At 41.0% G+C, this 140049-nt stretch overlaps 4 protein-coding genes and 1 non-coding gene across 12 annotated transcripts in view; 3 read left to right on the top strand and 2 right to left on the bottom strand.

The window, feature by feature from the left end:
• Positions 1 to 8380, top strand: part of LOC139021861 (sodium-dependent serotonin transporter-like) — a 17749-nt gene extending 9369 nt beyond the window's left edge. The window contains exons 12-15 of the mRNA XM_070432602.1: positions 693 to 792; positions 2256 to 2356; positions 4280 to 4447; positions 7215 to 8380. Of these exons, the coding sequence (XP_070288703.1) occupies positions 693 to 792; positions 2256 to 2356; positions 4280 to 4447; positions 7215 to 7289 (444 nt within the window). The 3' untranslated portion in view covers positions 7290 to 8380. The remainder of the gene's footprint in view (positions 1 to 692; positions 793 to 2255; positions 2357 to 4279; positions 4448 to 7214) is intronic.
• A 5207-nt stretch (positions 8381 to 13587) lies between these two features.
• On the top strand, positions 13588 to 85357 carry BLNK (B cell linker). 3 transcript variants are annotated; one of them, XM_070432607.1, is made up of 17 exons: positions 13593 to 13875; positions 37090 to 37155; positions 40704 to 40753; positions 48101 to 48141; positions 53128 to 53284; positions 57405 to 57565; positions 59963 to 60044; positions 61207 to 61278; positions 69830 to 69902; positions 70651 to 70678; positions 71489 to 71531; positions 73785 to 73869; positions 74398 to 74429; positions 77320 to 77396; positions 78188 to 78271; positions 80386 to 80541; positions 84967 to 85357. In XM_070432607.1, exons 1-17 carry the CDS (start codon positions 13829 to 13831, stop codon positions 85084 to 85086), a joined length of 1374 nt encoding a protein of 457 aa, XP_070288708.1. In that variant the 5' UTR covers positions 13593 to 13828; the 3' UTR covers positions 85087 to 85357. The 3 variants fall into 3 exon arrangements, with proteins under 3 accessions (XP_070288710.1, XP_070288708.1, XP_070288711.1); XM_070432609.1 differs by lacking the exon at positions 80386 to 80541 and having other exon boundaries at positions 13588 to 13875; XM_070432610.1 differs by lacking the exon at positions 13593 to 13875 and having other exon boundaries at positions 37116 to 37155; positions 53128 to 53276.
• On the bottom strand, positions 28586 to 30325 carry LOC139021482 (heterogeneous nuclear ribonucleoprotein A0-like). The gene has a single exon (XM_070431865.1). It carries the CDS (start codon positions 30323 to 30325, stop codon positions 29414 to 29416), a length of 912 nt encoding a protein of 303 aa, XP_070287966.1. The 3' UTR covers positions 28586 to 29413.
• LOC139022256 (U6 spliceosomal RNA) lies at positions 50514 to 50620 on the top strand. Its single transcript, XR_011473639.1, has one exon. It is a non-coding gene; the product is annotated as a U6 spliceosomal RNA (small nuclear RNA).
• Positions 59751 to 119837, bottom strand: ZNF518A (zinc finger protein 518A). Of its 6 annotated transcripts, XR_011473561.1 has the most exons (9): positions 119779 to 119837; positions 117290 to 117372; positions 105664 to 105815; positions 102301 to 102352; positions 100508 to 100620; positions 74421 to 74574; positions 74260 to 74326; positions 69810 to 69983; positions 59751 to 59978 (listed from the first exon to the last, which is right to left on the bottom strand). XR_011473561.1 is itself a non-coding variant. In XM_070432606.1 (6 exons), the coding sequence occupies exon 6, from the start codon at positions 98697 to 98699 to the stop codon at positions 95769 to 95771; it is 2931 nt and encodes a 976-aa protein (XP_070288707.1). In that variant the 5' UTR covers positions 98700 to 98809; positions 100508 to 100620; positions 102301 to 102352; positions 105664 to 105815; positions 117290 to 117372; positions 119779 to 119837; the 3' UTR covers positions 93809 to 95768. The 6 variants fall into 6 exon arrangements, 4 of the variants coding, with proteins under 4 accessions (XP_070288707.1, XP_070288704.1, XP_070288705.1 ...); XR_011473562.1 differs by lacking the exon at positions 100508 to 100620; XM_070432606.1 differs by lacking the exons at positions 59751 to 59978; positions 69810 to 69983; positions 74260 to 74326; positions 74421 to 74574 and adding an exon at positions 93809 to 98809.
• Positions 119838 to 140049: the final 20212 nt, after the last annotated feature.

Genomic DNA, 140049 nt, shown 5'->3' on the forward strand with positions numbered 1-140049 from the left:
TCATGTCTTCATATGCAGAACATCTGGAGGCTGGTGTCCCATGTTTGTAATGTCACCTTGTCTCCTCCAGAGAATTCATAATGGTGAAGAAGTGAGACCCGCTCCAGGGTTTGTTTGTTTGTTTGTTGTAGATGAAGCAAATACTGTACAACGGGCATTAGATAGTACCCACAGGATCCCGGGCTTGTGTCCTGACTCAACGCAGATTTTGCAGATATGCATCTTCAAGCCATGACTCCAAAGTCTGTGGAGCTTCGGTGGATGGTGACATCCTGAGCAGGACCCAAGGGGTTTGTGAGTTAGGGCAGAAGGCAGAAGTGTGGCCAAGGTGCTCAGTGGGTCTGGTATTGTGGACTCTCCCAGATTCAGTCTTTAGGGACCGGGATTCTCCAAAGTCAAGTACATAGTAGGTGTTTGGTAAATTGAAGAAAGTTGATCAAGGCCCTTTTGAGTTAGTCCCTCAGAACTTAGTGGGGAGAGGAGACAAGAAGAGAGTGCTCCCTAGGGACGAAGAGGTGTCTGAGGGGGCGAAATCTGGCCCAGCCCGAGAAGGCCAGTCCGAGAGATACATTAGGTTCAAGGTGGGCATTTTCCAGAATTATCCTTAGTTAAGAAGCTTCTTTTGGCCCCTATGGGAAAGCGGAGGCAATGCCTCAGAAGGCCCCTAACCAGGGTCCCGATCTCCTTTCCAGGGCGGGGCCTACGTGGTGAAGCTGCTGGAGGAGTACGCCACGGGGCCCGCGGTGCTCGCCGTGGCCCTGTTAGAAGCCATTGCTGTGTTTTGGTTCTATGGTAAGATGCTTCCTTCCACCAGCCACTGTCCTTTCTACATCAGCCCGAAGCCCCCAGAAGAGAGAAGGGCTGATTTCACTAAAGGGTAGGGCAGTGTGCAAGGTGCCACCTCCTGGTGGGCCTGTAAGATAAGCTCGGCTAAGCACCTTCTTCCAAAACAGGTCACCATCTCCTCAGCACTCTCTACAGCAGGTTGCTCAGACCCTTGGGAGGACATTTTTTCTTTCTGAGTGTAAATGTCTATCCAGTGGAGACAGGCTAAAGCGGTTTCCTAATAGTTCACCCACTGTGGATGCTTAAGATCCTGGCTGGCTCTAAGAGCTGGACACAACACGAGGAACTAGCGCACAGCGAATGCACTTGCAGAGTGGACTGTTGTACAGAGTGGTCCTCAATTTGAATTTCGCAAGTACGAGCTCCCTCCAAGCCCTGAGGCAGAGTTTAGGAGCTTCGTTTCTAGGGAAGAGGCAAGAATGTTCCTGTTTGGATTATCTGCCCTAAAAAAAACTAAACAAAAAAACACACACAACTCTCTTGGTCCTGGGATGGAATCTGATAAAGATGAAACCAACAGGAACAGAGATAGTGAGCTGACACAGGTCCATTGGCAGGAGTCCCAAGAGCCTCTGGGTGGGGTGGGGAGGGCACTGGCAATTGAAGTGAATAAAGACAGCAGGTTCAGAGATGCCTGTCTTTATCTTTAAAATCAAGGAGTGATTACTTCATTCTGAAATGTATTCATTTTCTTAGTTTCTATGATAGTAAATCAGCATTAGCCTGTTCGTCATTCTGCCTAATATGAGGAAGGGGTCCCCATATTTTGAGTTGCATGTGAGTTCAGTTTTTTAAAAAGAAGTCCTCCCCATCTCAGCAGTTCAGACAACAAAGTGTGTGCATCACTGTAGATCTGCCCGAGCTATTGCTGGGTGCTCTCAGGGAAGTAAACACAGAGCTACCTCCCTTCCCCTTCTCAATTTCTCACCAGTCAGAGTCTCACTTCTACTTCCATGCAGCTTCCTTTATAGAGGAGCCTTGATTGTGACCTGGCACGTGAATGGACCATAGTGTGGTTAACATTTTCTCTTGGAAGTTTCCACTGCATGGTTAACATGGTCCAAGTCAGTCTCTGTTGAGCAGGCTCATCATTCCTAGGCAAAATTTAACTTTCTTTTGTACAGTAACAATAAAATAAAATATATGCTGAGATCTTAGGAAGGCAGTGTGGGCACCAAGAGGGGGCTTTCGGTTTCTCCCCGAATGTCCACCTACTCTCCCACTCTGTGTTGCTTGCTATGAAGTGAAGTTCTGTGACAAGTCCCCCTGTCCCACTTTCAGACCAGATTGGTGCCCTGAGCCCCTCCCATGAGACATTTCAGAGCTGCTTCTTCTCTGAGAATCAAGGGATCAGACAGTCCATGTCCTCTTCCTGTCGATCAATCTCTCTCTCTTTCGGGTGACTGTAGGCATCACTCAGTTCTGCAGCGATGTGAAGGCAATGCTGGGCTTCAGCCCTGGGTGGTTTTGGAGGATCTGCTGGGTGGCCATCAGCCCTCTGTTTCTCCTGGTGAGTTGTCATTTTCCTCCTCCTTCTGGCCCTGGAGAAAGGTCCGTGTAAACACATAAAAAATAAATTGTATTGAAGTGTAATATATATACAGAAAAGGGTGCAAATCCTAAGTGTACATCTCAATGAAATTTTATAAATTGAGCACACTTTTTTTAAAAAATATATTTTATTGATTTTTTACAGAGAGGAAGGGAGAGAGATAGAGAGAAACATCGATGAGAGAGAAACATCCATCAGCTGCCTCCTGCACATCTCCTACCGGGGATGTGCCCACAACCCAGGTACATGCCCCTGACCGGAATCAAACCTGGGACCTTTCAGTCCGCAGGCTGACGCTCTATCCACTGAGCCAAACCGGTTTCGGCTGAGCACACTTTTGTAGCCAAGACCATACCAAGAAACAGAAACAGGGCCAACACTTCAGAAGCCCCTCCTGTGTCCCCTCCCAGTCGCTGTGACCCCTATGGTAGCCCCTCTTCTGACACAGAGTCATCTGGGCCTCAGTCACCTTATTGCTTCACTCCCCTGTTCAGCAATGATGATAAATAACATTTATTGAACATTAAGGACCAGGCCTTAGTGCAAAACTTATACACCCATTGCCCTTTTAATCCTCACAATAATTCCATGAAGTAGTACAGTTCTAATACCCTGTTGTACATTGAAGGAAAATGAGGCTTAGAGACGGTAAGTAAAGGATCCAAAGTTACATGACAAGTAAGAGCTGTTCAAGGCCAGGGAAGGGTTTATCCTGAGGCCCTGGGAAGGGTTCTGGTAATATTGTGTCCATTTTTTAAAATATATATGTTTCAGAGAGGAAGGGAGAGAGACATAGAAACATCAATGAGGAGAATCATGGATTAGCTGCTTCCTGAATGCCCCCTACTGGGGATCGAGCCCGAAACCCAGGCACGTGACCTGACAGGGAATCAAACCGTGACCTCCTGGTTCATAGGTTGATGCTCAACCACTAAGCCAAACCAGCCGGGCAACCACACAAATAATTTACATTATTGTCTTCTTTATGACTATAAAATAATTAAATTAAATCTAGAGCAATAATGATGTTAGCATAGTGGATACTAGGTAAAAACTGATATTTATGCCACCGGTTTCCCTAAAAACCAAACTGAAATAAGAAAACTCAGAGCCTGAATGTTGGAAGCATGACATGGAGTTTTTCTTGGTTAAAATTTTCACAGAATTTTCAAGTAAAGAGTGTATTAAGCAGCGTTTTCCCTCCATTACTCCTTTCATTATGAGGGCTGATGGCAGGCAGTCATTCATTGTTGAGACGCCTCAAGGCACAGCCAGCCTTGTTGAAATCCCAGGCTTAAGGCAGAAAGCAGAGAGTCACGAACAGGGGAGAGGAGGAACACAGACCCAGGAGTCCAAGTCCTCTTCGGGTCTTAAGAGCCTTATTATCAGCCCTGGACATAGGTACCGTCCATCTGACCAAAAGCAATCACGGCCGGGGAGTGCAGGAGGAAATGAAAGCAAAGCAAAGAGGAATAGGAAGCCCAAAGCCTGGCAGGGGCCGTGGAGGGGCCGCCCAGCTTATTGCTCCACCGTCTGATTCGAGGAGCCCAAACCACTTCTGACGGATGCCAGTCCCTTCCCCTTTGCCCTGAATGGGGAGCTGTAATTCCCTTAAATAACATTCTGAGGCCTTGGCATCCCCACGGTGGAGGTTGAGGTGGGGGTAGGGGGGAATCAAGATAAGCACCTGGCTGTTTTATTTTCACAGAAAATTAGGCACAGAAATCAGTGAATTTTTTATATGAGAGTTCAATCTAAGATATATCATATTTGGGGAATTTCCCGAAAGTATCTTAGATTTACACTTGGTGTTCGTAGTACCAGAACTGTCTCTGGCTGCACAGATGTTATTTTTAATGTTTCTTGGAATTTCTGTTTTAGTGTGTCATTTGCAGTTTTTTGATGAGCCCACCACAGCTACGACTTTTCCAGTATACTTATCCTCACTGGAGTATCATCCTGGGTTACTGCATTGGAACCTCGTCTTTCATCTGCATCCCCATATATATGATTTACTGGCTGATCATCACTCCAGGGACACTGATGGAGGTGTGTGCATGCGTGTGTGTGTGCATGTGCGTGTGTGTGCTTGTGCATGTGTATGTGTTCAGACTGGTAACTGAGGAGAAAAGGGTTCGCATGTTATGCTCTATTCACAGGAGGTAAGTCCCCTACATACACCACGCAGACCTCTGATGGCTGCCACTGACAGGCATTCCCCATAAACCTCAAATACAACAGCAAAGGAGCGAGCTGGAAACTCAAGAGCACCATAGTGCGCAGCGCGGGGTGTGAGTAGCGTCCTAAACTTACTGGATAACTACTTTGCCTCCTGCTTGCCATTGGCGTGGACATCAAATTTGTGGTGTCTGGGGCAATACACACATTTTGATTTAAGTGGAGATCATGGTGGGAAATGTCCACGGTCATTTTTTTCTAACAGCAATGTAACAAGGGCTATTTTGAAAACCATCACTAAATAAGGATGTTGCAATAACATCATAGTTTTAGCTTAAGCCACTAGAGTTAAAAAAAAAAAGTTGCCATTATAACAAAGTTTGTTTCTTTAATTAATAATGGGCTATAAAATTTTTAATAACAGAACATGACAATTTGTATAAGATTGTGTCTTTTTCCAGGGCATCTTCATGTAGATTATCCCATTTTGTCATCAAAATACCTTGTGGGCAGGTATTATTAGGAGACAAAGGTATGGAGGCTGAGAATAATGCTGCTCAAAATTTCCTTATTTCAGTGACTTGTCCAAGGACACACCGTACAGGGAGGCTCAGAATCCAGGCCTTCTGATTCCTGGGTGAAGGCCCTTTCACTCTAGGTGCAGTTTCTCTTGTGTCCTCAGTTTGCCTTTAAGGGTTTGCTAAGTGTAGACATTGGTGCTAGAGGTTAGGGAAAGATGAGTTGCCATTTTTCATCCTGTGTTGCTAAAGTTAGTAGTCTAGGTCACCTAGAAGTCTGAGGGTGGATGCTTTCGCAGGGGATAGCTCCAAGGGGAAGAGTGGTACTTGTGGAAAGCGAGGAGGGATGGTACTCTATAATGAACTGAGAACTGAGATGGGATGGTCCGTGGGCTCTTAGAGACCAATACACTCATCTTCCTAAAACATTTTAAAAGAAACATGAAGCAAGAGAACATGAGGCAATTAAACATCAGCTCTTCTTGAGAACTGAGTTCATTTATTTTTACAAACAGGAAACTGAATTCTAGATGAACAGAACTCTGCAAGGAATTACTAAATTCCTGCATCCAAACCCGTCCTATCACCACCTCATTCCTCCCAAAGGGCTTTGGGCTCTGGTGTTGCTTGAAATACATACTCAGACCTACCTAGAGTCACTACATTTATATCTTCAGGTTGTCCTTTATGGCAGTCATGACGGTCCACTGGTTCTATTGACTCAAACCCAGACGCCAAGGTCAGGGGTAGGAACTCAGGTTAATAAATGTCAGTATCCTTTGGTCACAGACTGCACCTCGAATATTTGTCATCTTTCTTGCAAATCCCTCCCATTGGTCATAAGGAAATGCCACCCAAAGGTATATAATTAACAGAGCTCAGATCCATTAATAATAAAGGTGAGGCTGATTGTAGGGCTATTAGTAATAGATCAAGGCAAATTGCCATAGGTCACCAGAGAGGGAATGGTGGGTTATCAGTAAGTATCATGATACAGCCAGCCAAGGAGGGGTGGGAGGGACAAAACCTAATCAGCTATAGCAAGTTATGCACCTTCTCTGAGCCTGAGTTTCTTCATCTTTAAAATGTGCTCATTTGACTGGATTAACATTTGCCAAATGTTAATGTATTTTAAGGAGCAGTAGTTCCATAGGATATCAATAGGCCTTATGCTTGGGGAAAAGATTTAGTTTCAAAAGTTTTGGCAAATGCTAGATTAAGGCAAGCTAAATAGGTTTCTTCATTGTGGGACTTCGCAAAAGCCTTACCATGCTGCACGTTTGGTCTCTGAGAGGGATAAAGCTTGCCATGTGTGTGTGTTTTTGCCAAGAACACCAAGGGACTATAATTCATCATGAATACCATACTCGATGGTCTGTAACATTTTATCTATGAGGGAGGGAGGCTTCATATGAAATTTTGGTATGGGTAAAAAAAAAAAAAAATGACTAAGAGAAAGGCAAATTGTTTAACTCGTTTGGGCCCTAGCCATACACAAGGTTGGAGTTTGTGGAGTGAGCCACCAACTTGCTCACCTATAATTTGGAGGGTATCCCATGCACCTGCAGCCTGCAAGTCTCAAGGTTGGAAAATCAGCTTGATTGGGTCATTGACAGAAGCGCCTCCCTGGTGACTTACACACTGATACTGGTTCCTCACAAGTAAGCGTCCAACAGCGACCCATTGCTTAGATTACCACCTGGCAGAAGGCCAGGATCCAGCACTCACTCTTTTCCCCAAGCCCCACGTGGCCACAGGAAACCTCCTCCTTCCAGGAAAAAAAAAAAAAAAAGATGCATTTTCCCAGGTTGTCAAAGGCATGTTATAAGCCCACAGAGGTTCTATCAAAGGCTTATCATTTTCTCCCATTAGTGATATAATGACTTTCAAAATTAGTTTACAGATGCTTACAGTTCCTGAATATTCAATTTTAATTCCTACTTGAGAATGAATAAATTGGAAATTCCTTTCTTAAGGAAAGTCAAAGAGACTATTCCAATTTACTATTAAATGCCGTTAAATGCCATTCAAACTCTGTTTTAATATTAATGTTGAAAAAAATTTTTTCAGGACTGTTAAGTTACAGGAATGTTTGTAACATCATATTTCCTTCCCAACAGCGTATTATTAAAAGTATCACTCCAGAAAAACCAAGAGAAACTCCCTGTGGGGACATCCACTTGAATGCCGCATAAGACGCTTCAGTGAGAGGAAAGTAGCTTCCCAGCAACCTCTGCCCCAGTTCCGACAAGTCCCACCTCATCTTCTCCCTCTAAGTGAATGAGTTTCCAGCTAAGCCTGACAATGGCCGGGCCTTCTTCATAGAGACTCAGCCCCAAAAGACTGTGGTGCCCAGACTCTTACGGCCTCCAGCCACTTGTTGCTGTGAAGTCTCCTGGACAGATGACCATGTTAGACCCTGTGATGCAGCTGCACTGGACTATCTTGGATGCATGAGGGTGTGTGTGGAGGTGATGAGAACCACCATATATCAGTTAAGGTTAGGTCTAGAATCAAGTCTGTGAATGTCTCCTGTATCATTTGCTGTTATGATCATTAGTATTGTGGGGGGATAGTAAGAAGCTGGGAAATTCCTTGACAAGTGGAATAAGGGGAACGGAGACAATTAAGCAAGGCCAAGCAATTTGAGCAATTTACAGCCAGCTAATGAATCACAAGGTTTTATCTTCCCTAACCAAGGACACTTAGGAGCAAACTGTTTACACATTCCAGACTGTCCCAAGACAGACCAGCCTCAGTCCCTCTTCGATGACATTCTTTAACAATAAAAGCAACCAGAAAATAACCCTGACCCCTCTATAGGAACATTTTGACAAATCAACATATTCAAGGACACACGTGGAAAGCTAATGAATATTCTGTTCAGACCTTCCCCTGAGACTTCCCCAAGGAGTCCCACCTGCCAAAGATAAAAAGCCTCAAGACAAAGGACCTACTATGCACTCTCACTAGTGCACAGCCATGCCTTTATCCCTGCTGTCTTTCTCCTAAACTCTAAGGGTCCCCGCAGGACTTGCAACCAGGAGGGCAACGGGCAATGGCAGCTCATCCCAGGCTAATCCCCTGAACCTGTCTCCAAGGCCCCCTTTTCTCTGACTTTACAGTGAGCTAACCGCAGCCCCACCTTGGTTCACCTATTTTACTGCGACTTCTATTTCTCAGTGAGCCAAAGCAGTCCTGCCTAGGCTCTCTCCTGTTGCTTCTTCTACCATAGCGCTCCCTTTGCTGCACTGTCCCAGCTTTAATAAACATATTCTCAAAATCACCTGGACTCATATTGTGAAATCTTTCCTGCACCGAGTCAAGAGCCCACACACTACTGGCTGGCCCAAAGCAGACCCACTCCACGCCTAGACCCTGTCTGGTAACAGTATCAGGCGCTTGTTTTCTTCTAAAGTTGTCACTGTTCATGGATGCATAGACCAAGTAGGAGAAAACAGGAATGCTGTCTTGCTAGCCATATATTTTCTCAAGAGCACAAAATTCTATAGCTGGATCCACTAGAGCCCTGTAATCCATGTGTTGCTGGGGAGTCAGGAGAGGAAGATATAAGGAACTAAACTGAAAAATAATTTGTACATGTGAGCATGTATTTCTGTGTGTACTGTGTTTCAGGATATCCTTACTTATCTTTATTTCAATATTTTGTGCCCATTACAAACTATATGAATTTCCTCTAAGTTTTCTTACATTAACAAGTTCCACCTACTCAACTGTGGATGTATGTTATTTGAAGAGTGTAATTGCTACAACATGCTCTGCCTCCTTTTCCTTTCCCAGTGACACTACTTGAGCTCACACACCTTTTTTTATGGGCCAGACTTTAGCATTTGCTGAACTTTATTGCCATCTTTATCAAAATCTTAAAGGGAATAAAGCCTAATCAATGATAAAACAACTCAATTATCTAGCTCCATATCACTTCAGTCATATATGTAAATCAAATTTAATTCTAATTGCCTATGGAAAGAATATCCATATAGCAGAGGCTTGGTTTTATCCATTTATAGTTCTTCTTCCTCATCTGGGAACAAAGCCTGGAAATGAGAATGGGGTAGATCTGACTACAGAAAATTAATAGGAGGTTGAGTAGTGATCCAGGTGAGGGCCAAGGCTGGAGTGAGAGCAGGGCAAAGGTGGCAATCTTACATAGGAGAATCTTGTTGGCAGATTGGCTCAGAGGACAAAAGAGAAGGAAGGAGGTGAAGATGACATATAGGCCAGGAATTTTCTATCCTGATTATAGGCTATTGTAATGTTCTTGCAGACCAGCGACTTAGACTGATACAACGAGGAAAGGCTGTTTTCTTCTTAGTTATTCTCCTAATATACAGAGGCTATACTCCAGGCTAATTTGACATAAAGAATACTGAGTTTACTGAATAGATAAAACAGGGAACTGATTTGTGTCACAGAAAGTGAAAGCTTAAGATCTAAAGAGCCTTTTCCCATTGTTTAAGTCACAGAACTGTTCTCTTCTTCCTTCTTTCTCCCTTCCTGCCCCCGAAATTCCCACAAAGGAGAACAGACAGACTGCTACCAGCATCTGCCACACTTCCTTTCCTCTCTCTGCCTTTTTCATGGCCTCTTCTGTTACTTTTCCCCACTGGCTTAGCCAGGCTCCCTTCTCCTTCTGGGCCCCTAACTGGCACTGGCCAGTTAACCAAGCTGCGTCTGACAAACAGCCAGCTCCTGCGACTTTGGCTCACATGCATCAGAAAGCTGCCAGGAACACTGTACCTCAGGACACACACATGCCCCTCCCCACCCCACCCCAAGTAGGGCCAGCACAAGAGAGGAAAGAGAGTGAATGATGGGGGTTAAGGCTCCTGGCTCAGGAGTCAGGAAGATGAATGGCCTCTGGTAAGTTATGTCACCTTTCTGAGGTTCAGGCTTCAGATCATAATATGGGGAATGATAATAACACCCCCTCATAGAGTTGTTGTGAGGCTGACTATCATGGGAGTAGGTTATGGTTAGAACCACACTGCATAGTACCAATGCTACACCCTATCTACTTTCTTTGGCAGTTTGCTAAACCAGACCTGGCAAGGGAAAAGCCATCAGCAGGTGGATGGCAGGACAGAGGGTAAACAATAGCTGATCTCTCAATTCCAGTGAGGACTCAGATTACTTCCACAGCTCTGTAAACCGCCACACACCTAGCCCCGCTTTGGGAAGCAATCTAGTATTGACAATCAGAGCTTTCTCTTCTGGAAATGGAGAGTGCTTCCACTGGTGGAATCCAAGTTATGTGCACACGGACCACTGTCCAGATGCCAAGAAGGAGCCTGAGCTCTCCTTGAATCCCCTTTCCTATACTTGATGAGAAACTGAGGTCCGGAAGACTAAGTGACTCCTCAGGGTCATGGTTAATTTGGTGCTTTAATGCCACCACAGGGCCCTCTAGTGAGTCACGATCTCATGTGCAATGATAAAGCCCTCTGATTGGCAGCTTAGACTATGGAAACAGGCTTGAATCCTAGCTCTTCCACTGATGAGTAGCATAACTTTGGGCTCTATAAATCAGTTTCTTCACCTGTAAAATGAATGTCATCATAATACACAAACATGAAAGCATTCAATAAGCATGTTGTTGTTTGTTATCATTAATAGATGCAAGGAAAAGAGCCCAAGAGAAATCAGGGCTGGTCTTAATCCCAAGCTTCATTATTATCTGTCTTCTTGTTCTCAAGACATCATCTCACAGAGCTAACTGAGATTTAGGCATTCTGTCCTGGCTTTGGACCATAATTCTAGTCCAGATCTTCTTGAATTTGTTTTTGTTAAATATTTAATAGCTACAGTAGGTACCTATGTACCCACCACTCAAGAAATAGGACACTGGCATTGCCATTGAAACCCTGTGTGCCCCTTCACTCCAATCCCGCTCCTTGGTAACCATTCTCCTGAATTTTACATTTATTGTTCCCTGCCTTGGTTTGACTATATCTGTACATGTTATAAATTATATGAGTTAGTTTTACATGTCTTTAACCTTAATATAACTGTAATCATGCTATATGATCTTTTTAACTTGTCTTTATTGCTTAAATTATTTTTGTTATTTATCCATACTAATGCAATTGTACTTCACTCATTTTTCACTGGGTAATAGTATTCCATTGCATGAATATGCCACAACTAATATATTCATTCTCTTGTTGATAGGACATTGGGTTATTTTATTTTCTATTAGAAATGGTGCTTCAATGACAATTCTTGTGCATGACTTCGATGTACATGGAATACTCTTCGTGCTCAGTTACGTCGATGGCCCACACTTGTCATCGGTAAGTATGTCATTACACCTGCTTACATTTTTATCAGCAGTGTATAGGACTTTTCAGTTTCCTGTAAGATTGGGATTATCCATTTTTCATCTGTTAATCTGGTGATTAATCAATTTCTATGCTCACTGTGCCATGTAGATAGAGACATGGCACAGTGAGCATAGATATGTTGTTCTGGCATGATATGTTGTTCTTCATGTGCTGTGGAAACCATGTTTTGTGATCTCATTCCTTTTATAAGTGTTGGCTAAGACTCAGTGTCCTCGGTTTTCATGCTTGCACTGACCTCCATGGGAAATCGGTTACACCTGCTGAATTGTTGGGGCAGCCTGGAACATTGTGGCTGTCACGCTACACACCGCATGGGGCAAAGTGTCCAGTCTGAAAAAGTAGACTCTCATTCTTATCCTGTCAGACTAAATACAGTAAAAAGAAGAAAGACAAGTGGCTGTAAAAAGAAAAAGCAGAAGTGTAACTCCTGCCCCCAGTCTTTTTCTCTGGGGAAAATAAGAAGTTGCCAGCCCAGGTGCTGAGCAGAGTTTTGGTTGAGAGAAAAATCAAGTGGCCGATGGGTGTACTTTACCATTATTTAGAAGGAACAAGCTGATTATCATCATTTCATTCAGTGAAGCTTGGTTTTCCTGATCCTTGATGACATTACATGTGTCTTCATCATCCTAGACTACTGGTTTCAGTTAGGAACTCTGGGAAGAGGGTGGGAGGAGGTTTGGAGCTCCTTCAGGATACACTGCAAGAATATTGAGCTGTTTGTTTGGGGAAAATAAATGATTTCAGGTGACAAGTGCTCTCATGTTTCTTATGAAGATTGTCTGCCCTCTTGCTGGACTAGCCAATTCGGTGGCTTGGCCAAGCAGAAGGGCCCTACCCTTCAATAGCTCTGAGGACTCAGCTCCTAAACATCTGGTCGAACTAGAAATTCAGATGTAGTACATGAATGTGAATAATGAAGATGTACCTGGAGAAATACAGAACCTCTGTACAAAGGTGAGGCACAGGAGGGAAGAAATCCATCTACTGCTTCTACTTCTGCCATTACTACTGCTCTAGCACCCCCACCCCTGCCTCCCTCCTCCTCCTCCTCTTCCTTTTGTCTTCTCTCCTTTGTCTCTTCCCCCTCTATCTTGGGTCTGTAACAGGAGAATTACCTGGGGGCCCTCTACTTTGTCCTTTCTGTGTATTCTTTAGACTGGGGAGAGGACTGGTCACCTGGATCATGGTGGAAAATGTGTTCCTACTCACAAAGATGAGCAGGGCATTCCTGCTCGCTACAGGAGAGTGTGTCTAGGTATAAAAGGAATGGTCCCTCTCATTTCCTTCTTCCCTGGCCCCAAACTGCCTTCTGCTCTCTACATGACAAACAAATCAGAGGTTTTCAGAATAGGGCAAAGGAGTAGGCGAGTCTTCCAGAGGGAAGTGGGCCTCTCTGGTGGGTCAGCCCCGCACACAGAGGTGTGCTTCCCTCCTCCCTGCTCCTGCCCCACCCGCTGTGCTCCGGATGCCCTTACTGCTCCCAGGTCTGCACTCCACTGGGTCTGGTGAGCAGGGGATAGCGAGCAGTGGATGAGGGCAGAAGGGGACAAAGGCAGTGAGGAGAGTGGCACCCTGTTTCTAGGGAACTTCCAAATGGCCTGATGTCAGAATTGCATTGTTGGGAGATGGTTGGATTTGTTCTCAGCTGGCATTTGGGTACATCCTGGTTTTGTTTGCAAGCATCTGGCTATCGGCATAACTTCTGACTCCACCAACCTGATAAGGAGGACACCTATCTTATGGTGGAGTTTATTTTAAATACTTTAAAAAATATTTGGAAGGTGGAAGGAACAAGCAGAACAATATAAAAATGCCATTTTCATATAATTTCCATCTTTAAGTGGAAAAGTTTACCCATGACTTTATGCAAATGAGCATAAAGTTTCAAAGAAACCTTCAGATGGAATGAATTAGTCTGCTTTTTCTTGAGCCCAGGAAGCTGCTGGGGACAGTGTGACACCTGCTGGAAATAGGACTAAATGTGTTTGAGACAACAGGAAGTAGTGACCAGCAGAGCTTGCCCTGACCTGGTTACAAATCTGGTTATAAAAGAAAGCAGCTGGAAAGAAATTTGCATGTCCAATAGGTTTCACTATTAAAGTTTACACAACGTGGAGTAGTCAGCCAAGCTGGCTGGCTCCCCAGATCACATGATTATGTAGAAACATGAAACTTAGCTATGTGTTCGAGCAAGTTTTACTTCTCCCTGGTGCAAGGGTGTTTGCCAGCAGTCTGAACTCTCAGAAATCAGATTCAAGTGACGGGGGCCCTTGAGATCAAAGGTTTATCATGCTACTCCCTAGGAGGGCCAGGGACTGCTGACGTTACCACTGGACGGTTACTTGTGGCTCTTATCATCACCAAGAAGAATGGACAAGCTTAATAAAATAACTGTTCCTGCCAGTCAAAAGTTGAGGTAAGATTCTCCCCAATCAATACTTTTTTTTCTTCTTCTCCTTCTTCTGCTTTTTCCCAATGCTCTTACTGCATCTTAGAAAAACTGAAATCCTAGAATACTTTCTAGTTCTAAGGCAGTGGGTGGCAACTGCTATAGGGAAGTGGGCAGGATTTTTAAAGAAGTGTGTAGGAATAAGTGGGTTTGTTCCAGCTGGCTGTTGCCGATAATAAAGTGTAAAGCTCTGGAGAGAAAATAAAAAGAAATGTCAAAAGTTTAGATTCTACAAAAGATCAGCTTTCAGAGTCTGAATACAGCAAGCTTTTGCTAAGGAAAAGTCTACTTTGGTCCTCAACAATTTCATTGTAGATTGCTATGTAATGTTAAGGGTTGTTGTAATCATTTTATTAATTTACTTTGTGGGTATATATCACAAGTGTTTTGGGGAGATTGGGTCTGGTTTTCTCATGTTCTTATGTCAGTGTAACAATTATCTATAAAAATCCACTTAGAACAAATAAATCAGAAATGACCCAGGGGCAAGAATCAAGAAACTTCTTTGATCTATGGAAAAGATAACTTCCCAAATTTTGAGTTTGAAAGTTTTCTTTTTGTCTCATTGTAAGGGCACGGTGGTTTTTGGAGACTGGAACTTTTAAAATGTTCAATGACTGTTTTATATTCCAACTGCCATTTGAACTTCAATTTTTCACAGGTGTGACTTGTGTAGCAAGTAAGTTATTACAAATATCAAGGAACTAAAACTTTTGAGACCAAATTTAAGAGAAATTAGCCTGGCATTGGCAAAAGGACAGCCCTTCATAGTTAGAATATGGGCCGTATGCCTGGTAGGTGCGTGGTAAATGCAGTTGGAAGTGAACGTGATGTGAAATCTGTAGGCGGTATCGCTAAGTCAGCCATTTTGAGGGCATGTTGTTGGGTGTCTGTGGCTGATCTGCAGGGACAAATAGGCACTCTGTCAAGCCCTTGATCTCAAGTTTCTACACCCTCATGGGAGGAGGGCAAGGAAAACAATGGAAGTAGTAATATAAGAAAGGAATTAGAGTAGCTGGAGAAGGTTTCAGGGAGAAGGTGCTTGCTTCAAGAGCTAGGCTTTGAAAATATCTTCTATTCGGTTGGTTGCCTTTTTGTTTTGTTGGTGGTTTCTTTTGCTGAGCAGAAGCTTTTTAGTTAGATATACAGGTCATGTAGCACAGACTTGTACACTTGAGACCTACATAATCTCATTAACCAATGTCACCCCAATAAATTTAATTTTAGAAAGAAGAGCTAGGCTTTGAGAGGTAGGTAAGATAACCATAGAAGGAAAGCATTATGTCCTGGGAGGGAGGAAATACAGAAGCTGACACGTGGAGCTGGACTTCAGAAGGGTCCATGGTGAGATAGTGAGAGTTTTCTGCCCAGCACAGACAACAGAATAGAGCGTGCGGGACCAGAAGTTCCCGATAAGGTTGGATGCATGGGGTGGGGCCAGATTACAAAGGACAGTGAGGACAAGGTTAGAGAATGGGTTACACTGTTAGAGGGTCACGCCAGCAAACTTATAGGAAGCTGGCAGGATGGACTGGAGGGGGAGGGAAACTGGAGGCAGGGAGACTCAGTAGATGGGGGCAGTTAAGTAACCCAAGCATATAGTGTTGCAGGCCTGGATCTGGGGCACAGCAGTGAAGAGGGGAAGGGAAGAAGAGGTAGGGAAGACATGCCAAAGAAACTAACAAGGAATGGATGTTAGGGCCTCTCACCAATGAGCAGGAGGGTTTTTATAGGTCATTCTTAGAGATATTCCACAACCTGGAGCTATACTAAGTCTTAGAACCTCTTTCAGGAAATACAAATGGGAATTTAAAGAAAAGCAATAGAACCTAAATTACTTGATGGTCCCTCCCTCTGGGACAAAGTCCAGCTTGATCATAGAGTGGTCATAGGTAATATACACCCATAGATTATGGGGTAGAAAAACAAAATTATATTGTGGATAATCATACACTACACTCATCGGCTTAGGCAGAAATAACTTTTTTTCCCCACTTGGTTACTCAGTTGTCTGTACAGAATTGGCCCGTTTTGGTAAAATGTGCACTGTCAACGTGGAACTTTTGAAAGAAATGAAATTGTAAGCACAATGGACTTAAAGCACCATCTTACCTCTTTTTCTGTAATTACATGGGAGTGTGAGAAATAGGTAAATGAAATACTTGATCCCTGTGGTTTAAATCCTCTGTCCCAACTGGTTAACATCAATTCAAAAGGTTGCCTAACTGTGCAATTATTTGGCACCAGATGACAATATAAGTGGAGAGTTGTGTATATACACTCTTAGGATTATCAAAGACCCTGATCTAGGGGATATATTCAAGGGCTGAAAAAAAACTGGAGCAGAAGGAGTGACCAGGAAGGAAGGAAAAGCAGAATCAGCCAAGGAAAGGAGGGAAGGCAGGATTGGAAGGAAACAAGGGATCCTCAGAATGAAGGAGAAAGAGAAGGTTCCTCGATGAACACCGTTGGGGATCAGTATCACCCTGAGACTGTGCTATGGAAGAACTGAGGAAGATGAGGTGGCTAAGTTATATTGGACCACAGAAATGCGTGAGCACAGATTCTCCCCTTTTCTCTCCCATTGGGGCACTACAGAAAGTAGGTTTCTCTGTTAATTCATAAACCTTCAGGATCTTCTAGTTTATTATTAGTCATAATTTTCCCTGGATTTTACGAGATAATTATATCATCAGAAACCCAGCTAAGACCTGGGTTCTCCCACAGTAACATTCCTATGGTCATAAAAAGTTTACACTTCTAGGTAAACATTCGAAATTTACAATCCTGATTACGTTGACTATGTTCTTTTCAAGTTAGTGAAACTAGTTTGAAAAGGAAATTTTATATTTTTGTACTTTTAATATCCTCCCAGAGACTCATCATCTGTGCTTTTGTATTTTTCTTTGAAGCACCTGAAAACACATGTTCACTTATTTTTACAAATGCAAAGGGTCTTTGACATGAGTCTGGTTAAGCCAAGTCTCTACAGTCCTTATCTTATTGGTTAAAGAGTACAGTAGTTTTCAGTCAAACTGACACATATTAACTTTAGGTACATTTATTTAATCTCCCTGGTCCCAGTTTCTTTTCTGCAGCTGATAAGACAGAGATAATAACAGTATGGATCTCATATGGCTGCTGAAAGGATTAAATAAATTATTTTGTGAAGCAGTGACACATAGTGAATCTGGATTCACTATGTAATATTGGATTTTAAAATGGTAGTTTTAAAATAATATTTAATTAATATCAGTATTATTATTCTTGTTAATTCCATAGGATGCAATTGATTTTCACATGGGACTTTACATTGATCATTGATAAATGTCATGTTAGTTTCAGTTCTTCTTTCTGGCTATTTTGGTTATTTTACCTGTTGATTCTGACATTTGTGGCATTAAGCTTTGCATGGACTGTAGATGTGAGAAACATCCCTCCTCCGCCTTAATCTAAGAGGCTAATGCAACTGTTGAGCATGACAGAGCCCTGTCATGGGTGTCTGGGTTTAATGCTAGGACTCTCACTTGGAGATCTGATTTAACAAATTCTGGGATATGACTTCTCTTCTCAGGTCTTGGAATTCTCAATTAGAGTTTCTAGTTACTTGAGATACCAATTTCTGAAGAAACAAATTCACCTTCTTTTCACCATTCTGGCACTAGCGCCCTCTCTGGTCCTCCTTGTTTCTGTCAATAGTTTCATCATCAACTCAAAGTCATCCTTCTCTCTGCACCTCCACTCACCTACCACACCCTATAGTCTTTCCTTTATGATGCCTCCATATATGCCCTTCTCTTCCTTTTCTACCACAGCATCCTGAATAGAATTTCATCTCCCCTGTGTCCCACATCTACAAAACAGGGAGTTTGGGCCAGATAATTCCCAAAGTCCCTCTCAACTCTGTGTGATCCTTTAAGCATGGAGACCATGCTTAACATATGTTACATTTCCTAACACTGTTATTTTATCCCATGACTCTCAGGAATATTTCCTGAATTATCCATGTATTTGAGACAAGCTGTTTTCAAACTCTTTTCTTAATCTGTTGAAACTGCCCACCTCTGAACACTGGGGCCAGAGGATTCTAGAGAGCATCCAGATAAGATTATCTAGAAGGTAACTCTGATGTATTTAGAAGGACAATGCAATTGGAGCCCAAAAGGGCTGAACTCCAATTTCCAGTTACTAACCATGGGTCCTGAGGAAGTCACTCAACTTCTCTAAGCCTCAGTTTCCTCAACTGTCAAATAAAACTAGAGATGCCCTCCTCACAGGCTTGTTGTGAAGACCAAATAAAATAACATGGACTGAAATACACTGATAATATTTGTCCAGGGGCTCACGGTGGATAGAGCAAGTCTTGAGTACACACGTGTCTGGGGGCATCACTCCTCTCCTTCTTTATAAGCTTGGGTTAAAGGCCAGTGCTGATGTGGGAAGGCAAAAAGGAGGCACCACTTCTGATGATAGAGATCCGATAGGCTTCCATTCTCCTCACACTGCATTGTGTCATCTGAGAATCCTCTTAGCTGGGCCATTTGTGTCACACCGATGGATGGACTATTCAGACAAAGCCTCTTTGTCCTTATGGAAAAGCCACACAGAAGCCACATTAGTAGATATTTGCTATGTGTGTGTGTGTCTCAGAATCATCAGCTAAGAAAACTCATGGCACTCTTTCTCACCCGTGGCTGTGCCAGGAAAATCTACACCAGAGTCCACATATCCAAGGCACGCCCTCTCCTGAATCCAATGATCACCTATGTGCCATGTCTGAACAAGTCCTTCCTCTATGCAACCGATCTCCAAATGGGCTAGGATGCAGTTAATTAGGTTTCCAAGAACTGAACCGCAATTACATTCCATCCCTGCCTCCCACATCACTGGATTAGAGGAGACAAGGCTGGTACCAAATGCTTCAGACACACATTTACAGACAATCTCTTGCTTCTTCTCCACCCCCCAACCCCAACAGATGACTAACTTCTTCTGTAGAATTTACTAGTTTAGTTCATTTTCAAAGAGGACCTAACTATTGCCCTTATGCAATGACATCAAAGAATCTAGGCTTATTAAAGAATACAGTTTAGAAAAAAAAAAGAAAGTAAATGACAGCTTGTTATAGGGAAATTGAAACAACGGATGGTTTTCTTTGGCTTTTTAATAAACCCTAGACATAGCTGCATCATTGAGATGAGTGGTTCTCTACCAGGGTCAATTTTGCCCTCTAGGGACATTTGATCGCCACAATTGGGGAGGGAGGTGCTATAGGCACCTAGTAGTAGATGCCAGGGGTGCTTCTAAACATCCTTCATTGTACAGAGCAGTCCTCATCGCAAAGGATTATCTGGCCCAAAATGTCAATAGTGCTACTGTTGAAAATCTCTGATTCAGACCAGGAAGCACATATCCATTTGCATATTTTTATAGCGACAGTATGTACTTAAAGTTTAGAACATAATATATGTAACTTTGCAATTGATGCAGCCTCTGCTCACTGAACTCATTTTCCTTGGTCAGGGATGGTTTGAGTGAAGGGTTGCCAAGGGAAAGGGCTCGAAGTACTTGGGCCTATATTTTAATGATTTGTTTTTTTGTTTTTTCAAAAAAAAAATATTTTGTTTCTAACAAAACTGGATTCCACGAACTACATGCACCATTGAGGTACATGTTGTTCTCCCCTGGGTAGAGAAATGGGAGCAGGAAAAAATTTCTAGACATAAGATCCTCCTGGAATAGGCTCTGCTTCTACCTCTGACTTCTTAAGTTGGTATTGATCTTATCCAGATGTCAGAAAAACAGTTTTCCTGATTCTCTTGTGCTGTCAGGAATGTGAGGGATGCACGCTGGCGTGGGGTTGCTGTCTGATGTGATGTCAGATGCTCCAGGCTCCTGGTTGATCCCAGATTCTGCCTCCAACCTAAAGGGGCTTCAGTACTCTTGGCAACTGTAGAAATAGCCTTGCCACTGACAGCTGAGGGCTGCTCCCAAACAGCTCCTCCCACAGGCCCCTGCTCTCCTGGTCTGGCCCACCTTCTCCTACCTGTCCCATCCCACCTCCCTTCCGAAAGGATCTGTGGGCAGCGACACCTACAGGCTTATTTTTAACTCCAATGTTTTTTATAACCCCTTCTGGTCTAGGTCCCCAAATAAGCCATTTTCCTACAGCCCAGCATGGCTGTTTCAGTGCTAATTTCAAAAGTAAGGCAAGGAAGCCAGCTTCAGGGACATGTACCTCCTTGGTGAGTCATGCTTCTCCATTAGCCACTTTCCTGAGAAAGGAACTCATAACCCCAGGGGCATCCCTGCCTCCCCCAGGCTAGCTGGGGCCCCAGACCTACTCCATCCAGACAGCATCCCTTCCCACATGCAGCAGGGGCCTGTGAGCTCCCTGGTAGTGTGGCCGGGCACTCACACAGGGCCCGTGTCCCAAGAGCCCCATTCTGGGGTTAATGACGTGCTGTCACAGTCTTGAAACTCTGAATAATACTCAACAAGGGGCCCTGCATTTTCATAATACACTGGCCCCAGAAATTATGTAGCCAGTGCTGGCCACAGGTTCCACGAGCCACGAGGCTGAGCCTGCTCCCCCCGCAATGCGTAGGGACATGGACATCAATGGGGAAGCCCCTACCCAGATCATAGAGGTTTACCTGCCCAGGACTGAGAGGCCATCTCTTCTGCCCCTTTATTTCTCAGGTAAGAAAGCCAAGGCCCAGAGAGGTGAAGTTACCTGTTCAAGCTCGCACCAGCAGAGCCTGTTCTAGAACTACACCTCAATGTTTGCCAGCCAGGAAGATGAGCAGTCCACACCCTGCTTTTTTCCCCCTGTGTCATTTACTGGCCAATTAAACATTCTAACTTAGTCTGTATTCTAAAATCTTACTAGACATTTTTTTTAAAATTAAAAGGCAACTAATTTACTAGTCAGAATCCCCAGTGAAGCCCACCCAATCATGCTGTCAGTATTTCAGGCTTTTACATGTTTCTAGGTCCAAACTTGAATGCCACGCTTACTCAGATGTGTTTGATGTACAGTTTTAAATAATTCTCCCACTGGTCAGGTGCTAAATTTAGGTCTCTTTCAGGTGTCTTATTGTGTTGAGACAAGCACCTCTGCAGTTGCCTTCTTTTTTTACCCCTTCTTTCTCTCCTTTTAAAAGTTTTTTAAGTGAATTTCTTAGGGTGACATTGGCTCATAAAACCATATAGGTTGCAAAGTGTACAACTCAAGGAAACATCATCTACACACAGCATTGTGTGCCCGCTGCCTCAAGCCAAGTCTCTTTCTGTTCCCATTCTCCCCTCTCCCCTTTGCCCATCTTCACCTAGCCCCTCAACCCCCTTTCCCTCTGGCTAACACCACATTGTTGCCTATGTATATGTGCCATATATATATGGGTGGTTTTTTTTCTTAATCCCTTTACCTTCTTTCATCTAGCCTCCCAACCCCTCTCTCCTCTGACAGCTTTCTGATCAGCAATTCACGGCTTCATTCATTCATCCCTCATTCTTTCCTTTCTTCAGTGAAGAGACATTTATTGAGCATGTACTGTACAGTGAGCACTGATCTGGTCACTGCCTTTGAGGAATGCGAAGTCCACTGGGAAGAAAGACATTTAATCAAGTAATTCCAATAAAGAATTGCTGGGAGAGGCAGTCTCATGCGTGCAGTATTTCAAAGCCCCACTCAACCACATAAGAATGGCCCTTGGGCCTGGAATACTTCCTTACCAAGAGATAAGGAGTTCTTGCAGGCTGTGCCAAGCTTATCACCTTGTTTGAGAATATCTTTCCCTGTTTCATGCTCAAGGAGTGCTCCTGTTCCTTTGTTCTGCTTAGGCAAGTATGGCAATGGCCCTCAGGCACACCACTGCCTTTCAGGAGAGAGGATTACCTGCAGGCCAAATGGCTGCAGGGAGCTGGGGTTAGCCACAAGGGACCATTGCACACCACTGATGTTGATTTTGCTCTATCTCTTCTCCATGTGAGTAAAGCATTGCTCTATCTGAATAAATAAATGAATAAAATAAAGAATGCTCCCACAATAATGAACACGAATGTAATCTGAAAATGAGTTATAAGGAGCAGAGTTAGTCTTACGTGTGGACTGAGTGTACAGGATCAATGTGGTGTAATTTAAGAAGTGCTCAGAGAGGTGTATTTGCTGTTCTGGAAAGAATATGAGCTTTGGAATCAGGCAGACCTAGGTTTGGGTACTTGCTCTGTACCTACTAGCTCATGGCCTTTGAAAAGATCTTTTTTAGCCTCAGCTTTACCAGCTGGAAAATGGGAATGATAATATATACCATAATGGGGGTGTTGCAACAGTAACTATGTTGACTAGAAAGAGAGCTCAGTGAATGTCCCCCTAAAATCCTCCTAGCCTGGGCTTTCCTGAGCCCACAAATAGTGTCATAAGCATGGCATCCAGTTGGATAAGGCAGTGTCTCTAATTCTTGGATCAGAATTAGACAGCACGAAGTGTAACAGGCTCAGGCATTAGTGTTATCTGTCACGAACACCCAGGCAGGAATCAATGATCTGAGCCAGCTCAGACTGAGGTGGCTCACTCAACAGTTGTTAGCTGAAAGAATGGAACATTGTTCAAGAAAGTGGTGATAAGAAAGAGGGAAAGGTCAGAGCAGGGAGGCAACAGCTCCCTACCTAAAGGAATTCCCAAGGAGGCCATGACTAAGGGTACTTAAGGGTACTTGGACTAGAGCAGTGGTTCTCAACCTTCCTAATGCCACGACCCTTTAATACAGTTCCTCATGTTGTGGTGACCCCCAACCATAAAATTACTTTCGTTGCTACTTCATAACTATAATTTTGCTACTGTTATGAATCATAATGTAAATATCTGATATGCAGGATGTGTTTTCATTGTTACAAATTGAACATAATTAAAGCGTAGTGATTAATCACAAAAACAATATGTAACTATATATGTGTTTTCCGATGGTCTTAGGCAACCCCTGTGAAAGGGTCGTTTGACCTCCAAAGGGGTCGAGACCCACAGGTTGAGAATCGCTGGACTAGAGGATTAGAGTTCAAAGTCAGAAGAAATGTCCTCCCATGTTCAATTTTTTGTTGTTGCTGTTTACTTGACAACTTCACTTTGTTCAAAGTGTAAAACGTTGCAGAAGAAAGAATAATCTTTCAAGCACATAAAGCATGTTAATGTCCATATTTAATACTGAACAGGAAAGAAATTGTCATTTTGCTGTAGTGCAAATAAATACTGGAGAATCAAATACAAACATGAGAAATGTACTTCCAAAAAAAAAAAAAAAAAGGAAGATGGAAAATGGAATACTAAGTCATTGGAAAACTGAACCTCTTACCCATATGTGACTATGTTGCCCTTTAAACGGCCTCTTTAGCCTGTTCATGGGCAAAGTTCTCTTTTTACAATGGAAAGACTTTTGATTTCACATCGTTTCCACATTCAAAGATCATTACAGTTGCCAAGTCAATCCCAGATGATTGGGCCTAACATGCCTGATGAATTCTGAAGACAACCTCTTAACAGAATTAAAACAAAAACTATTCATGCAAATACCCCAACAGTTGATTGAAAAAGAATCTGCTTCAAAATTGCTAAAGACTGCTTTTTGTGTATGAGTTTCCTTCCGGGGTGAGGAGAGTGTTCTGTGACTAGGTGGTGGCAGTGATTGTACAGCATTGGGAATGACTAAATGCTCCTGAGTTGTATACTTTGAAATGATTGAAATGGTGAATTTTATATTGTGTGTATTTTACCACAATAAAAAAATTGATATTGAAATTTTCCATATTTACTTAAAATAGTTTATTTAAGGGACCCATGATCATATTCTTATTTGACCAATTAGATATTGTTTCATATGTTTAAAAAATGTATTATCAATAAACATTTCTGAATGGTTTTTAATAATTAAAAGCTTGCTTCTACTTCAATCCCTACACATCATGTTCTCCAATATACTTTTTGTTGCTGTTAATCCTCACCTGAGGATATTTTTCCATTTATTTTTTAGAGAGAGTGGAAATAAGAGGGAAAGACACAGAGAGAGAAACATCGATGTGAGAGAGACACATCAATTGGTTGCTTTCCGCATACGCCCTGACCAGGGCCCCAGGATGGAGTCTGCAACCGAGGTACATGCCCTTGACTGGAATCGAACCCAGGACCCTTCAGTCCACAAGCCGATGTTCTATCCACTGAGCCAAACTGGCCAAGGCCCCCAATATCCTTTTATGCAGAGCCCAGTGAAATGAGCTTAACTGAGTCAATTTTTTCCAGTAATGGGAAATACCATCCCATACTATTTACTCCCTGAAAATACTTTAGCTGGGCAAATGGATGCCCAGACAAGTGGGTATCAATATTATAGTGTACCATGTACACACAGCTACGACTCATTTTCCTCCCTTAGGTTAATTTTGAAAAGAACATGCTCAAAGTCTTAAAACACATTCATTTTCTAGAATTATATAGGTTTACTCAGTGTGAAGAGGAAGGAAAGCACGGCAGCCCTTTAGGACCCAGTGGCTCCTGCCCATAAAACCAGGGACAGGGAAAGCCAGACAACTTGTGTCACATCAAATGAAATCTTCTAAGAACTTTTAAAAGCTAATATAGCATGGTTTCCTTGTCAGCTCATCAGTTCAGGGTGATGTGTCCCATGACTAGCTGCCTCTGATAGGATAAAGCATTCCAGGATTTTTTTTTTAAGGATTCAGGGATTTAGTATAATCATCCCTACTCATGGTTGTGCCCAGTCAGCCCAGTTTCTGTCTGCTTATAACCCAGATCAGCAGTTTGGACGTGCCAAAGACTACCACAAAATATTTGCAAATCTCAGTAGGGGAAAGAAAAAAAATGGCAGAGTGTCTGGAAAAACTTGCAAACTACTTTCCCCATTTAATACGTGGTTAGTACGACAACCCAGGCTGTGAGATGCTCACGTGCAACGTGCACGCATTCCCTCCACCCAGGACTCCTCCGTTGTCTTTCTGACCAGGGTGTCGAGAAAGGACACACGAGGCTGTGGTGCTCAGGCCTCCTTCCAGTTTCCAGCCTCTACTTCTTTTTTTTAAAATAAATATTTATTGTTCAGATTATTACAGATGTTCCTCTTTTTTCCCCCATATCTCCCCTCCACCTGGTTCCCATCCCACCCCATGCCCTTACCCCCTGCCACTGTCCTCATCCATAGGTGTAAGATTTTTGTCCAATCTCTTCCCGCACCCTCCACACCTTCTTCCCCCCAAGAATTGTCAGTCCACTCCCTTTCTATGCCCCTGCTTCTATTACATTCATCAGTTTATTCTGACTTAATTTTTAGGTTCACTTGTTGATAGGTATTTATTTGTTGTTCATAATTTTTATCTTTACCTTTTTCTTCTTCTTCCTCTTCTTAAAGAATATCCTTTAGCATTTCATATAATCCTGGTTTGGTGGTGATGAACTCCTTAAGCTTTTTCTTGTCTGTGAAGCTCTTTATCTGACCTTCCATTCTACATGATAGCTTAGCTGGGTAGAGTAATCTTGGTTGTAGATTCTTGCTATTCATCACTTTGAATATTTCTTGCAACTCCCTTCTGGCCTGCATGGTTTCTGTTGAGAAATCAGCTGACAGTCGTATGGGTACTCCTTTGTAGGTAACTAACTGTCTTTCTCTTGCTGCTTTTAAGATTCTCTCTTTGTCTTTAGCCCTTGGCATTTTAATTATCATGTGTCTTCTTTAAATCCCTTTTGTTTGGGGTTCTCTTCGCTTCCTGGACTTGTAAGTCTATTTCTTTCATCAGGTAGGGGAAGTTTTCTGTCATGATTTCTTCTAATATGCTTTCAGTATCTTGCTCTCTCTCTTCTTCTGGCACCCTGATAATTCGGATGTTGGTATGTTTGAAGTTGTCCCAGAGGCTCCTTACACTATCTTCATATTTTTGGATTCTTTTTTCATTTTGCTTTTCCAGTTGGGTGTTTTTTGCTTCTTTGTATTTCAAATCTTTGACTTGATTCTTGGGATCCTCTAGTCTGTTGTTGGATCTCTGTTTTTTATTTTTAATTTCAGTCAGTGTATGTTTAATTTCTGGCTGGTCCATTTTTTTGGCATTCTCATTATGATCCTTGAAGGTCTTACTAAGTTCCTCGGAGGTTCATAGAAGATTCTTGAGTAACCTTATAACTGTGGTTTTGAACTCTATGTCCCCCATTAGTTTGCTTTCCTCCATTTCTTTCATTTGTGACATGTTTCTTTGTCTCTGCATTTTTTGGCTGACTGTGAGGACCCGTTGTGTCTATAGTGGAAGAACTGCTGTGTTGGAGACACCCTTATGAGGCAGGACTTGCTTCAGTGGGGCTTTGGTGCTCACTGAGTCTGCTTCTTGAGTGTGTCCCTTATGGATGTGAGGAGTTGAAATCTGGTGTCTGACCAGGGGTACCCTGGCTCCTGGATCTCCAAGTCAACCACTGTGTGGGTCCACCCAGCAGGAGCTACAACGATATCAACAGATTTCTCCTATTTGTTTGGACTTTGGAAGTTTTAGAGCGCTCTGACCCAGCTGCAGTTTGTTGGGTTAGGCTGCAAAAGCACAGGTGATTCCTTTGGCCACTGGCACAGCTTGGGTGGGGATGTAAATTGAGTGGGGTGGGGTCTCAGAGAATCACCAAGGCGGAGCAAACAGCAATGGTTGTCATCAGCATCTCTGCGACTCCTCGAGTCTCTGCAACTCCGACTCTGAGTCTGACTCCGAGTCTCTGAGTCCCCAAGTGCCATGCCCCAACAGCAACAATGATCCCTGAGAGTAGCTCTGCGAGAAGGCCACCCTTGCTTTCCAAACCGCTGCAAGACAGTCCAGTTTCTCCCCGTAGGAGTCTGGGACCTCAGAATCTCACCTTAAATGAGCTCAGTGCATTCGAGAGCTTGTATCCCCTTCCGATTGAAAAAAACCATGCACCCAGGTGCAGCCGCCTCGCGCTCGCCTTCGTACCTCTGTTCTTAGTGCCTCTGCACCTCCTATTCAGTCTCAATGCACTTCTTTCTTTCTTTCTAGTTGTATGACTTCCACTCGGCCAGCTTTCCCGTGGTTCTGGATGATAGCTGTTTTATCTTATAGTTATAGTTCCAATGTTGTTGTGGGAGGCAGCACGCATAGGTTTATACCTTATGCTGCCATCTTGGTTCTCTCTCCCAGCCTCTACTTCTGAGCATGTTCCGACGCCAGAGAGCTCATGCCACAGTCCCTCCTGCCACCTGCGTGCATCGCCATCTCTCTTTCCCCCTCCTCCGGTCATAGGTCCCTTTCTCTTTTCTCTCTGCCCCTCCCTAAAGACTGCAACAAGCCCTAAGATTCCATGCTTCCCTCCAGCAACAAGTCTGACCTTGGGGACCAGGCAAGGCAGTAGCAGGGTCACATGTGTCCCCAGTAAAAAGTATGTGGCTGGCAGAGGGACTAGATGCCTTCTGCAGTGACAGAGAGGAAGGTCCCAAAGAGGCACTTGGTGCAGCTGGTCACCTGCCCTGGTGAGGGACCAAGTTGAAACAAGTTAGAAGGTGACACTCACGGGTGGTTGAGAGCACAGGTTCTCTGTTGGGGTCCATCCCCAGCAGGTCCAGGGATTCCCAAAGGTGTGGACAGAGTCGGCGAAGAAGGAATGACTGGAGGCAGTGTTCAGTTGATCGTCACAGCCAGGTTCTGTCTTTATTGTCCTGTTACATCTATATTTATACCAGTTGATTTTTTAAAAATTTTTTTATTGCTTAAAGTATTACAAAGGGTATTACATATGTGTCCTTCCCCCCCCCCCCCCCCCGCCCTTGACAATCCCCTGGCCTCCCCTACCCCCCAGAGTCTTATGTCCATTGGTTATGCTTATATGCATGCATACAAGTCCTTCAGTTGATCTCTTACCCCCCTCCCTCCTGCCCCCCAACCCTCCCCGGCCTTCCCGCTGCAGTTTGACAATCTGTTTGAGGCAGTTCTGCCTCTCTATCTATTATTGTTCAAAAGTTTATAATGGTCTCTATTATCCATGAATGAGTGAGATCATGTGGTATTTTTCCTTCATTGACTGGCTTATTTCACTTAGCATAATGCTCTCCAGTTCCATCCATGCCGTTGCAAATGGTAAAAGTTCCTTCGTTTTTACAGCAGCATAGTATTCCATCGTGTAGATGTACCACAGTTTTCTAATCCATTCATCTATTGATGGGCACTTAGGCTGTTTCCAGATCTTAGCTATGGTGAATTGTGCTGCTATGAACATATGGGTGCATATATCCTTTCTGATTGGTGTTTCTGGTTTCTTGGGATATATTCCTAGAAGGGGGATCACAGGGTCAAATGGGAGTTCCATTTTTAGTTTTTTGAGGAAACTCCATACTGTCTTCCATAGTGGCTGCACCAGTCTGCATTCCCACCAGCAGTGCACAAGTGTTCCTTTTTCTCCACATCCTCTCCAGCACTTGTCGTTGATGATAGCCAGTCTGACAGGTGTGAGATGGTACCTCATTGTTGTTTTGATTTGCATCTCTATACCAGTTGATTTTAAACCTATCCATTCTATCCCAAAGGTTAGGGCGTTTCTAATCTCCATTCCAAGGTTACTCTATTGTTCTATTAAGCTACAAGAAAGTAACTGAAGGAGATTATCCTAAGTAAAGATTATGTAGCTTGCCCTGACTGGTTTGGCTCAGTGGATAGAGCGTCGGCCAGCAGACTGAAGGGTCCCAGGTTTGATTCCGGTCAGGGGCATGTACCTTGGTTGCAGGCACATTTCCAATAGAGGGTGTGCAGGAGGCAGCTGATCGATGTTTCTCTCTCATCAATGTTTCTGACTCTCTGTCCCTCTCCCTTCTCTCTGTAAAAAATCAATAAAAAAATATTTTTAAAAAAAGATTATGTAGCTTAAGCATGATTGTTCGTAGCTAAAGTGATTAACTACCCGCCTGGCACTTAGTTAAGGGGTTTTAAGAATTTATTCCTTTTTTTTTTTACTGTCAAACACAATGATTTATTAAAAATAAAACGTAAAAATGATTTTTGTACATATGCTTCCAAATTTCAGGCATGGGATCCAAGTAGATTTCATAGAAAACGCTGTAGCCAGGTATCAAGTCCTTACAACAAAGTAAACTAACCCCCCACCCCAACCCCCACTCAGGTTTTGCTACAGAATCAGCAAGTTCACTCCCTCCCCCGCCAAAAAAACACAAATTAAAACAAGACATTTTGCTAGTATAAAAACGACTAAGGTCCAAGTAATAATAAAAAAAATAGAGTCCATCAATAACTAACACAAAAATGTGTAGGTGGGGCAGAGTCCATCTTCAGAGGGGGAGACGAGAGGTGGCAGGCAAATAGGGCAATACCCCTAAGGGTAGGCAGCCTTAGAAGCGGCTCCCCCAAGGGCAAATGGGGAAGGCGGTGGGAGGGAAAGGAACTCAGGAGTTGACCCTAGGGTTGTTGAAAACAGCTACCCCTAAAGTCAACCCGGACATTAAAATTTTTTTTAGAAGGAACTGCCTCCATAACCACCCCCACCGCCATAGCCACCTCCGTAAGGTCCACTGTTAGTGCGACCGCCCCAGCCGCTGCCTCCGCCGCCGCCGCTCTTCATGGGCCCGTAGGAGGACTGGTGCTGGCTGTAGCTGCCGAAGCCGCCGGAGCCGCTACCGTAGTCGCTTCCGCCGTAGGACGAGCCGCCTCCGCCGCCTCCGTAGGCATTGTAGCCGCCGCCATAACGATCGTAGCTGTTGTAGCCGCCGCCGTAACCACCGTAGCTCTTGTAGCCGCCGCCGCCCTTCGCCAGGCCGTTCTGATCCCAACCGCCGCTGCCCCGGCCGCCTCGGCCCGACCGGGAGCCGCCTCCGCCTCCGCCGGAGTGGATATCCTCCTTGGGGACGGCCTTTTTCACCTCCACGCGACGGCCCTGGATCGGATGGAACTTGACCACGGCGGCCTTGTCCGCCGCGTCGTGATTCTGGAAATACACGAAGCCGAAGCCGCGCTGCTGGCCGGACCGCTTGTCGGCGATGATCTCGGCTTTCTCCACGGTGCCGAACTGCGAGAAGTGCTCCATCAGGTCGCCCTCGGCCACGTCTCCTTTCAGGCCACCGACAAAGAGCTTCTTCACCTTGGCGTGGGCACCGGGCCGCGCCGAATCCTCCCGGGACACCGCCCGCTTCAGCTCCACCGTGTTGCCGTCTACGGCGTGGGGAGAGGCGGCCATGGCGGCGTCGGCCTCCTCCACGCTGGAGTAGGTCACGAAGCCGAAGCCTCGGGAGCGCTTGGTCTGGGGGTTCACCACCACCACGCAGTCCGTCAGGGTCCCGAAGGCCGCAAAGTGGCCGCGCAGGCCCGACTCACTCGTCTGCACGTTGAGGCCGCCGATGAACAGCTTACACAACTGGGAATTCTCCATCTCCACGGCCCGGGCCTTCCCGCCGCCCTGCGAGCTCCGAGGTGTCGCCGTCGCCCTTTTCGTTGGCTAAGGCCTCTTCACAGATCGGGCCCAGCCGTTGCTGGAGCCGCCACCACCGACCACAGACAGGGAAGGAAAAGAAGGAAGGGGAGGGAGGGAAGGAAGGAAGGGAAGGGGAGGGGAGGGATGCCGTCTAGAGGATGAGCCGAGGAGACTGGAAGACAACCAAGGCCGCAGCTACCGCCACCTCCGAGTCCAAGAAGGAATGACACCGAGGCAGCGTTCAGTTGATCATCACAGCCAGGTCTGTCTTCATGGTCCTGTTACATCTGTATTTATACCAGTTGATTTTAATCCTATCCATTCTATCCCAAAGGTTAGGGCGTTTCTTATCTCCATTCCAAGGTTACTCTATTGTTCTATTAAGCTACAAGGAAGTAACTGAAGGAGATTATCCTAAGTAAAGATTATGTAGCTTAAGCATGATTGTTTGTAGTTAAAGTGATTAACTACCCGCCTGGCACTTAGTTAAGGGGTTTTACGGATTTATTCCCTTCCTTAGTCCCGTTAATCCCTAACACCAGGGAAAAAATCCCCACCTGGGGAAACAACCTTTCTCGGGGAGGTGGGTCTGTTTAAAACACATAGTGCTAAGAGGTGGGGGGAGCAAACATATGCCATATACTCCAGGTCCCTTGAAACATAAGCTATGCAGATGTGTCTTCCCTGCAGCGACTGTGTCAAGCAGCAAGGGTGGTCCGGCTTCCAGCAAATTCCCCCATTTTTATTTTTTAAATGACATCGCGTGTAAATCAGTGGCCACCTCTCGGATTGGGTTGTTTAAGCCTCGGAGAAGACTTGTTTGTGACTTTGCCAACAGGTCCGTCCGAGGCTTAACCTTATATCGGCTCCCCACAGTTCTCGTGTCAGATAGCCTGACTTTGAGTCCCATCTCTGTCGTTTGTTGGGTGAAGGACCTGGGGGAAATTACTTAACTTCCTGGAGAAAACTTCTCATCTATAAAACTGGGATAATCACAGCAATGTGCATATACAATGTGTATGTGAATACACTACTGAACTGTACACATAAAAATAGCTAAGGTGGTAATTTTTATGTGGTTATTTTTTATCCCAATTTTCTTAAATGGGGATGATTATAGGACCTACCTAGAATCGTAAGGGCTAAATGAGGTAATGCCTGCAAAGTACCTGGCACATAATCCATGCTCAGTAAGTGCTGGCTTTCCCCATTGCTGCCGTTGATTAACTGAGTCTGACTGGCGTGGCTTCTTGGGCTCTGCCTGTGACTGTGGCTCTGGGCTGTGGAAGAAATCCCTGCCACAGAAAAGCTGATCCTCTAGCGGGAGACTCCAGCCATGTCTGGAAAGGGAAAAAAACAGGGTATGAGGGAAAGAGCTGGGGGAATCCTCAGTTAATTCATCTTGGGCAATGGCAACATTTCCCTACAGTACAGTTTCCTCCCTTACAAGAAAGGAGGTTGACCCAGGACATTCCTTAAGGCTGTCACACTGCCAAATTTCTGTGACTACCTTAATGACAGGCAAAATTAGGAGCAGGCTTTCAAAGCTGTGTGATCTGAGACAAGCAGGATGACCTCTCTGGGCCTCAGCACCTCCATCTGTGAATGGCATTGGGGGTGCCAACTCAGCCTTGGGAGGCTGCCTCGGATTATCACCCATGGAAGGGACTGTCGAAACTTCTGTGCCGGCTCCACCGTGGACTCACTGTCCAGATGGAAGCAGACTTGCTGCCTACTTTGAAAAGCTAAATATAACATCAATAAAGTCACAGCAAGGCCAGGCTGGGGGAAGTTGGGCCGGAGGCTATGAAAAGGCAGAGGGGGAACTGGGGACAAGTTCTGCTGCATGCAAATACCAGCTTAGTCACTAAAAAGTGCCATTCTGTTTCAAAATGACGGATGGTGGCCAGAGACTTCAGCTTTGAGACAGAAATTACCCAAAGGGAGATATTTTGTGTGAATCACCCTTCTCTGTCTATACCTGTCCCCAGGTTTCACACAGGTCACAAGATTTTAGTCCGGGACCTCTCTCCTGCATTACAGTCCAAGAGGGCAAGATCTGTGTTGAGCTTAGCTCTGCGCCCTGCATATGCCTTGCTCAGTGTGCATTCACAGAGTATTGGAATAAATAACAAACACATGTCTTGTGTAAAACAAATAATAACCTTAAACTTTAAGGGAGCCCCCCAAAAATCAGTAAATCAAGATAAACAATATAGGGTGTCCCCAAAAATGTATATAAACTTTGTATAATTTTTAATTCCAGTGAGTTAAACCTGAATAGGAAGAAACATCAATTGAATTATCACGAATTCAGTGTTAAGTATAATATTTTAAAAATTATTTAGTATAATATTTTACTGTATTTACTATAATATTTTAAAAATCAAAATTAATACAAAAAAATCCCTGATGAAGAAAATATTGACATTTTAAATGAAGACAGGACTAGCCTTGGCTGGGTAGCTCAGTTGGTTAGAGTGTCATCCCAGTACACCAAGGTTGCAGGTTCAATCCCTGGACAGGGCACATACAGGAATCAACCAATGAATGTATAAATTGATGTTTCTCTCTCTCTCTCTCTCCTTATCTTTCACTAAAAATCAATAAAAACATATCCTTGGGTGAGGATTTAAACAAAACTGAAGATGGGACTAGTACTGCTGATTTATTTTGTCTTAGGCCCCAATATGGTGGGGCACCGCTCTGTGTCCAGGCAAATTTCTCTTTGAGAGCTGCTGGCATTGTGGCCATCAAGTGTTTCTTCTGCCCAGATGAGGCCTGAAAGGACACTCCTAACATTACCCCAGTGCTTTTGCTATCCCATGGCCATGGCTTGGGCTGGGGCCCAGGAGAGTTGCCTTCATACTGATCTCCCAGCCAGCAGTGTCCCCATGCCCAGGCCTCCTCCTAATCCATTCTTCTCCCCAGTCAGGACACACCCCTGAGCAAAGGTCTCTGAAAGGGCTTCCCACCGCTTATAAACCCCATCTCCTGGGCCTAACACAGACCTTAACTCCTTGCACCCCAAGCTTAAATTTTTACTATACCCCTCCCTCCAATACCCCAATTCTTGCCACTCTCAACTTCTCACTAGACCCCAACACCCCTGACAGTTTCACCTGTGAGCCTTTGTACTTGCTGTTCCACTACCAGGCTGTTGTTCCTCACTCTTTTTGCCTGGTGAATTTCTATTTTGCATGAGGATCCAGCTCCCAGGTCTCTTCATCTTAAAACCTTAAATCAGTTATCCCCTTCTTAGGATCCTCCCAGCTCTCTGACCTTCCCTATTCCCAGCAAAGAATTATGAGTAGTTTTCACTTGTTACCTATCTGGATCATATGAATTTTTAAAAATTAGCTTGTATTACTTTCACAAACTAAAGCAATAAAACTAGTTTCAGTTTAGGACCCCAAAAAACAGTTTAAGATATAAGATACAAAAGATGTCACATGAACCAAATAATATTTCACAAATTGCTATTAGACTGGAGATTAAACGACCAATAACTAGTGCTACTAATTTAGGGTACATAAAATAAAACTTAAAGCTGCAAAAGACCCGAGGTTAAGATTCAGGGATAAAGAAGGAGGAGGAAGTTCCCTGCTCTTTTGTTTGCAAAGAGTTGCTTTAATATGAGACTTTCTTTAATCCTAAATCCAGATTAAACAGAGATTTTTTCTTATTATAATTAATACTAATAGCGGGCAGGTGGGAAGTTACTCTGTAATAACTATGTACTACCTCCCAATAGTTCCATGTGGGTACTGGAATTTGGGGGGAAATGCTTTGTAAAGTATATGATTGTCTTACCCAGCGGTTCTCAACCTATGGGTTGCGACCCCTTTGGGGGTCGAACGACACTTTCACAGGGGTCGCCTAAGACCATCAGAAAACACACATATAATTACATATTGTTTTGTGATTAATCATTATGCTTTAATTATGTTCAATTTGTAACAATGAAAGTACATCCTGCATATCAGATATTTACATTACGATTCATTACAGTAGCAAAATTACAGTTATGAAGTAGCAATGAAAATAATTTTTATGGTTGGGGGTCACCACAACATGAGGAATTGTATTAAAGGGTCGCGGCATTAGGAAGGTTAAGAACCACTGCTCTGGATGGCTCCATCCACACCAAAAAGCTTTGTAGCATATGGGTTCTAAATCCTTACTGAACCAGAGAACATTCCTCCCAGGTACCCCTCAACCCACTGGGTTTTACAGACCTGTGCTAAGCTTAATTGTGCACCACTATTCGTATTACCCAACAGAAGGCCCAGCTTCCAGAATCAGAGACATCTGCATGCAGGTTTATGGGAAATCTTGATTTTCTCTAGGTACAATGATTGTGTATAATCTTTCCATTTTGTTAACTAAAACCCAGTCAAACAGTTTTTGCAGAACAAAGGAAAGGCTTGCCTGAAAGGTGAATTCAGATATCCTACTCTCTCAGGGCAGAGCCATGTTATTAAGAAGAAAATAAAACGTGGTCAACATGCTTCTGTATATATGTATGTGAAACATATAAAAGTCATACACTAAGGTCATGCTATCAAGAGTCAAATACTATAGAAAAGTTTTCAGTGTAGAGTAAAAGTCCCCTTTTTATAAAGTAGGAGCCCCCTTCCCCACTCCAAGCCACCAGTCCTCACTGTCCAATAGAAGGACTGGTAGGGCCTGAAATCCCCTTGTCTGTTTGCCAAGCTGTGTGCCCTACCACTGGGCAGTGTCCACCCAGAGACAAGGGGTTCCCTTTTCTCATTTGTGTAAAAGCACTCAATTGGCTCTGAAAACAACGTTTTAATGACCTCTTGTGTATCTTTCTAAAACATTGCCGAAACCGGTTTGGCTCAGTGGATAGATTACATTGGCCTGCGGACTGAAGGGTCCCAAGTTCGATTCCGGTCAAGGGCATATACCTGGGTTGCCGGTATATGGGCATATACCTGGGAGGCAGCTGATCAATGTTTCTCTCTCATCGATGTTTCTAACTCTCTATCTCTCTCCCTTCCTCTCTGTAAAAAATCAATAAAATATATTTAAAAAAATAAAATAAAATAAAAAATAAAACATTATGTACATACCAGCACATATGCATGTATATGGCCTTTCCCCCCCACACACAAAGATGGCACATACTACACACTATTCTGAACTGCCCTTCCTTCTTTTTTCCTCTTCCTCCTTTTCCATTTTTGTTTAACTTAATATTTCTTGGGGATTTTTATACACCAGCAATACAAATGTTTGTTTTTAAAAAGGGGTTCGTGGTATTCTGTCATATAGCTTTATCAAAGTTTATTTAAGTAGTTCCCTTTTAGTGATTGATGGGTGTTTAGGTTGTTTCCAGGTTTTTTAGGGGGAAGGCAGAAAGGATGAGGGTTATTATAGATAATGCTTATATGTGTACAATGTGGATATCTATATAATAGTATAATTTTATGACCATGTTCAGAAGACAATTCCTAACAGTGGAATTTCTGGGTCAAAAGGCATGGACATTTTAAATTTTGACAGATGATGACTGTAACAATTTACATTCCCAAGAATATCTGTATTTTCATACCCTCATTAACCATGGGTATTATCACACGAGTTAAGTTTGCCCAGTCTGATAAGCAGAGCATATATCACTGTTGTTTGATTTAGATCTCTTTAAATATAAATGATATGTTTTCATTGGGCCCAGCCAGTGTGGTTCTGTTGGTTGAACATCGTCTCATGCACCAGGAGGTCACCAGTTCAATTCCTGGTCAGGGCACTTGCTGGGGTCACATTGCAGGCTTTATCCCCAGTGGGGGTTGGGGGGTTGAAGAGGGCGCAGGAGGCAGCAAATTGATGTTTCTATCTTTCTCTCCCTTTCCCTTACTCTCTCTGAAATCAATAAAAACATATTTAAAAACACATATATATCTTTTCATTGGTCTGTTGCCCACTTATGTTTTTCTGTTAGCGATATGTTCACATCCTTTGCTCATTTTTTATTGAATCGTTAATCATTTTTTACTTCGTTGTAAGATTTCTTTGTAAATCAAAAATTGTAGTCATTATTGTAATTATTACCATTATTGTTATGTGTTACAGATATTTCTTCTGCATGTCATTTATCTTTTGATTTTTGTGCATGTTACTTTTTGTTCTACAGAAGTTTAAAATACGTGTGCAACCAGATTCACTAATCATTTTCTTTATAAATTTTCTATGTGTGTAACTTTTAAATGACAATTAAAATTACTAGGTAGAATTTTTCCAAATTCTACTTAGTAAAGTTAATGAAAAAAATTTTGGACCTGATTTCAGCCTATCCTGTGAGCTTCAAGATAGTCCCATTTTTGCAATGTAGGGGCTGAGAGGACAGTAAGTGATGAACAATGAGGCTTATGATGGGATCAGAGGGCTTGGACCTCACATGTCTCCTCAGAACAGACAGCTCTGGGAATCAGAATTCCCCTTCACAGATGCCTGATGGGGCCACGGCCCAATGACCACATTCCTTATAGAACCATAGAATCAGTCACCCTTTCCCTCTACTCTAGTAGCAGATGGTCAACTCAATTAAATATGATTAATTAAACTTAAAGAAATACAATATAATTCATGCTATTTGGGATTTTATTGTAGGGTTCTGTCTCTCTTTTCAGTAGGATAGGGTTTTTTAAAAAAATCAACATAGTTATTAATATTTTATGTTGAATTTTTGTCTCTTACAGGCAGCTTCAAAAGATGGTCCATGATATTAAGAACAATGAAGGTGGAATAATGGACAAAATAAAAAAGTAAGTTAGACTCCAGAGCACTATATGAGCACTTATCTGAACAACATGTTATGCCAGCCTGAGAAAGGGAAAAAACAAAGTTCTCTGGTACCGAGTGAGGATTTGCAACCTCTTTAGCATGTAACCCTTTCTTACTCGTGGTGGAGTCCACTGCGCTCAGAGCCACATTCAGGAACCCTGCTGAGTGAACGGGGTGATTCTCAGGGCACTTCACTTCCCCTCTACTGCTCAAAGGGTGAGCGATGCCATTTGAGGTGCTGAGCAAATGTCAAAACGACGTTTACTGAAGTAGGAAAATCAGCTTCCAAAACCATTTAGCTAAGGATCATGAGGACACGGTTGGGAAAATCCTAAAGAGAAGTTACAAGAACATAGCACAAGCTCCTTTAGGATGCCATACCTCTCTTCCATATTTTGATTTCTGCTTTTTCAGTTATTGCCTTAAATGGTGTTTTCAATTGGCACTTGTAGAGGGAAAGCTAGAATTCTACATCTTCCTGTACACCCCAAACTCTTAAGCTTTTGTTAAGAGAAGAGAAATTGTACATAATATTGTACATACTCGCATTTGACACTCAAAATCTAAATCAAGCAGAAAGGGGAACTGTTATTTGTTAAGTTTTTAAGTTGTTTTTTTTTTTTTTAAGAAAGTAATACAGATTCACCCCGGGGGGGGGGGGGGGAGCGGGGGGAGGTTATCAAAGAGTTCAGAGTTGTATAGTCAAAAGCTTCTACTTCTTCATATCCCCACTTTAACCTACTCCCCAGAAATGGACATTGTCATGTGTGAGTTTGGTATATAAATCTATATGTATAAGCTTATACAGACATATACATACAATGACATGGATACAATGCATGCCTATACACACAAACATTTTCACCATGAATGGTATCATATTTATAATCCATTCTACCAACTTGCTTTGTTTGGTGATTTTACTTAATGGTACATCATGCACATCTGTCTTTGTTGGTATGTGAAAATAAACTATATTCCCTTTTAAAAAGCTGATTAATAGTGTACTAGAAATGTATTATTGTTCATTTCACCAAGCATATATTGTTGGATATTTTTTAAAGAGGTGGGGGGAAGGTTGGGAATTTAAACTAGAACATTTTTGGAGGTCAATTTGATAATATCAATTTAGATAAGATCAAAATTTTGTGGGTACTTCTTTCAGTTTAACTGCCACAAATAATATTTTAATAAATATCCTTTGCAGACTCTGAGTATACCAGAAAGCTAAATTCCTGAAATGAAATTTCTGGGTTGAAGGATATGTGCCCTTGAAGCCTTTATGGATGTTAGCAATTTGCTTTCCCAAAATTTTGTACCACCAATGGTGTATGAAAGTACATTGCCTTCAGAACAGAGTATCTTCATTCTTTGTGGTCTTTGAAAAACTTAAAAGTAAGAAATCACTTTTGTGGTATTTTCACACTATAAAATGTAAATGGGTCTCAATGTGTATAAGTGATCATCATAAAATAGTTAAAATGGTCTGTTTGTGGGGCATTAGTCATCATGGAGGAGGAGAATTCCTCTTCCTGTCTGTCCTGTGACTGGGAGAGGAGAGGAGTAGGATTGTTTTCATTTGTTTCAGAATTTCATTGAAATGAGAGAGCCCCACTATCATTGTTTTAATCACTAGCAATTCTAGATTATCTCACAGCTGCCAGTTTTACAATGCAGCAGTTTTCTCAATAGTATGAAGCCTCTTTATAAAATGGCCATTCCATGGTCAATCATACTTACAGCAGCCACAGGGCTCACATTTTTCCAGGCAGTTTCCATTGCAGTATACCCATTGCATTTTTTGTTTTCCAAAAAATGCACTTTCACTTGACAAGCTGTGTTTGTTCTCAGCTTGGAAAATATGGCTGCCATAGCCATTAGCCCTGGTGAAGTCAGTGGCCCTTTGGTTTGAAGTGACTGGTAGTTCTTAGCTCTCACTCGTTGCCAGGCAACAGGTGCCACCTTGAAAGGAGGAAGCATGGTTGGTTGAACACTCTGGTTTCCTAACCCAAAACTGTGACAGAGTCGTCACTGGTCACGGCCGAATGAGAAAATAAGGACCTTGAAGTGCTGGGGGCTGGTGTGTAGCTGCTGGCTGCTAAGTGGGGCCCAAGCCACACCTTTTATTCCTGGCCTGTTCAGTGACCCAGTCCTTTCTTGAGTCTGTCCTTTATTCTGAAATGATGACCCTCATACATTTGTGGGGGGATTAAAATAACCTTCCTTTTCTTTTAGGAAATGATTACAAAAGTGGGTAATAGTTGGTTTGTGCTTTTTGAAATTTTACTGGTCCTTGAATAGACCTGGCCCAGATCCAGTTTTGCTTTGTTTTTCTTCCCTATAACACCTTTGGTAATATCTCTCTCTCTCTCTTTCTCTCTCTCTCTCTCTCTCTCTCTCTCTACCTCATCACAGGTCTAATGATCGTATCTTCCCCAGCACACCCTGCTAGTAGGTTTGTTATGAGAATTGAAAGAAATAATAGATGTAAGAGTCTTTGGGAAAATGAAAAGCAGGATTTCTACACAAATATAAATATTGTTATTTTTGCATCATTACAATTCTGGTTTATAAGTCTTGTTTTTTTGTAATCAAACATGAATTTCTGAACTTCTATTTTTTTCTCCAAGCAATGAAATATGCTTTGTATGTGATGATTACCTTTATACTGTATGCTGCTTCTAAAGGATGTGATATTTTAGTAAACAAAGTCTACTGGATATCGGTTTTACATATATATTTAAAAATATTAATTAAGTAAATCATTCTCAAATAAATTTGGTAACTGTTATTAAAAGTAACAATTTACCATAAACCGTAACCATTTCAAATACCTGTAATGGAAGGGAAGGCGTTGCCAGTACTCATAAAAAGCCTAAAAATTGGGATGCATTTTTAAAATGTAATTTTAACTTCCTTCTTTTAAAGAGTGGGGAAGGATTGTGAATATTCAGAACGTTTTATATGTGTATAAAGATACCACAGAAGTTTTGAAAGAGCTTGAAGCAGTTCAACTTCTAACTAAGCGAAATATCACAATCCCCAACCTAGAGATACTCACTGCTCACTTATTTGTCAGTTTTTCAATAGCACAAAAACAATTTCAGTCCAACCTACAATTAAAGTGCTCATGAGAACTAATTCTTCCTATTAAAGTGTTCATTAATTATTTATTAAAATAGAGTACATCTTCTCTTACCTTCCTATCAACCAATCAACATTCATCACTTATCTTCCTTGAACCTCTGGACTCAGTGCTTAGACTCTGACCTCTCAAAGCCCTTTCTCTGCTTGGCTTCACCTTTGCCAGGTCACAGCCACATTGTGCACTGGGGACAAGGGGAGAGCTGGGAAAACTCTGATTAATGGCTTGGCTACATTTTCAGTATATTTGGTCTTTCGATGCAATGGATCCAAAAAAAGCCATTATTCTATTCGTTATCTCTTATCTCTATATCTGCGTATATTATGGGCCTTGACAACAGATGTCCTATCCACTGACCTTTTGTCTAATGGTTGTTTCCCACAGGCTGAAAGTCAAAGCACCTCCAAGTGTTCCTCGAAGGGATTATGCTTCTGGTAAGAGTATTTCTAAAATACTTGGATTCTTGACTAATTTAAGGTGTATATTTACTTCTTGAAAAGAGAACTATGTTCTACTCACATGGAAACAAAAGGTGCCCATTTTTCAAAAATATTTTTTATTGATTTCAGAGAGGAAGGGAGAAGGAAAGATTGAAACATCAATGATGAGAGAGAATCTTTGATTGACTGCCTCCTGCACACCCCCTACTGGCCCACAACCTGGCCATGTGCCCTTGACCACAATTGAACCTGGGACCCTTCAGTCCCCAAGCCAAGGCTCTAACCACTGAGCCAAACCAGATAGGGCAAAAGGTGTCCATCTTAATTTTAAGAATGACCTAATCCTATCCATCCATCTGACCAACCATCCATCCATCCAGTCATCTATTTGTCAAACTTTTATTAAACATCCTCCATGTGCCAGGCACATGCAAGGTCTCAGGTAGAAACACAGTACTAAACAAGATAGCGCCACACTCACAGAATTTATTGTCTAGAAGGGAAGACAGATGGTGTTAAAAGCAATTACATTTCAGTGTGATTGGGAAGCACAAAGTTCTACAGCAGTATTTAATCTAATCTGATGTGGAGGATGTGGGTGAAGTGGGGAAAGGAAGGCTTCCTGGATAAAGAACTTAAAAGGGGATATTTGAAGGGGGTGGGAATAAATTATTGGTGGCACACGGTTACTCAATCCTTTCCCATTCCAAGTAGGATCAACTTCGTCAGGGGAGAATAGTTACTCTTGAGGTTGGTAGTTTTTATGGCAGTTGTGAGCAAAGTAAATTATCCATCATACTTCCCTTTTCTAGAACAGATGCCTTAGGAGGATAGGTCTAAAATATGTTTCTAATGGCTTAAATGTAAAGATTTCTTAGATGTGGACAGATCTATATAGCCCTCAGTAAAACAACAACAACAAAGAACCCTTATTCTTCTCTCCAAGTTCTAAAAATGAAAAGAAAACCAAGCAGGCTATACCTGTTAAGTACCCAAAGCTTTGATGGGAAAATATGAAATCATGGCGTGTCAGGTTTAATAGGAGCCCCAGAGGTCAAACAGTCTAACATCCAATCCAATGCTTAGACCTACCCACCACGGTGTACCACAAACAAGGCCCACTTTCTGCTGGGACATCTCCTGGGATGACCTCCCATACCTGTCCGGGCCAGTCAGGGGCAGGCAGCCCTGGTGGGATATAGATGTGACCCATTTCCTTGTGGCTTCATAGTCTGTCCTGATGGCCACACAGACCCCTTCTTCTCTTATATTTTTTACTTGGGCAAAAGCCAGATAACATTCATCATTTATTCATCCTTTTGCCTAACCCCCACACACTAGAGATCATCATTGATTTCTTCTCTTCCTTCCCCCTCTACCAAAAAAAAATAAAATAAAATAATAATAATCTCTAAATCCTATTAATTTTAGCTTTTAAGTGTCTCTCAAATATGTTTGTCCCTCTCTGGTCACATAGCTACAGCTCAGAGCCCTGTCATCAGGCTACGTGTCCCAGTACAGAAGCCTCTAAATAGTCTTGTTAATTCCTAATCCCATGTGGTCCTCTCAACCTCCACCGAGAGTTGTTCTGAAATGCCTTTGCATTATATTCTCATGGCTTTACATCAGCAGCAGGAGGAATTGCCAACCACTGAGCCTGCATACAAGGTCCTTCAGTGCCTAGCCACAGGCTGTGTAACCCTGGACCAAGCACTCTCCTCTCCTTTTCTATATCACACAGGACTGAACAAGAAGCTCTGTCAGCTTCCCGCCAACACTAATACTCCACACGCACAGAAACACAAGTCTCTGGAGCCCCGGGCCCAGGGTGACGCAAGCTTCTCCTAAACTCCCCTGGCTTTAGGAAGTTGCCTCTTCCAGGTTGTACTTAATCTCTCTGGGTCTCAGCTGGGTCTTCTAAGCCTTTGCTGCTTGAAGTGCCATCCCTAGCGTGCAGCATCAGCATTACCTGGGAGCTGATTAGAAAAGTAGATTGCCCCACCCGACTCAGGGATCAGAATTTTGTATTTTAACTAGAGCTCCAGGGGCTCTGAATGTACGCATATTAAATTTGAGAAACCCTGCTAAAGTCCACCAACTCTGTCCTTACTGCGGCTCCTGCACTGTCCAATCCATGGAAGTTCCTGGATCTCAGAAATTCATCCTATTGCGGAGATCCCCTCACCCAGGCCTTGCCTACTCTCCTCTGCTCTGACACCCAGTCCCCAAAAAAGGTCCTTTTGGCAAAACCACCATCACCACCTGCAGTGAGTACCTCCCTTGCCATTTCCCTCTGCCCCTCTCTTCCCCCCCAACTCATGTTCTAGAAGCATTTCCAGCTGCTTCCTCTGAGCCTTGGGGACCCTAAACAGTTGCAAGCCCGGGGCCTTGGAAACCAACCCTGACAGCTCCTCCTGAACGTAGGGGGTCTGCAAGGTCCCTGAACGTGCCAGTGCTTGGAGACCTTAGCCCACCAGCTCTCCAGAGCCCAGAAGGCACTCTCTGGAGGCCTTGAGTCCACCAAAGACTCCTGAAACAGCCCCACCTCTCTCCCCCAGATGTGGGAATTATGTCCTTTTTCCAGTCCCGGAAGCAAATGGCTTCCCCACCCTCTACCCAGGAAAATGTGTTGACCTTGGTGATAGAGACCTTCAGGAAGCAGAGGATGGAAAGGGCCAGTGCCCACAGCGGTCAGCAGAAGAGTCACCACAGTCCCTCCTCTCCTTACAGGGGTGGGGAACCTTTTTTCTGCCAAGGGCCATTTGGATATTTATGACATCACTCATGGGCCACACAAAATTATCATTAAAAATTAGCCTGTTATACTTGGTCAAACCTGATTTCCCAGATGAAGAAAATGCACCTCAGGAATGTTAAGTAACACGCCCAAGGTTACTGCAGCCACTACAGGAAACCCACCCCAGCTCCCATCCTGCTGTTCCTCCCTTTGACCCAAGCTGAGATGGTTACACTTTTCTGGGTAATTTCTTATTATTTTGAACCCCCAGAGCCTCTGACATTAGCACCAGAATCTGCTTTCCAGTTCCTGTGCTTTCATAGTTGAACAACCTCTAGTGCAGCGGTTCTCAACCTTCTGGCCCTTTAAATACAGTTCCTCATGTTGTGACCCAACCATAAAATTATTTTCATTGCTACATCATAACTGTAATGTTGCTACTGTTATGAATCGTAATGTAAATATCTGATATGCAGGATGGTCTTAAGCGACCCCTGTGAAAGGGTCATTCGAGAACCGCTGCTCAAGTGTCTTTGTCTGGCTCAGGAGCTGGCAGGGTGAGAGTGGGTGGGTAGAGAGAACCAGTCATGGTGACCCCAGAGCCTGCTGAGGTCACTGCAGAAGCTCCCATGGTCCCTGCACAAGCCCTGAGAGGTCAGAACTGAATAAGGCCTCTCTCCTTGTGTACGTGGGCTCTGCTATCCAGAGGCTGCTGTGCTGTCCCTAGGAGGCCCACCCTCTGCTCCCACCACTGATGTCATGCAGGGAAGAGATCAGAGAAGTGATGGGGGTGGGGCAGAGGAAGTTACCTGCACAGGGATTTCTGGGTAAATGTCCGCCACAGAATGGGATACGCATAACAACCCTTTGTCCACAAAGGAAGTGAAATATAGCACTGCTTTTGCTTCCATGTCCTCAGTGAAGCCAGCATTCACTTGGTTTTCCGTCTCCTCATTTATACTCTAACTGGTGCTGCCAACAAAGTTCACATGGGGAGAGCTGATTCCACATCAGGCCTGCCTCATGGAACTAAGAATAAAGGAATGAAACTTGGACTCAAAGGTATTTTATAGCCTAGAGACGATCATGCAATCCAAGGTTTTCATGTTAGGAATAACTGGAAACCACAGAGGCAAAGTGACTGCCAAGGTCACACAGCCAGGTGATGCCTGAGCCACGACTATGTCCCCCTCTTATGCACACTCACCATCCTGTTAATAGGGCCCTGGGTAGGGATGAATAAACATACCAAAAAAGGGAATTTCAAAGATGCATTTAGACTCAAATCACCTCTCCTAACCAGGCTGGATCTGGCCTTGGCCTCAGTTCCCATACTAAGTCACATTCCTTTATCTTTTCAGGGTGTACCTAGTGGGACTGTCCACTCACAACCTCCCCTGCCTTACAGTTCTGTTTTATATTCCTTCCCTGAATCTGTCCCACCACCAAAGCTGGTCCACCTGCCTTCCTTCTTCCCTTCCTGCATCCCACTGCGGTCTTCCCATTGGTCCCTGCATCCCACCACCAGCTCTGTAGGAGGAGAAATGGGAGGACTCCTGGTCAAGGGCACAGCCAGAGTGGAATCAGAGCCACAGCTGACACTGTGTGTCAGACACCAGCTGTGGAATGCACCCCTAAAGTCTATGGCCGAGATGCCACCAGAACAGCCCCACAGTCTCTGAGGCTCCTGAGGACCCAGAACCAAAGGCTGACATCATCCCCTTGCCTTCACCCCTTCAATCAAGATCACTCTACAGAGCCCTTTGCTGTCCTTCCAGCCATCCCTCCCCTCCCCAAGACCCCCAGTCTATTTCAGCCTTCATGTCTTCATAGCTGAGTTACTCAAACACCATACTCATTAGCCTCCCCATCTCCAACTTGTAACTAGGACCACAGTGTCCCTTGGCTGGCAGTGACTCTGGCTTTGTTTTTCCTCCTGGAAAATTCTCCTGTGACTCTCGAGTGGAGCTCATTCATTCTGTGCACATCTGTGTCTTATGGATGCCCCTTCCATCCCTCAGCTCTAAGTCCTATTTCTGGGACTGGCACACAAGCCTGTCTTAGGGGATGAGAGGGAGATGCCCTCCTTCATCTTCATTCTCTTGCTCAAGTCCCACTGGTCCTTCAGGGCCCAGTCCAATTCCATCTTTGACACAAAGCTTCATGCCTTCACTGACCACACCTTTCTCGATCTTTCCCAGCACCTGGCCATGACTCCAGGTGCTGAGACACTTATAAGGAAATTTTACACCACCTGGACTGTCTGATACACAATTGTTCTCCTCAACTCTAGGTCTTTTATTACTGTTGTACTGGGTGGCTCGGTGAGAATACCTGGAACTTTGGGGTCCTTTTGACTTGGGGTGGCATCCTGACTTTGTCCCTTAAGCACTGCATGAACCAAGAAAAGTTTTGTAACTTCCCCAGGCCTCAGATCCCTGATCTAGAGGTAAGATTACCTATCCTTCTGGTTATTGTGAGAATTAGGGATAAAGTCCATCGATAGTAATAAGTGGGCCCTAACTCTATGTCAGGTGCGCCTCTAAGCACTTTCCATGTGTCCTTTCACTTTCATTCTCTCAAAAACGTATGTTATAAGAACTACTAATCATGTCCATTTTAGTGATGAGAAAACTGAGGCCTGGAGGGTAAGCAATTCACCTAAGGTCACACTGCTAACAAATCACAGAATCAGGTTTTTAAGCAAGAATCAGGTTTCCAAGCTACATGCCTTAGCTTGGAGCAGACACTGAGATGGGGGCCACAGTGGCCATTGTAGCGTGTAAGTGCCAGGTGCTGTGTCCACAGGCTTGGGAGGGCCATGTGAACTGCAAAGCCTGGGTGAGGCAAGGGGACAAGTCCCTTTATTGTGTGGCAGGAAATTATGACACAGTCAATGGAGCCTAAGCCCCCAAACAGGTCCAGGACACAGTAGGAGAGGCTTTCCCCAAAAAGGAGGCCCAACCAGCTTCTCAGCTTCTTGGCAAGGGCAGGAAATCCCACACCCCAAATTGAACCACCTGGCCCATATTAAACTTGAACTTACCCTCCTGAAAAGTTCACCCACTACACTAGAGGCTATCTTTGTGGTAGCCATACCACATGGTTGCCATTAGAGTGAAATAGAATTGAAATTGTTTTGAGGGTTTATAGAGAATTATCAATACCCAAGACAACAACAAGTAATACCGACACAGCATTTACTGTGTGCCAAAGCACATGTATTATATTACTTGACTCTCATAAAAACATGGGCAGGCACTATTCTTATCTTTGTTTTAAGGTGGGGAAATGGAACTTTAAACACTAAAGTACTGGTCCACTGCCAAGCAGGTGGCAAAAACCAGAGCCAGGATTGGAACCCAGGGAGCTTGGTTCTGAAACACCTGCACACCGTGGAGGCTCCCTGAAGTGCTGGAAAACTACCCACTACTCTAGATCTAGTACGTTGGCTTGTCATGCTTTCTAGTCTGGACAATGGCCTGCAAGGTTGTGACTCTGCATTTAACCTCTAAAGCCATTTAACCACATGATGCTGTGAGCTGCTTGTGGAACCAGAAGATGGGTGTAGCTGGAGAAGAGGGGCGCCATCAAATAACCTCTACCACATGATACTTTTGTCCCTTTACTGCCTCGGTGTGTCATGATGCCCAGAGGGGGCCATTCTGTTTTTTTCTAGATTTTACCTGAATGCATAGTGGAGGGCCAGGTGGTTCACAAGCGATTTCTGCAGGAGCCAACAGATAGCCAGGCCTCCAACTCCACCCCCTACACTACCTAGCCACATCCATTTTTTAAAAGTATTTTTTTATTGATTTCAGAGAGGAATGGAGATGGAGAGAAAGATAGAAACATCAATGATGAGAGTCATTGATTGGCTGCCTCCTGCACACCCCACTCTGGGGATCAAGACCGCAATCCCAGGCATGTGTCCTGACGAGGAATCAAACTGTGACCTCCTGGTTCATAGGTCAACACTCAAATACTGAACCATGCCAGCTGGGCTGTCACATCCATTTTTATACCCCTGCAGAGTCTAGGCTGGTGCCTGCACCTGGAGCCCAAAGACAGTGAGGCAGCATGGCACTAGGGTTAAGAGCTTGCACTTGGAAGTCAGCCCATAGGGTTCAACTATTCACTATCTGATCTTGGATGTTAGTTGTTCTTGCCCACTCTCCATCTGATTAGGAACAGAGCCTGGATGAGAATTTGGGTCTGACTCCAGGTCCAGTGCTCTTCTTACTGCACCATCCATATATTGATTCAAAGAAATCCTTGGGAGCAACACAGTATGAACTGCAGGTTCCTACTGGGTTACTCTAAGGTCCCCAAAATGTCCCTTGACAAAGATAGACATGGGTCAAATGCACCATTTCTCTGCTCCCAGCGAGACTTCTCTTAATGCTGTGAGAACTGACTTAAAAAAAAAAAAAAAAGGATTTGAAAGTGAATGAATATTAGATGACTGTAATAACCATTCAAGGTCAAGTAAAGGGGACCAGGAAGCCCCAGGGCAGGGAAGGCAGGTGCAGGTGCTGTGGACAGGGGGGAGCTGCCAGCTGAGATTTATGTTTATGCATTCTGCCTCCTCCGTGTCATTTCAGAGAGCCCTGCTGATGAAGAGGAGCAGTGGTCAGATGACTTTGTAAGTATTGCTCCTGAGACGAGGAGGGTTCTGTTTCCACCAGGGCTTTTCTAAGGGTTTATTTCTGAGTCACACACTGGTGGTCAGCTGCACATCACAGAGAGGAGGTGGCAGGCCACCTGCAGACATGGCAGCAATAACCTCAGCCAGGCTGCTTTGAGCTGCATCATGCCAGGCGAAGAGCTTTATGTGCATTGCCTCGCCTAAGCCCCACTACAGCCCTCTGTAGGCATTCTTATCCCCGTTTTCTGCTAATATCCAGAGTACTCACCAGCATGGCCAAAATAGATGGTAAACTTTAAATATTTCCATGTCAGTTAGCAAATGCCTCTGTCCTGAATTCCCCAGTGCCCATCACTTCCTGGCCCCTGCACAGAAGCTCAAACAAACCAATAACCAAGAGTAAATGCCTGGCACATCAGGGGCATTGGAACATTCTTTAGGGCCATTGTTAAACGTTTTGAATATTAGCCCCACCAATTTTACAGCTGAAGAAACGAAGGCATGAAAAATTTAACTTGCAGTTCCAAAATTCTCACTCAGACACTCAGATCTCAAACCCAGGCTCCAAGGTGCTTGCTGTGACCGAGCAGGCTAGCAGAGCATCGGAGGCCAGAGTGAGAGAGGGGCACTGGCCATGATGACATTGGGGGAGTGACATGTCCAAATTAACTGTAAACCTCTTCAGGGTGTCTTTACAACCCACAAAACCCCAGCAGCCACTTTTCCCTTAGGCTGAGTCTTATAGGGATAAGACAGCCTGAAAAAATTTTCTTCCCAATAATTATTTCTCATCTGTCAAATTCATGCCTGTGAATCCAATCTGTGAACTTTAGATCTGGAATGGATCCAAGAAGGTCTCTACACGACAACATATCATATAAGGAAACAAAGGCCAAAAGAATGAAAACGACTTGCCCACTGTCGTTCAGTTACTCAGCAGCCAGAATGAGAACTGGGGACCCCTGTCCAGTGCCCAGAATTGAGCCGGGGCTCATGTTGTGTAAACCACCTGGAGTTTACTCCGAGTATAAGGAGACAGAAGTTCCTCCCTTTTCGACCGCAGAGAAAAGATTTTTTTTAAAGAGAGGACAAATGGCTTCTGTAAAGGCAAGTTACTTAGGCATGGAGTTATTTCCCAGAGCCCAGCTGTCACTGATCCCTCAGAAGCACTGCAACTGCGCCCCCTGCTGGCTGCACGCACTGAGCCACATCTTAGTAAAGTTAGAAAGCTGGTCCTCATGCTGAGGGAAGCCAAGGAAATTTAGCTTGCTGGCTGAATAGAAAAAGCACACAGTGGGAAATTAGGAAGCACAAAATAAAATCACCCTGAAGATGAGGAAAGGACGTATCTCAAAGTCAAACCACCAAAATCAAGGCACCAATTGTAATAAGGATTGAGAAACATTCACTCACAATTATTTTGACATTAAATGGACGAAATCCAGACTTGTTGTAACACCTCTAGGCTCTGTGAAATCTGGTCCCTGTGGACCTGTCCCGCCTTCCCCACCCCCAGTGCACCCCCTTCCAAGGCCTCATGACAGCCCAGGGGCACAGCCTGCCCTCAGTTCCTACAACATGCCAAGACCCTGCCTGTCTCAGTGACTTCTGACTCATGGTCCTTGGGCAGGAAAAAAGAAGGCAAAAGAGGAGAAACCAAAGAGCAGTCTTCCATTCTTCCTCGCTTGGTCAGCGCCTTCTTGTCCTCCAGGCTTGGTTTAAATGTCTCCTCAGGCAGGCCTTTAAGGTACCCCATCCAAGATAGAATCACGCTCCCACAGCATGGTCTCAGGCCCCTGACCATTCCCCTAAGTGCATCTATCACTAGTGATAGACATTTCATGTGTTTAAAGGTCTACTTATTATTTATTATTCACTATTTGTGTGTCATCAGGTTCCCTTGCTAGAATATAATTTCTGTGAGGGAGTGTGCTCAGAGTCAAGCACAATGCCTGGCACATACTAGGTATTCAATAATTAATAACTGGTTAAATGAATAAATGCACAACTTGAAATTTTGTCTTATTACACATTCCCTTCTTCAAGTTTCCATCAGATTATCCAACATATTACACTTGTTGAATATTGAATGAATGATTAAATTTCATTTGCCAGAATTTATAATAATTTGGGGGAAGAGGATTTTTTTAAACTCTCACAAGTTCCTTTTTTATTTATTTTTTTTAATTAATTATTTATTTATTTATTTATTTGCTAAAAGTATTACGAAGGGTATTACATAAGTGCCCTTTTTATCCCCCCCACCCTTGACAAACCCCTGCCCTCCCTTACCCCCCAGTGTCTTATGTCCATTAGTTATGCTTATATAGATGCATACAAGTCAATTCTCTTGATAAAAAGGCATTCAAGTGCTCACTTCGGCAGTACATATACTCAAATTGGAATGATACAGAGAAGATTAGCATGGCCCCTGTGCAAGGATGACACACAAATTCATGAAGCGTTCCATATTTTTAAAAAAGAAAGAAAAAGGCATTCAATGCATTCTGCTGTGTTTGGAGCAGAAGGAACTCCTGGTGCATCACCCAGAGAATAGATTTTCCAGCCCAGCACTTCTCCTGAGAGCCTTCCCTTTCTCCTCAGTCCCTGCAGAGCCCAGGCAGCAGCTCAGTCATTCATTCCATAGCTGTGTGGTGGGCACCTGCCTTATTGCAGGTCCTATGCTGGGTCCTGGATATATAGTCTCAGTCCTGTCGTCCTGCCTCCATCTGGTAGGCAGCCCAGTGTCAGAGAAATAGCTGACATGGAGTCCCTCTTCCCCTTCCTTCTGCCTCCTCTGCCAATGTGATCCTCCCTTTCAGGCTGCCCAGCCTGAGGGGCTGCAAGGACCCCAGACTCCTCCCCAGACACACAGTGCTCCCCAGCCGCCACGTAATTAAGTCTCAGAAGTCCCATCCCTGGTCCATAAAAACCGAAACAAAGAGCAATGCCCAAACCTTCTCCTTCTCAGGCACATGGGTCCAGGTCCCTGCTGATTCTTTCACTTTCCAGATGTTCATTAAAGCAGCTGCTTCTCAGCACTTGCACTGATGCCTCCCGGAGAGGCTGCCACAGCAGCGACTGGGCCCTTGGCCTGGATGAGCAGGGCTCAAACCACCTCATGCTGGCCTAGGCTGGCCTTGGGAAGCCAGGCTCTTGCCTGATAAGCCTCCCCCAGCCACTCTTTCACTCTCAGCTCATCTCCTAGATCCCCCATCTGAGAATAGTCATTGACTTCTCAGGACACAGATTGCAGACTCAAATTACTCAACTCCTCTGTCCCTCAGTTTCCTCTACTATAAAATGGGAGAGTTTTAAAACACTATTTCATGATTGTGGTGAGGAGTAAATGAGGTATACAGCACATAGAAATGTCAGTTATAAGAATAATATCATTACTATCATTATTCTATTCCTCCTAAGTTCATGTTCATGTTCAGGAAGGATTACTGAGCCCACACCCACCCCACCCCCAATCTGCTATTACTGGGATTGGGGTGTGGGACAATCCCCCTACAGGAATTTTCTTATCTCACCCCATCCACCTTCTCTCCCATTCTAGGACAAGAACAACCACACCTTCTTTTCAGCCTCCTTTCTCATTTCTTATCCCACTCTTCACCCTATTCCTCTCCTCTCCCCATCTCCCTACAGACTGAGGAATAAAGCATAGGCCTCACTCATGTATTTATTAATTCATTCATCCCAAACATACTGAGCTCCTACCATGTGCCAGCCCTGTTACAGGCCCTGAGGATACAGCAATGAAGGAAACACTGCCCCTGCATCAGTGTTATACAACTGCAAGTAAATGAAACGGGCCAAAGGGCAGATGCATCTCCCACTCACTGGAAAATCATGTGTGGATCATGCATTGCCAGGCAGCAGTTGAGGAGAGGGCAATGGACGCAGAGGTCGGAGGACCTCTTAACTCTTGAACCAAATATTTCTTCCACACAAACATACACACGCGTGCTGTACACATAAGCTAGCTCTGGACAAAATGCACAAGAAGCTAGTGTTTCTGTTTGCCTCTGGGGAGAGGAACTGAGTGGCTGGAAAGGAGGCTTCATTACATCCTTCCCAACTGCTTGAACTTTAGAACAAACATGTCAATGTATTTTTCAATCTTAACTTAAATATAATTTATATTTAATAAAAGAATAGAGAGTGGACTCTGAGTCTGTGTGAAGCCCAGCCCCTCTAGCTTACCAGCTCTGTTTTTAAAATATATATATTTTTTTCTTTTAACTTCATCTTCTCAAAGGTATTTATGTTTTCCTGTGTGTCTCCTTCCCCTATACTTATTAAACTTATTTTTCCCTCAACTGTCAGCCTTCATGATAATAAAACCTACGGTTATTCTATTTTTCTGTCTTCTTAAAATATAGGGTGTCCCAAAATTCACACAAGGTTTGAATTTTGCATGAGCATTAACAACAACAACAACAACAAAATAAAAGCCTAATTTTACTTGGTTTATTGAATCAGATTCTAATATCTGTTGCCCTTTGATTTCAATCCCTTCAATTTGATAAGCATTACCAAGTACCAATTTTGGCCCAGGAGCAGGGACAATGAAGACCAATGAAGACCACAGCTTTGCGTATGTGCCAGCAAAGCCGTGGAGGCCATTTACCCGATGTGCTATTCCATACATAACCCTATACTGTATACTTTATGAATCAATAAAAAATTTACAATTTTTAATTATAAACCTGTGTTTTCTATCAAGATTACTTCTTGCGTTAATTTTGGGACACCTATATATTTTCTCTCCCACGGTTCAGCCACACTGCGGGTTGAATGGTCCACCTGGTTTCCCGCCCCCACTCCCCACCCCCGCTCCCACCCCATCTGAGCCAGCCCGTCCAGGCCTTGCTTCCTCATCCCGACACTGGGGGAGCAGCTTGGCCCTCCAGGTCAGGTCTGTCCTGACGACCAGGCACAGCTGGGCCCTGAGCACGGTGTCTTCACTTGCAGGACAGCGACTATGAAAACCCCGACGAGCACTCCGACTCCGAGATGTACGTGCTGCCCGCTGAGGAGACTGGGGATGACAGTTATGAGCCACCGCCCGTCGAGCAGGAGACGAGGACAGTTCACCCAGCCCTGCCCTTCACCAGGGGCGAGTACGTAGGTGAGGCGGCCCCCCAGACCCTGGGTGTTTAGCAGGGAGGTGGGGACAGGCCAAGGTTGGCGGGGAAACCTCCCATTCCCACCACCTCCAGGTGGATCATCTGGTCACTCAGGTAATGGAGCCCCAGCTGGCAAACTTGCCCATTTGATGGGGGAAACTATCCTTCCTAAATCAGGAATATTGGAAACAGACAAAGGATAAATGAAAACACCCTGATGGTTGCTCCCAACTCGCAACAGTCTGAGAAATCAACCCCGAGATTAGTCCGTACTTCTCTTCAGGCTTCCTATGCACAAGGTTCCACATTTCTCTTGAGAGGTCTATAAAGAACAGGGATGGCCATCAAGGATCCCAGTGTCTGCTACGGCCACTCCTTCCACTCCCACCCCAACACTGGCTGGCTGTGCACACTGGGTGTAGACTGCAGACTTTTAACTGGGGGTGGGGGTGAGGAGCTTTAAACCTGGAATCAGCCTCATAGGTTAAATGGACACAGCTCAGGTCTGGCCTCCAGGCCTGAATGTGGCTTTTTTTAAATATATATTTTTTTTATTGATTTCAAGAGAGGAAAAGAGGGAGAGAGAGATAGAAACATCAATAATGAGAGAGAATCATTGATAGGCTGCCTCCTTCATGCCTCACATTGGGGATTAAGCCTGCAACCCAGACATGTGCCCTGACTGGGAATCGAACCATGACCTCCTGGTTCATGGGTTGACGCTCAAACACTGAGCCATCCTGGCTGGGCTCCCACATGGTTTTCTGAGGCAAGCAGAAGAGATGACAGATCAAACAATTTCTCTCTGAGGTGGATATGATGATCCTCATTTTAAAAATGAGGAATGTGAGAAAGGAAGATGGTGGCATAGGTAAACGTCTGTACTCGCCGCCTCCCACAACCACATCAAAATTCCAACTAAAATACAGAACAATCATCATCTAGAACCACTGGAAAGTTGGCTGAGTGGAAGTCCTACAACTGGAGAAGTAAAAAAGAAAGCATACTGAGACTGGTAGGAGGTGTGGAGGCGTGGAACGGGCTGATCCGGCACCCATGTGTGCTGCTTTTTTAATCAGGAGGGAGATCATCTCGGCGGAGGCTGCCCAGAGGAGCAAGGGATCCCAGCCACACACCAGACCCCCAACCCAGGGTCCCAGAGCTGGGAAAAGAAGTCCCCATAGGCTGTAAAAACCAGTGGGGATTGGGGCTCATTGACACAGAGGCTGCTGGATACCCAGCTGTTCCTCTTAAAAGGCACAAACTGAACTTACAAGGTCCTGCTTCCTCTGACCTCCAGCACCAGGGTGAGGCTTTGGGGGACACACACATATGAGGAGGAACTGGATTGTCTGGCATTGGGGCAGAAATTTGGGGGAGCTTTCTTCCAGACGGAGGTGCTCGCAGGGATCATTGTTCTTATGCTGGCAGCCATTTCTGTTTGCTCCACCCTGATGATTCCCTAAGACCCCACCTCATCCAATTTACAACCCCATCCAAGCTGTGTGCAGTGGCTTTTGCATATAAATGACCTGACCTTGCTCTCAAACAAGCTGCAGCTGGGTCAGGGAGCCCTAAACCTATCAATAAAAGGCCAAAGACCTGGCACCAGCACCAGCCTGCCTTGCTTCACAGCTGGGCCTCATCTGGGCACTTCCAAACCTGATACAAAGAGAAGGAATCTTCAGATCTCTCTGTAGCTCCTGCTGTTTGGCCCCAGGCAGTGGCTGACTTTACACCTTCCTGGACACCCAAGAGCCAGTGTACCCACTGGTCAATGTCAGGCCATACCAAATTACAACTACACATCCATAAGCAACACACTCAAGGGGCAGACTCAGTGAGCACCAAAGTCCCACTTAAGCAAGTCCTGCTCCATAGGGATGTCTCCGGCACAGCAGCTCTCCCACTGTAGTCACAGCTGGTTCTCAGAGCAAATTGGCCTGTAGGTCAATTCCTCCCAGTGACACCAACAGCAATCAAGTCTCAACTACAATAATACTGTGTTCACAGTCCACAAAGGGGTGCACCTAGAGTGCCCAGCTCAGGTGACTAGGGAGGCTGAGCCACTGGGCCCTGTAGGACACCTACTACAGAAGGCCACTCTACCAACTCAAGGAGACCTAGCAGCTCTACCCAATACATAGAAACAAACGCAGGGAAGCAGACAAAATGCAGAGACAAAAAACATGTCACAAATGAAAGAAATGGAAGAAGCAAACTACTGGATATAGAGTTCAAAACCACAGTTATAAGGTTACTCAAGAATTTTCTAGAAACCTTTAAGAAAATGGAAAAAGACCTGTCAGAAATTAAGCATACACTGACTGAAAAAAAGAATAATGTACAGGGATTCAACAGTAGAGTAGAGGATTCTGAGAATTAAATCAATGATTTGAAATATGAGGAAGCAAAAAACACCCAACCCAGAAGAGCAAAAAGAAAAAAGAATCCAAAAATATGAAGATAGTGTAAGGAGCCTCTGGGACAACTTCAAGCATACCAACATTCCACTGTGGGGGGTGCCAGAAGAAGAGAGAGAGAACAAGATACTAATAACCTATTTGACAGATATAATGACAGAAAACTTCCCCTACCTGGTGAAAGAAATTGACTTACAAGTCCAGGAAGCACAGAGAGTCCTAAACAAGAGGACCCAAAGAGGCCCACACCAAGACACATCATAATTAAAATGCCAAGGGCTAAACAAAAAGAGAATCTTAAAAGCAGCAAAAGAAAAGCAGTTAGTTACCTACAAGGGAATGCCCATAGGCCTGTCAGCTGATTTCTCAACAGAAACTATGAGATCTTTGCAGGGAATGTTTAAAGTGATGAATAGCAAGGATCTACAACCAAGATTACTCTACACAGCAAAGCTATACTTTAGAATTGAAGGTCAGATAAAGAGCTTCACAGATAAGAAAAAGCTAAAGGGGTTCATCACCACCAAACCAGTATTATATGAAATGTTGAAGGGTATTCTTGAAGAAGAAAAAGAAAAAGATCAAAAATATGAACAACAAAATGGCAGCTAATACATACCTATCAACAATTGAATCAAAATAAATGAACAAGAAATCTAATGACCAGAATAAACTGGTAAATAAAATCGAATCAGAGGCATGGAAATGGAACAGACTGACAATTCTCAGAGGGTAGGTGGTGGGTGGGAAGAAATTAAACAAATATCTTATATACAGATATGCATTACCTATGGACACAGACAATAGGGTGGTGAAGGCCTGGGATGGGGCGGGAACTGGGTGGAAGGAGACAATGGGGGGGAAAAGAGGGACATCTGTAATAATCTCAACAATAAAGATTTTTTTTAAAAAATGAGGAATGTGAGTCCCAGAGAGATTGAATAACAACTAGCCCAGAGGAGTACAGCTAGTCAGCAGCAGAGCAGGGGACCAAACTCAGGGCCATTTGGCTTCAGAGCTTAGACTGCTTCCCTGATACCTGCGTGAGGACAGTCCTGGACGGGGGAACTCAAGAGTTCTCCATGATTTGAGAGAAATCATTAACGGGGGGGCGGGGGCGGGGGGAACATGTAGGTTCACCCAGATGAGCAGTTGCCACCCTGAATACACCTTAGAATAACCTGGGGCACCTTTAAAAATCTATAATGCTAGATCCTACTCTACAAGATCAAACATGTAGAGTAGGATCAGTTATGTCTGGGGTGGGTCCTGGGCCTTGGCATTTTTTAAAGCTCCCATGTGGTTCTTGTGTGTAAGTGGGAGTGAGAATTTCTGCCCTTAAGGTTCATGGAGCATGTGAAACCATGAGGGAGCACCCCTCTTAGACCCTCATGCTGCTGAGGTCATCATGCCCCCTGGTGGGCAGGTCCTGGGCTCTCAGCTCTCTTGAGCCCATGAGTCTCTCTCTCTCCCCTGGGAGGATGTTTTTTATGAGGATCTTCTTCTACTTTTTATAATGTAAGTCAATGGGCAGTTGAAACTTTTTACCTAATATGTCATTTCACTCTTTTAAGGAATGCCCTGATTCATTTGTGGCTACTTAGGTGCTGGAGGTTCTATACTTTCTAGAGCTCAGTGGTTTCCTTCCAGGGAATGACCCAGAGCCCCTTTCATTTCATGCTTTTTTGTTCCTTTCAAGACAACCGATCAAGCCAGAGGCAGTCTCCACCCTTGAACAAGACCCTTCCCAGTAAACCCAGCTGGCCTTCAGCTAAGGCGAGGCTGGCCTCCACTATGCCCACCTCGATGTCTCTGCCGAAACCTCAAGTCCCACCCAAACCCAAGGATCTTGAGGATGAGGTAAAGTAAATCCATCTGATGGCTTCCCAGACCTAGTGGAAGGCAGGATATGGTGTGGGGTGGGAGGGAGGCATCAGGACAGTCTGGACCGGGCATGTCTTCCTCCTTCCATCCCTGCTCTCTGGCCAGCACTAGCCACTTTGTGCCTTCACTGCCACCCTCTAACTCTCCAATGTTATGCTGAAAGGGTGTAGTTTTCTTTCTCTAAAAAATGGCATATATGACCTATTGTAAGCACTTTCTTTTTTTTAATATATTTTTATGGTTTCAGAGAGGAAAGGAGAGGGAGAGAGAGATAGAAACATCAATGATGAGAGAGAATCGTTGATAGGCTGCCTCCTGTACGCCCCTCACTGGGGATCGAGCCCACAACCCCAGGCATGTGCCCTTGACCGGAATCAAACCCGGGACCTTTCAGTCTGCAGGCCGATGCTCTATCTACTGAGCCAAATTGGCTTGGGCTGCATTTTCAATCCCTGGAGGCATATGGTACAATATCAATACTGGTTCCATGCCCCTCTTATTATCCTCTTTCTCTTCCCCTGGTTTCCTGAGATCTTCTCTTTCCTCTGTAAGATCGTTTCCTGCCTTTATTCTCCTTTGCCTCTCTGCCCTGCCCTGCCCTGCCCCACCTAGCTTTCATTCCTCCACCTTTTCTCTCTGCTCCTCCATAGTCCTCCTCTAAGATGCAGAGAGGTGGAATGTATAAAGGAAACCCCTAGTGGGCAGGGAGAGCTGATAGTAGTATCTGCTTTATTAAGTTGTTATAACGATTAAGTGACACAACACATATAAAGTACTCAGATGAACACCTGGCAACAAGTGCTCAATAAAGGTTTAGTTTATTTTTCTCTCAGTACTCATCTTGGCTACCCACCAAGGCAGGTTGTAAAATGACTTTTGAGATCTGATTACCTCATTTGATTCATATCAATATAAAAATCACTCCTTCCCTATACAGGGAGCCCCAAAAAAATGTATATATAATTTAACAGCTGATAGCTCAATTTTTAAAATGAAATGTATTTTAATAAACACTGCCTGTATTCAAAGTGTGTATATACATTTTTTGATATCCTATATTTACGATCAATTGATTATTAACACAGGTACCAAGACAATTCAATGGGGAAAGGATCATTTAAAAAAAAAACACCATACTAGAATGACTATGCAGACACATGCAAATGAATAAAAGTGGAACTCTCATACTATATAAAAAAATTAACTAAAAATGGACCTTAGACCTAAATGCAAGAGCTAAAACTATAAAACTTTTACAAGAAAACAGGTATAAATCTCTATGACCTTGGATTAGGCAATGATTTCTTAGACACAACACCAAAAGCACAAGAAACAAAAAAAAAAATAGATTAAATGAGCTTCAAAATTTAAAACTTTTGTGCTGCAAATGATACCACCAAGAAAGGAAAAAGACAACTTATAGAATGGGAGAACATTTTTTAAAATTGTATATCTGATAAGAGACTTATTTTTAGAACATTTAAAGAGCTCTTACAACACAATAATAAAAGGACAAACAACCCAATTCAAAATGGTCAAAGGAATTGAGATGTTCAATATCATTAACCATCAGGGAAATGCATATCAAAACTATAGTTAATGCCGCTTGACATCCATGATGATAATTATAATAAAAAAGACAGACAGACAACAAGTATTGATGAACATGTGGAGAAATTGCTAGTGGGAAAGAGTTTGGCAACTCCTCAAACAGTTACATATAGAGCTACAACATGACCCAGGAATTCTAGGCATATTCCCAAGAGAAAAGAACACCTACATAAAAACTTGTACATGGATGTTCATAGCAACATTATTCATAATAGTCAAAAGTGAAAACAACTCAAATGTCCATCAACTGATGAATGAATAAACAAACCATAGTATATTCATACAATGGAATGTTATTTGGCCATAAAATGGAATGAAGCAATGATATATCCTATATATGGTTGAACCTTGAAAATATTATGCTAAGTGAAAGAAGTCACAAAAGACTACATGGTGTATGATTTTATTTACACGCAATGTCCAGAATGGGAAAATATTAAAGACAGAAAGTGGATTGTTGGTTGACTAGGTCATGGGAAGCGGGGAGATGGGTAGTGACTAATGGGCATGGCATTCCTTTTTGGGGTGATGAAAATGTTTTAAAATTAGATTACAGTGATGGTTTCACACTCTGCAACTATACTAAAAACCACTAAATTTTAAAAAAAGAAAAAAAAACACCACTAAATTATGCACTTTACATAGGGAAATTTAATGGTATATAAATTATATCTCAGTAAAGATATTTTTTAATCAGTTCTTCCCATACAGTAGCCTATGAATGTACAGCATTCTTCTCATTCACTTCTGCATTTCTTTTAGGCTGATTATGTTGTCCCTGTAGAAGATAAAGATGAAAACTATATTCATCCCACAGAAAGCAGCTCACTCCCGTCTGAAAAAGGCAAGCGTTTGTAGTCTTAAGCACCTGAACATGTCTACCAGTTGATGGGGGGTATATGAGACTATTTGGTAGCAAGCACTAAGGGGCTCCGAAGTGATGGTGCCCAGGCCTCTCTCATCTGTGTCCACAGCATTTGCCTGCTTTGACAGGTTGAGTGAGCCATCTCTGGATTTCATAGTCTTTCCCTTCTTCCTCCGTCCTCTTCCCATCTTAAGTTATGGAAGCACCTAGGTGCTTATCATTAGCTGTCCTCAACTGGAATGGATGTCTCACAAAACCTAATACAAAGTCACAAGCCACCATGCTGGCCTTACAAATATTGCACCAGGCACAATTTCTGCAGAGGCCTGAAAAATATGAAAGAGTAAAATATGCTCTGTATACTGAGTCTTTAAATTTAGTGCTATTTCAGGAACATTTTGTTTGTAAATGCTTCAGAGAATAACAAATGCAATTACAAACAAAGTATCTTGAAAAGCCAGTGCCACATACCCTCCGTGGAACAGCGCCTGCTTACTCTGGATATAGTCACTATGAGGAATATACTCCTGTGTGAGGGATATCTCTTCAAGGAACATTACGCAGCTAATAAACTCTAGAGTAGCAGTGCTCAGTTTTCACACCGCACTAGGTCGCAACCCTCTCCTGCATTCCCTACACATCACCAACGGCTTGAAGACCCACCTGAATTCCTGGCCACCCATCACCATGAAAATAAACACATATTACACATCTCCACCCAAACAAATCCTGAAAATACAAAAGAAATGGTATGGGTTGCTGTGGCAGGGAGGGTAGGGCTACTAATGTGGCCCCTTCACTATTAGGTTCAATACACTTCTACTAATTTATAAAAAAAGTATTCATCTCCTACACCTCCAGTTTGTCAAAGGGAATTCCAAGCCAGTATTCACGTTAACAAAATTCCTATCATAAAATATTTCATTGTTCCTTTAATCATTAATATATTCATTCTAATGGTGTGTTGTTGTTGTTTTCTGAGGAGGCTTTTTAATGGCTTATAGGTTTAATGAGTATGTTTCCTATTCCCTCCAAACTCTCCGGTCTGACCCATCATTTCCACAATGCATTTTCCCATAAGTGTGAATTCCCTTGAGTGGGCTGTATCTATAATCATTCTGTGCATATTTGTGTGTTTAAGCTCCCATGGTGAATAGATCAACCAAGCCAAGTAACTCCTTGAAGCCAGCCCCTCCTCCAGTGACGGCTTCAGGTAAAGTATATGTGTGATGTGCTGTTTTTTAAAATAATGGAATGATTACATTTGGGGGGTTGGTTTTTAATCTATTGCAAATAAGATAAACAACTGAGATCAAATATTAAGAAATAATCACTTGTATATTTAAATAAATGATAGCAGAAGCCCTCATCCTCATGTACTGTCTGGTGGCATCCATGTTGAAGGGACCCTCCCCCTCCCTCTGATGTACCTGGACCAGTACAAGCCCTAGTTTTCATCCTACCTCATGGGCACTTGGTTGGTTTCTCCTTCTGTCCCTGACTGAGGATGTCTGCCTCATTCAGTCCTCAGCCCTTGCTCTTCTTTCAGAATATGGTGGTGGTTAAGAGCGTGGTTTTGAGCCAGACAGATCTGAGTTGGAATCCCAGTTACCAAATGTACCACTTTGGGCCTGTAAATGGGGTTAGTGCATTGAAGCAGGAGAATTCTGAAACTGTGAGTGTGAAACTTTCAACCCACAGTAGGTGCTCAGTAAGGGTATTATTTTTTACATTAAACATCTCCACCCAAATAAATCCTGCAAAATACAAAAGAAGTGGTATGTGTTTTCTTTAGGGTTCATTAATTCTTCTGGTTTTATTTCTCTTGTCTCTGATGATAACTCTGGTGTCCAATGCTGACCTGCTTTCCCTTCTGAACACCTTGACATTCCCACTACCTCCCACTGCACCCATCACCCTTTGGGCATCCCTACTGCTCTTTGCCTGTTGCCTCCAGCCTGCATGTCTCGGCATGCCTGTGTTCTTTCCAAAGGCTGCTGGTTATTTTTCCTGGAAATTTTCTACTATTTTAGTTGTCACCACCTAGTCCAGGCTTCCTTTACTTGATCACCTCACACCTTCTGCCTGTGAGTGTCACTAGCCACACCCTTGCTCTAGGCCAGTGATGGCGAACCTTTTGAGCTCGGCGTGTCAGCATTTTGAAAAACCCTAACTTAACTCTGGTGCCGTGTCACATATAGAAATTTTTTGATATTTGCAACCATAGTAAAACAAAGATTTATATTTTTGATATTTAAATGCCATTTAACAAAGAAAAATCAACCAAAAAAATGAGTTCGCGTCACCTCTGACACGCGTGTCATAGGTTCACCATCACTGCTCTAGGCTCTCTTCTTGGTCACTAGACTAAGCTTCTGAATGCCTCCATATGTTGCCAGTTTTATTCCATTACAAAGTTGGTTTTTACCATGTCACCACTACCCGAACCATGAACTCCCAGTGGTTCTCGTAGGGTTTGGCAACCCCCAAACTGAAGCCCACAAAGCTGAGTGGTACATACATATCCACCCTATTACAGCACAGAGAGGTTCAGGAGCCTCCTCTCTAGTCCTCCCTCCTTCTCCCTCTCCCCTTCATCATCATCATCATTCTCTCTCTCTCTCTCTCTCTCTCTCTCTCTCTCTCTCTCTCTCTCTTTCTCTCCTGCTCCTCCCCTCCAGAGCTAAAGGCTGAACACAGAGATTGGCAGATGGAGCTCTGCTTCCTGGGCCATGATCCTTGAGAAAACATGAAAGAAGAGTATGTTTTTTAACCTTTTCCTAGATTCATTTCTTGTGCAATTGTTCAACCTCTTCACAAGTTCTTGTCTTACTTCTCCTCTCCCTCGAAAGTCACGGGCTCTTTATATTTCGGGAGTAACAGTCAGGGCCATCTTGTCCAGCTCATTGAACTCCTAGGATAAAATGTCAATATCATCCTAATCGGTGATGACTGCTTTGATCCCAGCTGAAATGGAGACTCCTGACTCATAACTGAGGAGAAGGGCTGCCATGACTGGAACAGAAAATCTTTTATTGAAATAGATAAATGAAGGCCTGCACCCTCCTTTGGAAGAACAGTTTAATCATCTGTGGTGTTTGCATCTTAAAATGCTCTTACCAAACAAGGGCTTTTTCTTCCTAAAACACACCCAATACTTCAATCATTCTGTATTTCATGGGTCCTACCTTTTGGTCTTTGTGTTCTCACCTTTATGACATCAAATTCTAACTATCCTTCAAGACCCAGCCTGAGGTCTCCTCCTCCAGGAAGCCTCCTATGGTTTCTGTAGCCCTGAGAGAGCTTTCCTTTGCCCTCTCATCCCACTTACACTGGCCCCATACCTGTCCTCTAATTACTTTGTGTCCTAGTCTAATCTCCCTAACTACATTGAAAGCTCCTTAAATACAATGACTTCAATGTCACTTGCTCAGGAGGCCTGTCTTGATCCCACTTTGGCCTAGATCCCCCTTGGTGTGCACTCCTCTAGTTCCCTACACTCCCCCTTTATCTCCTGATCCTTCCTGAGTTCGTTCTCTCTCTCTCTCTCTCTCTCTTCTATAAAAACATCAGTGTCATGTCTTGCTCACAGCTGTGTTTCCAGGGCCTACACACAACTGGCTCAGAGTAGGTGCTGAAATGTGGATGGGTCAGTTGGTTGTGAGAGTGGCTGAGTCCCCAACACTGGCGATAGTATTTAAAGAATCACATGGCACCATCAAGAGGGCATTAGCCCATTGGACTTACTCGTTCATTTTCTATTAATCTAGTGTAGGTGTATTTTAATACTAGAGGAATCAGATGAAGAAACTAAACCTGAACAAGAAAATAACATCCTGATTATATGATTGTTGGATACAGACAGGAGAAAATACAGGAGAAGGAGGAAGCGAGATCATTTCAATGATTACACTACTTGCGTATGTCTTTGAATAACCTACCCTCTGTTATCCTTTCAAAGCTTCCAACAGTGCCCCGATAGACATCATGAAAGGGCTAAGGTTTCAGCTTGGTCTTTCTGTCCAAGTACCACACCATGTTGCTGCCTCTGGTTAATGTCGCTTTTGGCTCTTTGATGGCTAGGAAGGTGCTTGCTGGGAGTTACATAGTGAGTTAGGTGCAGTGGCAGGCTCTCTCTCCCCTGTGTGTTCCACACTGAGAAGCCCTGAGCAGGACTGAGCACAGACTCCAAAGTCAGAGGCTCAAGTCCTGGCTCTGACCCTTGCAAGATACCAGACTTCGAACAAGCTAAATAACATTGCTGGTTTTCAGTGTCCTCCTCTGAAAAATGGAGGAGAAAATGCTACTTACACCTAGGGGTATTGTGAGAATTAAATGGGTAAAGACATGAATCACATTCCTAAAATGATAGTTCTGTGTTACTTATCACTGTTATTATTCGGATCCCCTAGTTTAACCTGCCTAAACTCATGAACAGTCTTGGCAGAGCATCCTGTACATATCTCAGGAAGCAATTGTGTATCTTCCTCTTCATATAAAGTTTTCCCCCAAATCAGGGTTTCTCAGCCTCAGTAGTATGGGCATTTGGGGCTGGATAATTCTTTGCTCTGAGGGCTGTCCGTACATTGTGGGATATTTAGCAGCATCCCTGGCCTCTGCCCACTAGATGCCAGTAGCTCCCCTTCCCCAGTCCTGACAAGCAAAGAAGTCTTCAGACATTGCCAAGTGTGTGTGTGTGTGTGTGTGTGTGTGTGTGTGTGTGTGTATGTGTGTGTGTTTAGGGGGTAGGGGGTGCAAAATCACTCCCAGTTAAGAACCACTGCTCTAAACAAATTGAAAGGCCCACACCCACGGTGATTTATCTCTAAATGAGCATTTAGAAGAAGGTGCTGCAACCTCTGACTGATTTGTAACTTTTGTCAGAAGAGGGTAAACAGGGCTTGTATTTCTGAACTTCCTCTCTAAGTAAATAGCATTAAAAAGCAGTCTATGTTCTTATTTCCTAAAATGGGAGCAGTTTTGGAGTTTACAATTCCCTGCTAATATGTAAGCTAAATGTTACCTATCGCCAAAATTGTCCTGAAGTTGTTCAATTAAATCTCTTTATTTTGCAAGAGTCCATGCAGTGCCTGAGAGTAGCAAGGGCGGCTCCAGCTGGTGTGCAAGCCCCTAATGATAATGTGGTTTCTGTAACAGCTAAAAGGCAGTTAAATCCCAAGGGCTTAGAATGCCAACATTGGAATCATTAAGAATTAGGAAAAATCAGATGATATTATAGAAGTGTACCCCTGAAACATATATATATAATTTTATTAACCAATGTCACCCTAATCAATTCAATTTTAAAAAAATCTAAAAAGAAAAGAATTATGGAAACTTACCAACGTCATATGTAAAACTAAAAAGAGAATGATGCATAAAACATATGTAGTATAAGGAAAAACTAAGGGTACATTACTTTCTTAGTTGAGAAACTGTGGTAAGTACCAGCTTGTCCAAAGCCTGCAATGTTATATCATTATTAACATAATATTTTCCTCAATACAATTAAAACAAAACTTATTTTTCACTTTTATCATTATGCTTTTGGACATGTCTCCTTCTAGCACATTCCTAAATTCTTCCTCGAAGTATTCCAACCAAGAACTTGGTTCTTAACTGAGAGTGATTTTGCCCCTCCTTCCCCTCACCACCCCCCATGGACACTTGGCAACATTTGAAGACTTCTTTGCTTGTCAGGACTGGGGAAGGGGAGCTACTGGTCGTGAGGAGGGTACCAGGTTGTCCTATCCATTCGTGGCCCTGGGTCTGACTTCAGGCCCAGCACAGCAGAAAGGATCACTGGCCCTTAAATAGAAGAGTCATGCTCCATCCTCCATGAGCATCCACAAAAGCAGACCTCTTTTTCTTTTTTATTAATTATTTTTATTTTTAAACAGACCTCTGTTTCACTAATCTTTCCCCAATGGAGGGAGAAGCAGCAAGTGAATCCACACACCAAATCATGCCCCAGAGTAGCATTATGAGGCACTGGCTGGATAGGAAAGTGCTGCCTGGGCTTTAAACTCAAATGGCCTTGGTGTTCAACCCCAGCCCTGCCTGGTAGCCTTTCTGAGACTCGGTTTGCTCCACTGGATATTAAGTGAGGCTTAGAGAAGGCACATTTAAAGTACCCGGTACGGTGCTCAGGTACTGTGGTGGTGGATAACAAGATGGTAACACAAAAACAGCAATAATCATATTTACTGAGTTTCTTTATGACTTATAATTTTTCACATACAATCCAATGAGTTTTGTAAATCATTGCATTTGCAGAGTTTTGTAACATAACTGCAATCCAGTTTTAAAAAGTTTCATGCCCACCTCAAAGCTAAAAGATCCCTTATGCCCATTCATGGCCAATGCTGTTCCCACCCCCAGTCCCGGGCAACCACCAGTCTGCTTTCTGTTGCTATAGATTTGTCTTTTCTGGACATTTCATGTAGATGGAGCTATAAAATATGTAGTCTTTTCCATCTGGCTCTTTTTACTTAACATAATGTTTTTAAACCTCAAATACTTTTAATCCCTTTCCAACAATGTTACTTTATATTTGGCTAATTCTTTACACATTTACAGTTGTCTGATTATCCTCTTAGCTGGTTTTGCTCAGTGGGTAGTGTGTCAGCCTGTGGAATGAAGGGTCCTGGGTTCGATTCTGGTCAAGGGCATATGCCCGGGATTGTGGGCCCGATCCCTAGTAGGGGGCGTGCAGCAGGCAACCGATTGATGATTCTCATTATTGATGTTTTTCTCTCTCTCCCCACTTCTCCCTTCCTCTCTCTCTAAAAATCAATAAAAATATATACTTTTTAAAAAGTTGTCCTATTATCTTACCACAGTAACTCTGAGTTAGGTAAGGTAGGTGGTGGTGTCCCCGTTTCACAGAGGGGAAACTGGGACAGTGACTTGTAAGAGGTCACCCAGCCAGTTTTCTGGCAGAGAAATAACTAGAACCTTGTCTTCCTGATGCAAGACCATAGGTCTCCACCAGTCTGTCCTCCGCACCACCAGAGAAGAATGGGCCTGTCTTCCCATCTGATCGCAGAGGTTATTTATAAGGAGGGAAGGGGAAGGAAGACGTTGGCAGACTGTTTGGAGATATGAAGAGGGAAGCTGCGTAGAAAAGCCAGGCAGCAGATGTGACAATGATAATGAACCCAGGCCACATGAGCCCTTGGTAGTTAAGGAGAACCCCTGGGAGGAAATTCTGACTTAGACCTTCTTTACACTTCCTTATTTTTCAGGCAAGGTTTTTGTTCCTCTTCCCCGAAATATTCATTAAAATCTATGAATAGCCAAGTGTATTTTTATTGATTGGTTGATTTTTAGAGAGAAAGAGATCTATTTATTGTTTCCTTATCTGCATTCATTGGTTGATTCTTGTATGTGCCCTGACTGGGGATTGAACCCAAAACCTTGGTGTATTGGGACTATGCTCCAACCAACAGGGCTGCTCTGCCATGGCCTAACCAAATGTATTTTAAGGTCAATCTCAGCTATGAAGAATTTGAAGAACACTATCAATTTGATACAGTAGCTAAGGAAACATAGTGGGACTCATACTACATACTCAGATGATATTTCAGTTTATTGTCATGCACAATGTTACAAATTCCAGATGTAGTCTCTTTTTGAAAATGGTTTTGAAAATCACATCTAGGTCAGGTGACATGTAAGTAGGAATCTCCCGGGAGGGGGCATTCCTTTATAGGGAGTTGAGGGAGGCAGCTCATGAAATCAACACCACCCACTCTGTGCCGCTAAGCGTTATGGAAATGGCATGTAGAAGGCAGCATTGGGAGGTACATGTTGGCTGTTGCAGAACAGTCATGGAGATGCGGATTGCAGCATGGGGAATATGGCCAATAATATCTTCAAGGCTCTGTATGGGGCCAGGTGGTGCTTGGGGCAGGGGAGGGACTACTCTTAGAGTGTGTGACTGTGCCACTGTGCTGTGCATCTGAAACTAATACAGAATAATATGGAGTGTAAACTATAATTGAGAAAAAAAAAGAATTGTGTGTGGAGAAAGAGCAGGTGGATTCTGTGGGAAAGTCTAAGATCTCTGGTCAAGTGCATGAGAATAAACATAAAGATCTCTATTTTTAATACTTTTTGAGGCCTTTTCTTTTCTGTGTTTAGAATAGGTGGTCCTCTCAGATGAGGTGGCATGAGGTACACGTTTTCTCCTGTTGTAAATTCTGAGAGGGCAGCGGCCTAGCGTTACTTCTTCCCTCTTCCCCAGCCCCTAACATAGAGCCTTCACATGCTTCCTGCACACCAGGTCCTCAGGAATTCTTGGTAATTGATTATTACTTCAGTGTTTACTTATGTGTGCTTTGTCTCGCAAACCAAAATAACATAGACTAAGGTAGGTCCAACCTATCTTACAGAGTATCCTCTTTAAGTCCAATAGGAATTCTGGACTTATAAATGTAGGTTCTTAATAAAATATTTTTCCAGTTCAATTTAATTCAATAAAAGGCTTTGTCTCACTGAGCAGTAATGTGCAGGCAGGCGAGCATGGGCCTAAGAGGAGGCCCCGGATATGCTGAGGGGAGCTGGCTTAGCTTCTGGCCTCTCCGCCTCCAGGCCTGCTCTCTGCCCCAGTGGTGAAGCGCTGCCTGTCTCATCGTCTTCCCTCATAGTGATTGACTGACTTCTATCTTTAGGATTGGGCAGGAGAAAATGGGGTGCAGTGGACAAGGCCCTTTGGGTCCCTTCTGTGACCTCAGAAATTAGATCAGGACAGTAGCTTAACTTGTCTCAATTTGTCTGTTTATGCAATGAGCAAAAGCCCTGAGAAGTCAGGTGAATGAATGAGTATCTAAGAATGTAAAGTTAGGTGCAGGTATCAGTGCTTGTGTGATTATGAATGAGCGATATCCACCAGTGTGGATCAGGAGTGGCAGGTCTGTGCCTCATCTCTAGGCACCTCTGGTGTGCATGTATTGCAAGTGTGAGCTCCTGGCTCCCTCCCATAGGACTCCTTGTGTGGCTCTCACTGAGCCCACAGAATCAGGGACTCTGGGTTTGTCTTAGGGGGGAAAAGAGAAGTTACTTAGAAATGTTAATATTATTGACTATATTCTCTAGGCTGTACTTTACATCCCCATGACTATTTTTTCACTACCAATTTGCACTTTTCAATCCCTTCACTCTTTTCACCCATTCCCCCAAACCCCTTCCCTTTGGCAACCATCAATCTGTTCTCTGTATCTATGACGAAGTCCCTAATTTACATCCTAGTTCTGAGCCAATAAGTGGATATTTATTAAAATGTTTCATCACCTTTGCCTAAAACAGTGGTTCTCAACCTTCCTAATGCCGTGACCCTTTAATACGGTTCCTCATGTTGTGGTGACCCCAACCATAAAATTATTTTCATTGCTACTTCATAACTGTAATTTTGCTACTGTTATGAATCATAATGTAAATATCTGATATGCAGGATGTATTTTCATTGTTACAAATTGAACATAATTAAAGCATAGTGATTAATCACAAAAACAATATGTAATTATATGTGTTTTCCGATGGTCTTAGGCGACCCCTATGAAAGGGTCATTTGACCCCCAAAGGGGTTGCGACCCACAGGTTGATAACCGCTGGCCTAAAAGGTTTTCCCCAATAGCTTCAATACATGCTTTACTGAAAATAACAAATATGTGTACTTCTGAGCCTGCCCTAAGGCCAGCCTCCCTGTGACTATCAGCCCCAGATTCAGAACTTGAGACTAACCTGTGTACATGTTTGTGCAGGTCGAAGCAGCGGGGCCTGGGACACTAGGTCGTCTTCATTACCGGCTGTGCCGTCCCCACTGCCCAGGGCCGGGTGAGTACCTGCCACAGACAAGGACCTGAGAGATGGGAGTGGATGTTCCCACCACTGCTGTTTCCGTCCAGAAAAGCACACCTGCAGGACCACAAACCACAGTGATGATCAAACTTGTGTTGGTCTTGGAATTCTCTGTTCGGAATGAAACCCTGGGCAGAAGTTTAGTAAAGAACAGACACCTAGAAGCAGGTGGAAGCTGGCATGAGGAGGTGCCAGCTGCAAACTCACCTGCATGGCCACCCTCATATCTCCCGTCTCCATCCCCAAGCAGTAGCCTGGGGTGCTGTTGGCGGAGGGGAGGACTCTGTGTGCACATTGAAAACACTGAGTCTGCTCCTCATTTTACAGATGAGGAAACTAAATCTCCCACTTGCCTCACAGCCGACAGTGGCCTCACAGCTGACAGAGAGGCCTGAGTCACAGAGTAATTAGTAACAGAACTGGAATAGGAGCTCAGTTATGCCGACTCCCTGGCTACTGGTGCTCCTGTTTATCCCCAATTAACCCCTTTGCCATCTGCCAGTGGATCCTATGTGTGTGTGTGGGGGGGGGGGGGGGGGGGGGGGGCGTGGCACTACTGAATCCTGCTTCCTCCCTCTCCGCCCTTCCAGGAGACCTTCCTACACACTCATACCACTTTCATTGCTCTAATTTAAATTTGAGAAGAAAATGATAAGCAGATAGTTCTACTTTATCTTTTCATGTTGCAACAAAGCCAATCTTTTTTTTTTTTTTAATCCCCCAGGAAAAAGCCAGCTACAACACTGAAGACGGTAAGTTACTGTTGCAGTTAAGCACACTTCCTATTTCCCAGTATTTATTCTTATCCACTTATTTAAAGTTGACAATGCTCCCAGCAAAGGTGAACACAGAAATCTTAGCCCTGAGGTGTTGTCTGGGCAGTCCTAGAAACACTCGGAATCCTCCGTGAGCCTGGGAAGATGCTGCCTGGGAGTTCATCCTCATTGACCCCGGCAGCTTTACTGAGTAGCCCTGGCAGATCAGCCGCCAGGGTCGGCCTCCCCTAACATCTGTCTTCCCCTCGGGGTTCCCCTGTGTCCATTTCCAACCCTCTGGCTGGGACCTGGCAATTGCGTAGCAGGCACACGCAGGCCTGACTAAATTCAAATTCTGGCCAGAACAAAGGGAACCTGGAGCAGTCCACTACTCAAGGAAGCCCACCTTGACCTGGTACCTACTCTGTAGCCTGACATTTATAATCAGCCACCAAACCCTGAGACAGTGGGTCCTGAGACAAAAGCCATATGCTGGATTCCCACTGCACAAGCGCTACTGCCCGGCAGCTGCTGGGGGTCCTGCTATCCATCAACCCCACTGAAAGAGCAGGGAAGGCCCAACACCAAGACCACGTTGCTCCTCCCATGAGACACCTCCAGTGAGTTGTCACTTAAATGCAAAGCTTAGACTGGAGACTGTGCATTCTAATTGTTGTTTTTATGACTAAAAGAATGGCTTTGCATCAGAGAAATGTTCTCCTCAAATACTTGTTTCAATAATATTGCTTTGACTTTTATTTCCACCTTCAACTGTATTGAATATCTTTGCCTTTTTTTTTTTAATAGACTCCTCTTGCCTCTCAACAGAATGCCTCAAGTGTTTGTGAAGGTAAATCTATCTTATTTTAAAGGAGGAGTGTGGCCCTAAAACTCCTTTTAATTGAGGATTTCTATATAAATGTCTTTCTAAATTCTGTCATTATTTATAAGGTAACTGTAAACATGCAACTCAGTTTTCTTTTTTCAAAAAATATATTTTATTGATTTTTTACAGAGAGGAAGTGAGAGGGATAGAGAGTTAGAAACATCGATCAGCTGCCTCCTGCACACCCCCCACTGGGGATTTGCCCGCAACCAAGGCACATGCCCTTGACTGGAATCGAACCTGGGACTCCTCAGTCCACAGGCCGACGCTCTATCCACCGAGCCAAACCGGTCAGGGCACAACTCAATTTTCTAAACAAAGTAGCCCTCCTGTTGCAATGAGTAGTGAGTAGCAGTGGTCAGGACCTCAGCTTGCCTGGGAAGCATCTGTGGGGTGGCTTGCAGACTACACACCTCAAACCTGCCTGCTTGCTGACAGGTATGCTTGCCAGAAGCAGTGCCATCGCCTTCCATTGGTGGGAAGACTAACTCAGGGCCACTCGTGTATCTTAGACTAATTGTTTGGTTAAGGAATGAAACTTTTAAAAACCTGTTGATGTGAACCAGTCCTTTTGCTAAGTTTTCAAAATAATGTTTTCAGAGTTCAAATGTTTGTCTTAATACATCTTCAAGTGCTTTCCCTTTTTTGTTCTATCATAACCCTAGAACCTTACATTTACTTTTTATTAGAACATTACCACTTAAAAAAATGTATTTGCAAAATCCTAGGGGGAAAAACAGGAAGAAGTAAGAATCATCCATCATCTCAACATTTAAAATACTACATAAGTGTTAAATTTCTGCACCCATCTGATTCCACACTTTTAACTATTGTTAAAGCTTAGGGAGTGCTCTTCTCACCACTCCCTGAGTTAATATGGGCAGATCTACATAAAGTGTCCTGGTTTCTTTGAGGGTGGACAGTGGACATTTTCTGAATGGCCACTACAACTCCCCTGTCTGTTTAGTTGTTCTAATCATTAATTTCTTCAATAGGCTTTTACATTGGCTCACACATCTTTTCTCCCCCAAGAGCTATTTCCAAGTATCACTCTCTTTCTGATGTTTTGCTTTTGTCTGCCTTTCCATTGATACTTTCGCCTTGCCCTTCCATTCCTTGCTGTCCTCAGCAAGGGCTCATGGCATGTTCTATGCGGCTCAGATGTCCTCATTCCCAAAGGGTTCCCAGTGCAGGAGGTTGGCATGCCATCTCCTTAGTGACTCATTTCAAGACCATGGCAGTGGCCATCCAAACCCAAAATGGGGAGCAGCCTCCAGGACAGCAGGGCAAAGCAGGTGTGATCAAAGGCTGTGGGGACCTAATGGGTTCATTGTTTCTCCTTCTGAAACTACCAAGTTGTTAGGTTGTGAACAAAACGCCTCCACGGAAGCTCAGAATAATGTGCCACAAACCTGAAGCACGGTCATCAGAGATCCAAGGCTTCTGAGTCTCAGTGCACCACACAACACCCAGGACTGCTTAGAATCTTACTATTTTTATTCCTTGTGGGTTCCTATAACAGGAGAGCCATACTTCTCAACCTTCTTCCAAGCAGGAGACACACCATGGACATACCAAGATTTTAACACACCCTAGACCAAACTCGAGGGAGGAGAAAGCATCACATAATTTATAATCACACCTATTAATGGCTCAGCTGCAAGTTCACGATGGGCATCAACATAAATTTCTTACATTTCGGGTGGTGCCCATTTCCCTAGTTATAACTCCTCCTCTTCCTCAAGAAAGCATGGTGAAATGTACGAGAGATGAACATTGCTATCGAGATAACCTTGAATTTGCTGAATTAATTTTTCAAAAAGAGTAGATCATTTTTAAAATGTCATATTTTACCACTTATCATTAAGAAATTCCTTATAGTCGCATCTTACGACTAATGAAGACTAATGTGGTAACACCTGTGTGTGGGCCACATAGAAAGCAGAAGGTAGGTAGCTAAAACTTGCTCATCTCTGTCTCCTGCCTGAAATCACACAGTAGGGTATGCCTGTAACACTGGGGAGCAGGAAAGTCCTGGTCTAATGGCACAAACACATCACCAGACTGACAGGTGCACAAACAGATAGCATCCTGGTGAAAATATGTTCATCAGAAGACATCTGACCATATCCAGTGCCTGTCGGTTGATACTGCTAGGTTTGAGCAAGGGGACGGACATTTCCCTCTAATTCTAATATGAGCACTTTCTTGATACAGAAAAACCTGTACCTGCTGAACGCCACCGAGGGTCTAGTCACAGACAAGAAGCTATGCAGTCACCAGTGCTTCCTCCTGCCCAGAAGTAAGAATCCTTTCCTTTAAAAATGAGCTTCCGCTTGTCACTGCAGGCATTAATGCACATGGTTACACCACACAGTGGCACACGCTTGTGGTGCTTGGTAAAGATCTGACATGTCATTGCTTTGCAATTAAGTTTTAAAGGATGTTCAGCTTTTAAGTAGGTAACAACGTTAAAAGAACTGCTTTCGTATCCCACTCCTGACACCAATAAAATAAAATAAAATAAAATAAAATAAAATAAAATAAAATAACTGCTTAGAACCTCAGAGACCTAATTTTCAGATTAACTATTGGAATTAACGAAAATATAATGCCTTAGTTAAGGCTCCTCCTTTTTCAAAAGTAAAGGGGACAATTTTTCTTATCTTGAAGGTTTTGGTGCCTCTCCTACCTTTAGATCTGTTTCACTGGCAATTCCTGTTGATTCCTTGGTGATGGGAGTGTTCATAGAGAGTTCACTGTAAACAGAAAGTCAAACTTATTCACCTGTGCTTTGCCCTTTAATTAATTTTTAAATTGTTCCTTTCAGACAAGTCTACCAAAAACCCATACCTCTGCCAAGTAAGTACTATGGAGTCATGAAGAGTAATATCAGGTAATAGTTCAGGCTGGATCTTCCTGTCTGAGTCACCGGGGTTCTAACACAACATTGCCACCTCCAACTAGAGGATCTTAGTATCCTGGTCTCCCCTTCAGCTTGTTTCATCTGTAAAATGGGGCCAAGAATATTTTTCATAGAGTTGTTTTGAAAAGTAGATAGATTTGAGATAATTTTTACTTTTTCATTTTTAGATGAAAAAGAAGATTAAAACAATTTATAGAAAGTACTTGGTATAGTGCTTGGTACATGGAAGGTCCTCAATAAATAATAGCTATTTAAATTAAATATAACATACATTTTAATGATCACAAAATCGATCTACAAAAGGTACCCTGAAAAGATTTGGAAAATATCTGGATAATTTTCCCAAGGCAAACATTACATCACCCTAAAAATATATGAATCAGGTAAGTTAGGCCTGATTCATAGTTAGAACATTACTGCCCAAACCTTGATTTGCTTTCTATTTAATGTAGGGGGGAAAAAAAACAAAACAACAAATCCTACCTTACATGGGTAATTTGGAAAATATTCCAAAATAATCAAGATTCAATAAGTTTAAATACAAAAAATAATTGTTATATACCAAAAAATTTTGTGGATTTATAATGAGTAGAAATCAGATCTTTAGCTTGTAATTTAATTTTGTATTCATCTTACATGAAACTTATACTAAATATAATTTTTTTAAAATTCTGAACCCAAAGTGAAAATAGTTGGGCTATAGAAATTCTATGTTTTACTGTGTAAAGCTTTATTATACCTTTTATTGTTTCCAACCCAAAGTCATTATTTCAATTGGTAAATACTAGTGTTTATTGGCCATCTGCCATGTACCAAGCGCTGTTCTAGACACAGGGAATAACAGTAGCGAATAAAACGGAGTCCCTGCCCTTATGGAGCTTCTACTCTACTGGAGGCGACAGACAGGAAAAAATAAACAACCAGATAAATTACATAACATCAAATAAATGCTAACGTGCTATAAAGAAAAACATAGCAAGGTAGCAGAGTATGGGGAAGAGAGTAATGGCGGCAATGAGAACCTCTTTTTAGATGGGTCTCCTCTGAAAATGGGTCTAACAGCTCCTCCCACAAAAGGCTGATGTGAGGACAAAATGAGCTAAGATGTGGAAAACAGAACAGAACTGGTACGAATTTATAGTTCTGAAAATGTCAGCCTAGAACTCCAAATGCCCAGACTGCAGGAGCCACCACACATCTTGTACTGTGTGTCTTGGGAGAGCCCACCATCCTTGGCTCCTCCCAACCCCTAGAGCAGGCCCCTCCTTCAGACCCAACCTTGCTGGGCCTGCAAGCCCCTCCTGCTCCCTCCTGTTACTTTGAACATCCTGCTGTCTCCTGTGAACGTTTGGACACTTTTATCGGAAGCACTCATTGTATCTAAACCCGTTTCTCCTGCAGACTTTGCCTTTTAATTAAGAACAGCTCTGGTTTCTCTGGTCACCCTGACCTCCTCACCTGCTTTCTTTAAACACATTCCAGCTATTTCTTCAAATGACATCTGGAATCCAACTCTCACTACTTCCATTGATGCCATTTGTTCCAAGCTACCATCATCTCCTGCCTGGGGTGCAGAATACTGAACAGGCTTCCTCTCTCTGCTCTTTCCCTCTTCTATTTCCAGCCCTGCAGCCAGCGTGATCTTGTTCAAAAACAAGCAGGTCCCATTACTGCTCTGTTCAAAAACCTCCAAAAGCTTCCCATACCATGCTTGTGAATGCTCAAGTCATGTCAGGGGTCCACCAGGTCCCACAAACCTGGTTCCTTTACCACCTCCTGCCTGACTTTACCCCTATTGCTCTCTCCTTTCCTCACTGCACTCTGGGCACAGTGCCCCCTCTCTCTTCCTCACACGTGCCAGCCTTGCACTTACTGCTCCTTCTGCCTAAAACATTCTTTCCTGGGATAGGACATGCCTCCTCCCTCTCCATTTGCAGATCTTACCCAAGTGTCACCTCGGTGAGGCCTTCCTCCCCTAACCAGCGTATTTAAACATACTACTTGTCAGAGGCTTCCTCCAACCCCCTTCTCTGCTTATTTTTCTCCATAGCACTTATGACTAAGCTCCAGGAGGGCAGGGCATTTTGCTGTTTTGTTGACTTGTATAATCCCAATGCCTTGATCATGCACATAATCATGAATAAATGAATGAATGAATGAATGAACGAACAAATGAACACCAGCTAAGAATTTTCTCTATTTCATGTGTCTTCACTCTTAGACTGAATTTATGCCTAAGGCAGCAATTCTCAAACATTTTGGCCATGGCACCATTTAACACTCGTAAAATCAGACCCCCAAAACTTTAGTTTATGTCTTTCTATTGATATTGAATGTATTCATTAAAAGACATTTAAAACACATTTAGTAATCCATTAAACTCATTGCATGTTAACATAAATAACATATTTTTATGAAAAATAAATATATCTTCCAAACAAAAGCAATTCATGGAGAGAGTGGCATTGTTTTACATGTGTTTAAATCTCTCTAATGCCTGGAATAATAGAGACAACTGGACTCTCCTATCTGCCTCTCTACATTCAATCTACTGCACTACGCTTTTCTGGTTGAAGTATATGAAGAAAACTGGGCTTTACAGAGCTTTGAATTTGAAAAAGACATGAAAAACCCCCTGAAAGGATCTTGGGGATTCCCTGCAGCCTCAGACTATGCTTTGAGAACCATTGCTCTTAAGGCTTTTGGGGGTGTGTGTGACTTTTCAATATGTGTGTACCCTGCAGCAACCACCATAGTGTTGAAGTATGGGCTTAGTAACTGCTCAAGAAATAACAGAGATCCATTGATTTTCCAAATCCCTTTTAGGGTTTCCAGAAGGAGGTAGCCCAACTGTGGATGGCCCATTACCCAGCTTTTCTTCTAATTCCAGCGTGTCAGAACAGGTATGAAATGAACTCTTATTGTTACCGGTAAACTGCAGAAAGGGCATGTCTTCTTAGAAGAGAGGGTTTGGAGTAAAGCTTGAGTATTTTAAATTGTCATTTACTGATGGGTACAGAATACATTTTTTCCCGTTATTAAGACCTTTCTCCAGTTGTTCCATTTTGTATTCTAGATACCCTAAATAACAATTTGTGGTTCTTCAAAACTAGAAAAGAAATGTGTTGCCTTCTATTGTTCTTCCTCTCACATAGTTTCTACTGAAACTGTAATTTTCTCAGAAAGATCTGTGGAGGCATATGATACTAAAACACTGAAGCAGCATAGTCTATAAAGAGAGCAGGGAATCTCTGTGTCCTTGGGCAAGTCTCTCTAAGCTTTTTCAAATGTAAATCGGGGATGACAGCATTTATCCTCCTTGCCTTCAAAGTAGTTGCAAGAATCAAATAAGATAACATTTGTGAGAACACTTTGAAATTGTTAAGCACTCCACAAAGCAAAAACAGTGAGATCACAATGGAAAGGGAGATCATAACTTATTTGGGAGAAAGGAATGAATGGTTCAGGAATTTAGCAGGACTTAGTTCTTATGTTCAGTTTCTAAGGTTAGCAGCTAAGGCCAAATGGGGGAAAAAATCAATTATATAACTCTGTGATTGATCAAAGGAAGCATAAACTCATGACAAATACTGGTTTACATGTAGTTAGGCAAAATGTGACTGTCATTCATGCACAGAAGGTATGGTGTCTTTGAAGGACCATCTCTTGCTTAACAATTCCCTCTATTTCACAGGAAGCTGACATTTACTGTAAGCCATGGTATGCTGGTGCCTGTGATCGAAAGTCTGCTGAAGAGGCATTATACAGATCAAACAAGGTTTGGCCATTTAAAATCTCATATCCTGCCCTCAGCCTGTAATAGGCACAGTTGTCATCCTAATAATATGCTAATTAAATAACTGCAACAATTATGGATGCAGGGATCTTTTTTCTTTACTTACTCAGAAGGACCTGCCATTCCCTCCTCTCTTTCAAGCATCTCCCTCTTTGTTCCTCCATCTCATCTCTACTTGTCCTTTCATTGCCACGAGGATCCATAGGCTCCTCTGCTCTCCCTACAGTGAGAGAGAAGAAGGCTCCAGGGGAGATCTCTAAAAGGCTTGGTGCTACATGAGATCCATCCAGGAGTGCAAAGTAACAGGCTACTTTGGACCCGAGCATGGGATAAAAGCTGAGGTCAAGATGGCACAAAGTACTTGGAAAGAGATTTTGGGAGCATCCAAGCCCAATCATGTAGGAACACTAGAGACGGTTTGAACAATCCAAGATTAAAGTGCCAATTTCCCTTTCTTTCTCTTTTCCCCTGCCATTTTTTTCCACTTGCACCCTTTGTCAGAATATATAATATTTACATACTGTTTGTGCCACCTTTGCTTTAGTCCTAACTCTACAATTAAATATATTAAATGCTTTCCATCATTCCCTTTACTGGCTTTCCCAGTTATCTCTTTTGTTTGATGAAGCTCACCTTGTGCTGTATTCTCAGGAAGGACAGTGTTTACAGTATTCCCTGAATTCTTGCACATTCAAAACTGTTTTTCATAGCCTGATACCTGGAGGAAATCTTGGCTGGATATAAAAGCCTTGGCTTAAGTGTTGCTCCATTGGATTGCCTTGTTCTACCTGATGCTAATGTTATTTTCTTGTCCTTATCTGTAATTTGATATTTTAGTCTAAAACTCTGTACATTTTTTGTTTTTAAAGTTTAATAGTTTTACCAGAATATGTCTCAGAGTTGCTTTTCAGGTCAATTTTTTCAGGTAGAGGGAAGCCCTTTCAATAAATAGATTAAGTTTTCTCTTATTTCCAGTACGTTTTCTTAAATTATAGTCTCAAAGAATAGTTCTGTTTCATTGTTTTGTTTTTCTTCTTCAAGGACTCAAATAACATGCATTTGGACCTTTTTTGTCTCTTTCATTCCAAGCACTCCTGTTGTTGTACTTCTTTTTTAAAAATCTCCCCCACCCCTCTCTGTCTTGGTGGTTTCCATATCTTCACTCAGAAGCTGTTGTCCCTTGGGCATCCTGTAATTGTTTCTTAATTTCTGAGACAGGTTTGTCTTTCTCTTTATTTTCTTTGTTTTAAATCTTTTTTAAAAAATATGTTTTTTTTATTGATTTCAGAGGGAGAAAGGGAGATGGAGAGAGAGATAGAAATATCAATTATGAGAAATAATTACTGATTGGCTGCCTCCTGCACACCTCCTACTGGTGATCGAGCCCACAACATGGGCACATACCCTAACCCAGAATCAAACTGTGACCTTCTGGTTCATGTGTCGAATCTCAACGACTGAGCCACACCAGCCGGCTATTTTCTTTTCAGAATTCGTTCAACTGTTGTTGCATTTTTCTTCCTGTTTTTTGTCCTTTTGTTCATAATTTTTGAATTTATGATTTTAGAATATTTTATAAATTATTTCAATTTGGAATGTTGTGTTACAGTTTTATCTGCTTCAATATAAGTTTTGAAGGAGAGAATTTTTATCAGCTGAAATATTTTTACCCACAATTTCCACTTTCTTCTTACAAGTACTTTTGAGTAAAATTTGTTTGATAACGTTTTTTTATTCATAGGCAACTTGTGGACATAGTTCCTAGTTCAAGAGTGAACTCTAAGTTTGATCTTAATGTGTCCCTTCACACATTTCTAAATTCTATAAACATAATATCTTTATTTAGTGCATTGATTTCAGGATTTTTTATAAGTATATATAAGCATATATAAGTATAAAATACGTTTATTTTTGTATTAGTATGTAGTTTACTGAAGTGTTTTCTTGGAAAATAATAAAACAAACTTATCAACAATAGAAAAACTTATAAATACTTGTATTTTAAATATAACATAGCTATTTTTCATAAACTTATTTCTAACTTGTGAAAGTGTAAGTAATATTAACCATAATTATGCTTTTCATTTAATAAACAGGATGGATCATTTCTCATTCGGAAAAGCTCTGGTCACGATTCCAAACAGCCATATACATTAGTTGTATTTTTTAATAAGCGAGTATACAATATCCCTGTGCGATTTATTGAAGCAACAAAACAGTATGCTTTGGGCAGGAAAAAAAATGGTGAAGAGGTCAGTAATTTCTCTTTTAATACAACTCTATAAGTACATATTGAACTCAATGGCATCATACTAGCATCATATATTAGATGCTAGAGATGAGGAGAAAGGATCTAAGAGTACTTGGTCCAAAGCTTGCACACATGTTATAAATAGATAAAGTACTATATTGGGGCAGCATATGCTATGAGAGAACAGAAAGGAGGAAAGACTGATATGATATTAAGACTACATCTTGGTCCTTTTACCCTGTTATTTAGTGGGTTCAGTCTGATTCAGTATTTTAGTCCAGGAAACATAAAAATCAAGGTTGAAATGTCAACTAGAATTAATGTTGTAAAAATCAAGATCAATGTCCAAAGCTCCTATGTCAAGAATTAGGATCTCAATTCAAATACAGTACCAAGGTGGATGACCAGGGAAGGATTAGAAGAGATGCAATAACCTGAGTTGAAGCATTAGACTATACCCTTGGGCCAGAATGAGTTTTTGAGCCTGCTGTAAGAAAAAAGCATCACAGTAGGTCTTTCTTGAATACTAACCAAACATGAACTTCAACTCCTCTTTAATCTGTACCAAACTCAATGCTTACTATATCTCCGTTTAGCCAGTTTGTTCCTATAAGGGGTCAGAAAGGGAATGATACTTGTTCTGGTCTTGAATGATGCACTGATTTGAATAAATGGAATGAAAATTGGAATGGATGAGAAGTGGAAAGAACAACCTAAGCAGAGAAAATAGTATTTTAAAAGTTCAAAAATGTTTATTTTCAGTATTCCTTCAGAAATAACTACACCCATTCCAAACCCAGCACTTGTTAGATAGTAATTGTTAGAAAGTATCATAACTTCTTAAGTGTCTCTTCTCCACTAGATGAGGCCAGGGACTACACTATGTCTTGTTCATCTCTATATTTCTAGAACGATAGCACAAGGTTAGCTTCAGTGGATGCTTGATAACTACTTATTAAATGAATGAACTGATTTGTGGATGGAGTGATTACAGGCAGGAGAATAGCATTTGTAAAATGAACTGATAGGGTCATATGCCAATAAGTGTATTCTTTATTTTGCTTTTCCTTAAATATGGTTAAAAAAAACCACCCAACACATATAATAAAATGTTTAAGTGTGCAGTCTAGCAGTGTTAATTATATTTGCAATGTTGTGAAACAGATCTCTACAATTTTTTATCTTGCATATCTGAAACTCTATACTCATTGAAAACCCCCCTTTCCCACTCTTCTCAATCCCTGGCAACCACCATTTACTTTTTATTTCTATTAATTTGACCACTTTGGATACCTCATATAAATGGGATCATACAACGTTTGTTCTTTTGTGACTACCTTATTTCACGTGGCATAATATCCTTAAGGTTCACCCATGTTGTAGCATGTGACAGGATTTCTTTTTTCTTTTTTTTAGGATTTCTTTTCTTTTTGAGGCTACATAGTACTCTACTGTATTATATACCACATTCCATTTACTCATTCATTTGTTGATGAACATTTGGGCCACTTCTACCTCTTGGCTATTGTAAATAGTGCTTCTATGAACATGAGTGTGCAGATATCTCTTCAAAACTCTGCTTTCAGTTCTTCTGGACATATATCCAAAAGTGGGATTGCTGGGTCATATGGTAGTTCTATTTTTAATTTTGGGGGGAATTGCCATGTTCTTTTCCATAGTGATTGCATCATTTCCTAATCCTACTAACAGTGTACAAGGAATCCAAATTTTCCACATCCCTGCCAATCCTTGTTATTTGGTGTGTGTTTTTAAACAATAGCTATCCTAAATGAGTGATCTTTGTGGTTTTAATTTACATTTCTCTGATGGTTAGTGAATCTGAGTATCTTTTCATGTTCGTTTGCCATTTTTATGTCAACTTTGAGGAAATGTCTATTCAAGTGCTTTTACAATTTTTAAATCAAGTTATTTGGTCTTTATTGTTAATTTGTAGGAGTTCTTCCTTATTCTGGATATTAACCCCTTCCTAGATACACGATTTGCAAATATTTTCCTCCATTCCATAGGTTATTTTTCACTCTGTTTGTTAATTGTGACCTATGATGAACAGAAGTTTTTAAGTTTAAGTTTGTTTTTGTTGCCTGTGTTTTTGGTATCATGTCCAAGAAATCATTGCCAAATACAATCTCATGAAGATTTTCTCCTATGTTTTCTTCTAGGCGTTTTTATAGTTTGGGATTTTATTTTGCTTTTAATAAAGTCTCAGATAGTTAGAAAATGCAAAACACTTGAATCTGAAAACAAACTAATTGAGATTAAAGTCGGGTTTTGAAATGCAGATTGCATCATCATTAACCTCGGTTACACTCTAACAGAACTGTCTGCTTTTCCCTACTCACAAAAAAAACCTTTGTTCTCATTGCAACTTTATCTGACAAATCTTTTAAAATAAATGCTCCTCATAGTAGTAATCAGTGCTAGAAAATGGTGATGACCCTAGTAAAATAGTGTCTTTGGACAGGTGGTTTCATTCTAAAGCCTCTCTAGGGGTCCAGTACTTCTATGAGGCTTAAGGGTGGGTGAGGGAGCTGTCTTCTTTAGAGGTCCTGAAATTCTCTCATAAAAACTAAGCTCTAAGAGGGGCTCTGGACTTACTGTTCTGCTAGGAAACTCTGGTAAACAGGAATTTCTCTTGCCCTAAAAAATCTTCATCCCTACCTCAGAATGGATAGATCAGAGCTTTATCTCTCTCCCCACATATCCAGCCTATGGATTCCAAAATAAGTAGTATCTATATAATAAAAGCCTAAGCAACCGTTACAGCAGAACGACCATAACGACTGGTCACTATGATGCACACTGACCACCAGGGAGCAGACTCTCAATGCAGGGAGCAGACAGTCAGTGCACTCCCACAGGGGGAGCGCTGCTCAGCCAGAAGCCAGGCCCACAGCTGGCAAGCATAGCCGTGGTGGCGGGAACCTCTCCCGCTTTTGCAACAGCACTAAGGAGCAGTGAGCCAAGCAGTAAGGAGTGAGCAGGCAGGCAGTAAGGTGCAAGGGATCCTGGATTGCGAGAGGGATGTTCAACTGCCAGCTTAGGTGGACATCCCCCAAGGAGTCCTGGACTGTGAAAGGATGCAGGCCGGGCTGAGGGACCCTCTTCTCCCCCTCCCCCACAGTGCATGAATTTCATACACCGGGCCTCTAGTATTATTATAATGGCATCTGGAAGTATTAACAGAGTCCATTAAAACTCTTACTGAAATGATCTATAATAAAAAAAAGATTATTTCTCCGATATACTGAACATCTGAATGGAAAGTGAAAACTTTAGTTACATGATGTGAATCATGAGGATACTTTGAAAAGTCTGTCTGTCTGTATTTGTGTTTGGATATATATGGGTAGAAAAAGTAACCAATTGATGAACAGTTTAACGTTTTTATGCAACTGTTTTTTGTTTGTTTGTTTTGTGTGTTTTTTTAATATATATTTTTATTGATTTCAGAGAGGAAGAGGGAGAGGGAGAAAGAGATAGAAACATCAATGATGAGAATCATTGATTGGCTGCCTCTTGCACGCCCCCTACTGGGAATCGAGCCCACAACTCGGGCATGTACCCTTGACCAGAATTGAACCTGGGACTTTTCAGTCCCCAGGCTGAAGCTCTATCCACTGAGCAAAACCAGCCAGGGCTATGCAACTGTTTTAATATTGTATAGATACAGTATTGAGTAGTTTTATAGCTCAATAGTTTTTTATCAGTTTGCTGTATTTTATTGATCATGAGATTTTCAGTTACCATACATGCATGAATATCTCGAATATACTGAATTAGTATAAACAAAAAAGAGCACTGATCATTTTTTCAGAAAAATACAACTTTAAGATCCAGAGACTAGGAATTAGTATGTAGAAAAATAAGTATGTATGGTAAGAACCTAACATGAAATTCTATTGTCAATTAGGCACCAATTTAGCTCTAGACTTACTGGGCACTGAAGCAAAAATGGAAATATGATGGTTTATAAAGCTTTCCTTATTCATTCAAAAAAGAAAACAAAAACATGAATCTTGGAAATAAGTCTTTCCTGACACTAAATTCTAAGGTTAATTTAGTACATCAGTCCTTGTATCTAAGACTGTGCAACCTAACAGTGAATAATGTAGAAAATTTTACTGTATGAGTTTTACACTAAATAAAGACAATATTAAAACATTACATCATAACTCAATAAACTGAATCTGTCGGCTGTGTTTTTAGTATTATTAAATATAAGAAAGGCCAAGGTCTGCCACCTTGAAGGTTACAATCTTTGTTAAATTAGACATTTTTTTGGTAGTATGTCAGCTGGGACCCCATAACTTTGACTAATTTGAGGAAATGGAAGGAGATGGGGGGAGTGAAGCTCAAAGTTAACATAAATACCAATTTATAATTCATCTATGTTTTCTTGCTCTAGTATTTTGGAAGTGTTGCTGAAATTATCAAGAATCATCAACATAGTCCCCTGGTTCTTATCGACAGTCAAAATAACACAAAGGATTCCACAAGACTGAAATATGCCGTTAAAGTTTCATAATTTTTTTAAAAAGGAGGTCAACATCATTGCTTCGGATATTTGCTCTACTTCTCCTTTTAAGAAAAAGTCCCCAAGCTTCATATTTTGGATGATGAATCATCCCATAATGAAATAGAAGATGGAGGTAGCTATTGGAGTGGTCATCCATTTCCTTAGAAGAAGCTCACATGGACTTGTTCTATTGCCTGACCTAATGAACTGTTAATATCTGGTGAGATTGAGTTATCGTGCTATTAATATTCTCCTAATAAATGTTTTTATTTAAAAGAAACATGTGTAAAGTATTTTCAATCATGTAAGAAAATAACACTCCATTCTCAAAGTAAGAAAAAAAGTAATCTTGGATAAAACAAAGCAGCTGGAAATTTAGGCCAGTACACTGCTCACTGGTGCACTAATGTAACCAAGGCATCTACTTGCCAATGCTCGACAATTATGTCTTGGTTATAATTTTTATTTGTAGAAAATAAAATACAATGTTTAGTTATAAGTACAGATAAGGGGAGTGTGATGGTTCTCTTTTGTGAGTACTCCCAACTGTGGGAGATATAGAAATGACCTTTCTAGAAGTTTCTGTCCATAATTATGTTGTTAACTTTGCTTATCAAAATAATTATACCTCTTTGATATGCATGTCTATTATATGGACCCTAAACTTGATATGCAGTTCAAAGTAAGATGAGGACAAAACTAGACTAAAAGCCTAGGGAACATCCCACAGAACAAGGGCAGGAAAGCAGACTGATGAAAGATGTACCATTATGAGCTGCCCTATCCAAGATCGTAGCTCATCCCAGAAATGGAATATACTTTGACTTTAGATAGCATTGAAATGACAAACTAAGATAAAGCTAATAATTAAATGAGGAATATACTTGATCACTGGATAATATAGCAATCTCTGAAAGGATTTTGAAAGGCTAGAAGGTAATGAGTAACTCAGACTCACCTGTAAAGGTAACTGTATTTTTAAATGTCATATACTGTTATGATGACTATTTATGTTATGAGTTGAACTGTATTCCCCCAAAAGGATATGTTGAAGTCCTAACCCCCAGTACCTCAGAATGTGACCTTATGGGATCTTTAAGATGTAGGTTATTAGGGTGGGCCCTAATCCAATATGATTGGTTTCCTTATAAAAAGGGTAAATTTGGACACAGTCACAGACATACACAGAGGGAAGACAAAGTGAAGAGATACCCAGGGAAGACGCCATGTGAAGACAGAGGATTAAAGTGATGCACTTACAAGCTTAGGCGTGCTGAAGATTGCCAGTAAACACCAGAAGCTAAGAGGCAAGGAAGGATTTCTCTACAGATTCAAAAGGAACATGGCCCTGCTGACACCTTGATTTCAGATTTCTAGTCTCCAGAACTGGAAGACAATAAATTATTTTTTTCAGTCACCCCACTTGTAGTACTTCATTATGGTAACACCAGGAAACTAATATAATCCATATACATTTTTTACAATAAAATAAAATACAAATGGGTTTTATAAATTTTGTTTGGAAAGCTCTTTCTTCCTTCTAGAAAAACAATACAATCATTTAGAATGTACTAAAATAAATAATTCACCACTTAGGTCTGGTAACTTCCTAAAAGACTGGCTTTAGTCTGACTTGAAGCTGGCCCAGAGCTAAAGATGCTATATAGTGGAAATTCTAAAAAGAGTAACAGGTAAATGTTTTAGTTGCTGTTGCCTAAAGTGATAGATAACCGTTCAGGCAAACAACAGACTAACTAAAAAACCGGGGAATGAGATGTCCAAAGGGGCTTTGCAAAGCTCCAACATATTCCTGGGAATCTAGAAAGCTACATGAATGCCAGGGCCATGTGTGTGCTACGGAAAGACCTGAGAAGGCCACAAGCTGTCATCTCTGACCGGGAGACTGTGCCAGAATATGAAGTGAAGCCTAAGGCAGAGTTGTAAAGTCCCTGGCTGAGTTTTAAAGATGCACCAAAAAAGCACAAATAGAGAGTCTTGGCCAACACTGGTGACTTTTTTTAATTTGGGGTGTTTAAGGAAATCTCTGTCCAATTAGCAGCTGATCATTAAGCTAAAATAAGAGAAACGTTAAGGGCCACACATGACAAAGAACAGAGACTTTAAAAATTAACTCAGAAAGGTTAATAACAAACAAAAAACGACTACAATAAGCAGCAACAACAAACCCTGGGGAAGGGAACAGGAAGGTAGAGTACCTGATTTTCAGAGTTGCTACATTATAACATCTTATATGACCTGTTTTCAAAAATAAACAAAAAATTTACAAGGCTGCAAAGAAAGAGGAAAGTATTGCCCCTACAGAGGGAAAAGCAATCAAGAGAAATATCCTGAGAAAGCCCAACCTCTGGATTTTCTATCAAAAATTTTAATGTATCCTATATAATAAAAGTCCAGTGATCAAATGGCAGAATGACCAGAACGACTGGTCAACCAGTTACTATGATGCACACTGACCACCAGGGGGCAGACACTCAACGCAGGAGCTGCCCCCTGGTGATCAGTGCACTCCCACAGTGGGAGCGCTGCTTGGCTGATGGGGATGAGTGGCTACTCCCACAGCCAGCTGATCCCTGCAGGCCATGCCCCCCACCAGTGCACAAATCCCATGCAGTGGGCCTCTAGTTTTAAATATAGTCAAAGAGCTAAAGGAGACTAACCAAGTTTAAAGACAAAAAGGAAAGTAAGAGAATGATGTCTCAACCGAATAGAATATATAAAATAGAAGTTATGGAAAAACTTTTAATTCTAAAACTGTCTACATAGAGTTAAAAAATACAATAATTGAAATGAAAAATTCACTAGAGGGGATCACCAACAGATTTGATAAGGCAGAAGAAAGAATCCATGAACTTAAAGATAGGTCAACTGACACCAGTGTGAGGAACAGAAGGAAAAAACAAACATGAAATGAACAGAGCCTCAGAGATTTGTGGAATACCATCAAGAATAGCATATACATAATGTGAGTCTCAGAGAAGAAAAAGAATGCATCAGAAAGAATTTGATGATAAACATTAATCTACCAATCCATGAAGCCCTAGGAACTCCAACTACAATAAACTCAGAGAAGCACACCAGACATATCATAATCAGACTGTTGAAAGACAAAGAGGCCCTGGCCGGTAGTACAGTTGATTAAAGCCTCATCTAGATAAGCCAAGGTTGCAGGTTTAATCCCTGATCAGGCCACATACAAAAATCAACCAATGGCCTGGCTGATGTGGCTCAGTGGTTGAGCATCAACTTTGAACCAGGAGGTCATGGTTTGATTTCCGGTCAAGGCACATACCCGGGTTGCAGGCTCAATCCCCAGTTCGGGGCATGCAGGAGGCAGCCGATCAATGATTATCTCTCATCATTGGTGTTCTCTTTCTCCCTATCCCTCTCTGAAATCAATAAAAATATTTTTAAAATAATTAACCAATAAATGCATAAGTGGATCAACAAATCAATGTTTCTCTCCTCTCTCTCTCTCTCTCCCATCTTTTCTCTCTAAAAATCAATTTAAAAAGAAAGACAGAGAGAACCCTGAAAGCAGCCAGAGAGAAGTGACACATCACATTAATAAGATTAACAGGTGATTTCTCATCAAAAACCATGGATGCCAGAGGGCAGTGAGATGAGTCAAAGTGCTAAATTGGGGGCGGGGGGGGGGGGGGAGAGAAGGAGGGGGGAGAAGAGAACACCAACAAAGATATATCTGCAAAACTACCTTTCAAAAAGGAAAATTTAAGAAATTGTCAGATAATTCCCATTGCTAGCAGACCTGTCCTACAAAAAAGAAAAATGAAAGGACACTAGATAGTAATTTAAACCCCACACAAAGAATACAGAATAAAGATAAATATAAATACCAGCACAGGTAAACATAAAAGACAGAGTAAATGTATTATTTGTAACTTCCCCTTCCTAATTTAAAAGACAAATACATAAATAATTATAAATCTATGTTGATGGGCACACAATTTGTAAAGATATTTGTGACAATAACAGCAGGGAGGAAAGAAATGAAGGTATACAAAAACCTTTTAGGAGAAACCAAGATGGCGGCATAGGTAAACACTGGAAATTGCTGCCTCGCACAACCACTTCAAAAATACAACTAAAAGACAAAACGGACATCATCCAGAACCATAGGAAGGCTGGCTGAGTGGAAATTCTACAACTAGAAGGAAAGAGAAAAGCACACTGAGACTCAGAGGAGGTGCGGAAGTAAAGTGCAGAGGTACAGAGGTGCATAAATGTTGACTAGTGCATGTGCGATACATATAAAGCTCTCGCTGGCACCAATCGCACGCGTGTTTCAATCTGTCATTGTTGATCGTGAATTTGGTTGTTTTTGTTGACATTCAACATGAACCACATCACGATTTGTTCATCGACCGTTCAACTGACTGACCAGCCAGTACATGACACGCACTGGCAATTTAAAAGCAAACATTGACTCACATATGCATGATACATATAAAGCTCTTGCTGGCACCAATCACACATGTGTTTTAATTTTATACTATATTGTATGTACTATTTCGATATGTAATTTTTTGCAGTAACATAATTACCGCACAAATCTTTCTTCTAATTTCCTTTCAATGTGCACGAATCCATGCACCAGGCCACTAGTTTAAAAATAAACATTGACTCATGCATGCGCAATACATATAAAGCTCTCGCTGGTGCCAATCACATGTGACACCAGAATATATCTGAAGACCAACTATTAGCACAACGTACTTCTGAAGCTGAAAGAAAGCGACATCGTCAACAGAATATGTCTTAAGATCAACTATTGGTACAACATACCTCTGAAGACGAAAGAAGCCAGCGTCATTGATAGAATGTATCGGAAGACCAAATATTGTTTAATCAATTTACCATTGTTTTTACCAGTTGTTATATCATGTTTTTTATGTTTTTGTTGTTTTTATATCATTTTTGTTGTTTTTATATCATGTCTTTGTTGTTGCATCATGTTAATCAATTTATCAATCATCATTTTTATGTCATGTTTGTTTTTATACCATTGTTTATTTATTAATCAATTTATATATTATTTTCACATACATTTTACTACTTTTCTTTCATCTGACACTTCTATTATAAAGGGCGAATTGCAATATTAAAGTATTTTGTATTTTAATTTTATACTGTATTATGTATACTATTTTGACATGTAATTTTTCACAGTAACTTAATTACCACACAAATCTTTCTTCTAATTAATTGCCTTTCAATGTGCACCAGGCCACTAGTATTTCATTAAAAAATTATTACATTTAACTCTGTACTACTGAATGCTTAGAAGATGGTAAACTCTTTAAAAATTAAACTTTTTTTGCCCCCCCGGCATGGCTCAGAGGTTGAGCGTTGACCTATGAACCAGGAAGTCACGGTTCGATTCCCAGTCAGGGCATATGTCCAGGTTGTGGGCTTGATCCCCAGTGTGAGGAGTGCAGGAGGCAGCCAATCAACGAATCTCTCTCACCATTGATGTTTCTCTCTCTCTCTCCCTTCCTCTCTGAAATCAATAAAAAATTTTTTTTAAAAAAATTTAAAACTTTTTTGAAGTTAGTGCCGAATAGTGAGGTCCATATTTCAATGGAGATGGATAAATACAGGGGAAAATAAAACAAATTCCTGATTCATGTTAGATTGCAAAAATAAAACTTACTCTTCTAGTTATAACTAGAGGCCCGGTGCACAAAAATTTGTGTACTCAGAGGGTGGGGAGGGGGTTCCTCAGCTGGGCCTGTGCCCTTTCGCAGTCTGGGACACCTTGGGGGATGACCACCTGCTGGTTTAGGCCCGATCTCTGGGGAATTGGGCCTAAGCTAGCAGTTAGACATCCCTCTGGCACCCCAGGAGCCCCTGGGGGATGTCCACTTGCCAGTGCAGAGCAGGCCTAAGCTGCAGTTGGACACCCTTAGCGCTGCTAGGAGGTGGGAAAGGCTCCCACTACCACCGCTGTACTGGCAGCCATCAGCCTGGCTTGTGGCTGAGCAGAGCTCCCCTTGTGGGAGAGCACTGACCACCAGGGGGCAGCTCCTGCATTGAGCGTCTGCCCCCTGCTGGTCAGTGTGTATCATAGCGACCAGTCATTCCCAGTCTTTCTGCTGTTAGGGTCAGTTTGCATATTACCCTTTTATTATATAGGATAAAGCCCTGGTGCATGGGTGGGGGCCGGCTGGTTTGCCCTGAAGGGTGTCCTGGATCAGGGTGGGGGTCCCGTTGGGGTGCCTGGCCAGCCTGGGTGAGGGACTGATGGGTGTTTGCAGCTGGTCACATCCCCTTCAGGGTGGGGGTCCCCACTGGGGTGCCTGGCCAGCCTGGGTAAGGGGCTGATGGCCGTTTGCAGGCTGGCCAAGCCCTCTGGCAACGGAAGCTCCCAGCCTTTTTTTTTTTTTATTCTGGGATTTATTTACCTTCTATAATTGAAACTTTGTAGCCTTGAGAGGAGCTAAGCGCCAGCCAGGGCGGGCGGGAGGGAAAGCCTCCTGCTCGCTCCAGCTCCGTGGCCACGGCTGGCTGAAAGCAGGTATCTGGGGTTTATTTACCTTCTATAATTGAAACTTTGTTGCTTTGAGTGGAGCTCAGAGCCGGCCTGGAAGCTTGGCTTCCTCCATCATTGGGGCAACCAAGCCTCCTGTTCACTCCAGCTCCGTGGCTGCTGGCTGCCATCTTGGTTGGGTTAATTTGCATATAATCACTCTGATTGGCTGGTGGGCGTGGCTTAAGGCATAGCAAAGGTATGGTCAATTTGCATGTTTATCTTTTATTAGTGTAGATAAGTACCTCAAACTACTGAATATCATATTTTGTAAAGGCATCTTTAGCTCAGTTTCAGCAGAGAAAAGGATAGAGGGTTTTGTTTCTGAATTATCTCCTCTGGCAATAAAGTAGCTCCAAAAAGGTTTGGCTCCTTCAGAATAATCCATGTTCACAAAGTCAGAAAAAGTGACTACCTAGAGTACCTGGGGCATGAAGTGTTTTTAAATGGCTTTTAAAACTTTAAGTAAAAAGTATGTATCTCAACATTAGATTTTATTTATTTATTTTTACTGGTTTGGCTGTTCTGAGATGTATTTTTAAAAATTTACTGGGGCCCTAACCGGTTTGGCTCAGTGGATAGAGTGTCGGCCTGCGGACTGAAGGGTCCCGGGTTTGATTCCGGTCAAGGGCATGTACCTTGGTTGCGAGCACATCCCCAGTAGGGAGTGTGCAGGAGGCAGCTGGTCAATGTTTCTAACTCTCTATCTCTCTCCCTTCCTCTCTGTAAAAAATCAGTAAAATATACTTTTAAAAAATAAATAAATAAAAATTTACTGGGGTGACAGTGATTCACAATACCATACAGGTTTCAAGTGTACAACTCAACAAAACATCATCCTCACATTGCATCATGTGCACATTGTCCAAAGCAGTCTCTTTCCATCCTCATTTATCCCCCCTTGCCCACCACCACCTACCTCCCTTTCCAGCTCTGGCTATCACCACACTGTTGTCTATGTCTATGTGGTGTGTGTATGTATGTGTGTATATATATCCTATATAATAAAAGGGTAATATACAAATTGACCAAACAGCAGAATGACTGGTTGCTATGGCATGCACTGACCACCAGGGGGCAGACGCTCAACGCAGGAGCTGCCCCCTAGTGGTCAGTGCGCCACTCAGTCACAAGCGGGGCTGATGGCTAGCAAGCGCAGCAGCGGTGGCAGGAGCCTCTCCCGCCTTCGCAGCAGCACTAAGGATGTCCGACTTCGGCTTAGGCCTGCTCCGCATGGGGCCTAAGACATCAGTCGGACATCCCCCAGAACTCCCGGACTGCTAAAGGATGCAGGACGGGGTGAGGGACACCCCCTTCACCAGTACAGGAATGTCGTGCACCGGATCTCTAATATATATATATATATATATATATATATATATATATACATATACATATATGTATATATATATACACATATATGTATATATATACATATATATACATATATGTATATATATACATATATATACATATATGTATATATATACATATATATATACATATATGTATATATATACATATATATATACATATATGTATATATATACATATATGTATATATACATATATATATATATATATATATATATATATGTATATGTATAAATAAAATAGTTTTGTGGGTAAGTGCAGGAGGGAGGTTAACCCTTCACCTTCTGTCATCCAGTCCCCCAACCACCTTCCCCTCTGAGAGCTGTCAGTGTTCCATGTAACCATGCCTCTATTTCTATTTTGTTCCTCAGGTAATGTTGTTCATTAGATTCCATATATAAGTGAGACCATATGGTATTTGAAATATATTTTTATAGTGCTACCAACATTGGCAAGATTGTTCTTTCTCTTCTCTAGTCACAGAGGGTGATGCATCATAATAGATCTATTCATAACAGAGCATTTCAATTTTATTCCTGTTAGGTTACTGAAGGGCATAAACCTCTCTATTGGTTTCATTATAAGCACAACCATAGTAAAATTATGGTGTTGCCCTTCTCAAACAAAATTTCAAATTTCCCCTGTGATTTGGCGGGGGGAGGAGAAGCCCATACTTTATTTTGCATAGCCCACTAGAAAACAAACCTTTAAAATCTAAATTATTTCCTAATAGACTGAAATTCCCATTCAATTTTAGCACAGCAGAAAAATTGTATAAACACAAACTTGAATTTAATTGAAAACATCCATAAACAATGAAATTAACAATGCTTACCATCCTTTAAACACCATACACATTATTAACATACACTGTGTATTTCCAATCAACTCCATTCTTAGGCTCAATTTAAGAAACACACTTTTAACAGGTTTTATACAAAAAATACTTCACTAAGAAAGTAGACAAAATGCACAAAAACAGTACATGTATAATGTGCATAGCAAGATTAGCTTAAAGCATCTATATGGCTTTCTTTAAAATAAAATTATTTGGGGAATGGGCCCATTTGGGACCTACTGTTACAGTTGAAATATGTAAACTGTTTCACATCTTTTAGGCACTTGCTAATAATAGTGTTCAATCCCTGAAAAAAATGAATTTACACGAAAAGAGAAAATTCTACTTCTGAAATAAAAACCAAGAAAATAACATGGGTAAAGTCTTATATATTCCTTTTAAATTAAACAACCAGTTTTATTAGTGCATGCACAGAACTAAATTGAAAAAAAAAATAAACTTTTATATCTAAAACTTTCTGTGCAAAATTTACACAACTGAAAATTACAAAAATATGTACAAGGTTTAAATTCTTTGTTATGTACAGAAAAGAAGCCCTGAAGTTTTCATTCAACCAATGAAAATGTCATAATACTTGTAGTAACAATGTAACAAAAAATTATATAGTATATAATTTTGCAGTAAAGGGACTCCATTATCCAATTAACCAACAAAACGTGATCCAAACATACAAAGTGATGTTTAAACTGATGATTCTGTCCTCGCCATGAATATATCCATTTTAAAACTTTTACCTCTGTTGGGTATGTCCCTTAGGAATCCATCCTGAAGTTTTATGCACCGCCACTGAATACATTATTAATGCTTATTTTCAACCGCCAACAGAAAGTAAATAATCTGCTTTGGGTTATGTCATACTGAAAAGATGCTAACAAAAATGGTTTGTCTCAATGTGGAGATGTTCAGACACTAATTAAATACAAAAATATTTCTCACTTTACTAATTTTGCTTCAAAATATTATTTCTGTAGAATTTTTAGGTTTTGAGAAAAACCATTCCCTTGAAAGTGTTTCTATGTTCCACTCTTTTTTAAAGGAATGGCAACCAAAAAAAATTGGCAATTTGGTTTATGGGGGATAAACAATTTAAGTCAAATAATCATAATTCTAGGTAAGGGGACCACTGGAGAATTTAATCAACAGAAGTGTTCAAGTTCTTTAACTGAACTTCATCCTAGACCTAGAGAGTTTAATTCTTTCAAGGCTACCCATCTACTGCAATGTATCAGATTGCCATTTAGAAAATCACCTTGCAAGGAAGAGTGTTACAATCTCTGACATAGGCCACAGCTTATGAGAGAAAAAAAAAATTTTACTTATCAAAAACTGTCTTCGAATGTTATGAATTGTCCTGTACTGAATTAAATATACTCTCAAAAAAACCTATACCCTTCAAAAGAACTATACGTTTAGTAGATGTAGAGTAAGTTCTTTACCCAAGCTCTCTTAATATATCCTCACAAATGATGTGAAACTCCTTCAGTTCCATGGTGAAAGAGCTCTACAGAGAAACTATACTTATCAGATTCATAAGGCTGGTGGAAGAAGAGAAGGAATGGATGGGGCGGTCAGCCATTACCAAGTCACTGAAGAACTAAATTGGGAAAACATTTTTATCAAAATTTCCTTTAGCCTTAACTTCCCAAGAACACATTTTTTAAAAAATCAAATCAAGATACATCAGCGCTGTGATGAATTTCTTTCAAAACTTATGTGCGCACTAATAGCATTTTCAAACATCACACATAAAACCTTTTCTCCTCTATGGAATAGTCACTTTTGAAATGTTTAGCTTCAGGAACAATATTGAAGTAGAAAACGTCCAAATTAAGGTAATTAAATCCATCGTTTTCTCCTAAGATAACTTTTTCTTTTCCTTGGTAATTTAAACTACTCTAACATATTCCAATCACGAGTAGCTTCCATTAAATGTCTCTGCCCATGACCAGCCCAAGCATCCTGATTGTCAAATACTCTTCCACAATACCAGCAGTTAAATTTAGCCTTCAGAACATTTTCAGAGGTAGTTTTCACAATCCGATAATTGTTTTTGCTTGTCTTTTTGAGTGTTAGTTTCAGTACAAATCTTTCTTTCACAGAACTAATAGGTTTAAATGTTTTGTGCCTCTTGGAAAAATCACAAGTTGTTTTAGAAGGCTTACAACAAACTGGTTTCAGTAAAGCACTGATAGTTCTTTCTGACAATGAAACCTTAAGTACATGTCCATTAAATTTGGAAATCGTTTTCATTACATTTACTACTTCTGGTGCATCTGCATCCGGATGATTCAAAACTACAACTGGTTGATTTCTCCTAGGACATTTCACAAGCTGTTTGGAACTAAAGGGGAAAAGTCGCAATGTTCTGACTGAATCTTTTGAAAGCCTAGGTCGGCTGAATCCAAATGATTCGTGGACATCTTCAGGTTTAATCTTTTCTTTACACTTTCTATGTAATGATGTTTTTCTTGGAAGTTCTTGGTAACTATCCTTACACTTTCGTTTACAGTTTCTGTTTCTAGATACACTGACAGTTTCAGAGTCTTTACTTCTTACATGAGTTTTTATTCTTGAAAAATTTTGGGGTGAAGTCTTTTGTTTATTAAAGCTTCTCCCAATTGTACAATTTGTTTTACACCTCAATACCCTGGCCTCTGAATGGTCACTGGCATGTACTGGTTCCTCAGAAGATTCAGATGTTGCAGTAGAAGTTACCACAATTTCATTTGCTGGCATCATATCATCTATTAAGAAGGGTAAGGCATCTCTAGAAGAGTCTGGCACTTTTTGCTCTCCTCCTGCAGTCTGATTAGATGATACACTGTCTTTCTGCGGTGAGAATACAGAGTTGCTTACTGACAGATTATTAGCAGCAGTCACATTTAAAACAGGGTTAAAGATTTTCAGCAATATTTTTTGTGGTGTCCCTTCAGGGATCTTTGGCTGTATATTTTGATAAGAAGTACTATTTTGGACTAATTTAGGCTTAAGCAGCTCAGTTTTATTTGGCATCACACACTTCAAAAAAACAGCTTGTTTGCCATCAGGCAAGAGGGTAAAAAGAGGTGGTTTTGGAAAAACCTCGTTCCGCTGTTTTGCTGGATCCAAGATATTTGACTTAGTGCTCGGATGCTCAGATATTATTATATTAGGAGGAGGCACAGGTTTCCCTGAAGAACTTACTGGCGTTTTAATAATGTAAGGGCCTTTTAATGGCAAAGTATTTTCTGAGCTATTTTTCGTGCTCAAACAACTGCCAATGCTGGAACAAAGTGTAGGTGTTAGACAATTATTGTTTGGTTCTACCTTTAAAAAAGGTGTTCTGCAAGGCTCTTTTGTTGTAGTTCCACAAGCTTGAGTACTCTCACTTTTTACAGTGTTAACACCTTCAAATTTTCCATTATTAAATGTTAAAATCATCCCAGGTTTCTTGTTTAAAAGAAGAGTAGCAGGTACACCTTGCGTATTAACCTGTGGTCTTCCTGAAACAACATGTAGTCCAGGTTTGTTAGCAATGTGCAATGGTACAAAAAAGCCTTTTGTAGTCTGAACAAACAGAGCTTTTTTTGGTTCTGAATTTACAAGTGGACTCTGCATATATAAAGAACCTAAGTTTTGTGTAGTGGCACGTAGTTTGTCTTTTACGAGCTGCTGCGTTATTATTGCATCTGACTGAGTCTTAAGTAATGTGCCAATACCTGAAATTCTAGGTGTCTTCTCTGAATCTCTCACATCTTGTGACACTGACAATATCTGTGCTTCTTTTCCATGACATTTTAAATTCAGATAATTTGGTGGCACATTAATCCCCATACTACAAGATGGAATTGGGAAGATGCCTTGTACTTTGAAGTCCTTTGAAGATTCAGTAATTTTGCCTTCTCCTTCATGTTTCTGAAATGACTGGTCACAGTGAAGTGACAGGCCTTTATCTGGAGTGTTACTGGAGTCTTGTTTTACATCAGATTTTGTCTTTAATACATCTTGAAGCAACTGGTTTACTTCAGGTGGCAAAAATTCTGATGCCTGTTCACTCTGAAGAGAGAACACAGATGTGATTCTAGGCATCATAGGTGACTCAACAATGGAAATGTCATCATTAGATTTTTTAGTCATGCTCTCTAAATTTTGATTTTCATTTATATATATGCTCTGTTCATCAATGTCTTGTTCTTTTTCTAAAACACACTGTTCTTCTACTTCAGTTTGAGTTTTTAAAGTTTCATCTTTAGTATTTAAAAGGCTAACAGATGTTAACATACTATCTGAGTTTGAGCTCTCCTTTTTCACTAGTGATAAAACTGATTCACTTACAGGTTGTTGAACAACTGTCTTACTTGATGAAGATTCTCTTTGAGGGCTTTCACACATTGCTATTCCTAAAGACCTACGACGTTTATTAGAATTATTAACTTTTGAATAATTATGAAAAGGTAATGATCCTTGGTTGGAAGATTCAATGGGTAATTCAGAGTTGACATAATTAATGCAATAGTTATGCATATCTCCTCTGTTGTATGCATTTGGTTTGGTAGTAGAGTTGACTTTATCTGGACTTTTAATGGCAGTATCTGATACCTTAGGGCGACTATGAGTAATATGACTTCCCAGTAAGTTAACATTATCTCTTGTTTCAACTTTTGTGGTCAAATTCGCTGATGATGTAACTAATTCTGAGGATGTTGGCAAAGAAGATACACTTTTTTCATCATCCACTGTTTGAAGTGTATTACTCATTTGAGATAGCAAGGCTATTTCTTTTTCTGAAGTTACTTTCCCGGCAGGTATAGGAGATGAACATGACAATGTAGGTGCTTTCATGTAAACTGTGTCACTTACCTCAGTTTTTACTCTTGTTATAAATCCAGTGGTGTCCAAACTCTGCAGCTGCAAATTAGCAGTACTGTCCTTTGCAGTATCTGACTGTGAGCCTGGTGAACATAAATTCTGTTTAATGGTAGGCAACAATTTTATTACAATATGTTGTTTTCCATCCACCATCTTGAAGCCCATAAACTTAGCACTATAGTTAGCTGGAACTGTTATTCTATTATTTTTCACTGTTACCATTGTAGGTCCTTGTACAGCAGTTTTTGAGGAACCAGAAGTAGAATTTGATAGCTCTCCAGCTCTATTATACTGTCCAGTGGACAGAAGAGTTGGCTTTTCCAACTCTGACTCAGCAGTTTTATCATTATTCTCACAGTGTAGTCGTTCATCCTTTTCTTCATTTAAATGTTCTTGAGTAAGATGGCTCTGGTCTTCAGATTTAGCCTGTGTTTTGTTCACGTTTTTAAGCACTTCAGTATTTTGTTCTATACTTTCATCACTTCCATTGTTGATTTTCTTACGTTTCCAGAATATCTTCCTAGATGTACCTATTTTGTATCTTTTAAGTATTAGCTTAAGTCCTACTGAAGTCTGTGCCATCCTTTTCTCATATTTGTCTTTTTCCAGTTTTTCTTTCGCATATAAATGTTCTTTGTGTAAAGTTAAAACATGTCTTACAAGGTACTCTCTCTTTGAGGTACCAAATCTACAATATTTACAATTGAAGGGAAATGTAACAGAATTAACATGAAGGTGCTTCTGAATCTCTCCTCTGGTAAAATATATATGATGGTATTTATCACTTTTATAATGGACATCATTGTGTCTATGAATGTGCTGAACAAATGTGCCAACATCCAGGGTGGAGAATGTGCACTTTTCACATTGAAAACTACCATTTACACAATGTGTGGATATAAAATGTTTTGTCAAGTCTAATAAAGTATATATTTTTTCATCGTTACAAATGTCACATTTTACTAAAGTGCCTCTATGGATTCGTCTGTGTAGTTTAAATATCTGGAAGTCATTTGCTGAAAAACTACACATTTCACAAGGATAGGAAGGTAATTCACCCTGGTGCCACATTTGAAAGTGTTTTTGCAAATCATTTGGGCTATATCGAGTGCTATCTTGGCATTTTAAACAGTTGAAACTGAGTACTTTTGCAGACATTTTTATACCCGTTTCTTCAACTTTCTCAGACTTATGTAGCAACACACTCTCCTCTATACAGCTTCCAGTCTTCATATTGATAGATTTCCTTGCAGTCTGTGGTTTATGCTGAAATAATTTTCTGTATTTGTCAACTTCATGTTTCAATAGGACTTCATTTGGAATATTTATCTTCGGCAAATCAATTTGCACATTTTTCAGTTTATAATGAAAACTACTTTCCAAAATTTTTGGCTTAATTACTGATCTGATAGTATCAACTATGTCATTTTTCCCATCATAATCTTTTCGTAAAGCAGCTTCATTGTCATCAAAAAATAACTGTTTCTGTTCAGATGGCATGACTTAACAAAAACAAAAAATCCCAATTTTTTTCCTGAAAACTCTTGATATTACTTGTAATTTAAACAGGAAACAATATTATGCCGAGACATCTTCACAATACCAGGATTTTTCCCACATTAACTCACCTAAAACCAAACAAAGAGTTGAAATTTTCATCACAAAAGTTATCAGTAAATTTCATATTTTTAAGTTCATTTTGACACAACATAGGAATGTTGCTCAAATACATAAATAAAAAATGAATAAAATACCTGTTAATTATTTTAAAACCAGCTTACCAAGAAGCAAGTTTGAAGTAGAAATAATTCTAACACGGAAGTCAGGGCATACAAGCTTTACTTCCAACTTTGCTGTGTTGCACTGGGCAAATTTCAACTTCTCTGTACTTCATCTAAAGAAAACCACAATTGGAAAAGCACCCTTAAGCTCTAAGAATTTTATATTAAGTTGATATTGTTAATTTTAAACAGGATTTTTAAAATCTTAGAAAGAGAGCCTTTAAAACCTTATATTCCAATTATATACATACTAGAGGCCCGGTACACAAAAATTTGTGCACTCGGGGCGGGGGGGGGGGGGGGGGGGTTCCCTCAGCACAGCCTGTGCCCTCTCACAGTCTGGGACCCCTCGGGGAATGACCACCTGCTGGCTTAGACCCGTTCCCCAGGGGATTGGGCCTAAGCTGGCAATCAGACATCCCTCTGTCAGCCTAGGAAGCCTCGGGGGATGTCCACTTGCCAGCGGGGAGTAGGCCTAAGCTGCAGTCAGAAATCCTTAGCGCTGCTGAGGAGGCAGGAGAGGCTCCCACCACCACCACTTTACTGGCAGCCATCAGCCTGGCTTGTGGCTGAGCAGAGCTCCCCCTGTGGGAGCGCATTGACCACCAGGGGGCAGCTCCTGCATTGAGCATCTGCCCCCTGGTGGTCAGTGTGTATCATAGTGACCAGTCATTCCCAGTCTTTCTGCTGTTAGGGTCAGTTTGCATATTACCCTTTTATTATATAGGATAAAGGCCTGGTGCATGGGTGGGGGCCGGCTGGTTTGCCCTGAAGGGTGTCCTGGATCAGGGTGGGGGTCCCGTTGGGGTGCCTGGCCAGCCTGGGTGAGGGGCTGATGGGTGTTTGCAGCTGGTCACACCCCCTTCAGGGTGGGGGTCCCCACTGGGGTGCCTGGCCAGTCTGGGTGAGGAGCTGATGGCTGTTTGCAGACTAGTCAAGACCCGCCCCCAGTGGGAACCCTCACCCCATGGAGGTTTGGCCAGCCTGGGTGAGGGCTGATGGTTGTTTTCAGGCTGGCCACACCCCCTTTAGGGTCAGGGGGTCCCCAATGGGGTGCCCGGCCAGTCTGGGTGAGGGGCTGAGGGCCATTTTCAGGCTGGCCAAGCCCTCCGGTGACGGAAGCTCCCAGCCTCTCCTTTTTTTCTTTTTTTATTCTGGGATTTATCTACCTTCTATAATTGAAACTTTGTTGCCTTCAGTGGAGCTTAGAGCCGGCCGCGGCAGGCGGGAAGCTTGGCTTCCTCCATCACTGGAGCAACCAGGCCTCCTGCTCACTCCAGCTCCATGGCTGCCAGGTGCCATCTTGGTTGGGTTAATTTGCATATAGTTGCTCTGATTGGCTGGTGAGTGTGGCTTAAGGCATAGCAAAGGTACAGTCAATTTGCATGTTTGTCTTTTATTAGATCAGATACTAGTACCATTAACTTTTTCACTTGCTTATTAATTCTATAGCTAGTACTAGTTTGTAAAAATTTCAATAAACTTCTCTCCATATTTTCTACTTCCTTAAGTGCCTCAAGGATCATTTATGTTTAAAATAAAAGTTTCGTTAATCTAAAAACAACAAAATGACATTATCCGCTATCTCAAGTTATCATTATTAACATGAAAAAAATAAAAAAGAACAAAACAGAAGAAATGAAAAAGAATAGCACATTCCCCTGAGGTACTCCTAAAGTGTATCTACTATTTGGCTTTTTGTCCCTAGAATTCAGACAGATGGCAGCAAGGAAAGCCCTTGGCGGATTAGAATGCACCCATTGCTATCTGCCTCCATTAATTCAAATACTTACTGGTTTATGTTACTTTAGACAAGTGTCAATCTCTGTGTCTCAGTTTCTTCATCTATAAAATAAAAAATAAAAGAAATTAGTACTTTCCTACCTCTTTCATGAAATTGTTGTGAGATTAAATAAGAAAACATATGTAACAGTATCCTGTAAAGTTCTAAATAAATGACACTATCATTACTCTATGTAATTACCATGTACAAGAAAATATGATTCAAATTTCAGAGGAGAAAAAAAATAATATATGTAACAATAATTTATTGCTAAGATTGGAATCTGAGTACCTAAGGTTCAGTAGTAAAATATCAAACTGTGTTTTAGAAGAATTACACTATCTTATTTTTCTCTCTTTATCTCTCCCCACCCCCCTTTCCTCTCTCTAGAAACAATGAAAACATATACTTGGCTGAGAATTAAAAAAATAATAAAAATAAATTTGAAAAGTAAGAAAAATAATAAATGGCTAGAAAAAAGTTTAATGATATCTGGCAGTTAATACACACCAATGGAGAAGATTCCCTAAGATTATCACAGTCTCAACAGTGGCAAGTATCATAATCACGTATGGAGTTTTCACCTTACCAGAATCTGAGGGTGGCATTCAAACATATGAAACTTATTTTGTTGTTAATCCTCACCCAAATATATTTTCCATTAATTTTTTTAAAGCGAGTGAAAGGGAGGGTGAGACACACAGAGAGAGAAACGTAGGTATGAGAGAGAGAGAGAGAGTGAGAGAGAGAGAGACACAACGATTAGTTGCTTCCACACATGCCGGGACCGGGACAGTGATTAAACCTGCAAGCCAAGTATATGTCCTTGACAGGAACTGAACCCAGACCCTTCAGTCCACTGGCCAACACTCTATCCACTGAGCAAAACTGGCTAGGGCAAACATATAAAATTTTCCAGCACAACTAGTAACGGTTCTTCTTCATTTGCCGGAATATCATATTGTGTTCATTCTGGATTATCCATACCCAAGTATTTCTATTATTACATATAATTAAAAGGAAACCATATCATGAGTTTCATTATAAAAGGCAAATTGTTTTTACAGTAATATTTCAAGTGTCCAAAAATATGGGTAATGCTAAAAAAGAACAGATGTTGATATTTCTAAATACCATTAATTCCATTTCAAAATATCTACACAATTTTACATTTTTCTTATAAGAAAACACATAGCCCAAAATCTGACAACCAGTGTAAAAGTATGATTTTAAATAACTCAATCAACTAACATTCACTAATAAATATCTACTATAAATGTGAGGCATTTTGATGGGTATCATGGAGAGATTAAAAAATGTGGTCCCATGCCCTGGCTGGTTAGAGCATCAGCCTGCACACCAGAGGGTCTCAGGTTCAATTCCCGGTCAAGGGTACGTACCTGCGTTGCAGGTTCAATCCCACATCCAGTGGAGTCACGTGCAGGAGGCAACTAATTGATGTGTCTCTCTCACATCCATGTTTCTCTCTTCTACTCTTCCCTCTCTTCCACTCTCTCTAAAAAAATCAATGGAAAAAATATCCTTGGATGAGGATTAAAAACAAAACAAAACAAACTTGGTCCTTCTCCTATTCCAGCTTATAATCTAAAGGAGGAGGCAGGACATATACATTAATACACTGTTTATTCAGAGTTGACCATCCAGGAACCTCACCCTTTCATTACACAAATAGAAAATAGTTAAGTAGGATACATGGCAGCCAAGTCAGATACCACAAAGTTTACCCATTAAAGTGCATGCCCTTTCCTTACAGACAAAACAAAGCTGATAAAAGGAACCAATTTATTAAGAAATCTACTTAGCTTTTATTTAAGTTTGATAACTGCTAAATAATTAATGTTCAATGTCAATTTTTTTATAGTTAATGTATCATATACAATACAGTATTGGGGGAGTTTGTATATTTTAGGTAGTTCTGGGTTTATTTGCCCTCCAATTTTAAATCTGGAGAATCTATTCTGTCTTCAACTACGTTCTACCTATAGTAGTACATGGAAGCAATCAAAGATGAAGCCCTGGTAGCAAATTATACTAAGGATTGCCGCCTATGAGGAAAAATATATAGCATGTTGGGGACATTTCATATAACATAATAAAAGAGAAATATAATTTTAGTCTTTCAATTTATTAGCTAATGTTTTCACTATAATCTAATCTCTACTCCATCAATAAGGATCACTGATTTTAAAGTATTTATTTATTTATTTATTTAATCCTCACCCAAGAATATATCTACCTACCTATTATTTTTTTAATCAACAACAGTGGACATTTTTCCATTTATTTTTAAAGAGTGGATGGGAGGGAGGAGGGGGAGAGAGAGAGAGAGAGAGAGAGAGAGAGAGAGAAAGAGAGAGAGAAAGGAAGGAAGAGAGGAAGAGAAAGAGAGCAAGAGAGAGAAAGAAGAAAGAAAGAAAGAAGAAAAAAAGAAAGAAAGAAAGAAAGAAACAAACAAACAAACAAACAAACATTGATGTGAGAGAGACACATCAATTGGTTGCCTCCCATACCCACCCCAACCTGAGCTGGGGATGGAGCCTGTAACTGAGGTATGCACCCTTGACCTGGAATCAAATTTGTGACCCTTTGGGCCACAGGCTGATGTTCTAACCACTGAGAAGACCTAGCTAGAGCTTAAATCTTCTCTTTGAACTCCTGCCTTCTATATATGTACTAGAGGCCCAGTGCATGGGATTCGTGCACTGGTGGGGGGTGTGTGGCCTGCAGGGATCAGCCTGCTGTGGGAGCACCGCTCATCCCGGTCAGCCAAGCAGCACTCCCACTGTGAGAGTGCACTGACCACCAGGGGGCAGCTCCTGCACTGAGCGTCTGCCTCCTGGTGGTCAGTGCACATCATAGCGACTGGTTGGCCAGTCGTTCTGGTCGTTCCACCATTCAGTCACTGGGCTTTTATTACATAGGATTATTTCCTCATAAGACTTGACCAACATGTATCTTATCAAGCCTTGAAATACCACAATTTGTATAAAATATTTCTTGCAAGTAACCTGAAGAGCTTCCTGCACCAAGACGGAAGCTTAAGCAATTTGATTTCCTTCCTTTCCCAATTGCCCACCGAAACACAAACCAAAAATTAAAGAATACTTAAGAAAATCCTACAAAATGGCTAGAAACTAGAAAACATTCCATACATATACAGCAAGGTGTTTGGGTAAGAAATGGTCCAGAGAAAGAAGAGTGAAAACAAATGTTGACCAACTGTCAAGCACCACTTTTAAAGAAGAGGCTTATTAGTGAATATTCATTCAACAAATATTTAATGAGTATCTATTATGCCCTTAATTAAAAAAATGAGTAACATAATTCTGTCCACTCCCTCCCCTAAACATACCTTGGGAGAGAAAGCAAGGGCTTGAGAGGAAGATTATGTGGAGTCCCCTGGGGCAACAGAAGTCTCTGCTGAGGTATGGGGAGGAAAGGATGAATCCAAAGCTTTGATCTGGGTCCAGAGGCCACGCAGAAATTGGGGATTGCTAGCACCAGCTATTAAGAGAGAAATAAGAAGAGGAAATTATTTCTGAACAAGATACATCTTCCTATATTCCTGGCTATCTCCTTCTGCTTAAGACTTCTGTTCTTTCTCCACGTAAGTAAATAGTTATCTCTAAGCTGTTAGAAAAATCATTAATTTTCCTCCACCCTCCATCTAACCAAAAAGAAAAAGGAGTATCTTGGTTTACTGTCTATGAATTCATCTCAACTATCAATGCCATCAAAAAAGATAAGTAGGCAGAAACATCATTAGATGCAGCTGTTCAACAAAGGGCAAATAAACTGAACACTCATCAAAACTTATCTTCTATTCTCCCATTCCAGCAGTGAAAACAGTACCTACAATGAAAGTTACTGTAGGAAAAAGGAGAGAGCTTTTAAAAAAAAAAAAAATCAAGTAATAACTAGCAATCTCATTAAGACCTAAGATAATAATAATATAGGGGGGAGAAATACTGCCATGAGAGTACAAATTAGATGGAGGAAAAATAATGATTTTGAAAACAAAAAGAAAAAAATTACACTGAGGTTTTGGTTATTTTTAAGACTTGAATTTTCAAAATCAAAGGCTCCCCAAATGTCTGGCAAGATTACTAGTGGAAGGAGAATATAAAACTTGGTATCTACAACTTATTTTTTTAGTTTATAAGATAAAAATAAAATATTGTAAAAATAAAAGGTGGAAAGAAACAATTACCTAAAAAGGTATTCAAATTTTTATCCACAATGCCAATTTTAATCAGACAACAATATTTATCAAACATTTTACTCACAATTCTATATGCTAGATACAATGAAATAACATTTATAGAGTTCTGAGAGAAAAGAATTAACCCAAAAAATTAACCCTATGCCCAGGTAAACTCTCATATGTGTGGGGAAAATACAAATTTAGATATGCAAAAATTCAGAGAATATACTACATATATCTCTTTCTGAAAAAAAAAAAGTATAAAGTAAATACTTCAAGGAAATTGAATTCCAATCAGAAAAAAAGAACCAAAAAATAATAATTTAAAGAAACATCTATCGACAATAAAGTCTACAAAATAGAAATAAATGTATTTTGTTAATACAGTGAAGAAAGAAGACTAGAGAAGGGGAACATTTGCAACATGACAAATACAGTAAGTCCTTAAAGAAAAATTAACAAGGGGAAACAGAAGAGTTAACAATAGCAACAAAATTCTAGATACTGAAAAACAGGTAAATAAGTAGTAAAGGACTTTGCAGACCCAAGAAAACAGTACCAGACAGTGGGTAAAGCTCAGAACTTGCCGGAAGCCGGTCCATCCTTGCTGTTTCAAGGGACCTGGCATATATAGCATACTGTTCTTAGTATGTTTGCTCCCTTTAGCGCCATGTGTTTTAACCAAGGTCACCTCTCCCAGAAAGGTTGTTTCCCCAGGTGGGGATCTTTCCCTGAGGTTAGGGAGGGGCTACAACCCCTTAATTAAGTGCCAGGCGGGTAGTTAAGCTACATAATCTTTACTCCCTGGAATGGAGATAAGAAACGCCCTAACCTTTGTAATAGAAATTGACAGGATTAAAATCCGCTGGTATAAATATGGATGTAACAAGACAATAAACGTCAGATCCTAACCAGAACCTAGCCAGAGAACATGGCAAAAGATCCTGGACAGAACCTGGCTACAGAACTTCACTGGAGAACCTAGACAGAACATGGCAAAAGAACCTGGCTAAAGAACCTGGTGACTGAACCTGGCTGGAGAACCTAGCGAGAGAACATGGCACCAGAACTTGGTTGGAGATCCTGACCAGAACTTGGTTGGAGTTCCTGACCAGAACTTCGCTGGAGATCCTGGAGGGAGAACCTCGCTATGCTAATCAACTGAAACCAGTTTCCATGTCATTCATTCTTCGCCGACTCCGTCCACACCTTTGGGGATCCCTGGACCTGCTGGGGATGGACCCCAGCAAGAACTAACCCATTTTACACTTTGAATCTTCAAAAGGATTAGAAACTGGCAGCACCAAGTGACTCTAAAATGGAAAAGGAGTAGAAAGCTAAAATAAAGAGAAATTTGGAAAAAGCTGCTTGAGTTGGTCAGAGACTAAGATTCCCATGACTATTCTATGCTAGGTAACTGCTGTTCCCCCACCACAGCAGAAAATCTGGAGATTTATTCTCTACAGAGGGTAAAACAGAATCTCTGAAATAGGGGATACCAGACACAGCTAAGAGAGTGGGTACTTAAAGATAACAATCAGAGACGTTCACTGCAGCATTGTTTATAAAAACCACAAAATTAAAAATAACTAAATGTCCACCAAAAAACAAATTATAGTATTTTCATTCAATTAAATATTATTCAATTTTTACAATAATATATTATAAACAATTTATTAATAGGAAGATATCCAAGAGGTATTAAATGAAAAACCAGAAAACAAATGGTAGATATATCAGGTTTTACTATATCGGGCTACAACTACTGATAAAAATAAAGAAGAGAAGGATAAAAAGACATGGACTCATACTAACTCATGTAAAAAGTCAATCACACACACATAAAAATGTTTATAGTGATTACTGGCTAGCCATAGGTCAGTATTTCTTAAAATGTCCTTGGATCACTATGGCCTCCACACTGGCATACTGTACTTCCTTATCATAGCATAAGCAAATAACTTGTATTTGGATGTAACAAGAATTATAATCTCTTTGCTTTTAGACCACACTATTATAAAACTTCATAAAAAATGGCATGAAGCCATGAAAATTTTGAAATTCTCAAAGCAAGTGACTTCTGTGGTAAACTGAGTTTTTCCTAAACAAACTTAAAATAATAAACTTGAGCCAGTACAAAACTGATGAATGTTGACACTAACAGTGGAGAAGAAACTAAAATAAAATAGATATTACTCAGTGTTGTACTACTCATATCAACACATAGGTACCCAATCACACCACTGCAGAAAAGCTTTTAACAAAGTTAATGCTATAAACATATAACACTCAGAGAATGAAGAATTATGCTATTAGATGTCACTCATGCTTTATAAATTTATGCTATAAGAGAAGTGATTTTTTTTTGTTTATTTAATAATTAATTTGTGAGCCATGATGTTACCTAAAAAACTAGTGAAGGGAACTGGCACCATCAGAACGGCAGCTATGCATGCAGTGTTGTTATACACATAAAAAGTTACATGTATTTTAAATTGAAAATAAGTGATATTCAATTAACAATATGCTTCATGATCGTGGTACATTGCTAAAAGAATAAGAAATAGTGAAAATTATAACATCAGTCTATTTTTTTTCTATATACTACACAAATAGCAAGTATAATGTTGAACTTTTTGCATTAAATAAGCATACCATTCTTTTCTCTTTATCCTCACCCGAGGATATGTTCACTGATTTTCGAGGAAGAGAGAAACATCTATGTGAGAGAGAAACTTTGATCAGTTGCCTCTCATACACGCCCCGATCAGGGATCAAACCTGCAATCTAGGTATGTGCCTTGACTGGGAATTGAACCTGCAGCCTATTTGGTGTACAGGACAATGCTTCAACCAACTGAGCCACCTGGTTGGAGCTAAGCATATCATTCTTTAATGAAGTTCTGGTTGTGTTCTGACAAAATTTTATTTAGAATTCTCTTTTTTGATGCTTTAAGAGTTATTATTTCACCTGCTCTGGAATAGTTCACTAAACATGAGAATTGCCCACTTCTTAAAACTGCACAGACTGTACCAACAAAACCATGTGGAGTTTGATACTTCTGTGGAGTTAAGGCCTCACAATCTGACAAATTATTCTACAGTTTCTGGGTTCTTCGAGTTTGCTAGAGTCACTTTTGGCAATTTATCGTTTCCTTAAAAATAATCAATTTCCTTCACATTTTCTAAGTATACTCCCATAATCACTTTTTATATTCTAACCTCAAATGAAAGCACAACATATAGATATGTAGCAGTATCACTTAAATGTCCATGAATAGAAAAATGATTAAATTATAGAACATACACATAAAAACATTATTAAAAAGTATATGTATTGAAATTACTTAGAAAGATGTTGATTCCAAATATTTTTATTTTTAAAAAAAGTAAGTTGCTAATTAAGGCAAGTAATGCATTTTTTAAATTAGGAGGAAAGATCTTCATTTTTATATCAAGAGGAAAGGTACATAGTGTATTTTTATGTAAACAAAGACAAATCTATAGAAAGATATCCTCCAAACTACTGAAAACAGGTTTGTTTTTTTTAAAAGGAATGACACCATGGCATAGCAAAAAACAAACCAAAACAACAGGGAGAAAATCATCAGCTCTTCTGGGTACCTTGATTAAAACCAAAAGGGTAATGTCACCACCACGAGTCTTTACATACTGAGGCCTGCCTGTGCACTCCTGCCCCTGAATTCTAGGAAATCCTGTATCCTTAAAATAATCCCCCTTTTTCAGCTTACACTATCTTAAACTAGCTTAAGCTAGTTCTCTTGTAACCAAAGGCTCTTAAGACATTATGTTGATAGATCAATGTTAACTGTGTTTACTTCATAGAAAAGATGATGCTTCAAAGAGTAGTGGGACTTAAATATGTAAGAAAGGAGCAAAGCTACCTGGACCAGAAAAACAGAACAAAGAAATGTTGGGCCCTAGCTGGTTTGGCTCAGTGGATAGAGCATTGGCATTCGGACTGAAAGGTCCCAGGTTCGATTCTGATCAAGGGTATGTACGCTGGTTGCGGGCACATCACCAGTAGGAGGTGTGCAGGAAGCAGCTGATCGATGTTTCTAACTCTCTATCCCTCTCTCTTCCTCTCTGTAAAAAAATCAATAAAAATATATTTTTTAAAAAAGAAAAAGAAATGTTGGAAGAAAAGCACGTTTCTCATCCAGCTGGTGTTGTTCAGTGGTTGAGCATCAACCTAAGAACCAGGAGGTCACAGTTGGATTCCCAGTCAGGGCACATGCCCAGGTTTCAGGCTTAATCCTCAGTAGGGGGCATGCAGGAGGCAGTTGATCAATGATTCTTTCTCATTATTGATGTTTCTCCCTCTCTCACTTCCTCTCTGAAATCAATAAAAATATATATTGAAATTTTTTCAAAAGAATTTTTCTTACTGCACTGTAGGATCTAGAGCAGGGGTGGGCAAACTTTTTGACTTGAGGGCCACAATGGGTTCTTAAACTGGACTGGAGGGCTGGAACAAAAGCATGGATGGAGTGTTTGTGTGAACTAATATAAATTCAAAGTAAACATCATTACATAAAAGGGTACGGTCTTTTTTTTTTTTTTTTAGTTTTATTCATTTCAAACGGGCCGTAGTTTGCCCACAGCTGATCTAGATCAAAGAGAGAGAGAGTGGATAATAAGGATTTAAGTGAGAACAGACTACAGAGAATAGAGCTAAACTTGAAATAAAAGGAACCACTGTTAGTTCTCAAGCAGAGAGAAGTTATAAAAGCATTATTTTAGAAATATTAGAATGGTACTAAAAATCAAGCAAGATACAGTGTAGAAAGAGTGTAAAAATGAAAGTGAAAAAATTGGAGGACTAAGTGACAATCTAAATAAAAAGTGAGGATCCAGACAACTGGCAGTGTTCGCATAGATTAGGAATTCCACAGTAGGTACAGAGAATTTTAAAAAGACAATTCCCAAGTAAAATGCAAGGACAAGAAAGAAATAATCTGTCCAAAGTGAAATAAAGACCACTGAATTCTGTACGGGAAGGAGAAAGATTAACTTTCTCTCTCATTCGTTCTTCTGTTTGTCATTTTGCTGTGGCAGTGATGTAGGAGAATAGGCAGATTTTACTTACAATTTTGAACACCAGGTACGGGGGAGAGGGTCAACAGATTTATTGCTCCTTGATTGGGAGAACATGTAATGCATTTCCTCTCAATTTTCTGTTGAATTTTTTTCTGGCTCTACAAAAACCCTATCTCTATGGATAAAACAAATTCCATTCTCCAGGCTTCCCCATATATATGGCACTACAATTCCAAGAAAAGAAACAGTGCCAACACTCTGAGCATAGCATGTCTAACATGTTTGGAGAGTAGCAAGTTGCCAAACCCAAAAATCAAGAGTTTTCTTTTTCTTATTTCCCTATTATTCCATAAGCAATCCTGGCAATTCTATCTCCAAAATACATTTTGAATTCTTCTCTCCAATTTTGATTAAAATACTAGTCTTGCCTGCAGTGGGAAGGCCAGGGAGGGTTGGGGGACAGGAGGGAGGGGAGTAAGAGATCAACCGAAGGACTTGTATGCACCCATATAACCATAACTAATGGACATAAGACACTGGGGGGTAAGGGAGGGCAGGGGCTTGTCAAGGGCGGGGGGGAAAAAAGGACACTTATGTAATACCCTTTGTAATACTTTAAGCGAAAAAAATAAATAAATAAATAAAAATTAAAAAAATAAATAAATAAAATACTAGTCTTTGCTAAGTGGCATTCCATGTTTTCCCCTTACCCACCATCATCTCCTGACTCCATTCTCCACACAAGAGCAAAAGTAATCTTAATATAAATAGGTCAGAGTTTCCCCTGCTTAAAACTCCTTAGTGGCTTCCCAAGGAACTTCAAATAAAACTTAATCTTCTTGTCAAGGCCTGCAAGAAACAGTGACATCTGGTCTGGGACCTTTCTATTCCATTTCATTTCACACCACTCTTTCCATCTGTAAATACTCCAGTAAGCTACCAAAGATAGTCTCTAGTTCCTCAAATGCTCTTTTCATATCTCAGGCCTTTGCACCTACTGTTCTCTGTTTGAAATATTCTTTCTCCCATTCTTCATAAAGCTAGATCCTTCTCATCTTTTAGGTCTCAGCTCAAATGTTACTGCCTCAGTAAGGTCTCCTCCAATCTATAAATCATCCCCTCCTCAAATAGGAAAAAAAATTCTCTATTTTAGTCTTTGTATTTTTTTTTTTTTTTGGTAATTTTTTCTGGCAATATTTTATTTATCGTCTCTACCACTGAAACAAGCTCTTTGCTATACCACCAGCACCTAGCATAGTGCTGGGCTTGTAGCTAGCAGCAAATCTGTACCAGTCTTTGTTCAAGTACTGGAACAAAACAGACAAAAATCCCTCCCCTCAAAGAGCTAACATTTTACTGAGTATTTAGATAATAAACAAAGAATATTATGTAATATATTCAAAGGTGACAAGTGCTATAGAAAAATATAAAGGATAGACTAGGCAGAACCAGAAAGTTGACATTTTAATAATCTTACTTTTTTTAATGTTATTGATTTTAGAGGGGGGGGGAGAGGGGGAGAGGGGGAGAGAGAGAGAGGGAGAGAGAGAGAGAGAGAGAGAGAGAGAGAGAGAGAGAGACTGATTTGTTGTTCCGCTTATTTTATGCATTCATTTGTTGATTCTTGTACGTGCCCCAGCCGGGGAATAAACCAGCAACCTTGGTGGACAATGCTCTAACCAACTGAGCTATCCAGCCAGGGTTTGAAAGTTGCCATTTTAAATACTAAGTCAGGGAGACAATCAGTTGAAAAGGTCTTATTTGAGCCAAGACTTTAAGGAGCTGAAGGAGAAATCATTCCAAGAAAAGAAATAGTAAGTGCTAACACTCTGAGGGTAGAGTGCCTAACATGTTTGGAGAGTAGCAAGACTGGAACAGAAAGCACCAGAAGAAAAGGAATACATGAAGTCAAAGAACTAACAACGGGACTAAAACAAGGCTTGATGGCCTTATTTAGTTTTACTATAAACAAAATGGGAAGCAACTGGAGCATTTGGGATAGAGAAGAAACATGAGCCAAATTATTTTGTTAAAGAGATCACTTTGGCTACTAAGTTAAGAACAGAGTATTTGGGAGGAAGCTAAGAGTGGAAGGAAGTAGACCAGCTTGGAGATTATTACACTGCAATTTCCCAGGTAGAGAGGATGGTGTCTTTTTGGAGACAAATAAGGCATGATCAGACTCTCTAAATATATTTTGAAGACAGTCTATGGGATTTCCTGACAGATTAAATTTGGTATATGAAAGAAACATGTCAAGAATAATTTTGAAAGTTCTACCTTAGCAACTAGAAAAAATCAGTTGCAAATTTACTATTAGGATAGAAAGCCTGGTGGGAGTAGTAGGTTTGATAAGTATACTAAGAGTTGAGTTTAACCATGAAGATTTTGAGATACCTAGTTGATAATCAAGTGGAAATGTCGAATGTGTAGCTCAGTATAAAATACAGAGGTCTAGGTGTAAGATAAAATTTTTGGAGTCACTAGTGTGTCTACATTTTTCTGTGTGTATATATTTAGTATATAGAACTGAATGAAATCACCAAGGGATAAGTAAACAGAGAAGTTCAAGGCTTGAGCCTGTACTGTAACATTTAGAGGAAACAGATGAGAAAGAACCAGCTAGCAAGACTAAAAGGAATGACCAGTGAGACTGTAGGTAAATCAGGAGATTGGATCCTGAAAGTAAAGTGGAGAAAGTGTTTCTAGGATCAGGAATTGATCAACTCTGTGAAGTAGGATGAGGACTGAGAACTTACCACTGGACTTAATAATTTTCAACTCTACACTTTCTTTAATTATTCTCTGTGGTTATCAAAACCCACTTCATTAAGTCAAAATCTATTTGAAGTTATACCTCCTTTAAGAAACCTTCCTAGACTGGGCCAGCCCTAACTAATTTCCTACCTATCAAAACTCATTTAAAATCCATACTACACAAGTATGCATTCACTTACCTGTTATAGCTGTTTATATTGTACTAGAGGCCCGATGCACGAAATTCGTACAAGAGTAAGCCTTCCTTCCCCTGGCTGCTGGCATCGACTTCCCTCTGGCACCTGGGACCCGGGCTTCCCTCGCAGCCCCAGCTTTGTCCGGAAGGTTGTCTGGAAGGACGTCCAGAAGGATGTCCAGTCTAATTAGCATATTGCGCTTGTATTATTATAGATTTCACATATATTAATCTGGATACCTCGACTAAACTATAAGCACTTTGAAGATCAATAACTTATTCCTAGATATTACTAAGCACAGCACTGGTTATTCTCAACACATGCTTGTTGATTTGTGTAACTTAAGTATACAAAAATGTACTATGTTAGAGAAAGTCCACCATCCACTCAGCCTAGTATGTATAATCCTTGACTAACCAGGCAGTTGCACATGCTTGTACATAGTAGACAATAAATATTAGGTTGATCAAAGGAAGGACTACATGCCTGCATAAGTGATGAATGAATAAAGGGCATCTTTTGTAAGGTGGAGGAAAAGAGCAAATTGTAGATGGATGTAAATGATTAACTTGGAAGTTACAGGTCATAAATTCATTCTGCAGCAATCCAATTAAAACTAATTTATATACAGAATTTTGGCCCAAGGGACTGGGAAGGACACCAGCATAGCTCGCAACATTAAAAGATAAACACTGATATCTCATAGCCATAGTCCCTAACTGAAATTAGCACTATTTCATCTATCTTCCATTTCTATATGGCTCCACTTTTTCATACTACAGATGAGGTTCTCATACATGTAGGAATGTCACTATCACCCTCCCAAATTAACAACTTTAGAGAGAAGAGAGCATTTTTCTCCTTGCACTCATGTAACAATCTCAAAGGATTCTGATTTGGTCTGCAGGCAATCACTGTTACAACAGGAATGAATAGGCTTGGGTTATAAAACTACAAGACTGGCTGATAGCCCACCAACCACTCACAATAGAAAAGAGATGGTTTCCCAAAATGATGATATCCTGAGTTGACAAAAACTGTAGATAGAAAGATAGATAGATAGGTAGATCGATCTTCTACTACACACAACCTCCAACAACCCAATTTTAATTGGTGTCGATTTTACATTTTGAAATTGGACTTTTAAAAGCCAGTATTTGTTTTCAGCTTAGGCTATGACCATTTCTTGAAATGAGACCCAGGTGAAACCCACTTAATTTTCTTAAGCTTCCAAGTTTCAAGTCACACACCTTCATTCTAATATTCATGCAGTCATACCAATTACAATTCTAAATTTTTAGTTTCTTTGCTCGGTTTTTGAAGGTGGAATAATCCAAATCATTTTGGTCAGTCATTGTATAGTAGCCTCTTGTTTACTTCATTATATTTGCAATTTTCATTCTTTTTCTCCCCCCAATCCTCACCAGAGGATGTGTCGTTGTGGGTTTTTTGTTTTAGTTTTTTATTGATTTGAGAGAAAGAGGCAAGGAGAGAGAATAACATTGATCGGTCGTGTCCTGTACACTCCCCGACTGGGGATTGGTCCCAAAGCCTGGATATGTGCCCTGACCAGAATCGAACCCACCACCCTTTGGTGCATGGGACAATGCTCCAACAAACTGAGCCACCCCGCCAGGGCTGAAGCTTTCACTCTTCATCATATTACTTTTTCTGAGTAGTTTGGATCAATCATAGCAAAGAAAATTCTTAGCACTCTGCACTTATTGTCTCTATTCCTGATTAACACAGTACCCAAGTGAATTTCATGTGGTAAGAGGTTAGACAAACATTATGTAGAAAGAAATTATGCAGGTAAATGAACATAAATGATATCTCAATTCAGCTCTGTTACTCTCTACTCAGGGTAGTTGCTAGAATTAACTTATAATACAATTAAAAAATTCATGCTTTGTGGAAATGGCTCTGAAAAGAAAGACATCTACGGTAAAGTTCATGGAACTAAAGTAATAACTTAAGTTAGTATTGTCTACTTCAGCTATTTTAGTAATTACATACATACTCTTAATCCTAATTTAGGGTTATACTTAAGTGTACACTTATTGAATTTGGTGAGGGGAATTATGACACTGTGGTATCACAAGAACAAACAGCAAGAGACTCATGTTTAAAGACAGTTGTATTTCAGGTTTTTGTTTTGTTGTAGTGGGTTTTTGATAAGGCTACAATATTTTCCACTGAGTTTTAAAAGATTTCCTTAGAATACCATGGATCTGTCGGCAGATTTTTCCCATTCTTTTTGTCCACACAAAGATATTCAGATGATTGTCTCCAGGAAACCAGTCATAACTCTATAGTGATTCCCAAGTCCCCTTTCTGACTCATAATGTAGATGCCATTAATCATACTAGACAATCTTTCTTCAGATGCATTACTTTGCGCTAACTACAGAAAACCACAAACATTCTCCTAGCCATCTCTGTAGCTCCAAAACATCTTCCTAACATATTTATCATCGTCATTTATTACTCAAAAGCTCTTAATGCCATCGTTATATTTAGAAGGATAATATGGTTAAAATCATCTTTAGGTCTCTAATGAAATGCTAAATAATAAACAATAACACAAAAAACTAATTTTTCTGCTCATATTAAAATGAAAAACCATGTATAATATTTAAGCCAAAAATAAAATTGTAACTTATGGAAACTCACAAATACATAACTATTTTATTTTGTCTAAGATTAAAATATATTAACTTACTACTTAATAGATTATATAATACTTCCATCTTTACCATACCTCTTTCTTCAAGGAACAAAAGGTACACAATTTAATGCCTGGACAAAGCCATAATCAGGAACAGTGATCACAAGAGATGGTATCTGGAAATAAAAATGAAGATTTTAAAACTTTGACTGCAAAAACTATTACTAAAATATTTTATACTGTCAATTCAATTATGCTTCCTATTCAATTTAAGTATATAAATTTAGAAGAAAAATAAACTTCTCTGCACTTACGCAAATAACCTATCATATCTACCCACTGACAATGTCATGAATTTACAAAAGTCAGAAAATTCAAAGCTTAAAGGGAAGCTTAGAATCAAACTAATTCAATATCCTCATTTATTACAAGATAGGGAAAATGAGTCTTGCACAAAGTCACAAAGCTAGAACTAAAAGCTGGATCTAATTCCAATCCAGCTATCCTACCACAATGCTACCTCTTAATACACACTTCTGGTATCTAACATCCCATGAAAATTGCTCACTGCGTGAAGCCAATACACCAGATACAGAACTAATATATTCATAGCCTACACACCTGGGATCAGATAATTAATAAAAATTTCAACTTCATTAAAAATTTTTTCTTTTGTGTATAGTGCTCTGCCAAAAAACTTCTAGTAGGGTACCTAAAGGAAACTGGGCAAGACTCAAGTATTTTATCATTAAAAAACAGAAAGTTGTATTAAGTGATCTAAAGTGCAAAATGCTTCAATAACAACAGTTCCAAACAGGAAAGTAAACAATGAAAGTATATTAAAGGTCATGTGTAAAATATATTTTAAAGTCAACCTGTCTGTACATTTATATTAAAATATATTCTCTCTGGTATGTCTCAAAATATAAAAACCTTTGCCATCACATTTATCAGAGAGGATAGGATAGGATAGGACAGGATTTGAAGTGTAATGATTAAAAACCTCAAGCATTTAAAAAGCTCACATGCTATCAATGTGCACAGTAGGTATCCATTGTGGTTACTGTCCTTTAATTCTTCCATAAAACCAGATATAAAGCGCTCTGAATTGATGTTTATGCTTACTTTGATGGCAACTATAAGGGACAATTTGATTATGCAAAACAGGTTGTTAGATACCTGTATTTTATCCCTTTCTCCCCTTTTGTTAATTTTTTAGAGTATGGGCTCACATTATTTATGAGAATTTTAACAAAAATTAACATGGCCTACCATGCTTATCCTTCACTATGAAATGCAACATCTTAAAAATGTTAACACAATGCAACGTCTTTATGCGTCTTTTGAGTTTCGGAAGAATAGTTCTGCTGAAAGACAATGAATCCACTTCTATTGATTAGCAATTAAATTATGAAAAATGTTAGGGTATTTCACTCAACCAATTGTAATGGTTTCTATCTATTCAACCCGAGGATAGTAACATCAAAGTACAGTCAAATCAGATCTCTTGCTGCATAAAAACCAATTCAGTATCAGTAAACAGTTGCTCAAGTTCATAAAATTCATAACCTAGTGGTGTCTTCATGTTTAATCATCAAAGTTCAACATTAAGACATCCTTAAACATTGACTATTTTTGTAGGGTTTTTTAAGCTTTTGATAAATACCTCACAAACACTAAATGCCTCCAAATTTAAACCTAAATGAAAACCGAACCTTAACTTTTGCATTTTTCACCTCAAAGCTCCCATGTCTGTTTTGTTGGTCTATTTAAGAGTTAGGACATTTTACCTCATATGCACTAACCCTGTATATTTTCAATTACTGTAGCCATCTAGGAAGAGACTATCTACTTGACAATGAAGACACCATGTTAAGAAGAGACTCAAAATGGACCCTACAAGTGAGAAAACCAGTTACAAAGAAATCCGTCTGCCACTGGGTGTGATTGAGGTTTGCAGGGAAGAGCGCCTTTGGCCAACTCCGAGGAAGAACGCGCGCCACGGGACTGAGCATTTCCGCAAGAAAAGACCTCAAATACACAGACGGGACCCACAGTGGGGCCGCCGTCGAGTTGGGGTGCTGTGGGGCTGCGAACCTACAGCTCGGGAGGTGCGGTCCGAGGTGCCCCAGCGTCTCCACCGGCGCCGGAGCGCGCCGAGCGGGTGCTTCGAGCGCCGCGCGCCCCGCTCTGCCCCAAACACCGCGCCCGATCCGCCCCTTCCTCCCGGATCCGCTGCCCCTCGGGCGCGCGGAGGCACACGGTGTCGCACGCCGCTCCAGCTCCTGGGCAGCGGGGAGGTGAACGCGCGCGGGCGGAAAACACGCCCGGCTACGGTTAGCGCCAGCCGCCTGCAGGGGAACCAACTGAGAGAACCAACTTCCCCAGAAAAACTTTGCAGCAAGTTAGGCGAAAGCACTGAATGGCCGGGACTATTTAACAGGCGCTTCCTATCTTGGGGCGGCTCCCCAGCCGGTTCGAGGTGCCCTGGCGCCCCACAAACTCGCCCTTTGCCCCCTGACTGTCCCTTCAGAAGCCTCGGCATCCTATCACGTCTGGGCGGCCCCGCTCACAGGGAATACCTGTCGTGGTCCCCATTGCCTGCGAGTCCCTGATGGCGGCCATTACACTTCCATCCGGGTATTGCCGAAAGCGGAGCGCCGCGCCACCAGGAGCGCCTGCTGTGGCGGATGGATCCGCGCCGCACCTGGAGCCAGCGGAAGAGGACGGAGGCCGGCAGGGCCCGCGCGGTGCCTGGCGGGACTAGGCCATTGAGCTGGGGTGGCCGCTGACCCCCCAAGTGGCGCGGCTCGCCGCGGTAGTGACGGACCCCCCTCCTGCTCACCAGTAGCTGGAGAGATCCTACTCCCAATGGGACGAGAGCCAAGCCTCCACCAGAAGCAGGAACTGTCGTACTGGCAAGCCCTGGCTGACTGGGAAGGGTCTCAATCCCGAGGTTTAATCATTTCCGGCTCTGAAAATGGCGTCTCCCCGCCCCTTGTTTCTGAGAGGCAGGTTTTTGCGGCCTTTGCAGCCCATGTCAGTGAAGGAAGATACTACAAGGGGCTGTGGAAGACATCCTGAACTCCAAACATGTACACATTTAATAACTGATCTGAAAACTATCGAAAGTATCCCTCCGCTTCACGACGGGGCTAGACAAAGAGGTCAATATCGTGACTGGGTTTCCCGCCCAAGGAACAGAATGGCTCCGGGTTTCTCTTTTGGGGCATTTCTGAAACGCAACTGATTCATTCACCTCACTTTTTACACAAGTTCTTTTACTTTTAACAGAGATACAAAAACAACTGACGGGCAGAGAAATATGCTAAAGTATTGAAAGCGAAACCACGATAGAAATGTCTATTTTTTATGGGCCCCCCCCCCCCCCCTTTTCGGAAGTTCACATGGAGTTTATAATTGAAAACGTTGTCTGTCATAAGCATTTTTCCTTGTCCCGTCGCCACACCAGCTTTTCTCGGTGCTTCACTGAAGCGGACCCTGCAGGAGCCGTTTTCCTCGGGAGCTTCTCATCACGGTGCCTGTTCAGCCACGGGCCTCCTCTCGGAAAAGGCGAAGGAGGGAACTCACATTCGATGTGTTCGTACATCGTGTGCTCTTACGCCTTCACCCCAGGAGAAACCTAGTTACTACCTAAAGGAAGGCCCTTACGGAATGAGAAACGTAATGGATTTTATTCTGCATTAAACATCCTCCTCCAGCCCCTTGCTCCAGTCTTCATATCCCCATACAAGTCAGAGGTACACACATCACAGAAGAAAAAGGGTACGAATTTTTTTCAATAGCAAACAAAAAATAAAAAGATTGTTGGGAACATGGACCGAGTTGCTCATTCTGTGTTTAGATGTGGGGTTTGTTTTACAGACTAAGAAATCGCGCCCCTCTGTGCAGTGTTCACCTTATAACTTCATGCTCACGTATACATATACATAGTCACCTACAAACCTTGAAAATCTGCATATATGGAAGATTATGGAAGAATTGTAGCGTTTAAGTAAAGTTACTCGTTTCCAACGTAATCTCTTCCCTCTTTTATTCTTCCATCTGCATCACATAACCGCCACCCACTCTCTTATCTCTTAGCTTTTAAACATTGAGGTTAGCACAAATAAATGGAGTAAAACAGAAAGGAAGGAAACAGCTTAAAAGAGAGAAAGAATACAAAGGAGAGAAAGTTAAATCATAGCTTAAGGAAGGATTCTGGAATATTTTGTATTTGATGGGGATAGGGCATCTAAATGAATGCATCTATATTAATCCTGATTCCTCTGGAGAAGACCTAGATATACTACTTCCTGGCTGAGGGCATTTAACTTCTGAGCTTCACAGAATTATACAATACATAACCAATACAGTTGACAGACTGGAGAGAGTAATCAACTCCATTGCACCCACAGTGCAAATGGTGATAGTCAAAAACATTCCATCTTGATTACAAACCGTATCTGCTTTTCCATATGTAATTCATGGACATTGTGCCATAAAGCAGATCACTTCAAGACAGTGAAATTTTCTCCTAAAAATAATATATAGGTGGGAATTACTTTTCACTGTAGATTCACACCTCTGAATTACAGAAAACATGATACCATAAGAGTCATAACAAACATATATGCATTTTAAAAATGTAAGCACAGTCCTAGCCAGTTTGGCTCAGCAGATAGAGCACCAGCCTGCAGACTGTAGGGTCTGTGGTTTGATTCCGGTCAAGGGCACATGCCAGGGTTTTGGGTTTGACCCCCAGTAGGGGTTGTGCAGGAGGCAGCCTATCAATGATTCTCATCATTGATGCTTCTATCTCTCTCTCCTTCTCCCTTCTTCTTTGAAATCAATAAAAATGTATTTTTTAAAAAATGTAAGCATGTTTTAGTCATAGATAGTTTAGTATATCACAAACATTATATAAATGGTAACTGCTATAATCATAAACATTTAAATGACATTACTTTTAACAGCAAGAGTCTCTTAAACATGGCTCTCTCCTTTTTACTGATCTCTCAACTTAAGTAGAGACTCCCTACCTCCAACAATATAATCAAGTGCCAGAATGGGAAAAAGAGAGATACAAAGAGCCTGGGTGATCTAGCTTCAAGTGGCCACACTGCTTGGTCAAGAATATTATAGGTTAAAATAGCTAAGATCTGGAAACAGCCCAAGTGCCCATCAGTAAATGAGTGGATAAAAAAAAGGCATGGTACAGTTATACCATGGAATACTATGCATCAGTAAAAAAAAAAAAAAAAAAAAAAAGGTTCTCTTACCCTTTGAGACAGCATGAGAACCTGGAGAGTATTACACTAAGCAAAATAAGGCAGTCAGAGAAAAACAAGGATCACATTATCTCACTTATATGTGGAATCTAATGAACAAAATAAACCAATAAACAAAATAGATCCAGAGACATAGAAGCACAGAACAGACTGTGTTATCTCAGAGGGAAGGGAAGGAGGATGGTGGGTGGAAAGTGATCAACCAAAGAATTCGTATGTATATATGCATAACCCATGGACATAAACAATAGGGTGGTGAAGGCCTGGGGTGGGGGATAGGGACAGGGGCGGCTAGAAGGGGTCAATGGGGAGGAAATGGGACATATGTAATACTTTCAACAATAAAGATTTCATTTTTTAAAAAGACTATTAGTAGCCTTAGCCAGTTTAGCTCAGTGGATAAAGTGTTGGCCTATGTACTGAAGGGTCCTGGGTTTGATTCTGGTCAAAGGCACATATCTGGGTTGCAGGCTTGGTCTCGATGCGGGGCATGCAGGAGGTAGCTAACCAGTGATTCTCTCTCATCATTGATGATTCTATCTCTCTCTCCCTCTACCTTCCTCTCTGAAATCAATAAAAAATATATAACAAAAAAAGAGTATTATAGATTGATTCTCCAATCTGTCAGTTGAACATAAATTTCTAGTATTATCCTTCCCAATGTCCTTTGCATATTTTTAAAATATGCTTTTATTGATTTTAGAGAGAGAGGAAGGGAGAGGGAGAGACAGAAACATCAATGCATCAACATCAATCGGCTCCCTCCTGCACACCCCCTGCTGGAGATTAAGCCTACAACCTGGGCATGATGTGCCCTGACCTGGAATCAAACCATGAGGTCAGTGTTCAACCATTGAGCCACACCAGCTGGGCTGCAATGTGGTGTGTGTGTTTTTTAATTTAATATCTATCCAGCACTTTCTTGAACATCATTCTGTTCCAGAAACTGTGCCATAAAAAATAAGGCATGATCCCTCAAGGTGTCACCAGTTCAATGGGAGAATTTTAAACCTCTGAAAGATTTAATAATTCAACAAAACAATTACAATGGTGAGATTTCAGACGCTACAATAGGTCATGGGAAATATTTTTTTAAGGTAAGAATCTCTTACAGTTTCCTTGCAGTTCATACTTCCTGGATGATCAAGACTCTGGATATACTGTTATTTTTGTTAAATTTTTATTAAATATAGTTACTTTTAGCTCTTTCAGTGGATACTACAGTCAACTGTGAAGAACATTTACACTATATAAACTATATTAGACTTAAATAGTTTGGGGTACCTTTCCCTGTCCCCAGTCACATTAGATTCTTTTTTTTTCTGTATTAGGTAGAGCTATTATGTTTCCCAACCTTGGTAGAGTGGCCTAATGTACTAGGTGTTCTGTATGGTCAAGTGGGACAGCCTCCCCAAACACCCAAGCAGGGCACTTGAGGTATACCCCTGTGTGGGCTGTATATAACCCTCCTGTTGTAGTTGAGCTTTGATTGCTGCTATCATGTCAATAGGAGGGACTTACCCCCAGGCCTATCAGCTGCAAGAATTGGCTACAACTACTGACCACCAACCTCTGACCACTGTGGATGATCAGCTGTGCCCAGGCCCACCCCATACAGCAGGACTTACTTCAGCAGGGCTCTGTAACAGCTGCATCTTCCCCTTGAGTGTATCACTTATGGACATGGTTGGGTGATGTGGTCTGAAGCTGTCTATTGGGCGCACTAGTTCTGGGACCTCCTTGGAGGTGCAGGCCAAGATCAGCTGCCACCTGTGTTCTGCCCAGGTTCACACAGCATGAGCTACATACAAAGCGATCTGCAGATGACTTCTATGTGGGCAAAGCTTGGAGGTACCCAGGTGAGGCCAAGCTTCAAACCAAGGCCACCTGCTGCTAGTTCTGTGCTTGAAGCCATTTAGCGAGAGGTACAGGGCACACTGAGGCCAATGCTGCTCATTTGAGATAATTTAGAAAAATCTGAAGCATGATCCAAGATAGGCCATTTGTGTGAAAAAGCCACTGGAAACAGCTTGGGTGGGCCTGGAAGTTGGGTAAAGAGAGGCCTCAGGGAATCACCAGGTCAGAGCAATAGTGTGAGCCAGAGTGATGGAGTCTCAGATATGGTGTCACCCTGCCAGTTCTGTGGAGGGGGAGGGCTCATCAAAGTGCCAGCACTTCTGTCTGGGAGAAAGCTGTCCCTCAGCTTTCACCCTGATGAGGCCAAGATAACCCTGATACCAAAACCTGGCAAGGATAACACACACAAAAGGAAACTACAGACCAATATATCTGATAAACACAGACGCAAAAAATCCTAAACAAAATACTAGCAAATCAAATACAACAATACATTAAAAAATAATATATCACGATCAAGTGGGGTTTACTCAAAGGACACAAGGATGGTTCAACAAATGCAAAGTGGTCAATATAAGACACCACATTAACAAAATAAAGGATAAAAATCATACTATAATATCAATCGATACAGAAAAAGCATTTGATAAGATACAACATCCATTTTTGATTAAAATAATAGAATGGGTATAGAAGAAAAGTATCTCAACATAATAAAGATCTATAACAAACCCTCAGCTAATATCATACTCAATGGTGAAAAACTCAAAGCTATTTCTCTAAGATCAAGAACAAGACAAGATGTCCACTCTCACCACTCTTATTTAACATAATACTGAAAGTTCTAGCTAGAGCAATCAGGCAAGAGAAAGAAAAGACATCCAAACTGAGAGTGAAAAAGTAAACCTGTCACTTTTTGCAGATGACATAGTTATTTATATAGAAAACCTAAGTGCTCCCTCCAAAAAAAATAACTATTAGAAACAACAAACAAAGTAAAGTTGCAGGATACAAAATCAATGTATAAAAATCTACTGCATTCCTATATACTAATAATGAAATTTAGAAAAAGAAATGGAAAAAACAATTCCTTTTGCAATTGCAACAAAAGCATAAAATACCTAGAAATAAACTTAAAAAAGGATGTGAAGGATCTATATACTGAAAACTATAAAGAATTATTAGAAGAGATTGAAAAAGACACAACAAAAATAAAAGATCTTGCATTTGTGTTCATGGATTAGAAGAATCAGCTTAGTTAAAATGTCCATATTACTCAAAGCAATATACAGATTTAATGAAAACCATTTGATCTTTTAAATAGGCTCCAAGTGTCAACTGAAATTCTCCATATTTTCTTCCATTTTCTTCACTATATTAATGATTTTTATTTTAAATTATCTGATGTAGGGAGAAGCTATAGGGTTAAGCCTCTGACTGATCTGTGGCAGGGCCACAAACAAGTCCCAGCTTGGAGGACAGAGCCCTCTTAGCATAATTAAGCTTGACCTTATAGCCCTCCCTAGTTCCTTCCTAGGTAGCTAATGGGCTGTGGGAGGTGCAGCAAGTGCTGCCAAAACAAGTGAAACTCACAAGAACATTGTAAACATGTTGACCACTTCCCTTGTTTTGCTTTATGTGCACTGACTATAAAATAAAACTTCTGCTTGCAGGCTGGGTCTCTCTGTGTCCTTATCCAGGCACAAGAAATCCACCTTGCCCCATCTGTATTCTCTTGTCTGTCTTCTTGAATCCTTCACCGCCCCTCCTCAGGCTCACTGAAGCTGGCGGTGCTGAGCACAGTTCAATCTGACAGCTCCAAAACATGAATCACCTGTAAGAATATTTCTACCATCTCTTTTTAACCTAGTTTTTGGTTATTTGAACATTTTTATAGCATGCCTCATAATTTTTACTGGGTGTCAGACATTGTGTATTTTTTAAAAAATGCAAAATTTTTAATGATCTATCTCTTTCCTGAGTCAGTTAAGTTTTCTTCTGGCAAACAGGTATGGTACAAATAGATCAGCTTAATGGTATCTAGGTTTGGTTTTAGGCTTTGTTAAAGTTTATTTATTTGTTTGTCCTTACTTCTAAGATATGGCTTTTCTGTGCTCTCTTCTAAAAGGTGACAAATTCCCTCAGGAAAAAAAATCAAGAGCTTATCAAAACTGATGAGAGAAATTTACCAACTACCAGTCAGAATTTCTAGAAAATAAAAATATAGTAATTGAACACTGAAACTCAAGTATTGCATTACACTACATATTAAAAACTTATAAAGGAGTGATAAAGTGGAAGACAGATATGAAGATTTTTACTAAATGCAGCTTTAAAAGTCAAAGAGATAAAAACAATAAAAAAGAACTAAGGTACAAGAAAGAGTGATAATTCCAGAACATCTCATCAGAGTTCCAGAAAGAAAAAAAAATAGGGAAAATACTGGAGAGTCAATACTTGAAGAAACAACCTCTTAGACATGGCTGTAATTGGCCCTGGCAGATGTGACTTAGTTGGCTGGAGTATCGTACCATACACCAAAAGGTGGCGTTTTGATTCCGGTCAGGGCACATGCCCTGGTTGCAGGTTTGCGGGTTTGATCCCTGGTTGGGTAAGTGCAAGGGGCAACTAATTGATGTTTCTCTTTCTAGCTCTCTGCCCCCCCCCCCCCCCGCCGCCCCCCAATCAATTTTAAAAATTTCTAAAATTGAAAAAAAAGAAACCAAACTTCATATTCAGAAAGTCCAGAAAATCCAAAATAAGATATAGAGAGAGAAGATGAAGAGGAGAAGGAGGGGAAGAAAAAGGAGCGGGGTGGGGGGGGGGGGGGGGGGGAGGAGAAACCTAACCTAAATGCAGAGGGAGAAAAAAGGCTTATTATATATTTTTTTAAAGCAATGATTAGATTGAGTAATGATTTTTCCAAGGGCACAATAGCACACTGCCCATAAAAGACTGAAAAATATACTGAATATACTGATAGCCTATAATTGTATACTAAGCAGAAATATCTTTCAACATCAAGGACAAAATAAAAACATTTTTAGGACAAAAATCTGAAAAAGTTCACAATCAACTTTCACTGAAGAAAATTTAAAACATAATTTAGAAAGAAAGACAATTATTCCAAGAATAATATATGAGAGTGGTAGAGTTAGCAAGCAAAAAAAAAATCATATGATCCTATCAATGAATGCAGAAAAAGCATTTGCTAAAATACAATACTCATTCAAAATAAAAACTCTCACCAAACTAGAAATAGAGGGAAACTTCCTAAACCTGATTTTTAAAAATCTATACAATAACTGTAGCTAACATTATACCTAATGTTCATAAACTAGATGCTTTCTGCTAAGATGAGGAATAAGGCAAGGATGTCCCCTTTCACCACTTCTGTTAACCATCATTCTGAAAGTCTTAATAAGTAAAGAAAATAAACTAAATGGATACAGATTGGGAAGGAAGTAATACAACTTTCTTTTGATTGCAGATGACATGATTGTCTGGGTAACAAATCCAGGAGAATTAGAAACCACATCAAAAAGACTCCTAAAACTAATAAGAAATTATAGCAAGGTTTCAGAGTACCACATTAATATACAAACTTAAGGTGCTTTCCTATATTCTAGCAATGAACAATTGAAATTTGAAATTAAAAACACAATGCTATTTACATTAGCACACAAAAATGAAGTACTTAGGAATAAATCTAACAAAACTGGGTTTGACAATAATTTTTAAATACAATATCAAAAGCATTATTCATGAAAGAAAAAACTGATTAATTGTACTTCATTAAAATTTAAAATTTCTGCTCTGTGAAATGCACTACATGTGGAAAACTCCAAAATCTAAGGAAAGAAACCAAAGATGATCTAAATAAATGGAGAGATGCCCTACTTCATGGGTAAGAAGCAGCAATATTATTAAGATGTTTGGTCTTTCAAATATCTAAACATCTTAAGATTTAATAATCATTATGAAAACATTCCCAACCTGATCTATAGACTAATACAATTCCAATAAAAATTCCAGCAAGCTACTTTGTGGATATCAACAAATTCAAGTTTACATGGAAAGTCAAAAGACCTAAAGTAGTTGACAAAATACTGAAAAGGAAAATAATGTGACTATTGACACAATTTGACTTCAAGACTTACTATGGCCGAAACCGGTTTAGCTCAGTGGATAGAGCATCGGCCTGCGGACTGAAGGGTCCCTGGTTCGATTCCGGTCAAGGGCATGTACCTGGGTTGTGGGCACATCCCCAGTGGGAGATGTGCAGGAGGCAGCTGGTCGATGTTTCTCTCTCATCGATGTTTCTAACTCTCTGTCTCTCTCCCTTCCTCTCTGTGAAGAATCAATAGAATATATTTAAAAAAAAAAAAGACTTACTATGAAGGTACGTACTTGAAGCAGTGTTGTACTCATAAAAGAATAGACAAATAGGTCAATGGAATAGAATAGAGAGCCCCAAAGTAGATACACATAGATACATGCAACTGATCGTTGCTAAAGGAGCAAAGGCATTTTAATGGAGAAAGGTTAGTCTTTCAACAAACAGTGCTGGAACAAAAGGATGTGCACATGAAAAAAAAAAAGGATGAAAGAATGAAAAAAGAATCTAGACTAGACCTTACACCTTTCACATCAAAATGGATCATAGATCTAATTTTATTTCATGTTGTTCAGAGAACATTATTTCTATATTACCATTTTAAAGTGTTTGTTGAACAGTCTTTCATGTTTCAATATATTTATCAACTACTGTAAATATTCTATGCATGCTTGAAAAGAACATATTTCCTATTTTGGATGCAAAGTATTACATATATGTATTTAAATGTACACATAGGTTTAGATATACATTTTTATAATCTTTTTTTCTGTATAAGCCATCATTTCCTAAAGGAGAGTATCTTAAATCTTCATCTGTGGCTTAAAATTGCCAATTTCTCCCCTTAATTATATCATTTTTCTATATGCATGTTGAGTTATCAAGTTAGACCAAGCAAAGTTCATGATTTGATGATGGATTTTTACTTTTATCATTATGAAATTGTCTTGTTATTCTTAATAATTGCACTTAAATTGTCTTTTGCCTGATACAATGTTTGCTAGATTATGTCTCCTGGTCTATTTATTTCTATCTCTTCACTTTCAACCTTTCATTGTAGTATTATTTTCAGATGTTTCTTATAGACAAAATAAAGTTAATTTTTAAAAACTGAATCTGCATCTTTTCACTTAATAATTATCCTTAAATTGTCATACACTTTCTTAAATTTTCTTTTTGAATCCTCACCTGAGGATATGTTTTTACTGATTTGAGAGAGAGACAGAGGAAGGAGAGAGAAAAATGAATTAGTTGCATCCTGTATGCTCCCCGACCAAGAATCAAACACACAGCCCAGGTACTTGCCCTGACCAGGCATCAAAACCATGACCTTTCTGTGTACAGGACGATGCTCCAACCAACCGAGTAGCACCAGCCAGGGCACTTACTCCATTTTCTATAATGACTAGAGTTAATCAATATTCATTTCATTCCCAAACATGACAAAAACCTTATCATGCTTTTACTTCCCTTCAATCTCCTGTGTACAGTATACTACTTACAAAATTGATATCTGTTTCAGGTTCTATGACTGGGGAGAGGGGAACCCTCAGAGCTTAATATTATAAAACAACCAATTATTATGCTCATGGATTTTGTGGTTCAGAAAATCAAACAAGACACAAAGGGGATGACTTATCTGTTTTATAATGTTTGTCATCTCAGTTGGAAGACTCAAAGGCTGATTACTGAAATTATCTGATGATTCATTCACCAAGAAGTCTAGTGGTGGATGCTGGCTGGGAGGTGCACTTCCTTTTCACGTGGATCTATTTGGCCTCTCTTTGTAAACTAGTTTGGGCTTCCTCACAGCATGGTGGCTGGTTTTGCCAGAGCAAACTTCCCAATAAGAGACAGCAAGGCTGACACTATCCTTGTGACCTACTCTCAAAAGTCACATCGCAAGCATCACATCTGTGCATTCTGTTGGTCAGAGCAGTCACAAGTCTACCCAACATCAAAGGGAAAGAAATAGATTATACCTCTTGATGGAGAGTGACAAGTTTCTGGAAAAGCATATAGGACTGAAAGCATTCCTATGTCCATTTTTTGAAAAACACAAATCTGACATCAATATCACTTAGAGTATATATATGCCAGACTGCTTTAAGGAGCATTTTGTAAACAATATTTAATAAATTTTACTAATTGCATGTCCACCTTTTTTCTTGTATTTCATTGCTTTTCCTTTCCAGAAGTGCTCCTTTGACAAGGTGCTCACAGAAGATCAGTGGCTGATAAATTTTTTTATTCTTTGGGATGTCTTAAAATATTCTTTTTCTTTTTCTTTTTTTTTTTTTTAATATATTTTATTGATTTTTTACAGAGGAAGGGAGAGAGAGAGAGAGAGTTAGAAACATCGATGAGAGAGAAACATCGATCAGCTGCCTCCTGCACATCTCCCACTGGGGATGTGCCCACAACCCAGGTACATGCCCTTGACCGGAATCGAACCTGGGACCTTTCAGTCCGCAGGCCAACGCTCTATCTACTGAGCCAAACCGGTTTCGGCAAATATTCTCTTTTTCATCATTTAATTTGAAAGGTGCTTTGGCTAACAATCGATTACTGGATTCAAAGTTCTTTTCTTAACATTTTGAAGATATTGCTGCATTTTTTTTCTTGCATCCAATACTGCTGATAAGAATTTGACTTCAATGATTCTCATTCCTTTTGTAGGTTATCTCCAATAACTTTTTAGGTTGCCTCTTTTTTTTTTTCAAGTTTTACTGAGGTATAATTGACAACTAAAAATTGTATATATTTAGGTGCATGACATATCTATAGATATAAAAGCCTAAGTGACTGGCCAACCAGCCAATAGCTATGACATGCACTGACCACCAGAGGGCAGAGGCTCAATGCAGGAGTGGAAACCACAGACATGGAACAGACTGATGAATCTCAGAGGGCAAGGAGAACAGACTGATGAATCTCAGAGGGACCAGTGGGGTCCCTCGGCCTGGCCTGTGCCCTCTTGCAATCCAGGACCCCTCAGAGGATGTCAGACTGCCGGTTTTGGCTTGATCCCCACAGGCCAGGACAAGGGACCCCACCGGTGCACGAATCCATGCACCGGGCCTCTAGTTTTGATATATGTATGCATTGTGAAATGTTTACCTCAATGAAACAAATTAAAATATTTATCACCTCACAAAGTACTTTGGGGTGAGGTGGTACAATTAAGATCTACTTTCTTAGAATTGTCTCTTCATCCTTGTTCTAAAATTTCACTACAATTTGCCTAAGCTTCACTATAATATGTTTAATATGTCTTATTTATCCTACTAGGAAGGATACTTCTAATTTAATAATTCTTATCTTTTTAAAAAAACATTTTATTGATATGAGAGATTGAGAGAGACTTATATTTACTGTTCAACTTATTTTATTTTATGCATTCACTGGTTATTTCTTGTATGTGCCCTGACCAAAGAACAAACTAACAACCTTGGCAGATCAGAATGATACTCTAACTAGCTAAGCTACCTAGCCAGCAGGAATTCATGCCTTTTGTTTGTTATTTCTTCTTGACCTCTATATTCTCTCCTCCTGGAATTCTTCATGGATGCTAATGCTTCTGGATTGATCCTTTATGTCTCTCAATATTTCATTTAAACATTCTATTATTCCAGTATAGCCTAGTGTTTAAAAGATGGACTCTGGAACCAAACTCTGAATTCAAATCCTGGCTCTCCTATTCACTAGATGTGTGACTTTGGGCGCGTTATTAATCCTTTCTGTGCCTTATATTTCTCATCAGTACAATATGAATAATAATAGCACACTCCTGACAAGCTTGTTATGAGAATTATATGAGTTTTAAATCTGTAAAGAGCTTAGAACAATGCCTTGAACATAGTAAGCACTATATAAGATTAGCTATTGTTATCTTTCTTCTTATTCTCTTTCCGCTGCTCAACATACCAACTTAGTTATCAACACACCAATATTCAACTATGTCTTCTCTGCTCTTCAGCCCATGTACTGAGGTTTTAGTTTCAACAATTATATATTTCATTTCTAAAATTTTAATTATTATTTTTTTAATATATTTTATTGATTTTTTTACAGAGAGGAAGGGAGAGGGATAGAGAATTAGAAACATCGATGAGAGAGAAACATTGATCAGCTGCCTCCTGCACACCCCCTACTGGGGATGTGCCCGCAACCAAGGTACATGCCCTTGACTGGAATCGAACCTGGGACCCCTCAGTCCGTAGGCTGACGCTCTATCCACTGAGCCAAACCGGTTAGGGCTAAAATTTTAATTATTATTGAAAAATCATCTGTTCTTGCTTTATGTATCAAATACCCTTTTCCCTTTTATCTGAAAATATTAACTTTACTTATTAGTTGTAAATTGTTTCATTGTGTGGATTTTCCTATCTGCTTTCTTTCTTTCAGAGTTTGCAATCCTTAAATGACTAATGATAAATCACTATGAACTCATCTTTATAGTTGTTGTTGTAAATGTTTCCCTCCACTCCCGCATGGTTCAGGGTTCAGGATCTGGAAGAGGAGCCGCACACAAATGAAAGAGAAAAGACAAGAGATAATTTGGGAATATTGGGGGCCAGGTGGGTAAGTCCAACTCAAGAGGAAGGACTTCCACCGGTGCTCAGGCCACACCAACTATTTTATAGTCAGAGGTAAACAAGGTAGTGGTTACCATAGTTACACAGTTCTTGTGAGTTTCACTTGTTTTGACCATAGTTATACTTCCTGCACTTCCCTCAGCCCATTAGCTTCCCAGATAAGATCTAGGGAGTGTTATAAGGTCAAGCCTAATTATGCTAAGAGGACTGTGCCCTCTAAGCTGGGACTTGTTTGTGACTTTGCCAACAGGTCAGTCTGAGGCTTAACCCTATATCGGTTCCCCACAGTTGTGATTTCCTGCTGGTCCTCAGTGCAGCCTTCTTGACAAGGAGATGAAAACAAGTTGCTCAGGCTTGTGGTCTGTGTTATACAAAGGGCAGTTGGGTAAAGATGGGTTGCCAATCTGTGTACCTGAGTATCTTATCTTCTGGCTGCAACTCACTGCTATCCAGTAACATCAGACATATTCCTCCATCTCAACATCTGGAGAGTAAACACCTATACTTTTCATTGTAAGTATTTTATTACTATATATCATTATATATGTTCCCCATTCTGTATGTAGGGATAAGCACAGTAGTTGGCCCATAGTAGATGCTCAATAAGTGTTTATTAGATGCACAAAGAAAGCAGAAAAGAAATTGAATTAAATTTTAAAATTTGCCATGCTTGTTTTGAGACTTTAAGATAAGTTACTTCAGTACACATTTCTTACATCCCTCAACTAGGTACTTTTACATACATTATCTCATTTAATATTTATTACAATTCAATGACGTAGGTTGTATTCATTAGGTTATAAGTTCAGCTACTGTTATAGAGAGCCACAAATACAGCAGTTGATAGCATTTCTCTCTCATGCAACAATCTAGGTTTAAGCAATGTAGGATGTGTATGGAGACTTACAGTGTCAGGGAACCAAACTGTTTCGTTGCTCAGTCATTTCTAGTTTGCTACCCTTGACTTGTGGCCAAAAGTGATGCACCACTGTATCTTGATTCCAGTCAGTAAGGAAGGGAGAGGGAGAAGGAAAAGGCACAACTCTTCCTTTTAAGGGTATGACTTTACATTTGCACACATCTCTTCTGCTCATATCTCATTAGCTAGAATTAAGTCACATGACCTAACTGCAAAGGACTGAATCTTTATTTCTGGCAGCCCTTTGCCCCACTAAATTTGAGACTTCTATTATTATAGAAGAAGGCAAAAATGGATAGTTGCCCAGATGCCCCATCAAAAGAAATTCTACACCTACACTTTTCACTCTTTATCAAATCTTTATGTTTTGTTATCTTCACAGAACTTATCACTAGGTGAAATTATTTAGTTCACATGTATTTATTTTCTTGTTTATTTCTTTCCCCTCCCCACAAAATAAACACTTAAGAAATTACTCTGCCTAGAAAAATGCCTGGCACATAGTATGGGCATAATAATTTTTGCTAAATTAATACAAGAATTTTATCTTTGTTTTGTAATACCATGAAATTGGGAACATCCTTCATATATCCACCAACAGAAAATTAGTTAAATAAATTGGGCACAACCATATAATAGAATATTATGTACCTACTAAAATATGAAATACATTTTATATGTCTTAATATAAAAAGAATTCCATAACACATTGCTTAGTAAACAGTGAAATGTAAATGGGAGTACATTATAAGGTGATATGATTTCATATGTGTAACATACCTATAAAAAACATGGGAAAATATTAATTGTTAAGAGTACTTAACTCAGTATAATGAAGGGAAAACCTGCCCACTTCTTGCTTAATAATTTTTTGTAACAGTCATGTATGCTTGAGTCTTTCTTTTAGTTTCTTCAATCAAGCAAATTAGTCTGAAAAATATTAATTTATTTGAAAAATACTAAGATATGGCAGATTTTTAATGAAAAAGAAACAACTACTGAAAGGACAGGAATGATAGTGGGTCTCAGAAACTCCCAGAAACAGACATACCAAAATTTTCAGATCTCCTTCCACGAGCCTTTTATCTTAGCTTCTCTTTGCATATCAGCTTCACTCTACCTCACTGCTATGCTTCTGCTACCCAAGTACAGAGCTGTCCCCTTCAGCCACATCAAAGCCTTATTAGAACCATTCAAAGAGCCTGCACACTTACCAGTAGTTTGTCCTAAATGAAGGAGGAAGTAGTAAGGGAGATAGTTTGTAAAGAACCACGTATGTGGCAAGCTGGTATTCCAAGTTCTCTTGCCTCAACAGAATACATTTAGAATAATGTAAATGACGCAAGATTCTAGTAGCAAACATACACCGTAAAAACTTTTACACTGTCTTCAGGAAAACAGAATCTGTGTTCTAGATCATCCATGTCTTCATGTTCACACAATCTGTAGGTAATAGATCATCTTTGAGCATTGCTGAGAAGCCTTCTACAAACTTGATTTGTAACTAGTATGTATTCTGAATAAAGAATACTGCCAATAGCTGTAGTATTATATCTTTTCTCAATAAACCTTGGTGAAATCATTTTTTAAATATATGTTACTTATTTCAGAGAGGAAAGGAGAGGAAATAAGAGATAGAAACATCAATGAGAGAAAATCATTGATGTTTCCTGCACGCCCCACATTGGGGATCGAGCCTGCAACCTGGGCATGTGCCCTGATGGAGAACTGAACCGTGACCTCCTGGTTCATCGGTGTAGGGAGCAGCTATAGGGTTAAGCCTCGGACTGACCTGGTGGCAAAGCCACAAACAAGTCCCAGCTTAGAGGGCACAGCCTCTTAGCATAATTAGGCTGGTCCTTATGACTCTCCCTCGATCTTATCTGGGTAGCTAATGGACTGTGGGAGGTGCAGCAAGTGCTGCCAAAACAAGTGAAACTGACAAGAACATTGTAACTATGGTGACCACTACCTTGTTTACCTCTGGCTATAAAATAAAGGCTCAGCTTGCTGTCTAGGGCAAAGGAGATCCCTAGACCCAGCTTATTTTCTTTGTGTCTTTTCTACATTCTTCACCGCCCACCCCCCCCCCCCCCCCCCACACACACACACACAGGTCGGTGCTCAAACACTGAGCCACGTTGGTTGGTCCTTGATTAAATCTTAATTACATTTCTCTCTTTAAATGGTGGATATTTTTGCCCAAATCAGTCTCATCAAAATCCACAAGGCAATATTTTAACACTGTTCATGTATTAATCAGAGTAGATTGCTGGCTTGTTTGCTTTATTTCAGTGTCTTAAATAAAGGATTATTGTTTTCTCATGTTCCAGTCTAATGTAGGTTAACAAATAGGGTGAAGAAGGGGTTTAGCAATCTCTCAAATGGTTAAACATAGGGTTACCATATGACCTAGCAATTTCACTCCAAGCTATATACCCCTCCCCCCAAAAATGAAAACATATATCCACACAAAAACTTGTAGGCAAATGTTTATAGAAGCATTATTCACAATAGCCAAAAGATGGAAACAACCCAACTCTCCATCAACTGATGAAGAGACAAACAATATGCGGTATATTCTTACAATGGAATATTATTTGGCCATACTAATATATGCTACAACTAAAATGAGCCTTGAAAACATTATGCCAAGTGAAAGGAGCCACAAAGGACCACACATTGTATGATTTCATTTATATGAAAAGTCTAAAATAGGCAAATCTATAGAGACAGAAAATAGGTTAGTGGTTGCCTAGGTCTTGGATGTGGGGGGACATGGAGGGTTCAAGGGCGACAGCTAAGGGGTTTGGGGTTCCTTTTAATGGCAAGTAAAATGTTCTAAACTGATTGTGGTACATGAGTCTTTGAATATACTAAAAGCCACTGAATTGTATGCTTTAAATGAGTGAATTGTATGACATGTGAATTATATGTCAATAAAAAGTTTTTAAAGAAAACATGCAGCCATAGAAATAGGTAAAATGGGCAGGGCTGTACTTAAAAAAATGTTATTTTTAAAAATAGGTGGCTGGCTCATGGGGCAATTTTCTTCTGTTCTAGAGTAATAAAATCTCAAATATTTTAGCTGGGTACTGGCTTACTAGGAAAAAAAACCAAACAACTATCTTTCCCAACCTCTCTTGCAGAAATTTGTGTACAGCTTTTGGAAATGTCCTTAAATGGAAGAGGTATTCTATCCTTTCATTTTTCCTGTTCACTGGAATGCATAGCGCTCTTGTAACCATCTTGGACCATAAAGTGCCTTCGTAAAATAGAAGCAACACATAGAGGGTAAATAAGATAGCAGAGGCCTGAGCCACACCAATCCCAAACTGAATTCATCCAGATTTCTTGAAAGAAAAAATAAATTTATATCAGTTTAAATAACTGTTATTTTGGGACCACTACTCTTTGCTCAAAACTGGACCTCATTCCAACTACTAAAGGCCTCATAGAATTAAAAAAGCAACTATACCTTGAGGGCTTGAGGGATTAGAGTAGATGTGATGGGTATACAATTCTGTGAACATAGTCATCCAATTCTTTTATTTCTTTTAACAGCATTTTATTTTTACATTTGATCTTAGCCAAAAGGCCAAGAGATAATTACATTTCACTCTTAATGTACTAATCTACAACTACTTGGGTCCCTATCTCTGTAAGAATGATGTTAAGAAGATATATTTTCTGCTTAACCAATACTTTGTCACTTTCAAAAATGTCAAATATCATAAATATAAGCAGCACCATATAAAATAGGGATAGAATAGAGAATGAAGATGTTATTTTGAATCAAGTGCTTAAAGCTGTAACCCAAAGAAGTAAAAATAGCTCTCTATACTTGTTCTCCTGAAATTCAAGTGCCGCAAATCCTCTTCCCCTCTTTTTTTAGAAGAAAAACTTTTGATTGTCATATATTTGTATACAAAAGTGTGTGAAAAACAGCAAGTTTTACTCATTTGCTTCATTTTTCCTATGAGGATTGTTGACCCTAAACTGTATTTCCCAACTTCTCTTGCAGAAATTTGAAACCAGCAAAAAACCCAATGCTTTCCAAACAGGATTCCTCTATGTAAGTTGTACCAACGACTGCCATTTGTCAAAATGAGACACCATGCCTTTCTCTTAATGGCAGGCAATTAAGAATGTTTTATCGCCTTTAATATTATATTAAAAATATATTATAACAGATATGGAAATAAAAATACTAAATGGTCCTCTTTAAATATTATCACTGTTAATTTTGATGGATTTGTTAGTGCTTTTTTCTATGCATAATTTGTTTTTACAAAACTATAAGCTTAGCAGCAACTCACACGTTATTTGAGGGCTGGTTCAGTCATATTCTGAAGAAATGGAAACCAGAAGAAGCAACTGATTTGGTATAAAGTCCAAGATAACTGTCAGTCCTTAGTTAAGGCCAAAGACTATTGTATGACGGTGACAGCCTCGAGTTGTCTGCACAGTCCTGAATTTACAGGAGTTGGCGCTCAACAGCCAGTGCCAGGCTCCTTGGCTAACCTGCGCTGCAATGAGAGAGTCCTGCGTCCTGCATGTGCGGAGTCAAGGGCGGGAGACCGAGTGAAATTCCCGGTTGTCATGCTAGGGAGTGACTCAGGCACAAAGTTTGGTCTTGTGTCCGACGTAAAGAGCACCGTGGCTCTGGCCGGGCCCCTCTCCCTGGGCAGCGGGATGCTGAGCGGAAGGTGAACCGCCCTTGCAGCAGTGGTACCAGGGGTTTGGTTTTTTCCGAATGGAAGCACCACAGAGGAGGCTGAAAGCACAGGTTCTGCAACCCGACCGACGGGGTTGGACCAGTTCCAAGTATTATATACTCTTAGACAAATCACAGGCTCTGTCTTAACCTGTTTCTCCGTTTGGCAAGTGGGAAATGTCTCCTTCCTGGGACTGTTGTGAATAAGGGACTAAACGGCAATGGCAGTGCTTGTGTTAAGCACAATGCCTGGCATGTAAACACGTATTACAACGAGTTGGTTGTCATCGAACCCCGACCTTCCCCAGCCACCGCCAGCGACCCTACCGGCCCTGCTTCCGGGAGCGCCTTCACTCCAGTCTCCCTCGGCCGACCTGCGGGTCCCTCCGCGCTCGCGTCACTTCCGGGAGAACCGGCCGCGGCTCCTCGAATACCCGGATGCAATTATCATGTCTGCCATCAGTGAGGGGAAGCAACGAAGACAGAGCCACGAATGGCCCGGAAAGCCCTCCGAATTGGGGGCTTCAAGGAGGCCGCTCCAAAGGACAAAAGACGAGACTGCCGGGCATCAAGGTGCCCTACTTGGTCCTAGGACCGCGACCCCTCGCTTCCTGTTCACTTGCCGCCAAGTGTTCCTTAAGCAGTGGCTCCTCTTGGCAGGGTGGGGCTCGCTTCCTACCCGGACCTTCTTGGTGTACCAGGCTTTTGTTCCGGTCACTCCCCTCAGCCCCGGAAGTGGTCGGGCTTTCCATAGCTGGCTTAGGAGGAAGGGGCGGGCAGCTGGGACCGAGAGGTGGGGCCGAGTATCCCGGGAAGGGACGCCCCACTAAGTGCAGCTGGAGCGGCCGCGCAATGTAGTCTGGTCCCTGGTCGTTTCGCCCGAGATGCTCCTCATAGGGCCCCGCCCAGCCGACCAAACTGTTCTCAACCAGTAGATTTTGATCCTGGAAAAACCTAGGATTTGTATAGTGCAGTATGTCGTTGGTTTTTTAAAATCCCAAAGCAAACTGATAATGTTAGTTTTAATTTTCAGAATTAATAGGGAAAGCCCGCATTTTGATTCATGTGGCGGGTTCTCTTTTAAGGTTTAAGTTTGGATAATGGTGAGATTTTTACCAGAAGCATTCTTTTTAAATTAACTGGTATGAGGCAATAGGCTAATATTTAAAATATCCAACTAGTTGTTGAGCTTAGCTACTGCACAGTCGTTATAATGAAACTTGAAGACGCCAGAATTGTACTTCATGAGGCTTTAACTGCCAGACGTGTCTGAAAATCCAGTAATTTTAGGTATAGGTATATTAATTTTAGTTCGTTTTCCTCACTGCAGGGTGTCCTGTAAGTTTTGTCATTG

The sequence above is a fragment of the Myotis yumanensis genome, unplaced genomic scaffold, assembly GCF_028538775.1.
Source record: "Myotis yumanensis isolate MYYU_CA2020_CCGP unplaced genomic scaffold, mMyoYum1.0.hap1 SCAF_13, whole genome shotgun sequence".
Lineage (NCBI taxonomy): Eukaryota > Metazoa > Chordata > Mammalia > Chiroptera > Vespertilionidae > Myotis > Myotis yumanensis.

What these genes read in the sequence shown, in the direction of transcription:
- BLNK (XM_070432607.1), top strand. Translation starts at nt 13,829, where the DNA reads ATGGACAAGCTTAATAAAATAACTGTTCCTGCCAGTCAAAAGTTGAG. An exon ending in AGCAGTGGTCAGATGACTTT is followed by an intron (nt 48,142 to 53,127) that starts GTAAGTATTGCT and finishes CTTCACTTGCAG; the next exon opens with GACAGCGACTATGAAAACCC. An exon ending in CAGCTACAACACTGAAGACG is followed by an intron (nt 70,679 to 71,488) that starts GTAAGTTACTGT and finishes TTTTTTTAATAG; the next exon opens with ACTCCTCTTGCCTCTCAACA.
- LOC139021482 (XM_070431865.1), bottom strand. Translation starts at nt 30,325, where the DNA reads ATGGAGAATTCCCAGTTGTGTAAGCTGTTCATCGGCGGCCTCAACGTG.
- ZNF518A (XM_070432604.1), bottom strand. Translation starts at nt 100,226, where the DNA reads ATGCCATCTGAACAGAAACAGTTATTTTTTGATGACAATGAAGCTGCT.